Below are 144179 nucleotides of genomic sequence, written 5' to 3'. Positions count from 1 at the left end.
GGGGGGGGGGGTATGCCCAGGGGCCCCACCCACTCAGAGAAAGGGAGGGGGAATGAGGGGAAGGATGGTGGGAGAGGGTAACCGGAGGAGGCAGTGAGCAGGATGGAAAGTGAATAAGAAAAAAGCGATGATAATTCATTTAATTAAATTTAAAAATAAAAAATAAAGGGGAGAGTGAAAACATGGAGCACAGAAAGAGAGGAGACGGAACAATAGACATCTTGAATAAACAAAGAGAGAGCTGGTGAGTCTCTCTGTGGGGCTAAATCTGATGCCACACGGGAGAGCCAGGAAAAGTCTAAAAAAAAAAATCAAAACTATCAATATAGATATAGTACAAGTAAATGCATTAGTATATTCTATAGATATAGTACGATAAATAAATTCATAAATAATTTTCAAAACCCACACCACCAAAACTTGATCTTTAATATGTGTTTCCCGACCGCCACCCTCACGCTGAGAGTCAAAGTCACACGGGTACTTTACGACCAAGCTACGTACTCAGCTCCCAAAATTGATTTAAAAAAAAAAAAGAAAAACCATATTCCCCCCACCTCAAGAAACTCACATTTAAAATTCCTCTGATAATTTTTTTTAGAAAATATAATCAAACTCTTTCGATATGAAATTATATTCTCTTTCTACCAGGAGTGACCACTGAGCCAGAAAAAGGCTGTGGGACGCCCCGGAGCTGAGTTACAGGAAGTTGGGAACTGACAGACATAGGTATGGGGAACTAAACTCAGGGTCTCTGGGAGAGCAGCAGCCGCTGAGCCATCTCTCTAGCCCCAGAGAGTTATATTCCTATAGATATAAAAATTACTGTCTAAATTACTCAGTACATGAGTAAGAGCGTTCAGTGAAATAAAGGAACAGTTCTTTGTAATATTCAACAAAAACACTTGCCTGCAATTTGCCCCGGATTGGAGGGACCATCTGCAATTTGTTCAAGAGAGGCTCTGCTTCAGATCTAGCTTTCTGTTAACATTTCCCGACGACGGGAACTGTAGCCGCTCGACATTAAATCGCATTCTATTTCCACTTCAACCTCCGTGTCAAGCACCAAGGTAGAAGAACATTTTGATGTCACAGAAAAGTTATAGACAAGTTTCTGTGAGCTCCCGACACTAAGGGCGCAGCCCCTCCTGTTGTATTCTAGGGGACTCATGGTTTTCACCCAGACCTCAGTTCCTTCACACATCTCTTCCCATCTCCCCATGATGGCTGCTTTGCTTTTCAAACCTTATGCTCCTGCAAAGCTTACCACACGCTGTGCCAGCTTCCTGCAGCCCTTTTCAGGTCTGGGAAACCTTTTCTCTGACATCTTCCTCACAGTTCTTGCCATTATTCTTGTTCCGCCTACATAGGTGCAGACAACCGAGTCAAGGTCTGGTTTAGTATCACTCACGTACCTTCCCTGACCCCTCCTCCACCCTGTCTTAGCCAGCCATTCATTTTCACCCTGTTCTCAATGCCCGCCTCCCCGTACACCAGAGACCACCCCAGTTACTCTCATTCACAAGCACAATACAAGATTACAGGATCAGAAGAAAGGGGGGTATGCATGAAAGACAGGAAGAGAGAAAAATCCAAGGTGATTTCAAGACACAAATCAAAAACGGTGTGAAGAAAACTCCAAAGTAGAAGATGATGGGGAAAAACCAAACTCCCCTCCATACCATGACATCCGGGTCACCAGCCTTGGTGACGGGTGATGAGCCACGGGGAGGAGTTGTTACAAGAGTAGACACTGTAGACACTGTGCTAAACAGGATCCGCTGTTCATTCCCAGCACCTACAGCTCAAGCTCCTGTAACTCAAACGTCCTCCTCTGGCATCCAGGAGCACATGCACTCAGGTGCACAGACATGTAGACAGACAGACAGACAGACAGACAGATGACCTGTCCAGCAGGTCCAGTTATTCAGGGTCCCGAAGAGGCGCTACATGAGGGTCAAGAGGGGGGAGAAAAGAAGGAGACCAAGCAAGGTTCTGTTGTCAAGGTCTCGTTTATTGAGAGGAATGTACAGCATTTAAAGCTCTGAAGCAGGAATTGAAGCAGGAACTGAAGCTTAGGGCGGGGGAGTACTGAGAAGTGCCCAAGGATATAGGTGAATCACTAAACTGCAAGATAATCTCCTTAAACAAAGAGGAAACAGTCTTCCGGGGACATATCCTTTGAAAAGGTCGAGCCCTTCTCAGGAATCTGCTCAGGGCAGGGCACTAGCTTTGCTCAGGCTGAAACATCCTGTGATTGTTCCCTGAATCTTCCTGGGAGAGGATTTTGTCCAACAATCTCATAATCTTACAGCAGCCATCTTAGGGGTGAACATCTGTGGCCATACAGCCCAGAGTCACGTAGCCACCTTGAGCTATACAGTCACAAAGCGGCCAGGCCCAAATCCAATACGGCTCCCTACAGACAGACAGACAGACAGACAGACAGACAGACAGACACACACACACACACACACACACACACACACACACACACACACACTTTAAAATAAAATAGATCTTTTTATAAAGAGTGGCCACAGAAGGAGGGAAGCAAGTGAGGGGAGAGTATTGTGGAGTATTCCTTGCATCCCTTTACATCCAGTGAGCCTGGCCATGGCAGACACCAGCCGAGGAAGGGGCTGAGTATCAGATGCTAATGGCGAGGATACAGACATGACCCACTGCCAACAGTGCCTACGTGCTTCGTCATGACTGGTTTCTGGTTCCTGTTCTATAGACAGACTGTTATTATTATATTTTCTGGTGAAAAGGAACCCATTCCTATATAATTTGTGGCATGCAGTTTATTTTTGTTTAATTTTTAACTTTTAGGGGATGCTTGGCATCAAACATGCATGTTACACATACACTCTAAACCACTGCCTGCTGTGTCTGAGACTTTCTCTGCCTTGGAAGTCTTTAGCTGGCTGAGAAATCAAACCTCATCAAACCCCCTAGATGGTAACGTTAGCAGTTAGGAGAAGTGTGATGGTTTATATATGCTTGGCCCAGGGAATGGCACTATTAAGAGGTGTGGCCTGTTGGAGTAGGTGTGTCACTGTGGACATGGGCTTTAATGCCCTCATTCTAGCTGCCTGTCTTCCCTTAGCTGCCTTCAGATGAAGATGTAGAACTCTCAGCTTCTGCACCATGCCTGCCTGGATGCTGCCATCCTCCCACCTTGATAATAAAGAACTGAACCTCTGAACCTGTAAGCCAGCCCCAACTAAATGTTGTCCTTATAAGAGTTGCCTTGGTCATGGTGTCTGTTCACAGCAGTAAAACCCTAAAACAAGAGGTAAAAAGCCTGGCAGGAAGAGGAGAGATTCCTATATTAAATCACCTTCAAAGTGCCCTTTCCTTTTGTTCTACCTAAACAATCTCGCTAGCCGGTAAGTTGTCTCAGAATGTATCTTGTGCTTATTCCTGAGTGTCGTCAGAAATATTCTACAGACTGTCTATAACGCAACGGATGTATGTCCAGGGTCTTCTATAAATATATGAATGATGCAACACATCTGAACACAGGAGTCTTCCTACCCTCATCTCAATTCAATCTATGGACCTGGAAGACTTGCAGGCAACCATCTTTCCTTCTTCAACAATAATCCAAGAAATGTGCCCAGTAGTGTCCATGCCACCCTCCCTGTCTTCGTCAATTCTGTTGCTGGGAAAAAAACACCAAGACCAAGGAAAATCTTCTTTCTATAAAAAAAAAAAAGCATTTACCTGGGGCTTAGTTACAGTTTCAGAGATTTAGTCCACTGTCATCATGGCATCCCTGGTGCATGGTGGCATTCAGGCAGCCATGGTGCTGGAAAGGTAGCTGAGAGTTCTACATCCAGATTCACAGGAAGCAAGAAAAGAGAGAGAGACACTAGGCCTACCTTGGAATTTTGAAACCTCAAAGCCCACACCCAGTGACAACTTCTCCCAACAAGGCCACACCTCCTAATCCTTCTAAAGTACTGCCACTCCCTCCTGATGAAACATTTAAATAGTTGAGCCTACGGGCGCCATTCTTATTCAAATCACTACTTTTCTCATCCTAAACCCTATGCCTTTTTAGGTGACTACATAGAGCTCTCCAGAATAAAATTCCCACCCTTTCTTGGTTCTAGGAGAGCATTGTCTCAAGAATTCTCTTGCAATAGCTAAAACTATCCTCAACAATAAAAGGACTTCAGGGGGAATCACTATCCCTGAACTCAAGCAGTATTACAGAGCAATAGTGATAAAAACTGCATGGTATTGGTACAGAGACAGACAGATAGACCAATGGAACAGAATTAAAGACCCAGAAATGAACCCACACACCTATGGTCACTTGATTTTTGACAAAGGAGCCAAAACCATCCAATTGAAAAAAGATAGCATTTTCAGCAAATGGTGCTGGTTCAACTGGAGGTCAACATGTAGAAAAATGCAGATCGATCCATGCTTATCACCCTGTACAAAGCTTAAGTCCAAGTGGATCAAGGACCTCCACATCAAACCAGACACACTCAAACTAATAGAAGAAAAACTAGGGAAGCATCTGGAACACATGGGCACTGGAAAAAATTTCCTGAACAAAACACCAATGGCTTACGCTCTAAGATCAAGAATCGACAAATGGGATCTCATAAAACTGCAAAGCTTCTGTAAGGCAAAGGACACTGTGGTTAGGACAAAACAGCAACCAACAGATTGGGAAATCCTACAACAGATAGAGGCCTTATATCCAAAATATACAAAGAACTCAAGAAGTTAGACCGCAGGGAGACAAATAACCCTATTAAAAAATGGGGCTCAGAGCTAAACAAAGAATTCACAGCTGAGAAATGCTGAATGGCAGAGAAACACCTAAAGAAATGTTCAACATCTTTAGTCATAAAGGAAATGCAAATCAAAACAACCCTGAGATTTCACCTCACACCAGTGAGAATGGCTAAGATCAAAAACTCAGGTGACAGCAGATGCTGGAGAGGATGTGGAGAAAGAGGAACACTCCTCCATTGTTGGTGGGGTTGCAGACTGATACAACCATTCTGGAAATCAGTCTGGAGGTTCCTCAGAAAATTGGACATTGAACTGCCTGAGGATCCAGCTATACCTCTCTTGGGCATATACCCAAAAGATGCCCCAACATATAAAAAAGACACGTGCTCCACTATGTTCATCGCAGCCTTATTTATAATAGCCAGAAGCTGGAAAGAACCCAGATGCCCTTCAACAGAGGAATGGATACAGAAAATGTGGTACATCTACACAATGGAATATTACTCAGCTATCAAAAACAATGACTTTATGAAATTCATAGGCAAATGGTTGGAACTGGAAAATATCATCCTGAGTGAGCTAACCCAATCACAGAAAGACACACATGGTATGCACTCATTGATAAGTGGCTATTAGCCCAAATGCTTGAATTACCCTAGATGCCTAGAACAAATGAAACTCAAGACGGATGATCAAAATGTGAATGCTTCACTCCTTCTTTAAAAGGGGAACAAGAATACCCTTGGCAGGGAATAGAGAGGCAAAGATTAAAACAGAGACTGAAGGAACTCCCATTCAGAGCCTGCCCCACATGTGGCCCATACATATACAGCCACCCAATTAGACAAGATGGATGAAGCAAAGAAGTGCAGACCGACAGGAGCCGGATGTAGATCGCTCCTGAGAGACACAGCCAGAATACAGCAAATACAGAGACGAATGCCAGCAGCAAATCACTGAACTGAGAATAGGACCCCATTGAAGGAATCAGAGAAAGAACTGGAAGAGCTTGAAGGGGCTCGAGACCCCATATGTACAACAATGCCAAGCAACCAGAGCTTCCAGGGACTAAGCCACTACCTAAAGACTATACATGGACTGACCTTGGACTCTGACCTCATAGGTAGCAATGAATATCCTAGTAAGAGCACCAGTGGAAGGGGAAGCCATGGGTCCTGCTAAGACTGAACCCCCAGTGAACTAGACTGTTGGGGGGAGGGCGGCAATGGGGGGAGGGTGGGGAGGGGAACACCCATAAGGAAGGGGAGGGGGGAGGGGAATGTTTGCCCAGAAACCGGGAAAGGGAATAACACTCGAAATGTATATAAGAAATACTCAAGTTAATAAAAAAAAAAAGAATTCTCCTGCAGAAAATAAAAATTTCCCTCCCCCTTTCTCTTTTGGCGAGGCTGCCCTTCTGCACTCAGTCCCTGCAGACCATCTGTGTTTGGATGTAAAAGGAAGATGGCCTGTTCATGCGTTGACCCTTGTCCTAAGATACTTAATGAGTTTAGGTTTAGAATATATTCTCTTGGTCTCTACTCACAAATAATTTACATTTAATGAGAGAGAGAAAAAATAGGTTTCCAAATTCAGTGAGTTCTGCGTAGTTGCAGGCATGTATCTAATAAAAACATAATCATAATTGGTTTTTCCATGAAGAGATCCAATTTAGGCTCACAGTCCACTTTAATTGGTGGTTTTTCTCTTGCAACTCATTGTTTGTAATGGAAAAATTTAAGAAACATAAATTCCCCTGGCAAGTGGATCCGCCTTTAGCTTCTGGGTCAGTTGACGTGTCACCTGCTTCCTTTCCCCTCTAGTCATGCAGCCTCGTTTGAGCCTGCAATTCTTCTAATCATGTCTCTCTGCCTGGTTGTAGGTTAAGCGCTCTGGAGAAGGTCCAAGAGAGCAATGGGGCCTTCAGAGCCAATAGGTCGTTCTTGTCTAGATGAGCCATTAATTGTTCATTGTGATGAATACTTTCTATGTGCCAGGAACTAAGTTCTGTGGCTTAAACACATGATGTGACTTGCTCAGTGGGCATGAAATCTACGGAGGCTCAACAGTGCCCCCCAAAACACCTGAAACACAAGGCAGGAGTGCCATCCACAGGGTGCTGAGCCATTTGCCAAGCATAGGCCCATTGTAGCCACTGATGCTCGTGAGAGATCCTCCTCCTCCTCATGTAGCCCACATGGCCCTTTGCAGTCAGCATCCGTCAGCCTCCCCCTGGTCCCATGATCAGTCACCTGTTCTTCCAGACACAAATCTGGAACTGTGGGTTCCCCTTCCTATGTGATTTTGGACTTTCTAGCAAAATTACCTCAGATGGTGAGCTGAACAGTCCCTACTTGGTGCTTAGCTCCACAGTCTGTGGGATCCAGGGTGTGGTAACTGCAGATCTGGTGTCTGGGAGAGCCATTTGCTGGCTTGTACACAGCTCCTTCTTCACTGACACTTCACAAAGCACAGAGAGTCCAGCTCCTTGCTAACCATTAGTCTCATCAGAAAGGCTCCACTCTCGTGATATAAACACAGGCACCCCAAAGTCCCACGTCTAAGTATTGGCTTGAAGAGGATTGAACTTCAGCACATAAATTTGGGGATTCAAAACATTCAGTCCATAACCCTCTTTTCCCAGGGGACCTGGATCATCCTCTTAGTCTTCTCAGTACCATGGAGGTCACAGCCATAAGCAGTCAGAGCAGGAATGGGCGATGACAACTATCAATCAGTTTTGCGAAGTTAATACCATAGGAATCCAAATAACGTGAATTCATCTAATAACAGAGCAGTTGTAAACGTCAAGAGGGTGTCAGAGCAGGCATATGTCAGTAGCAAGTGACCCACTGGATCTGGGATGGTGACAAGAACTCAGAAACAGAAAGAAGTTTATACATCAGGAAAGACACACAGAAGGAAAAGTGCCCTTTAAGACCTATAGGCAAGACTCTCAGAAACCTACAGAACTCAAAAACCCTGAACCAAACAAAATCATCTATTCAAAGTATATTGCACATTAAGTAGTTCAACAGTTAGAGCTTCTACCCGGCCAGGAGTGTGGAGGCTACAGAGAAATCATCATGATGCTTTGGTTTCTCCCTATGAAACACCAGTTTGCACCTCAGGGCTAAATTAGCATTGTCCTTGCAGATTAAAAAGTCAGGGTAAAACAGAGCTAACTCTGGAGCCACAGCCTAAAGCCAAGTCCCCAGGAAGACAGAAAGTCCTCGATACAGGGAAAGAAATGTCCCCTGAACAGCAAGAATTATCAGCAGGAGATTCTCATTTAACGATACTCAAAGTGATCATCAGACAAATATAAAAGGAACAACTAAGCCTCCCTGTTCTGTAATGAAGCTGCTCCCTCAAGAGGTGCCTGTTTTAAGATCTGGGGGTGCTATCCCATGCCCCCAATATTCTGCAGGCCACGTGCCTTTCCTCAGCCCAGAATCACTTCCCAAGAAAGATGGTGGTTATGAAACAGGCTGGTGGCACTCACAGGAACTAGGAAGGCAGTGTACTGGACAGACACTAGGGATGTGAGTGGGCCTTTACAGTGTACAACACACAGTCCGCTTGGAAATGCTGTCTTCGTTGGGCCTCACGTTCATCTGCCTAAACTCTGCAGACACCAGTGCCAGACAAAGCTTCTTCCAGGGCCTCCAAAACCCTGAAAGGCCCCTTGGGAAAAGCTCTCAGTTGGGAACCAACCTCAAACACCCAATTCTGAGAAGCAGATCAAGAGGAAAACACCAGCATTGATTGCTGCTGCCAGACACCCTAGGCTACAGGATGGCATAGCCCTTGTCTCTGAGAACCGGGGACCAGAGCCTTGCATCTTGGGTGAAGGGAAGATGGAGGAATCCTCTACTCCAGTGCTTGTCTCTTTGTGTGCACAGCTCCCGTAATAATAGTTTACTTCAGTGGCTTATTTCTCTAAGACTTAAATCTCCTACACATTAATCCTTTGTTGCCCAAGTTCAAATGGCTGAAATGGATTTGCCTATATGGTACCAAAGCAAACCACAAACACACAACTATAAACTGAACAGGCATCCACTTTCACACCAACTATTGAGTACTCAGAACCTAATGGGCTATTCTGTGGGAACTTGGAAGACTGGGGTGAGGAGAAGAGTGCAGATAGTGGAGGCCTGGCTTGTGTCATTTCAGGGAGATGTACAGACTCTACCAGAGCCACTTGAGTGACATTTTAAACCAAGAGTCTATAGCTCCAGACAGCTGGGGCTGAGGAATCAACTGGGATTAAGAAGTGACCTGCAGGGGTTGGGGATTTAGCTCAGCGGTAGAGCACTTGCCTAGCAAGCGCAAGGCCCTGGGTTCAGTCCCCAGCTCCAAAAAAAAAAAAAAAGAAAGAAAGAAAAGAAAAAGAAAAAGAAAAAAAAGAAAAGAAGTGACCAGCAGAAGTGGTACATGACTTTAAACCCAGCACTGGGGAGGCAGAGGCAGGTAGATCTCTGTGCGTTTGAGGCCAGCCTGGTCTACATAAAGACTTTCAGGGTAGCCAGGGCTACGTGGAGAGGCCATTTCAATTTTTAAAAGGCAAGGAAGGAAGGAAGGAAGGAAGGAAGGAAGGAAGGAAGGAAGGAAGGAAGGAAGGAGAGAGAGAAAGAGAGAGAGAGAGAGAGAGAGAGAGAGAGAGAGAGAGAGAGAGAGAGAGAAAGCACCACTGAGGCAAGATCTTCTGGGAAGTCTCCTCAGATCAGCACACAAAGGCTGTGGTCCAGCGAGGACCAAGTCTGTACCTTGTGCTGGCAGCTGAACCTGCTCACGTGTGCAGTCTCCCAAGTGCTCCTGGGTTTGAAGGTATGAAGAAGAGTTGGGGCTTGGCCCCAGGAGAAGCCATTGGTGAACATCTAGGCTCAGTTACAGTAGAAGCCCCAGGATTGAGTGGGGTCATAGAGTGAAGTTGAGGTTTGGCCCACTGAGGCAGGGTCAGAAGCCATGAAGACAGCTATTGGTGAAGGTGCAGCCCAGTTACAGTGAAGACCCCAGCACATTAGAGATATCAGGACGGGCAGAGGACCACCATAGACAGCAGGCTGTAGTCAGCTGAGCCCATGAGATGAGCTGTGTGTGCTGTGGACAACAGAGCCGGAGACCTGGAGGGGTCCAAGCCCTTTGGAGCTAAGAAAAGCATGAGTCCCAGATGCCTGACACAGAGCTTTACAGTATCAGGTTTTGGTTTTCCTTTGATTTGAATATAACCATGCCCTGTTTATTCCCTCTGGTAATAAGAAAGCATTTAATTTATATTTGTCTGTGGTTTTATAGGAAAATACAGTTGAGAGACTGAGGATTTTAAAGACCGAACCCAGTAAGTGTTTGCACTTTTAAAGACTAGAATTATTTATTTTATTTCTATTTCTTTGCCTTCCAAATGTTCCCCCTCCAAGAGTTCTTCACCCCAGACCCTTTCCCCTTTGCTCCCCCACCTACCCACTCACCCCCACCTCACTTCCCAACCCCCGCATCCCCTTCCCTGGGGCACCAAGTCTCTACAGGTTAGGTGTCTCCTCTCCTACTGTCTTCTGCCACATATGTGCCAAGGCCACAGACAAGCCCATGTATGCTCCTTGGTTGGTGGTTTAGTCTCTTAGAGCTCCCAAGGGTCCAGGTTCATTGATACTTTGGTCTTCCTACGGTGTTGCCATCCCCTTTGGCTCCTTCAGTCCTTCCCCTAACTCTTCCACAGGGGTCCCTGACCTCAGTCAACCGTTGGCTGTAAGTATCTGCATCTATGTCAGTCAACAGCAAGTAGAACCTCTCAGAGGACAGCCATGCTATGCTCCTGTCTGTAAGCACAACATGGCATCATGGTAAGAGTGTCATGATTTGGTGCCCACCCAAAGACTAGAACTTTTAAAAGTTGAAATGTGTTTCATATTGAGATATTGTTGTTAACATAAGATTATGGGGATAAACGAGAAAGGAATGGTTGTGGTTTAATAGTGATATGTTTGTCTCAAGTCGACAAGAGGTCAGTTTTTCTGACTGGTTATGTCAAGTTGTTTCTTCTAGACAAATCTAGACATATCTAAGAAGAGGGACCTTCAGTGGAGAAAATGCCTCTGTCAGATTGCCTTTAGGAAAGTCTATATATAGGGCATTTTCTTGATTAATGATTGATGAGGGTGGGCCCAGCCCACTGAGGGCTGTGTCATTCCTGGGCAGGTGGTCCCAGAGGTATATAAGAAAGCAACTGAGCAAGCCATGAAGCAGCACTCCTTCATGGCGTCTCAGTTCCTTCTCCAGCTTCCTGCCTTCACTTCCTGCCAATCTTCCCTCAGTGATAAGTTATGACCTAAGAGTTGTAAATGGAAACAAATGCTTTTCTCTTCAATTTGCCTTTGGGTCATGGCGTTTTATCACAGCAATAGAATCCCTAGCTAAGACAGTCACAGACTGTCACTCACAAGGCTTGCTCACCTCTGTCCCCAGCATGGACGGTGGAGCTGGGCTATTAGGGACCATTCCATCCACATGTTCCTCTCTTTGCCTCTGTTCGGCCCTTTTGAAATTTACATTCACCAAGCAAGACTCAAGAAACACCAGATGCTGTTTAAGGCTGCGAAAGCTCTCACCCCATTGAGAGAGGGGTGGTCACTGTTTCCTTCTGTTCTCACCAGATGTGTTTGGGAGAACAGCAGGGTCCAACAACCCACACTTAGATTTTTCTTTCAATTTATTCAGAACTTGGTGTCCCTACCATTTTTTTTCTTCCTCTGTTTCTACCCCAGCTCCAATTAGACAATTCTATGGAACAGAATTCTTTTTTTTTTTTTTTTTGGTTCTTTTTTTCGGAGCTGGGGACCGAACCCAGGGCCTTGCGCTTCCTAGGTAAGCGCTCTACCACTGAGCTAAATCCCCAGCCCCTATGGAACAGAATTCTACTCCACGGGAACCTCTATCCAATTAAGGAAGCCATTGGTATACGGAGAATTCTCATTTTGAGAGGGTAGGACAGTACCCGCCATGTAATCAACAGTGATTAAAGACAAGCATACACTTGTGAACAAACACCCCTTGCATGCACAATTATAGAGAATTGTTGTTGGGAAGGCATTTTTGCACATGCTGTGCCCCTTTGGGGACAAGATCACTTATGTGGGACTGTGAGTGTGAGTTTTGTTTGCATTCTTAGGCAGGGTTGGCAAACACAATGCAAACTCTGCTTTTGTAGCATTTAGCCCTAAAAGAAAAGGAATAGGTCAGTAAAACCACCAAGAAACACAATAAGTCCTACCCTTCTGTTACATCCAGAGGGAGGGTAGGAAGCCTCTGTTTCCAGCTAAAGGCAGAATCTAGATGCCTTTAGGTCCCCTCTACTTTGGCCTTATGTAACCAAGAAGCAGACCCAGTGCCAGAGTGTGTTTCCTGAGATGCTGTCCGAAGCTCACACACAACAGGGATGCAGTCGCAAGGGCAAAATATGCAGGGATGCAGGCTCATCCCATGTGCGGCTGTCAGTGATGTCAGGTACTGTCTGATCCCGGATGTGGTGCAACCACCCACATGCCCACAGGGCTCCTTAAAGGTGCAGACGGCTGGAGAGAAAGAAGTATTTCTGGCATCCTAATGGAGGATGAAGGAAGAAAGTCACAACCGTATAGCTCTGCTTACAAATCAATCATGCCACCCACTTCCACCGGGAGATAGATAACCCCAGCCCAAGTGTCCCGATAGGTAAAATAATAACAAAGGTAGCATATCAATCTGTTGAAGATGGCGGATGGAAAGTGGTCTCGTTAATCCCCAGTAGATGTAAGCTAAAAGTATTTATGATTTTTTTTTATGATTTCTCGTGGTTATCTACACCAAAAAGTTTTCTCTCTTTCAAAAGTGAGCTGAACATATATAAAGCATAAGCTGTAGTGGGTCGAGTAATTTGCCAGAATGCATGAGGCCCTGGGTTGGACCTCCAGCACTTCATAAACTTTGGTAGAGCATGCTTGTAACTCCAACACTCTGGAGGTGGAGGCGGGAGAATCAGAAGTTCAAGATCACCCTCAACCACATAGTGAGTCTCAAACCAGCCTGGGATGCATGAGGCTCAGACACAAACAAGAGAGGGAGCACTTTGACCTGTGACCTTTGTAAGGTACCACGCCTCCATTCTCTTAAAGGGCAAGTTCTTTATAAATGAGGTCAGATGTCCTTTTCTTGTTTCTAATTGTTCCCTAGGAAGCAGATGCCACATGATGTTGAGTGCTTCTCCAAAATATATTCTTCATCTCCCAGAGAGAAGCTGGGCAATGGAACAGGGGCATTCACACTGGTCTCTCATGAGCAGATACCAAGCTTACTCCGTCTTTTTGCCCCTGTGTTCTCATCTTCTGTGAGAGAAGCCTGGAAACCAGAGACTCCTCCTTGGGGCTGAGTCCTGGGATGAGGAGATGCCTTAAGTCCGGCAAAGCCCTCCACGATCAATGCCCACTTGAAGAATTCATTTAAGGATCCATTCCCATTCTGCAGAGGAGAAAACTGAAGAAAGAGAGTTCAAATAATTCACCAAGATTCATCTTAAAGATATTGTTTTGCATATGAAGAAATAGCCACAGATTTGGAATGGAATATCTGCCCTATTATTATTCAGTGAAAAATCAGGGACAATGTAAAATAAAGTTTAATTCCATATCCTGAGCATTATAAACACATATGTACTTTTAAGTTTCTGGAAACATGTAAATCAGTCTTGGTAGCAGTCTGCACATGTAGGGTCATGGGTAGTTCTTATTACCCTTTCACTTAAGCAAACTATTTAATAAAAAATGAATCGCTAGGATTCAGCAGAATGGGGGATTTTATTATAGACTCCGGTAAGACAGTAGACACAGTACTTGCTGAGGGTAATTACGTAATGTGGAGGAAATGATGATGATAATGATTATGAGAAAGAGAGAGAGAGAGAGAGAGAGAGAGAGAGAGAAATGCTAGAACAAGTCTTGGGTTTGTTTTGTTTCCTTCAGGTTGGAAGTGACCAGTGTGTTCTTGAATAGGAGAAGCTGTGCTCTCACTCCTGAGACTCAGCAGATGGGACCTGTTATCATTTGCCCAGGAAGAGCGAAAGATGCCCATGAGACTTAATGATCCATGAGGCTCATGGGCTAAACCATTGGCCGTATTTGTTGCTGTCTGCTGGCGTAGCTATCAGTGATTTGGACAGTGGTTTGGACTCTTGGTGATGTAACCTCGTCTGAGTTTCTCAGCTCCTATCAACAACCCCAGCAAACTCGATGGTTTGCCAAGGTAGATTCGGGCAGGGGGAAAAAAATGAATAAATTGCCTTTTCATAAATAGAAAAGCTGTGTTAGTTTCGCAAATTTTAAAGTAAAATGAAGGATTACTGGGATATCAGTATCAGGTTTCAAGGCCTTTTAATTCGGTGTACACAGAAACAAAGAGAATTTGTTACCATCATTGCTGCTAAATTGATGGGAAAACTTAAAAGAGCAGGGGCCACTGGGAAGAGGAAGTGAATGACAAGGATGGACAGAGCATGTACTAAAGTGGAGTGATGAAAGAGACTCCACAGGAGCTGTCATGGCTGTGTGCTGAGGAAGGGAGGGGAGGGGAGGGGGAGAAGAGGGGAGAGGGGGAGGGGAGGGGACAGGAGGGGACAGGAGGGGAGAGGACCTTCCCAAATCTGTAAACTGAGCCTCACACCACAGCCTGGGTCTCCACTGACTCGATTTCGGACACATGATTCTACAGCAAAGCATTTTAAAAAAAAAAATTATGCAGTTAAGATATAGGAGAGGGCTCTTCCCATGGGCCACACACGCTCACTTCTCTCTGTATCTCAATTAAACTCACTTCATTCTAAAGGTTCACTCCAAGTGCGTGTCTTTGGAAGATGTAAGAAGGCTCCTTGGTTGAGGCTTTTTGATGGAGTCAATGGAAATGCAGAGAATCAAACAAACAAAGCAGCAAACAGGAGCTGGGGAGAGCTCGGGTGAAGTGTGTACGGTGCACAGGGATCTGAGTTCAAGCCCTAGAACCCATGCTTTAAAACTGGTGTCCTGATAAACAACGCCCAAGGCTGGTCTCCACATGCACCTCACACACATACACTCATACACTCATGAACAGTCAAACACACACACACACACACACACACACACACACATTCATACACCGAATAAATAAATATCTTAAGTTTACATACCTACATAAATATACACATATATATTTTTAAAACTAAAGTTTCTATCCCTGGCTAAAACTTCTACTTTTGCCCAGCTATGATGTATAGAAGCAACTGCAGAAATCTTCACCGTAGTACATACATGCGCACGGGCACACACACACACACACACACACACACACACACACACACACACACCCTTTGAAAAGTCTTGGGTGAGCCCCACTGAACACCCCGCTCCCCTCCATAAATCATGCCATTGTGTGATAGAGTGCCATCAAGACAGACTGCATTTATCTCCCCACAGCCATGCTCAGGGGAATATGTTCAGAAAGTATTGGTCATGTTATCTTTCCAAAAAGGTTAAAAGAGGGATTTGCTTATCTATAATGATTTATGGAACTGACAAAGAAGTGCATAGATTGTGGGCAGAAAATGCATAGGAATCGACAGAATGGTTTAAAACAAAATTATGGTGTCGGGACATGAGGCCAATAGCTCCATTCTTTACTAGGACAAAGGAACTGGGCTCCATAAATCACATTTGTCAGGAATAAATAAAAAGGGCACCCAATGAGGCCAGTGGTGCTTGTTGTTTCTGGATCTCTCCTAATTTGTTGAGCTGCCCTACCCTGCTCTGCTTCCGTTGGAGATAAGGGGCTTTGTCACTGCCCTGCTCTCTCCCGATTAAGTCTGAACAACGGTGAGTAAGACAGTCGTTTCTGAGGGTGTACCATGCAGCTCTGACTTTCCCCATGGCTGCTAAATCATCCTCTGTGACTTGGCAATTTCAGCACAGAGCATATCTATCTGAGCAAAGACCCAGAAAACGACCCTCTCGGTGACTATGGAAAGCAACTATACCTGCTAGTCCCTTCGCTCACTAAACCATTAGCAAATATGTCACCCGGAAGTTTGATAGCTAATAGAAGAGGAGCCAAAACGAGGTCATAGCAGAGCCCCAGCCCAGAACTATTACACTGTCAAACAGATGGGGGGAAGGGGACTGAGAAGCAAGCAAATGCAGAGAAATACTTGTAAAGTTGACTTAAAGGCCTGCCTCACGTGTCCAGATGAAGTGAACCATGTGGCAGACCTGTCAGTCTCTCAGAACTCATTACGAAATTTTGTCACCCAACCCGGAAGAGCAAGTCATCTGCTGACTTGACCTTTTAACATTAGCTGAACTGTTTTACAATACATGTGTTTTATAACTCCCTGGGTCCTGCATTTTACTGTGGCCCTAACAAAATGCAAAGCCAAATTTCAGCACAGCTCCCCTCCCTGATTCCGGAGTTACACTAAGCTCTCCCTGTGCAGTGGATAGCAGCCGGTATAAGCACCTTGTAAGAAACCCCTCCCCTAATTCTATAGAGAAGATAGGGATACCGAGTGTGCTGTGATTCGAATGCACCTGTTTCTATCCATCTGAAGTCTGAAGTGGGAGCAAACATCCTCTCAAGACCATTGTCAGGGCTAGAGCACCCAAGACTATCATGAGAGCTGGTGAATAAAAGGCACAGATATACTGGGCCCTTACCTTCTTCTGCCTCCTCTCCCAGCTTTGCTGCATGCCTGAAGACCCGGATCCTGTTCTCCAGATCCATCCTTGCTCTGGCTCGGCACCTGACTGGCTGGTTTCATCTTCCATAGCCAGTTAGTGCTCGCCGTGGTCCACCATACTTTGAAGGACACAGGCTTGCCCCTACTCTGTAGTTCCAACTGGTTTTCAGTAAGGCCCTTTATGAATCCCTGGCCCTTTCTGCCTAGGTTACAAGGTCCTTCTGACCTATGTAGTAGGATGAAATGAGCATCTGTCTATGGGTGCAACAAGCCTTTCAGCTTCTTCAGAGTGTGAACAAGGCCTCTTGCCTGTTCAATAAGCAAGAAATCACAAGAGAGCGAGATATAGGAAGCCATCAAGGAAAAGAATGATCACACCAGATCACAGGCTGGGGAAGCTGTGGGTTTCTGAACAATGTCTACATACAGAGGAGTTTGGGAGCACACAAGCTCCACATTGCTGCTGAGAGAGACAAGGACAAGGACAAAAGCAGTAACCTCCCCTTTAGGTCCATTACACCCACAACAGTGAGTGGGAATCCTACCTTCTTCATAGCCAATTCTAGTCTAGGAAAAAAGAGGCATTTATGAACAAATATCTTAATAAGCAGCATTGATGGCGGGGACTTTAAACGTGAAAATTTAGCAACAATAAAGAGAAGGATTCAGCCAGAGTTCAAGGAGGATATCAGAGGGCAGCACGTATAAATGATCAAATCTAACTATATTATACACACGAATAAAAACTGTCAAAGAGTAAATATCTTTGTGTAGAATTATTTTATTGTTTGAGAATTTTATACGTGGATATAAGATGTTCAAATCTGACCCTCCGCACTTACCTTCCAACTCCTCCCACATCCCCACAACCACCTTCCCCTCCTAATTTCAAGTGCTCTTAAAAAGAAAAAAAAAGGCATTGGGTCCCTCTTAGTACCACCAGTGTATACATGAGTTCAGGGCCATTCACTATGCCATAGGCAGCCTAGCAGGGGCTGTATCGAAAGTGGGGAAACTCTCCCTCCACAAGCAGTCATCAGTCGCCAGTAGCCCCTCAGCCGGGATAGCTCTTCATGAGCCCCATCCATGCTGAGATTTTGGCTGGCTTGATCTTGTCCAAGTCTTATGCATGCAATAACAGCTGTCTGACAGTTTGCATGTACAACACCCTTTCCTTTTTGGAAAAACACTACTTTGCAACACTCAACCACTACGTCCGTGGTAGGGTTGGAATGGAAAATTCCCTCCTCCATGGTGATCCCTGAGAACTTGCGAGGAGTGGGTGTGGTACAGATGTCCCTTTAGGACTGAGCACTCCACAGAAAGAATAATGTCTTAGTTAGGGTTTTCCTGCTGTGAGCAGATACCGTGACCAAGGCAACTCTTATAAGGACAACATTTAGTTGAGGCTGGTTTACGGGTTCAGAGGTTCAGTCCATTATCATCAAGGCAGGAACATGGCAGCACCCAGGCAGGCAGGGTGCAGGAGGAGCTGAGAGTTCTACATCTTCATCTGAAGGCTGCTAGTGGAAGACTAACTTCCTGGCAGCTAAGATGAGGGTCTTAAGCCCACACCCATAGTGACACCTACTCCAACAGGGCCACACCTACTCTAACAGGGCCACACCTTCTAATAGTGCCACTCCCTCGGCCTCGGCCAAGCATATTCAAACTATGACAAATAAATCACAGATTTATTTATCTTTAAAAATGAAAGATAAACAAAATAGTCAAAAACAAAATAAAAGCAACAAGCAACCACTGGCCAGACAAAGCAGGGCTTGCACTGGGTAGACAGTGGGCAGACTGATCTGGCAATTAAAATACAAGAAATTTCCTCCAGAAAAATACAGGAGCCCAGAAGCTGTGGGTTTGGGATAAAGCTGCTTTACACATCTGGTTTGCTAAGATTCTGCCATATTTTGCAATGTAGAAGAACCCTCTTTTTCATCTCACCCAAAAATTTTGAGCAGAATGCTCATTCCGTGTGAGAGGAGATCTGCTTCGGGAATGCAAGCCAACTGTATGCGATGGCCTCCAAGCTGCCTGCTGGTGGAAAAGTAAGTCTGTAGGTTGCCCAAATGAGATCGTCCCATGAAAAAGTCCCTAGAACTACTGAGGTAAAGACTCCTGCATTGAACTGGGGATTTTTTATATTGGATCTATGTGAAAAAGGTGGGGGATGGGCTAGAAAGGCTGGGCTTAAAGGAGGGAGATCGACCTCCAATCCAGACATGTTTTCCTCTTCTGCACTGAACTAATACCCAAAAGGCTGCAGGTGGACACAACTGTTAACTCCATTCAGCTGTTGACATGGTCCAGACAAGTGAGTCAAATATGCCAAACACGTCAACTACTTTATCCAAGTGCATCCTGGGAAGCCAACTGCCCAAAGCTCCTCGTAATGAGCACCTGGCATTGTCCATGAAAATAAAACTGGAAACACACAATCAATGTGCTGCTAGCCCTCCTCAGAGCCCCTGTGTTCAGCTCGTGTTAGAAAACGACCCTGTGGTCAGTTCTGAGTGAAGCAGCTACGGACGTGGACAGCTCACTTGAGCTGCTGGAACAAACAGCCCCACGAACAAGAATCAGATGCATTGTGGTCAGCAAGACCTTAGCACTGAAGATCCTGAGGCAGAGACTCTCAGGTCACCAAGAACCTCAGACAACATTTACATACTCCCATCCCCCACACAGGGTATATTCTGTTCCCATTCAGTTTTAGGAACTTGACATTTTCCTTCCTAATTGACTTGATGGCCCATTCATCACTCAACAGACTTCTGTCTGTCTCTGTAGGTTTGTGTGTGTTCCATAGTTCCCCTTGGTACTGAGAACTAAGATGAGATTCCCAAAGGAAGGCAGCTCAACATGCAGAAAAAGACGCTTTCACATTGATGTTCATAGCAGCCCAAGTCACAGAAAACTTAAGTCACAGAACCAAACCTATTGTGAAAGACCCCCGGAGAGGACCTTTCCCTCAGGAGGAGTCCCAAGCACCCAATGACCGAGCCGAGTCCACTCGGATGCAATCAGCAAGAGGGTTTATTGGAAAACACAGGTACCTGCGGGCACACAGTCTCTTCGGAGGACTTGCGCGCCCAGCAGCTCCAGCATGGGGCTTTTATAGGGATTGGGGAAGCAGAAGCAGGCATACAGAAGCAGATGCATAGTTACGGGGATTGGTGGATTCAAACCAGGCACATAGACATGTTCACATATGATTGGCTATTTCACATGACGAGGTAATAAGGTATAGCTACACACATTGGCAGGTTTGGGGCGTCCTGGATGTCGGGGGCTGGGGGCTTATCTCTTCCTGCCAGGTGGCCTGTGAGTCAGATCCGGTACTCCTGGTCTGTTCTGCATTCCTTTCCTTTTATGGTCTGTTAGTTCTAGCGGCAGGGCGGGGCTGCCTGGACTTGCTTTTCACAGTGTTTAGTCCTGAGGTTGTGAATTTTGAAACATACTCTTTTAACTTCATATTTTTAAACCTTAAATCTGTATAATTTTCCTTTCAATTGATTCAGAAATTGGTAAAGAAAAGTAATATATATATATGTGTGTGTGTGTATATATATACATACATACATACATATATACATACATATATAAGACAATTATACACATAATATATACATATATATAAGACAATTATACACATAAAATCAAATAGTTCTAAAGATTTATTTTTTATTATGTATATGCATGTGTGTGTGTGTGTGTGTGTGTGTGTGTGTGTGTGTGTGTGTGTACGCACACAAATACAGTACCTGCAGAGACCAGAAGAAGGCAACGGATCCCTGGAGACAGAGTTACAGGTAGCTATCAGCTGCTGGATGTGTGTGTTGGGAGCCAAATTCTGGTCCTCTACAAGAACAGATTATTAACTCAGCTCTAAGCCTTCTCTCCACAGTCCATAGTCTTTCCCTACTCAGAAGAACAAAGTCATATCATCTGCAGGAAAGTGAATTAAATTTATTCCAGAAAGATAAATACTAAGTGGTCTGTCTGTCACTTTGGCAGTTTCAGGATTTTTGATGGAGACAGAAAATCACGTGTATACTTAATAACGTGAAAACAGAAGCAGATACATGTATGGGAACAGAGGGACTACCTTAGCAGGAATCAGAAGGAAGAGAAAGGGAGGGTGGTAGGCGCTGGGGGAGCATTGTTAGAGCATCCCAGAGCTATATGAATGACTTTATGTAAGCCTGTACCACAAAAAATGAGACAAAAGGCAGAACAAATTTTAAAAAGTCTCCAGGTCATTTTGGATAGTCCAACCTATAAAGCCTTTTTTTTACATTTTTGCAGTCATCCTTCCAGACCTTGTCAAAAAAATAATAATAAATATTTTTTTAAAATAACTTTCAATGTGCTAAAGACATTTAAAACCTGAAGTAGATGGCAGCTATTCACAGGGTAGATTACACATCTAAATGACTTCTGGGTTGAGTTACAAGAAATGTATTGGAAGAATTAGAAGACAAAGGCTCCTTTTTGAGGAGCCCCAGACATCTGCCTTTCGGTTCTAATGTCTTCTTTACCTCACATGATTCACCACGCAGCTTGGCTACCAGAACCTTCTAGAACCATCTACCCTCCCTTCAAGAACAGAAACCACAAGTCACGTGTTGGGTGTGGCTGTGGCGGTAGCAGTTTGCAGGGTTCGGTTCATTTCTACAGTCCTCTAGCTCCTCCAGGGTGAGTCACACAGCCTCCAGACTATAGTCCTCAGACCACGTCTGGAGCAGCGCTGGCCTCCCGCCTGGAGCAGCGCTGGCCTCCCGCCTGATCGGTCTTCCAACCCTTTGTTTCTTCAAAAAGAAAAAAAAAAGTCCAAGTAAACAGACATTTGTCTCTTTTACAAAGGAGACTCAACCAAAGCCCCAAGAACCCCACACTTGGAGCAACACACGAGAATGCTTAATGCCTTCAAAACCATGCAGATGGCAAAGAAGCTGACAGACATTTGTGTCTTTCCTCTTAAAATTCTGCTGTTTCCAAACAAAATTAACTTTATATTCATTCATGAGGAGTGTATTTCTGCTCGAAGCTCTTGTAAATAATAGTTGTTGGTTTTGCATTCATTTGATAGCAGAAAACACTTCCAAACAGACGGATCCAATTAGCATGAACACATTGCGCTCTCATCAGCAAACAAAAGATGACCCACAGGAATAAACTCTGCTCTTCCAGGAGAAGCCGAAAGGAGTCCTAAAGATTCCCTTCAGTTCCTAACTCTTTTTTTTTTTTTTTTTGGTTCTTTTTTTCGGAGCTGGGGACCGAACCCAGGGCCTTGCGCTTCCTAGGTAAGCGCTCTACCACTGAGCTAAATCCCCAGCCCCCAGTTCCTAACTCTTAATACTAAAGCCAAACCCACTGAGAACCCAAGCACGGCATGACAAGCCATCTGCTAGATGAATGCATAGTCAGTTCATGGTGTTCCTACCCCACGGGATGTCAATAAAGCCAAGAAACAGGGGTCTCCACTGGGCTCAGAAATTGTTTTAAACCAATGACTTGTAATAAAAAACGGGTAGGGGTATAAAAATATTCTTGTTCTTTACTTAACAGGGAATGGTGTCCGCCTGTTTCCATCCACGGAGTTCATGTCCTCCTTGTCCCCTCCCCGAGTGGGTCCCAAATTCTATGCCCAGGAGATAGAGGCCACACCAGGGTGCTCCCAGCTATTGCTCCCTCCACACAGGTTCACAATGCTATGGTCCAGTCCATCAGCAGATGCTTGCCAGCTAGGAAGCCCCAAAGAGGAACTCAATGTCAAAAGGACTAGGAAGCAGAGTCAGGAGGCACATCAGAAACGTCACTACCCAGGAGTGTTCATGGGGAATGGGCAGAGTGGTAAGAGTTGGGCTCAAGTAAATACAAGGTTCCCAGCAGGAAACTAGACTAGAGAGGTAATGGGAACCTTTCACAGCAGCCTTTGGGATGGTTATACATTGATGTGGATTCCTGTGTACAAACCCGTTTGCTGCCCAGCACCCCTTAAATGTGCTCCATATTCTAAAGACTGCCACAGAATGCTGGTTCCACCCCCACAACTCCCTTCCCACCTCCCAGGACAAGAGTGCTTTTGTCTGTAGCCCAGCCAGTAAATGAAGGGTGAGATAGGAGGCAGAGAAATGAGAAATACTACAAAACGCTGATTTCTACTCTCATCCAATGCAAAATGGATGGATACTCCCTGGATAAGAGGAGTCTCACCAAATGTTAGGGAGGCCTCAGCTACTGCCCAGGATCCAGAAGCACAGATCACAGAGCTGTTTTGTCCCTAAAATTAAAAGGGGGGGTCTACAACTTCATAAGGTAAATTAAACTGATAAATTATTATATGCCATTTACATTTATTGGGAGCAGACTCCAGGAGTAAGGATATCTGTCCCTTATTTCTTACAAAGCGCCCCCCTGCCTGTGGTCAGGCTGATTCCCTGACTCTGTAATGGAAACAGGAAAAGCAACAACTAAGGGTATCAGAAATATCACACCCAATTAAGTCATGTAGCCAAGGCAGAAACCTTTCTTTCGGTGCTTTTCTGGACGGTCATGGTATCAACCTGCATTCTGAATATTATTTTTACCCATAGATCTGTGCTGCTCTCAGCCCCAGTGAGATTCAGTGTGCTGGGAGTGGGTGACTGTGGATACTTAGCTGTGGATGGAGCATCTACATCAACCTCCTCCCCCCAAGGCTCGGGGAATATCACAAGAATTCAAGAGCTGGGAGCATAGGAGCATGTGCTGTGAAATGCTGTCCTCTGGTCATGGCATGGTTGTTGCACACATGAACTTAAAACAACTGTGTTGGGGGTTGGGGATTTAGCTCAGTGGTAGAGCGCTTGCCTAGCAAGCACAAAGCCCTGGGTTTGGTTCCCATCTCCGAAAAAAAAAAAAGAAAGAAAGAAAGAAAACAAAAAACAACTGTGTTACCAGCAGGAGATCTAACCAGTTAATTATGGCAATAATAGCAGTGGTAATGATGGTGGTGATGGTGATGGTGGTGGTGCTGGTGATGGTGGTGGTGCTGGTGGTGGTATGATGGTGGTGATGGTGGTGATGATGGTGGAGGTGATGGTGATTGGTGGTGGTGGTGGTGGTAGTGGACTCATTGTCTAAACTAAAGGGATGGTGGAAAATACTAAACAACCCTGCAAGCACACCAGCAGAATACATTTGGTGCAAAGTAGGAGCCTTCAAAATTATCCCTTCACCTGCCTTTTTAGTCTTTGCAACAGGGTCTCACCCCAGGCTAGCCATGAACTCTCTGTGCAACTGCAAACGACAAACTTCTGATCCTCCTTCCTCTTCCCCCATGCTGGGATTACAGGCATGCACCACCTCTGTAAAATGCATGTTTTCCTCCCCACCCCAAGCTCCAAAAACAGCAACTCTGTGGTTCAAAATATATAAACAAACACCTTGGCCATAAGTTTTGGCTGTTCTCTGACCGTCTCATAAGTTAACATCCCATTCACTCTGACCTAAGTTTTGCCACGTGTAGTTACCTGGTTCTTAGCTGCATGCAATCATCCTCCTCTCTCTGTGGGCCGATTCCTCTCTCCCAGAATCCATACTGCTTCCCGGATGTGCCACGTTCTATTTCCTGCCCCAGCTACAGGCCAACCAGCTTTAATTGACAGCTGTTGCATCCATACAGTACACAAGAGATTTTCTCTACATACCATACCCAGTTTTATGTGGTGCTCGATTCGAACCCAGGGCTTCATGAATGCTCAGCAAATGTGCCAGCAACTGAGATGTATCCCAGTCCCTACTTTAATTATGTAAAATTTTCAAGGATATTTAGGGGCAGAATGCAACACTTTCATACAGTATCTATATATCTGTTTTAAATATACACATTACAGTTAAAGCACAGTCAGAACACTCTCGACATCTTGTATCATGAGTTTTAACATGTAACGGTCACCCACATGCCTTGGAAGACCAAGCCACTGTAATGAACTATGAAACTGTGTGAAATCACGCATCCCTCTTGGCCTCTTCAAGATGATCCTGAGTGTATGACTCTTATCTATGTCTGAACAATTTTATTCTTAACAAAACCTTGCCTTGTATCATCACGTTGAGCCAGCACTGAACACTTGGCCAGCTTCTTGCTGTCCTGTGCCACATGTCTGCCTGAAACACAGGCACTTCTGGGTAAACCTTTCCATTGTCTCTTAGCTGGTGTCTCCCTCAGTCTTTGCCTTCCATGTTCCCTCCTTTCCACTCTTCCCCTTTCTGCTGGCCACAGGACTCTTCACCTCCAGAATCTGACACAGGCCTAGTCCTGGCACCATCCTAAAACTAGTAAAGTCCAAAGACAACCAATGGCTTTCGTTCTGATCAAGTTGAGAAGCTTTCTTCCCAGCTCTTGACTGTAGGGTAGGAATCTCTAATTTTTAAACAACAGATGAATGGAGTCTACTCCTCCACTAAGTACCAGCCTAGCCACATGGTTCCTCCTGCCAAACTCTCCTAAGTGTCCCAGTATGGTGTCTGGCACCAAGTGAGAAATTCTGCCCTGGACCTAAATGACAGGCTGAGCTCTGCTTTCCTAGAAGCAGGAGATCTCTGTCTCCGTAGAAGATAGCCCCACGTCGCTGGACTAGGCCTTGTTTCTACTCAGCTCAACTATGGCTACAGTTAGAATGACCACCTGGTCCTCGAGTTTTATCTGGGCTGCACAACTTCATCTCCTAGAGCATCCTCTAACCAGGCCGGATTTCAGTGTGATTGGCCAAGTCCTTGCTGGGGTGGAGCTGAGCAGATCTCCCTTCACCAGGACCCAGGCTACGACCAGTGCTTTGTGTCACCCCCACACTGCTCCTCAGAGCAGCCTCTCCTTTCTTCCCTTCATCCATCTCAGGCTCCTCTTTGCTCCCAGTGAGCTACAGAGCTAGCACCCCAACCTCTCAGAGAGAGGCTGGCATTTTCTCCAGGGTCATCATAGGCACTACTTCTAAGTCATACTGCAAGGACTGCCTAATAGAGTAGAAATTACACTCAACTTTAAGCTGTAAACCAGAGCAGTGGATATCCTGGAAGAAGCCCACGGGTTCCTCGAAGTCCATGGTTAGTACAGTGATCGTTCTGAGCCATCGATTTTATTTGATAGTAATAACTTTGAACTTCATAAATATTAAACTGAAGGATAAATTATTAGGGAGAACATTGTATCATATACATTAAACTTTAAATATGAAACCCTAGGACTTGATTTAATTCAGACAAAAATTATTACCATGGGTCTAGATTCCTTCCTCAGACCACCCCACTATCGCCTAGGAGCACACATTCACTCTCCTCACTTATAAGTGGAAACATTCAAGAGACACACCACTGTGGCCGGTCACCCTCATTCAAGATGGTTCCTATTGTGTTGGGAATTATTGTTATTATTATTATTATCATTATTTACATTTTACAGCTATGTACTCCTTTGCTTCCTGGGTCTTCTCATGACCGTCATTTTCAATGCCATTCAAGATGCCCTTCAGAGATGTTTGCAGGACTGATGTTGCTTTCCAGGATGACATTGAAACGTCGGGAAGGTGGGGTGGCTATTGCATGAACTGTGAAGAGATTTGTATCTCAATAATTATACATAAGCACTGGTTTAATTTTTTTGTCGTAAACAGAGCCACCGTGGGCATTCTTATCATCAGATCCAGTTCTGCATTATTAGTAATTTTGTGATAATAACAGGGAAGTGATTCTGTTCTCAAGAATACAAATTCCCCAAACATCCCTATTCTTGGGAGAATCAGTGAAGTTTAGACAAGCCACTTGTGCTGGAAAGAAGAGTATCCGGAATGCTAAAGATACACTAAGGTTCCCAAAATGTCACCTGAAGATCCCTGGACATTAGTCTCAGGCCAAAGTTACCCACTCAAACATCTACTATGCAGATAAATGAAAATACAGACTGGAAACTTAGAATAGCATTGTAGAGCCATCCCATGTCTGGATTACTGCTATTCACAATCAGTTTTCCTAATGCATGTATCTTGCGTTTGTTACCCAAGTTACCTGATGCTGAGACAAAACAGTAAGGCAATCAACATCAAGTAGGAAAGACTCATGGGGTTCATGGTCTCAAAGGTTCCTGTGACCAATTGGCCCCATCACTGTAGGCCAGCACTGAGGCAGAACAATCTGTAGAATGGGCATGGTGCTGGGGTAAAGGCGCTCACTTCATAGCATCCAGGAAACAGATGGAGAACAGGCACAAGGTACACTCTTAAAATCAAGCTCCCAGTGACCTCCCACCTCCAATTGAGCTTCATACTTTATAGTTTGCACAACCCCCAGAGCCATTAGCTGGAGACCAAACCTTCAACACATGGGCTTGGAGGGGAACACTTAAGATCCAAACCGTGACAACTGTGGTGTTAAAATCCAGCAGCATCCTAGAGATAAAATGGTTCTTCAGAGAGCAAAGCCCCTTGGGAGTCGTATGAGTAACTGAAACTCCACAGAACAAATCACACCCTTTCCTTCTGAAAACTGGGAAGTTAAAAACTATAAGATGTTGAAAATAGAGTCTTTGTAACCCAAATAACTGTGATAAGCAGTCGACACTGTCTGCTTTGTTTACTCTCACTCTATACTCACACCCTTGAGACGATTAGCCCCGAGCATCCCCTCCGCCCATCAACGCATTGAGAGTTTCACCCCAAGGTCATCTCCTGCCTGGAAGAACTGGAGGGTGACTGGTCACTGCCTGAGCACCGTGGTAGCTGTCTCTTTAATCTTCACCATCTCAGGGCAGGAGACAGGACTCAGTCCTAAAGGTGGGGCAGAAGCGGGAGGACCTGAACTTGGTCCCAGGCACCCAAGTAAATGAAACCAGGGTGCAATAGCACATGCCAGCCATCGCAGTGCTGTGGAGGCAGAGACAAGAGGACCGTGGGCTCACTAGCCAGTCAGACCTGCCAAACAGTGAGCTCTAGGCTAAGAAACCTTACCTCAAGATGGAGAATTGATTGAGGAAGACACCCAACACCAACCTCTGGTGTTTGTATGTAAGCATGCGAGCGTGCACGCACGCGCGCGCGCACACACACACACACATACACGGGTGGGGGGAGAGAAGGATAGGGAGAGAGAAAGGTGGGGACATGCACACATGCATGCAAAGAATTAAATATAATTATCATTACCTTTCAAATAGACACTCTCTTAGAATTCCCATTCCTCTGATAAAACACTGTAACCAGAAAAAGTTTAGAGGAGTAATGGGTTTATTACAGCTTACAGCTCCACATTATCATCTACCACTGAAGGGAGTCAGGGCAGGAACACAAACAGGGCAGGGATGACTCAAGGCAAAGCAGGAACCTTGAGGCAGGAACTGGAGCAGAAGCCATGAAGGAACACTGCTTACGGGCTGCTCTACCTGGCTTGCAGACCTGCTTTCTTTATAGCACCCAGTGAGCTGGGCCCTCCCACATCAATCATCAATCAAGAAAATGCACCAAAGGCTTCCCACTGGCCAATCTGGTGGGGGGCATTTGCTCAGTTGAAACTCTTTCTTCCAATATGACTCTTGCTTGTGTCAAGCTGACATAAATGTAGCCAGCACAGGTTATAGAGGCCACCACACAACAGATGCATGGTCATAGAAGCTGACACTGAGGGGCTTCCTTGGGTGGTCCTAGTGGAATAAGAATGCTGTGAGTACTTTACAACCCATTGCCATAGGAGTTAGCATGGTCAGATTTCAGTGAGGGCTACATTCTACTGTGAAAAATAACAGGAAGGCCCAGTCAGTAGTAGTCTCACAAAGACTCTATATTCAGAAGCCCAATTGCAGCTCTCCATTTATCTAATGAAAGACAACTGTAGCAATTTTCCAAGGTCAGTGCGAGGTCATGAGACTCAAAGCCACAGTTCTCTTATCCCTAAATTGCAACAAAAATTATTATTATTATTATTATTATTATTATTATTATTATTTTGTCACATCTATTGACTCTCAGAAATAACAAGTTTGTAGTCAGCCACAAGGAAAATAGCATCACTCTCTCTACATCCCAAATCCATGAGAAAATGCTAAGAGCCCAAGGAATGGGGGTCTGTTATGGGTGTCAAGAGCAGGGAGCAGCTCATATGGCAGTGACCTGTAGGAATGATTGAGTTGGTTAAACACATCGCTCCTGTCTCAACAAGCTCCAAGGATTTCCCCCTAGAAGATTTTTTTCTCTCATTGTTTTTAAATTACAACTCACTGACACTGTAATCCACTGAATGGCACCATGGTAAGTACCTTAGGAATGCCAACACCTACCCATCATTCTCTGCATTACACGCCATGATGAAAGTTAAACAATTTCATAAGCATTCTAGGTATTACCCCCTGGGCATGAGCCTGGATTTGATCTCCCACCATCTGTCATTGCTTTGATGAGATGTGGCCCTCCTCATAGCCAAGAAACATCTTGCTTGAATGCCAGCCAGAAAGAAAACCCTACAGAATTTCTATGTTCTCCGTAACCTCTTCACTGAAGGTTGATCAAATTGGGACCACATCTGTAGGATAAGAACATGCATGCTGGGTCCTCCATCATCAAGTCACCAGGCACATCTGGTGATCTGGAACACTTCCACCGAGGAATAAGAGAACAGTAAATCCTCACATCCTCAGGCGGCTGTAGGTAGAACTACTGAATCCTACCATAATGCCAGCATTATAGGAGTTCAGTGTGAGACTGACTCCCTGGCCCTACCTCTCTCTCTCTCCCTGGGACAAGATCTCAGGTAGCCCTGGCTGGCCTTGAGCTTACAGAAGTGCACCACCACACCCATTAATGCGGTGCTGGGGACAGAAACCAAGCCTTCATGTGCAGCAGGGAAGTCTTCTACCAAGTGAGTCACATGCCCAGACCTGGTGAAATGGCTTCAAATTTGCATGATACACCTTGCATCTACTCTACGGTATTCTTGGGGTTAACTCAGAAATTGGGGATTTTCTTAGTTAGTGTCTTATTGATGTGAACAGACACTATGATGAACATGAGTTTTATAAAGGACAACATTTAATTGGGGCTGGCTTACAGGTTCAGAGGTTCAGTCCATTATCATCAAGGCAGAAACAGGGCAGCATCACAGCATCCAGGCAGGCATGGTGCAGGAGCTGAGTTCTACATCTTCACCCAAAGGAAGCCAGGAACAGATTGAGCATCCCCAGGCAGCTAGGAGGAGGGTCTCCAAGCCCACCCCCACATTGACAGACTTTTCGTCCAACACACCTTCTAATAGTGCTACTCCCTGGGCCAAACATATGCAAACCGTCACAGGGATCCAGCATTGACAGCTTAATTCCATCTTCTTTCAATTTCACTGTGAGTGAGGAACAGGGAATTGTATTTGCATGTTTTCTAAGGAGTTTGCTATAGTCACTTCACTCACATTTCTGTTTCTAGACATCCTAGGACAGGAGAGACTTTACCAAGATCTATGACGTGGCTACCAATTGCACTCAGCTACACCTGATACTCTCATTGTTTTGTGAATACTTTGTTTAGACAATATACTCAGGAAGGAATGGGACGATGCGATTTTGAGCACATCTGTTCTAAGCAGTATTGGGAGATAAAGTACTTTCCATTACCATCAAAACTGAAATATCAGATAAATCTTGGCAGGTGATTTCCTATTCCCTATCTGCAATGCCAGTCAATCTTCACAATCTAATCAGTCAATAAGTGTTCCTTTCTGTCCAAGTAGCCTGACCTCGTTTATCAACTGAAATAATACATTAATTAAAACAACTTATCCTAATATGTAATGCCACAAAATCTAGTCTAATTGGATCTCTTTCTTCAGAAATGGGTTTTTAAAGATCTAAGTTGAACATCAATTGCACAATGTGACATTTGCAATTTAACTTTTGGGAACCAAAGCGTGTTTCTGTATAAAATGGGTGCTCCTGAGCTTGGAAGGGTTCATGGATGAGAGAATAAGGCAAGTGTCTTCCCAGTCATGCAAACAGCTTATAAGAGAAAAGGTTGCATATTATTAATGGCCAAATCCAAGCCAACTGCACTACAGGACTGGGTATTTGCCAGTAGATTAATGATCACAGTAGAAAGAAACACTGGCCCACTCCACAGAGGCATGGCATGCAGGAATCTCCCTCCTGTGGTAATCTGACAGATAGGGACAAGAAAGTCTCTTTCTTTCATTCTGTCCTCTGACTTCAGTGTCCCATCCAACACAAAAGTAAGTTAAGAAATTGCCTGGCAGCTATCCAAGGGGTAAGAAAAGCAAGATCTTAAAAACTGTGCCAACCTGGGGCTGGAGAGATGGCTCAGTGGTTAAAAGCACTTGCTGCTCTTCCAGAGGACCTCAGTTCAGTTCCTAGTGTCCATATTAGACAGCTCTTAATCGGCTATGGCTCCAGCTCAAGGGGATCTGACACTCCCTTCTTGCCTCTGCAGCACTCATGTAGCACAGACGCACAGAGAGTGCTCAGAGAGTCCCTGTGCTCAGAGAGTCTGGGACATGGAACACAAAGTGGATGTGCATTATTTCTTATTGGTTGGTTGGCCGGTTGGTCGGTTGCTTGGCTGTTTGGTTACTTGGTTGGTTGGTTGGTTGGTGTTGGTTGGTTGGTTGGTTGGTTGATTGGTTGGTTGGTTGGTTGGTTGGTATTGGTTGGTGTTGGTTGGTTGGTTGGTTGATTGGTTGGTTGGTGTTGGTTGGTTGGTGTTGGTTGGTTGGTGTTGGTTGGTGTTGGTTGGTGTTGGTTGGTTGGTTGGTTGGTTGGTGTTGGTTGGTGTTGGTTGGTTGGTTGGTTGATTGGTTGGTTGGTGTTGGTTGGTTGGTGTTGGTTGGTTGGTTGGTTGGTGTTGGTTGGTTGGTTGGTTGGTGTTGGTTGGTTGGTGTTGGTTGGTTGGTTGGTGTTGGTTGGTGTTGGTTGGTTGGTTGTCTGGCTTATTTTGTTTAAGACAAGCTCTGACTATGCAGGCCAACTAGCCTTGAACTCATGGCAATACCCTTACCTGAGCCTACTGAGTGCTGGAATTTCAGGGGTGAGCCCATTTGGTAGCAATAGAAATATATGGCTAACACGTGGAGAAATCTAACCTTTGAGGGCAGTCACCTTTCTAGTATTTTCTTTTATTCTTTCTATCATCCTATTTTTCGGTAGGGATGGGGGGGTTGCAGGAAACATTGTCTGCCTGTCTTCTAAAATTAAGCACTTCTGCTCATGTTCTATTCTATATGGATGACCTCTGTGCTCAGATCTTTTCAAAACACAGAGAAAGTGGATGTCACACTCTGCCACTGTCACCACTATGCCTGTCAGAAGTCATGGTTCTCCAATGACACATGTCCCTCTACAAGGCTTGTGTATCAGGCAAGGTTCTGTAGAGAACACACATTACACACACACACACACACACACACACACACAATCGGTTGAGTTTCCTTACATAGTAGGAGCCGGCTGGTCCAGCAAAGTTGTCTGTCACTGAGACTGGACACTTCAGCAGTCCCAATATGATGTTGCAAGCCTGGTGTTCCTGGAGTGTAGGTGGCACTGAGTCCACATTGGAAGATGCTGAAATGCAATGTAAGCAGATGGCAGGAGCAGCAATGGCCACACTCAGGAGGAAATAGCATGCTTTATCCTCAGCACTTGTCTTAATGTTCTACTGCTGTGAACAGACACCATGATCAAGGCAACTCTCTCATATAAGAAAACCGGCTTACAGGTTAAGATGCTTAGTCCATTGTCATCAAGGCAGGAGCATGGCAGCATCCAGACAAATGTGGGGCTGGAGGAGCTGAGAGTTTCACTTCATATTCCAAAGGCAGCTAGGAGAAGACTAGCTCCCATGTGGTAAGGAGAACGGTCTCATCACCCACCCCCACAGTGACATTCTCCCTCCAACAAGGCCACACCTCCAAATTGTGCCACTCCCTGGGCCAAGCATATTCAGACCACCACTGCTCTCTTTACATCTGGGCCACTTGGTGGAAGATGTTACCTACACCGAGAGCTGGTCTTCCTGCCTCAATTAACCTACCCTTGAAACATCTTCACAAACAACAGTGTGTCTCCTAGGTGATTTTAAACCCAGTCAGGTTAACAGTGAAGACCAGAGAGATCACACCTGCCTTCTGTGAGTAGGATTCAGATATGAGTAAGGTTTGTGGAGTACTACAATGACTCAGATATAGAATAGAGCCTAAGAGTAGCCCCTAAAAACGAGACCAGCCTTGTGATTGCCCACAAGAAAGCAAGACCTGGTGAGCTAGGGAGATGACTCTGCGGGTAAAGGCACTTGCCACCAAGCCTGACAACCTATGTTTGATCCCCAGGTCCCACATGTTGGAAAGAAAGAACTAACTCCTTGAATTTGTCTTCTAACCTCACATGTGTGATGTAGCATGCACGCACACACACACACACACACACACACACACACACACACACACACACACCAGCTATCTACAAGCAAAGGGAAACTAAACTCTAACAATATTGCCAATGACCTTGGAAACAAATTCCTCATCAGGGCACCCAGAAAAAATATTCACCTTTGATATCATGGGCGGTGGGAGTTAGCATGTCATGTTGAACTTCTAGGCTTGTTACACAGCAATAGAAAACTAATACATGTGTCTTGGATTTCAGATGAGGATATTAACACAAAGAAAACCTGATAAAGAAAATTTTTCCAAGAAATCCACTTTTATCGCAGCCGACTGACTAGATATTGAGTTTTCACTCACGGAGCTTGCCTTGATTTGTTTAATGAAGATGTCTGATTAAGGTGTATGTTTTTGACTATGTGTGTGTGTCTGTCTGTCTGTGTGTGTGTGTGTGTGTCTGTATGCCTGTGTTTGTACATCTGTATGTCTGTATCTGTGTGCCTGTATGTGTTGTCTGTGTGCTTCATGTATATACAAGTGTGCATAGGTGCAAGTAGAGGTCAGATGTCAACCTCAGTGTCATTCCTCAGGAGCTACGCGTGCTTTGAACACTCTCTCCCACTAGGATCCAGTGCTCAGTGAATGGACAGGCTGCCTGACCAGCAAACCCCAAAAGTCCACCTGTCCCTCCCTACCCAGTGCTGTGATTGAAACCACAGTGCCTAGCTTTTATCCTAGGTACTGATATGAACTCAGGTCCTCATGCCACACCCCAAGCACTTTAGAATTAGCTATCGCCCGACCCCCCATCTGATCTCAGAGTCACAAATATTGAACTTTTAAAGGGAGACTGAAAGCTTCAAAAAAGAACAGTAAACTCTCCGGGAGTCAAAAAGACCGTAAATAAATAATAGCTAAATAAATAAATGAACAAGTAAAGGCTTACTCTGTGCCTAAAATTTGCATTTGAATAGCAGAGGGCATTAACATCTTGTCAGCTTAAACTCAGAACCCACACATCATCTCCAGAAATATGCTTACCACCAAGAGAGAAAGTCAGATGTGTACAAGCCAGAAAACAGGCTGCCAAATGCAAGCCCACTGTCTAGAAGCTGGGCAGTGAGTGGCAGGGAGAAGGGAAGCATCTTGAAAGTAATACCTTGAACTGCTGCCACAGGGATAATGAATTCCGCTAACTATGAAAATATTCTTCTGAAAGAAACAATTTTGTGAAGTTATTCCCTGGAAAGGATGAAAAGCCATGCACTCCTTCCATCACAGAGAATTTAAAACACGCTCATGTCGCCAGCTAACGGTGACAGATGCAGCCTCTATGCCACAACAAGAATGCTGTGGAGGGCCAGCACTTCATAATGGCAGCACCAGGGAGGAGCCATGCCAACCTTTCAGGTTCAAACACATCGCCATAGGGAGGTCGCTACCTCACAGAAAAGACAGCTGTAGCTGGGTCAACCTTTCTGTGGAGAAAGGGATATTCATCAGCCAGATTGAGGGATCCTGGAGCTGGACAGATGGCTCAGTGGGTAAGAGTGTAGCTTCTCTTCCAGAGGAACAGAGCTTGCTTCCAGGAAGCCCTGTCAAGCAGCCTGTACCTCCAGCTCCACAGGAATCCAGCATCCTAACCACCTGCACTCAGTGTGGGAACACACACACACACACACACACACGTGCACACAATGCACGCACACACATGCACACACATGCATGCACACACACACACACGTACACTCATGTGTGTACGCACAAACACACTTAAAATAATATTTAGTCTTTTTAAAAGATTGAGTACTCTTCCAAAACTTTCATCCTAATAGTTCTTGAACAGGCAGACATGATGGCACACGCCTACCATCCCAGCACTTGGGAGACAGAGGCAGGGGACTACCCAGCGAATGTCAGGCCAGCCTCTGCTGCATGAAAGTCTGTCTCAGGTAATGGTGATGGGGGCTCAGAAGATGCTTCAGTGGATGAACTCCTTACTGCAAAAGCATGAAGGCTGGAGCCCAGGTCTTCAGCGCCTACATAAAGGCCGGGCAATCTTGGTGGCCCACCTGTAACCCCAATGCTCACAGTGTGGAGACAGGAGATTTCTAGGATTGTCTAAGCCATTGGATTCTGTGTGTCTCAGGTTCAGCAAAAGACCTAGCCTTAGTAAACAAAGTGATAAGCAATGAAAACACCTGACCTGAACCTCTCACTCCACAGGTGCAGACAGATAGATAGACAGACAGATACACGTACTTGTGAACAAGCAGACAGATTGATAGATAGATAGATAGATAGATAGATAGATAGATAGATAGATAGATAGATAGAGATTTCATATGTGCCTATACAAATAACAATAATGGCCCTTGATCTCAATTTCCTTCAATACCATCAATAAAGCTACCCAGTCATAAAATGCTAGCAGAAATCTGTGTTGCTGCCACATGTTCTATTTATACTTGAACTTCTAAGAGCCGCGTGTACCATGACACATAGACTCGAGTACAGTTCGGCTTGTCTAAACATTGGCTGTCTCATATTTCCTCACCAGGAAGCCTGCATGTCTAGCATCCCACATCTGCAGTGGCCTGAGTAGATAAACAGTCAGCCAACCACTCGGCCAAGAGGAGGACATGATGCCCACCAAGAGAGAGTTAAGGCGGGGGAGTCCAGCCTCAGAGCCACATTCATCACCACCAGCAGGGGCGGGATGTGCCAAAAGCAGGAACTGAAGAAAGAGAAATAAACCAGCTAACTTCCCTTTTCCAGTCTGAATGTGCTGGAAAGGAATCTGAAACCCTTCATACAATGGCTTCCCTGTAGTTTGGGAGAGAGTCGAGTCTTCCTATTATTCACAGTAAGAGAGTAGGATGAGCTCAGAGGCCCACCACTCAGTGCCCAGACAAAACTGTGAGACAGTGGGCAGTGTGGTCTAGCCTCACCTCCCTCACCTTCCTGGCTTGCCTGAGAACTCCTTGGTTTCAACACTGAAAGTCCCATTTGCTAAAAGCCCCTCAGTCCTACAGGAGCCTTACCTGTATGCATCAGTGTTAGGAAAATTCCCTCTTGGGGGAGACTTGAACACTATCTACTCCTCCCCATAAGGACCCACCAATGAACAAAGTAGGATTCCACCAAATTTCGACCTGAGAAACCAACGAGTTTTCTGATTCAAGAGCGTGGATGAGGAGTTACTGGCAAGAGCCAAAGACCCCAAAGTGCCGGGAAATCTTCACCCATGGACGGAGCCCCCTCAACCAACATCTCTGTACTCTACCAACTCCTGAGATACGCACACCCCGTGCCAAATGTAATTAGGGCAGAATTGTGTACGAATGGCTGTAAGAGCAGCTGAATTCTCAGCTGAGGGTCCAGCAGCCCTTGCTACCCAGTCCTCCGAGAGAACGTTCACAGGTGACAGCTGTGCATCTGATGGCTGCTCTCGAGCAGACGCAGCTGATCTGAGGAAGATGTGACGGCTGCGAGGCTCTGAGGGGTGAATTCTACAACCATTCATTTCCAATGTGCAGTTGTAAATATAAGGCAAAGGCATCTGGCTGGATTTGATACCCATCCACATAGACTTTAATAATGCGACATCGCTAATCTCTGCAGGTGGCATCAGAAACTCATTATCAACGAGCACACGGTTCAACTGTCTTTTGAGAACCGCTTACTGGCACAGTTTGGCTGTGACCTGCGAGTCTTAAAATCGAAAGGTGTTCTATGATGTCCTATGCTAAAAGCAGTAGTCATTCTTTGCACTATTAAGTGAGCTGGGACAGCATCATAGCTGTTCATTAGGGTTGGCCTTAGCCATACAGAAAACCCAAAACATCTGTAACAGTGGGAACCGCCCCCCACAAGCGGTGACACGGCAAAGGCAGCGGCTAGCTCGGCAGAAGCAGAAGTGGGATGCGTGGCCGGCTCTGACACCTCTCCCAAGGTCCTGTCAATATGTGGGAAGAGTGGGGGGGAGGGTAAGAAAGAAAGAAGCTGGAAGGTTCTGCTCCCACCCCTCTCCCCTCACTCCTTGACAGAAATGGAATCACATGTCCTCCCGCTTCAGATACAGACTTCAGCTACGAGAACTGGTCAATAGTGTGCTTCTATTCTCAGCATACAAAAATCAATACGAAAATAACCAGGGATATCATGGAAATTTATGATGACGGTTGGGGAAATACATCCTCTCTCGCCAGGAGATGCCGATGGAAAGGCTGCGTAGAAGGAGTGACTGTTAGATGTAATTGATACGGTCCATTTCAGTATGCTGGGCTTTTACCTCACAGAGTGACAGGTGAACAGGAGGCGCCGAGTCCCTGTCTCCCCTCCCTGGCGTCTGGAACCCATTTGTCTCAAGTCTCTAGAGCTAGAAAAGTTGAGGGCAGTTTTGAGCCCAGGACCAGAAGGGGAAGTCATCTCAAAGCCAGACTACTTCTTACATAATGTGTTGTCTCCTGAGCAGGACGGGGAACTTGGGAGGGGGGTTGTTCTAGAAGAGCCGGAAGATTGTAATTCCCTGGACTTCCTGCCTGCTGAAAAGGAGGGCGGAAATTTCTGGAGAACTGGGACCTTAAAACGCCAGTCTTTTGTCTTTTCTCCATGCTGGAATCCCTTTCTGCGCAGTGGAGTATTAAACACTGCCTTGCTTTTTCTAGTCCCCTTAATTGGAGTGTGAGTGCCTTGTCTCCCACAGACCAGGTATGGGTTGATAAGCATCCCCTCACTGCTCAGACCCCCTGAGTTCCGGCCGGTCATCCTTTCAATGCCTAGGGCCATGATAGATTGAGAAATATCAGTAAGTTGGGGAGCTGAGCCTGCAGTTCGGTTGGTGGACTGCTTGCCTGACACACAGACAGCCCTGGGTTTGACCCCATCGATGCTAATGCACTGAAAACCTGAATGCGAGGCACATGGGAAATCTCTGAACCTGCTTTGCTCATTTTTCTGTAAACGGATAAACATCCTTATCCGTGGTCTTACTCATGAACATCCTTACTCGTGTCCATATGATTTCGTGAAAGCATATGACGTCCTCACCGGAGCCAAGCCACTGTCCCCCATACCCTCCTTTCTTCATAAGTTCTTCTGACTCAGGTACACAATGGAAATTACACTAATATAACACGCTCACGAAATACAAAGGAAGTAGTTTCGGGAATCACAACATGGATGGGGGAAGAGATGTGAGACACGGTAGGTTGTGTAGTAGTAGAAGCAGGATTTTTTACAATTTAAAGTAGATTATTACGAGATTTTTTTCCTAGCCAGTCAGGGGGACTCATGCCTGGAATCAGCTCTTGGAAGGTTGTGGCAGGAGTATCTCTGTAAAGTTCAGTCAGCCTTGACTACTGTCGCGCCTGGCTTTATTGTCAACTTGACACAAGCTAGAGTTATTTCAAATTAGAGAAGGCCTCAGCTTGCCCATAGGCACATCTACACTGTGTTTTCTTGATTAGCGATTGATGTATGAGGTCCGTCCCACAAGGTGGGACCCCTGGGTAGGTGGCCCTGGATGTATAAGAAAGCAGGCTGAGTAAGCTACGGGGAGCAAGCCAGGAAGAGGATTCCTCCGTGATCTCTCAGGTTCCTGCCTTGACTTCCTGTCTTGACTTCCCTCGGTGGTGGACTGTTTCCTGGAAGTATAATATGAAATAAATCCTTTTCTCCCCAAGTTTCACTCATTATCATGTGGTGTTTTATCACAGCAACAGAAACATCCATTAAGAGATCCACATACAATGGGTGCCAGACCAGGACCAGCCTTTGCTACAATGGGAGATATTGTCTCAAAAACAGCAACAACAACAACATGGCTATAAATCCAAAATCCACTAATAAGAAAGTTATAGAGAAATGTATTTAAAAGATTATATGATTATACATATAAATTTACCATTTAGTAAAGATAAAACTAAATTTGCAACTGGATGAATTGCTTATTTTTACATAAAGAGTCAGATATTTGCTGAGTCTTTGATACTGTAGCACACAGCGTTTGCAACATTTTCAGAGATGAGTGACATTTTGATTCTACAGGTATCAGTATTGAAGGCTACTTTACATACATAGTATACAATGGCAGAATTATGTTTCCCTTAAAGCCATTTCAGAAATTGTTGAAAATTCTGCTCTAATCCTAAATCAAAATTCAAACAGTAATTATTCAAATTTTTGATTCATTTATTTTTATGTTATCTGACGGATGTCTTGCTTACATACATGTCTGTGTACCATGTGCGGCCCTGTTACCCACAGAGGTCATAAGATGGTACCGGACTCCTCAGAACTGGAGTTACAGATAGTTAAAAATGACCATGTGGGTGCTGGGAATCGAACTCAGGTTCTCTGAAAAAGCAGCCGGTACTCCTAACCACTGAGCCATCTCTCCAGCAATTTTTAAAAATTCTAATATATTACAATTAAAATGTATAGTATGTCAGTCGGTGCCAACGATTAACAGTGTGAAAATACTAAAAATCTCCATTTTCTACAGTCAAACCATTGTGCTGCCACAAAGACAGGAAACTTTGAATGTGCACTAAAATCACGGCCACAGATAAGATACAATGGTCTCAAAACTAAGCCGAAGGATTTCAGACTACATGCTTTGGCACCGTGTGGCACCAGAACACAGCTCATGGGGTTCCTGTCGTGTGTTCAGAACCAAGGTTTCAGTGAGGTTCTGTGATTTCACACAGGTGAGTAGTGCCTGAAACATCTCTGACTTTTAAAGTGAGTTTTAGTTGTTGAATTTCAGAAAGCTTTGCCTGTTGCCAAATTCTCTGCCTTTAGTTTTTTGCCTCCACCTGGAGTCACGACTCACAGTTTAAGAGGCTCGCTCTACAGGTAAAGGCACACATAGGTTAAAAGCGAAAGATCTGAAAACTCCACCCCATGCAGTGGGGCCCGCAGGAGAGCGAGGGTGACCACAGTCCTACGAGAAAAAGAAATAAGAGGCTACCTCAAAAGATGGAGGCAAGAACGGCAATGTCCAGCAAGAAAAGCTCTCTCAACAGGAAAAGACAATGGTTATAGATGTGTGTGCCAAATAGCACAGCACCCAAATACATAAAGGAAAACAAATACGGGATTGAAGATAGAGACAGTAACAACTTGATAGTCACAAATTTCAGTTCCCCCAACACTTTGAGTCGTGAGCAGAAAAAATTAGGCAGAAGATAACCAGAAAACAGAAAGTTTAACCAACACTACAGACCAAATGAATGCTCCCTCCAACAGCAGCAGAAGGCGCATTCCTCTCAAGGACACATGGCACTGTCTCTAATCTAGTGTTAGGCTGCAAAACAAATGTAACCACCTATCTGTCCATGATAAAGTGAGACTAGAGTGGGAGGAGCGGGATATGGCTCGGTCGGTGAGCACACTTACTTACGGCTCTCGTAGAGGACCTGGGTTCGGTTCTCAGCACCCACATACGATGGCTCACAACCAGCTGTAACTCCAGTTCCAGGTGATCTGCTGCCCTCTTCTGGCTCTAGGGGCACCTATGCACACATACACTTACTCAGGCTCACATGCAAACACAGAAATTTCATTAAATTTTTAAAAAGCAAAATATAAATCGAAGTGGTAGGAAAGCCAGAGAATTTACAAATCAATAGAAATTAAAGAGAATGCTCTTGAACGGACCCTGAGTCCAAAGTAATCAGGAGAGAAAATGTCTGAATGCACATGAAACAAAGCCAAGACAAACCAAAACATATACACATACATACATACATACATACATACATACACACATAGATCATACATACAAACACACATACATACATCATACATGCATACATACATATACACACATATACATACACACAGACATCATACATACATATATACACATACACATACATTACACATACATCACACATACACACATACATACATACATACATACACACATACATACATACATATACATACACACAGACATCATAAATACATACATACACATATACATACACACAGACATCATACATACATATATATACACATACACATACATTACACATACATCACACATACACACATACATACATACATACATACATACACACATACATACATATACATACACACAGACATCATAAATACATACATACACATATACATACACACATACATCATACATACACACATACATGCATGCACACATATATGCATGCATGCATACATCACACATACATATATACATCATACATTATATATCCATATATACATACATTTTTTAATTCATTAAACTAATTTAAATACCACATGGAACTAAAGAAGGAAAAAAGCTAGTCCCAGAGTTAGAAGGGATAAAAAGGAGTAATAAAGATTAAAAGATACAAATAGTAAATAGAGAAAAGAAAAAAGATGTAGTTAAAACCATGGAACCTCAAAGTTGGGTTTTTTTTAAGATAAACAAAATTAAAGATTTGTAGAACCACTTAGCAATTATATCAAAGCTTCAGAATACGAAGTTAGTATACAGAAGGCAATCGCTCCTCAGTATTCCTGCAACGGACACGTGAAACTTGCAATTCAAAATATAATAGTCTTGTATGACGCTGTTCCTGGGGCGCTAGAACCAAACATCTACTCATCTCACAAAGGGAACCAACAACCGACCAAAGTAAGGATACTACTAGGGTCTGAATTGTTGAACCAGTAAGTTTTATGGGGGTGACTTACAGAAGTGGAGAGGGTTTCTTACAGGAACAGAAATGACACAAAGACAGCTGGATCACTGAAGCCCACACCAACATGGGTGACAGTTCACAAAAGCTGGGAACCTGGAGCTCACTGCACACCCTGCAGGCAGCACAAGAATTTGGAGAGCGAAGTGGGTTGGTCTCTGCCTGTTCTACACAGCTGAATTTTACTGAGAGCTTCTCTCACAATCCTAAAACTGGCTGTACATGCTTGGAGAAGGCATAGGTAGGGTATGTGGTCAGTTTCAGGGACTTCCTGAAACGTTTAAGCTGTTTAGTTCCTGAGTTTAAAGAGCTTCTCTGCAGGATGGAATGTTTGACCTCCCTTCAGAACATCCTGTGTCTCACTGAGCTTCCCTCCAAGATGAAAGATGTTAGCTCAGAGGAAACTGCGAGACAACAAATGTCATTTACATTACAAAGGGGCTCTAGCCAGCTGGATCCTGGTGAGCACAGTTCTACCCTTCTCCTCATTCCTTCAGCCAAGTTAGAAACCATTAGATTACATTCCTAAGGCTAACACTCCAAGGTCTTTTCCCTTGTTTGCCCACTTGCTCCTCCAACTACCAAGGTCCAGCTATCCAAGTATTGAAGTCCAGCAATCGAAACCCCTTTGGCTCACCTAATTAACATGCCCATCAAAATGAAACACCTCATCCTAACCCGGGTTTCCCCTTGTACCTTTATAAACCATTTTCCTGTGTGGCACATCTGTCTCCTCTCTATCCAGAGGCAGTCCTTCCTGTTATCCTCCAGGACAAATACCCCTTCCCCCTCCCCTCCCCCTTCCCTCCTCTCTTCTTTGCTCCCTTTTCCCTCTTCCTCTACCTTCTTTGTCCCTTAACCCTGCCCTGTGTTTCTCTAGGACAAATAAATCTCTTTGGTGCAGAGAACTTGGTCTTGGGGGTCCTGAGCTGATGCTTTTCCTTTCAATGACTATCAGGGAAAAACAAGGTACAAATCTAACAAAATGTGCTCAAAGGGTGAGGAAAAGTACAAACCTCCGATGAAGGGAGTCAAAGAACTAAGTAAATGGAGAAGTGTTCTATGTTCCTGAATAGGAAGACTCAATGTTATTGATGCAACCGTTCTTCTCGATGTAATCTATAGATCCACTGGGATCCCAGCCCCCCCAAAAAAGAAAAACAATGTGGATATTGGCAAATTTATTATAAAGTTTACACACAGAGGTCAAAAATCCAGAAGAGCAACCACAGTACTGAACAAAGGCTGACACTGCCCAAATTCAAACTTTATCTATAAAGTGTTGGTATCAGGAACTGCCTTTAGAGAGACACCGGTTGGTCACTGTTGCCATGGCAACAGTCATACATTCCCAGAAGACCTTTTGGCTCAATTCGCAGCTCTACTTGGGAACCTTTACGTCATGTTCCAAATAAAAGGGAGACTCCCTCCACCCTCGCCATCTTCTCTTTCTATCGCCCCTTCCCAGGCTGAACCATGTTGGTGTTGGTTTGGTATGTTCTTTCCGCATGGGTGTGGCCAATATTTGATATTTAATAACAACATAAAGCCAAAGTAATCAAGGCAGTGAGCTTCTGGTGAGAAATGGATCAATGGAATGGAACACACAAGCCGAGAAACAGACACTCCATTCATCCAGTCATACAGTGTTTGAGGAGGAGACAGGTGATAGGGTCTCCTAACACAAGCTACTGCGGATGTTCACATACAACAGTACGGAGACTGTAGGCACAGACCTGACAGCCTTCACCAAAGAGGGTCAAAATGGATCCTATACTCTAACCTAAAGAGAAAAACTACAGAAGTCCAGACGGGGGCTGCAGATGTTGGTTCAGTCTGCAGAGTGCTTGCCTCCGCTCTATCCCCAGTCCCATGTAAACCCAGCATGGTGGCGAACTCCATGAGGTGGAGGCAGGAGAATCAGACAGACAAGCCCATACCTATGAGACACTGTTCTGAAGGAAAAGTATTAAAATCTCTTAGATCACAACTCAGGAGAAAAGTCTAGATGGCCTTGGGGCTCCAGATGACTTTTAGATATACTGAAGAGACTCTATGAAAGAAATATTGACACACTGGACTTCGGGTTTCCTGCTGCTTGAAAGTAACTGACAAGAGAGCAAGGAACAAGCCACTGGGAGAAAATATTTGCAAGAGCCACATCTGACAAAGAACTGTTCCTGAGCATAGGCAGGAAACTCAACCAGAATACCAATGGATCGATTTACAATAGGACGAAGAGCTGACTGGGCACTCGGGGACAAATACTGACTTTGAGCTCAGAAAAACTGCAGTCACAAAAACTCCCCTGTGTCATCAACAAAATGCGAGTTAAAACAACAATGAGATTCCAGAACTTTATATGTGTGTGTGTGTATATTTTTAATTATATTATCTATCATAGTACATTATATATTATGTTAATTCTATATAATTATATTGTTATAATATATAATATATATACCCATTCTTTTGTGATGGAAGGTAAGATACAATCCTAAAAATATTAGATTCACCCACTATTCCCCTGTAGATATCATATTTTCTTCCTTTAGAAAACAGAATACCTGGTATTCATTTGAACTAAAACATTCGTACCAGAATCCCACAGAAGGACTGAAATTAAGTAAATGGCTAGGGATAGGGATTCTGTACATGACAGTGTAATATTTCCCTCCAAATAATGAACTTGAGGAAAGCTCAGTGTAGAGGAAAGTTAATATGCTTTTATTTTTATGCATTTATTTATTTTATAGACATCATCCAGCATATATCACATTTTATTTTAAATTCTGTATTCAGTCATTCACTTTGTGTCTGTGTGTGAATGTGTGCACAGACACACCCAGGCATCACCACACACGTGTGGAGGTCAGAGGACCATTTGCAGGAGTCAGCTCTCGCCTTCTACCACACGGGATCTGGGAACTGAACTCTAGGCCCTGCCTTGGTAGTAAGCACCTACTGGGCTATGTCAGCAGCCCAGTACAATGATCTCTGTCCTCCACGTCATGTCTATTAACTCTCATCACCTATCACATTTTATATATTTATCATGCTCATACGCTATCTGTCCTGTGAACTCTCACTTGCTGCTCTCCAGCCCTTGGTCACCCTTCTCTGCCCTGCTCTGGGCTGCAGACGAACCAATGTGGGACATTTTGGCCTACGGCTTGTGCTTGGCGCTGGCAATTTAAGTTACTAGTGTTAAACTAAAGGGGAGAGGAAAGGAGGAAGGCATGTGTTTACTTTCTCTCAAGGTCACAGTTGGGTGGAGACAGCCACTTTCTGTTGCCTGTGCCCTGGACAGCTCTCTGCCGGACCCTACCTGCCCTTGGTGGTTGGGGATGAGTTTGTGCAGAATCAAAGACACAGACTCCTGGGGCAGGTGAGAAACACTGCAGCAAGCCCATCTGAGCACTGCTGCAAGCTCCTTTAATGCCCTCCACCCACGCCCCCATTGGTTCCAGGAAAGCTTCTCTTCTAAACAGCAGTTCCTGATTTGTTGGCATTGTTTGCACCAGCAGTCCTTGCTCTCTCAGGCAGTCCTCAATTAGGTCCTCCTGCAGGAGATACTTTTGCAGCTGCACAGCCCCCAGCATTAACATAGAGGTGGCCCACCGTTCCTTCTACAACTCTCCAGCAGGTATAGCTCTTGGCCACTCTCACCTCTGGCCTATTCTGGGAAGTGGAAGCCATAGCTTCTACTAACTTTTGTCCCTGTAATATCTCACTATTTATTCCTTGTTGGAGCTCTTCTTTGCCCCAGCCCCTCTTTAACTTGATTTGAATTTGTGTGCACTCTGTTTCCTGACAAGCTCACCCAAGATCTGAGCTGTGTGAGCGAGGTCTGTGTTAACTCCAATACCAGGGTCTGTACCACAAAGTGAGCTTTCTCATCCACCCATCACTTCAGTCTGCACCATGGAAGCCAGGAGAAAAGAGCTGCTTGGATTGTGAGATGCAACCAGAATGCAGAATCCGTGAAATGGAAAGTGTAGCCAGAGGTCCAGCAGAATGCAGGAACAGGTACTGTTAGAGCCGGCTGCAGACACATGTGGCAGGTTACCGTGGGCCTCTAGGAAAGGCTGACCCCAAGGAAATGGGCAGGTGTTGTTGGCACAAATGGCAGATGAAGACTCTAGTGGTGACCAATGGGTCCTGACCTTGGACTCTCATAAACTCCCAAAGAAAATTAGATTTCCCAGCAGGTCATTCCCAAGACAAAGACCAAAGAGATCCTGCCCGACCTATGTAGCTAAGAGCTGTCCCAATAAAAGTCATAGTAGTAATAAATTTGAAAATTATTCACTAGGGGGCCTGGAGAGATGGCTCAGAAGTTATATGAGGTTCAGTGGGCTGCTTTTGCAAAGGACCTGAGATCAATTCTCAGCACCCACATGGTGGCTTACAACTGTTACTCCAGTTCCAGGGAATCCAATGCCCTCCTCAGGCGACAGACACTCATGTGGTACACAAACATGCACAAAGACAAAACATTGTAACAATTGTTTTCCTAAAAATGTGCTGGGGGTGTAGTTTAAACGGTAGGGTGCTAGTCTACCATGCCCAAAATCCTGGGCCTGATTCTCAGCACTACAGGAGTATGTTGATGGGTGATACTCAGTACTGGAAAAGCTTGGGATTGTGTTTAGGATTAAGATTGGAGTTCAAGCCTTCCTTAGCTACATAGTGAGTTCAAGACCAGCCTGAACTACATGAGACACTATTAAGGCAGGCAGGCAGGCAGACAGACAGACATAAAAAAAGAAAGACTGTGATCAACTAGGTTCCCATGGCTACCTTGTCTTTCCCTAGCTGCCTACCTCAACTGGCCCACAGAGGAGGCAAAGAGAGACATATCATCTGACTGTCTGTCCTGAGGATCCTGCCACATTCTAGACATTTTATCCTATTATAGCCTAGAAAAAGGCCCTCCCTTTCTGAGAGCACTATAGGACCTGCACAGCCTGTGGGATGCTCTGTAGCTGTGTCTAGTCTCTGTACCACTGAGGGAGAGCTGCATAGGTGCACCCAGAGAGCAGAACACAGAAGGGCTATAGGACTCATAGTGAACCCTCATGGCTCCTTCACCTCAGAGCTGCCCTTGGTTTTGATTCCTCTACTCCCTTGGAGTGTGCCTACATGAGGCCACAGAAGTTCAAAGGACTCTGGGGACAGCCGAGCAGAGGGACACCGTGCTCAGAGTGATGCTCTGAGGAAAAGCAGGGAACTGCCCATCACACCACGCTCAAAGGATGTGGTGCTTTGCAAACTCTGGTTATCTGGATACCAAGACAATCATCATTTCAAAGGTGCAGAAACTGAGACTTGAAAAGGTCAGACGTGTTATCTTCAGTGACTCTGATAATCTCTCAGTGTTTAAAAAAAATACTGAAAAATTTTCTTCCAGAAGCACGCTTTTCTCTTCTTTTCTAGATGTGCTTTCATGATTTAGGAAACAAGAAAGGATGTGGTTGTCATTGTATTTTTATTTTATTATAATTGTATGTGCACAGATGCATGCTGTGGCAAAAAAAAATGTGGAGGTCAGAAGACAACTTCTAGAGGTGGGTTCCCTCCTGAGGTTTGAACTCAAGTCATCAGGTTTGGCAGCAAGTTATGAAAGGAAAGTGTTACGCCCTCACTCTCTCCTTGTCCTATAGCAGAAAGAGGTCTTTGGACTATCTGTCACAACAGACCATTTCAGGGACTGTGGAGAAACATACAAAGACATATTCTGCAGTCTAATATTTGGGAGTGAACTTTTTCTTCAGAGGAAATCTTAGGGAGAACATGGAGGAAGAAGTCCTGAACTTCCCCATTTGAGAGCTCAAATGATGCCTCCGTTTATCCAGAAGCTCTTCTGAGAATTCCAACAATGCTTCTGAGCATAGAAGCAGAAGCATGTCACTAATAAAAGAAAGACCATCGGATGCCAAGATGCCTTCGCCAGCCCGCCATCTCCCCTCAGGGTCTCATGGGCTCATCTCTGCCCTGTGGTTCCTTTGGCTCTGGGGTTACAGTTTCTCTCACACATGGGGCAGATGCTCCCTTCACATCCTGCAGCTGGAGTGCAACCTCCCCTAATCTTGGTCATCCCCCAAGTCATTCCCACCATCTGGGCCCACACCATGTGCCGATGTGGTGGCACGTTCCTTGATTGTTGACTTGTTGACACACTTCCTCATATGCCTCATGGCCTGTTGCAAGGGTTATTAGCTGAACGTGGAGACAAGGCTTAACAAACCTCATATCTCTTGTTTGCAATGTCCCTGGAGAAACAAAGGAACAACATGGCAAAACAAAAATCACGATTAGATTGCTCAATATACTGAGGAGAAACCAGAGAATGTCGTCAGCCCCAGAGATCTATGGGTGGATGTCAGGCAGAAGAACATGTATCAACTGTCTGAGTACTCAGGAATGAAACAGTCTGACATCTGTGATTTGTTTAAAGATTACCCAACAGCTGGGGAGATGGTTTAGCAATTAAAGCGCTTGCCACACCAGCATTGGGGACCAGAGCTCGGCTATGTAAATATCTAATTCCAGCCTCAGAAGGCAAAGGCAGGGCTCCCTAGAGCAAGCTATCTAGCAAAACTAGTCATATCGGTGAGCTCTGGGTTTGACTGAGAGGCCTTGCCTTAATGACTAAGGTGGAAAAGTAATGGAGGACGATTCCAGACATCAATCTGAAGTCTCATGTGCAGGTGAAAATACTTACACATGTGCCTACATTAACATGCACATGCACATGCACGCACACACACACATACACACACATGCAAAAAATACACATATATGCATAAACACACACATGACAAAAACAGAAAAGAGAAAATAACCATAAAAATTAAAATTACCTGACAAAATAAAAGGTGCAAGAATGATAAGACAAGAAACAGAAGATGTTACCAGCCATCGGGTCTAAGTGGTGCGGGGACATTCACGGTTCTGTTTGGAGTGTATTTGAAGTGTTCTCTTATCAAAGCCCACTTGTTGTCAGTATACTGGTGTGATGTCTACCTTAGACACTTGACATATTCCCCCGTTTAAGTTTTTTTTATTAAAGCTGAGAATCACAGCCACTGTGACACTTACCAGGGTGATGAGGCAGCTCTCGGGCCCTGACCCTAAGAAGGGCCTGTGAGAAGTTGCGTTAGAACAGAGTTTTGACTTCTTCCAGGCACCTGGAAGCCAGCTATCCAGGAGTGGGAACAACGGGTGAAAACCCGCTGAGAGAAAGCCAGGGCACGACAGATGCTCTGAGCAAGCAGACTCCTGACTCATAAACACAGTTCATTATCAGCTAATACAAGCCAATTATCTTGCCTTCTAATCAGCTCTGGGTAAAGCAATAAGACACAGATCAATGTGGCTAGGCATCAGATATCAAACAGCGTAATGAGGGACATGAGAAGCAGGACTGTGAATCAGGACTTAGGCACCTCCAGTGACTGTCTCCTCCGAGAGGTCCGGACATGAGCAGGAGGATGACAGGGACAGGGCAGGAGCTCTGGCTTCCCTTCTTCACAAGAGCCACGTACCATGTGATCCATTTGTTTCTGTCTCCTGGACAAAGAGAGCATTTGCTGAGCATTGCTTGGAGAGCCAGATAGAGGGTTCAGAGCTGCCTACACTCACAGAGACCTCTCAGCTGTAGGCCAAGACCAGTAACACAAGATGTGACCAGTAATGCAGGTTCAGAAGAAGCTGGCACCAAGTTGGGGCATCTCGGAGGAAGCAGAAACTGTAGTTTAGCTGTGAAGCAAGGGTAAGGTTGAGGCATAAAAAACATAGGTGGGGGCTTCAGGATATTTTTTGGAAGATAGCAGCAAGGAAGGTTCTAAAGATGGTTAAAAATTTGACTTTAGGTGTAAGTATCAAGCTAACAGTAGCATAAAGAGTCATTTTCTGATCAATGCACAGTCTCATTCATACGCACTATTGCATTTTGGAAACCAATTTCCTGTATCTCCATCTGTCCACACTGTTTGCCCAGTCTTTGAAGATCCCCTAGTGTGGAATAGTCCTTGCTCCATGGCTTTGAGGCCAGCTGTAAACTCGCTTTGACCAGCAAGGGCTAGCATATAGCTGAGGCTGGAGGTGCGGGTTTGCACTGGGGCCTTGCTACTGTAACTCATCGCTGCAGTGACCGAGGGTGTACAGCAGAAACTGCTGGTTCATGGAGGATGCAGATCCTGTCCAAGAGAGTCTTAGATGAGAGTTTCCTCAGTCATTGAAGCCAAGGCTGGACAGCCCAGCCACACCCAGCCTTAATCAGCTAATCTCCAGTCATAACACATCCAGAGATCAATCCACACATCTACATGTCCTATCAATGCATGAGCTCAATAAATCTATCTGTATGTACATGTTCGTGCACACGTGAGGAGGCCGGAGGTCAATGTCAGGTGTCTTCCTTAATCAGATCACATGAGAAAAGGACAACATTGGCTCACACAAAGCTGTTTCCTGGCTTCTATATGTGTCATAGCACATACATGTCCATACATGCACATCACATGTACAAAATAAGTAAACATAATTAAAACTTGAAAAACATTTTGTAGAAGGTATGTATTTTTGGCCTCCAAACTATGGCCGACACCTTAGACCACACATAAACACAGCCTCCAAATCTAAATGTTTGGATTTTTAAAATTTATTTATTTATTTATTTAATGTGTATGGGTGCTTCACCTGTCTATAGGTCTATGCGTTGTGTATATCCAATGTGTGAGGAGGCCAGGAGATGGTGTCATATCCAATAGAATGGAAGTTACAGATGGTTGTGAGCCATCGTGCCGGCGATGAGAATTGGACCTGGGCTCTCTAGAAAAGCAGTTCGTGATCTTGGAGCCATCTCTCCAACACAAAATATCAGTATTTCTAAGGGACTACTATATCCAAGGATAAAAACATATTTCATCATACAATGATTCTCAAATTTTCGGCATATGGAAACACAGCTCCAGGGTTACTGTCAATAGAATCAATGTTTACTTTTCTAATCTTAAAATGTTGGCTGACCCTTGGCTCTTTTTAAAGGTTACAGCGGTACACAGGTCTCATGTCTGTCAGCAACTGCTATTAGGGAAAAAAATGTTTAATATGTGCATTTCAGTCTCAAGACCTTATCTCTCCTTCACCTTGGCCAGTTCTAAGCTAGGCTGATCTAATCTTTTCCTGACCCAAGAGTTGGGGCTGGGGTGAGGGAAAGAGCAGTGGGGAGGGAAGAAGAGAGAGAGAATGAGATTAAAGAGAAAAGAAAAAATACAAGAGGAGAGAGGCAAAGAAAGAGAGGCTAATTCTCTAGGACTGATGTCCAAGCCCAACCCTCTTTTTTCTCTATTTATCTATCTATCTCGATTTCTATCTCACTTCCTCTCTCAGAGAATAAGCACAAATAAACCCAAAGGACTCAGCAGCCCTCAGATGTGGCCACAGCATCCAGCTGGCTCCACGTCACCTGCCTACCACCTTGCCAAAGAATCCTCAATAGCAAATGCAACCCAAACTTGTTCCCCACTGAACCCAGAACACGTGTTTCCAGGAAGCAATTTGACAGATTCATCTGACTGAGAGCATGTCTATCTGGCTTCCTCGATGTCTATGGCAAAGCAGACATTTTTAAAATGCAAAGATCTTGCTTGTACTTCTCTGTCAAAGTGCGTTCCTAAGCTCCTTCTGCAGCTCCACTCCAACCCCAACAACCTTCCAGCTATGAGCCTTTTCTCATGACAACCCCACCTCTGAAATCCTTCTCTTCACCTCCGACTCCCAGCATTGCCCACCCCAGCCCCTGGTCCACCCAGTCTTGCTTTCGCCCTGCCCTAGGATAGAATTAAGCTATGCCAGGGCTGAGCACTGTGGAGGCTTTTTGTCACCACAAGCAAGAACAGCTTGTTCTGATGGCACGGTCCTTATCTGTCAGACAGAAATATCCCGATTTGTGACATTAAACCCAGCAAGGCAGAAAATGAGAGAGCTGCTAAGCCAGATTGTCAGGAAAGCAGTCATCAGAAACCAATATAGCTAGTCCCTAGGATACAAGGTCAGGAGCGTGAGTAGCAAGGCATTGTTGTGCACAAGCAAAACGCAACCCTTCCTCAGCCAAGCAAAGCTACTTCCCTGACCAGACAAGGCTCAGCCACTCACACAGAAAAGGAAGCCTGCGGTGCTGCATGCAGCGCCACCTGGTGGCTATTTATCCAGCCTGACGTCCATCAGGAACACCTGGTCACTTCTGTTCATTTGTCGAGATGTCACCAGTCCTGAAAGGGAAAACTCAAAACTCAAAAAAACAAAACAAACAAAAAACCCTAATTCCGTTACAAATAAAGTAACTTCTTCACTTGCTAAGGCAGATGCGAGCATTCAGACTAAACTTGAGCCCAGAACCCTTCTTTTTTTTTTTTTTTATTATTATTAACTTGAGTATTTCTTATTTACATTTCGAGTGTTATTCCCTTTCCCGGTTTCCGGGCAAACATCCCCCTCCCCCCTCCCCTTCCTTATGGGTGTTCCCCTCCCCACCCTCCCCCCATTGCCGCCCTCCCCCCAACAGTCTAGTTCACTGGGGGTTCAGTCTTAGCAGGACCCAGGGCTTCCCCTTCCACTGGTGCTCTTACTAGGATATTCATTGCTACCTATGAGGTCAGAGTCCAGGGTCAGTCCATGTATAGTCTTTAGGTAGTGGCTTAGTCCCTGGAAGCTGCCCAGAACCCTTCTAAAGGATGCACGTGGCGGTGCGTCCTTTGTATCCCGCACAGAAGCGATAGAAGCAGGTGGGTCCTGGGGCCCATTAACTGGCCAGCCTATGAGACCCCAGGCCAATTGAGAGACCTTGTCTCAAATGATAAAGTAGACAGGACCTCAGGCTATCCTCTGGCTCTATACTCACTTGTACGTGCGTGCGTGCGTGCGTGCGTGCGTATTGTCCCAGTACCGAGGTGGCTGAAGCTGGAGAATTAAAAATTTGACATCAACATGGCTACATAACACAGAGAGACAGAGAGAGAGACGGGGAGAGAGAGACGGGGTGGGGGGAGAGAAAGAGAGAGAGGACAGACAGACACACACACACACGCACACGCACGCGCGCGCTTCAGAGTCATGTTCCAAGGATGTCCTTGGAAATTGTTTATTTAGCTAAGGATAGGACATTACTATCTCCAGCTAAAAGTGTTCACACTATCCATGATAATTTACAATCCTAACCCGAGCAATCCCGGTAAACAAAACAGACAGTGTTCTGGAAAGTGGGCTGCAGTCTACTTTAGTGTAGTCTACTTCGTCCACTAAAGTGCAGGCAAAGCTAGTCAGTAGGCTCTGGAGACCCCGCAGCAGGGGGAGGCTCATTGGAAGCCTCTAGCCTACTCTGCTCCTGTCTCCTGGGTTCCTGCAGGCAGCTTTTGCGTTCCTTGGCCTTTTGGGGTTTTTTGCAAAAAGGAAGGATGGAGAACCAACTTGGGGCGGGGGGTTCGAAGTTTGTCCTTTTCCCACCTTAGGAATGGGGAAATACCGGTGTCCCAGGGCTGGGGGCAAGGCTGCCGAGCAACAGGACAAGGCCAAGTCACTGCTCTCACTTCTGAGCCTCTAAGTCATCAGACAGAGAGATGTGTGGAGGTCCTAAAACCTCAGGTAATAACAGGGCAAAAAGAGCTAGGGACCCAGTAACCCAAATGCCAGGCCACTTGGCCTCACCAGATCCTGAAGTGCCCTAGGGGTAGACAACGGGCCAGTCTCGGCAGCCGCCTACCCCTAGAAAGGGCCAAGGGTTTATATAAAATACAGACTGAGGCCAGGGCCTCAGGAGTAACAACTGAAATGCAGGCATCTAAAGTGCAAGCTTTGGGGCCAGAGGTATGGTTCAGAGGTTAAAAGCACTGGCTGCTCTTCCAGAGGTCCTGAGTTCAATTCCCAGTAACCACATGGTGGCTCACAACCATCTGTAATGGGATCTGGTGCCCTCTTCTGGGCTGCAGGCAGAACACGGTATTATTAATTAATTAATTAATTAATTAATTAATTAATTTTTTAAAATGCAAACCTTGCTTTGTCCTCTTGCTGGGTGAGGGCTGGCCAGGTGTCTGAACGCTGGGAGTGTCTTAGTCTGGTGAATAAGAAAGAATGTAAAGAGAGGGTGTAGGTAGCACTTCCCTCCGTCTGGGGCCCTGGACTGAATTCAGAGGAGAAAGGGAGAGGAGCACCCATCCATCTCTGCTTCATGGTCCCACCGTGGCTAAACCAGGAGCTGAAATAAAAAGAAACCTTTCCTTCTTTATGTTGGTATCGTTGGGTGTTTTGTCACAGCAATGAGAAAAATGAGGAGTAGGAGGGAGGAAAGGAAGGAGGAAGGGAGGGAGGGAGGGAGGGAGGGAGGGAGGGCTATCTACCCACTGCGGCAGTGATCCTTCACTTCCAATTTTACAATTCTGTTTAACCTCTACCAAAAAACACAAAATGCCTGCCCTAAACTGTGTAAATAGTATATCCTGTAGATGTGTCCCAAAAAAGTTGCTGCTTTTCCAAGTGGCTCCTAAAGCAAACCCCAGTCAAGGTCACACACCAACTTCTGACCTCCACATCGCTAGACAGAGATGCTGAGATTCCCAGACTTCCTCCGGGTACGACCCCCACACATTGAATTCAGGTCCCTTTTCCCAGACACAAACCTCCACACCCTCACCCTGGCACTAGGGCTGCCCACCAGCATCCAGATGACAGAACGGCACAGGAAAGCCCTTTCCGCTTGTATCCAAGAGCGTCTAAAGATACCCCCTTCCCCACCAAACCATTCACCACCAGACTAGGCTGGGACTAGAACTACTTTTCACTCTAAAGAGAAAAAAAAAAGTACAGAACATAGTCCAAGGGCTTAACAGTAGCCCTGCCTCCTGCCTGAAATAAATGTGGATGACCCAATACACCAGTGGGATACACACCTATTACCCCAGTACTGAGGTAGCTGAGGCTGGAGAACTACAAGTTTGACATCAACGTGCCTATGTAACAAAACCTTGTCTCAAGCAAAGCATGAAGTTAATAAAATGCATCACCTCCTGCCCACTGCAATGCGCCAACTGCAAACTGCATCCTCCACCCGCGTGCTCAACCTCTGCGCCAGCGCGATTCCAAAGGCCAGGAGCGCCACCTGCTGCTCAGAATGTGGAAAGTCTGGTTGGTCCTTCCTCTTCAACCTAATCAACTTCTCTGTGGGATGTTTTAATCTTTTGAGGGTGTTGGTTGTCTGGATAATCCAAAAGTAAGTTAACACAAATACACACCAAATTATCAAAAATGATAACAGAGCAAGCTTGATTCTGATGTAGGGTTTATTTTGCATTTCAGGAGATGCTGGCAGATTCTGCCAGAGGTCAGCTAACATCTTAAGGAAGCATTTACATCAACAGAGGTCCAAGGATCCAGCTACAAGCTGCACGCTGGCCATAAAAATGACTATGAGAATGGAGCGAGTGTGTCCAATCATGTCACAAGTATATCTAATTCAGAAGAACCTTGGACAGAGCAGCCAGGGTCATGTACGAAGGACAATTGTGTGAACACAGAACACCCCCCCACCAGTGTGGTGTTTATAGATCATAGGTCATAGATGTGGCCTTCCATGAAGCTAATTTGTGGTCTGTGTGATGGGCCATGAGTGACAGGGATATGAAATGCACACCTGATGCCCAGAAGTGCTGTTAGGCTCCTTTAATCCCAGCACTCGGAAGGCAGAGGAAGGCTGACCTCTGTGAGTTCAAGGCCAGCTTGGTCTACAGATGGAGTTTCAGGACAGCCAGGGATACACAGAGAAACCCTATCTTGAAAAAGAAACGAGAGAGAGAGAGAGAGAGAGAGAGAGAGAGAGAGAGAGAGAGAGAGAGAGAGAGAGAGGAACAAAAAGACGCACCTCTTATTGTCTGTAGTATTTAACAAACAGTGTATAAAATGGTTTCATTCTTTCTAGTTTTTTTTCCTGTTTGTCTGCCTCTGTGTGTATCTGTGTCTCTGTCTCTCTGACTGCTGTGTAGCTATTTCCTCTAAAATGAAAACATTCCCCTTAGAAGGAGGGAGGTTCAAAAGACTTAAAACTAAACTTCCACACCTAGGAAAGTTACTAAGTTACAACACTCAGCTGTGTGAATATCAGAATGTGAGACTATTATACAGGTGGTAAACAAATGGCGGAGGCCAGGAAGTGGAACCCCGGGAGAGATGCCTGCAAATTGAGTAGGGAACTCCGGGGTACAGCTTCCCAGAGTTATCGCTCATGCTGCAGGGGGTTTTTCAGCAATGCAGCTGCCTCTGAAACAAGCATGCCTTGTAACTCTTCATCGTTCTCCTGGAGATAACCCCTATAAGCTAACTGATCACCAAGCTAGACTGAGGTGGAATCATTCCTCCAGTTTGCAATTGGTATTGTATCTGTTTGTGTCTCTCCAGAAATCATATAATATAACATTCTCTTTCTGTTTCTCTGTCTCATCTCTGTGTGTCTATTTCTGTGAACATCACTCTCTGATTCTGATTCTGATTCTTCTTCTTCTTCTTCTTCTTCTTCTTCTTCTTCTTCTTCTTCTTCTTCCTCTTCCTCCTCCTCCTCCTCCACCTCCTCCTCCTCCTCATCCCTCCCTCCCTCTCTCTCTCTCTCTCTCTCTCTCTCTCTATATATATATATATATATATATATATATATATATATATAACTTAGTTTCTGTGTCTGTGTCTGTGTCTGTGATTCAGTGTGTATATCTGTGTGTCTCTGTCTCTGTTTCTCCTCTCTCTCTCTCTCTCTCTCTCTCTCTCTCACACACACACACACACACACACACACACACACACTCACTCACTCACTCAAACACACACATTGCTATTTGATGTGTGATGGATAGGTAAATGGATAAAGTTCATATAGAGGATATTGTGGTTCCTTTTCCTGTTGCTGTAATAAAATACCCTGATAAAAGAAACTAATAGGAGAAACAGGTTCTTTTAGCTCTCAATTCAAGACCCAGGCTATCATGGCAGGAAAGTCAAAGCAGTCGGAGCTTAGAGCACATGCTCACCCCACATGCACAGTCAAGGCAGAAAAGACAACCTCTGCCTAGGTTTCCTTTCCCATCCTTGGGTATACATTCCAAGGTCCCAACCCAGGAAGTAGTACTGCCCACAGTGAACATGTCTTCCCACCTCAATCAATGTAACCAAGATAATTCACCCACAAAAATGACCAGAGGCCCATCACCAGATGTTCTAGATTCTATTAATTGGCAATCAACATTAATCATCATAAGTGGCTTACTAGAATTTTCTACCTCTAAAGGGAGTGCTTCCGTGACTCACCATGAGTCTGGTTAGGGCTGATTATGGTGTCTCACAATCCCCATGTTCCCAGGGCTCATAATTACATCCATCTGTTGTTCTCCTTAGTCATCCCGAAGGTCAGATATGGTCACTCTGTTCCCTGTACGGGCCAGCTTCTGGTCCCTTCTAACGGTCTATCTTCTTTGAACCAGGAATGCCCAGGGCTTTTTTTGTGGCAAAAGCTCTGGTACCAAGCTGAATGGGCAAATAAATCTCTGGGCACTGGCCTTAGGTGCTTGAATCCCACTGGCTAAGGTGAATCACATGACTTCCTTAAGGCAGGAAGGTGCAGTCTTCTCCCAGAAACAACAAAGAATAGGAAGTCAAGTAGAGAATCAGATAAACCGTACAATCTACCACGGACTCTAATTGGTTGGTTGGTTGGGGTTTTTGGTGGTGGTGGTGGTTTGTTTGTTGGTTGTTTTTTTTTTTTTTTTTTTTTTTTTTTTTTGGTTGGTTGGTTGGGTTTTTTTGTTTGTTTTGTTTTGTTCTTGCTTCCTTGTTGAGACAGTCACATGGGTGTCCCTGTCCCTGATCCACCAGCTCCAGGTTTCCCATGATTATGTGGTTTCCACAGAGCTGAGAAACTAGGATCTGTTCCCAAATTCGGGGGTGGGGGGACTTTTGCCTGGCGGGATGTGTCAAATGTTCACCTCCAGTTCAGCCAGCTGTGTCTGATGGTGACAGCAGATCACATGGCCCAGACACCCTCCATCAGGAGAGTGAGATGGGACTGTGTGGTAGACAGGAAGTGACTGGTGTTCCTATTGCCACCCCTAAGTGTCAGGAGCCAACAAGCTAATAACTAGCAGGTGATCGTCCTGAGATGGGTCCGCCTTGGATTAAAATCTACGACAGAGCTCTGGTAGGCAAGACCCAGGAGGAATTCATTTTAGGAAAGATCCCTGCTGTTAAGCTGTTAATGTACTTTTCCTGATATATATACATACATATATATATATATATATATATATATATATATATATATATCTCACTAGGTATTATCCCACCCTTTTGAGCAGATCTCTGCAGAACTATGATGATGTCCTGTCTTACAGTGATGCTATATAGACAAATAGAAGACTTCTTAATTCCTAATGATGATCCCATAAGAATTTCCAAAGTTATTGCAATTATTAAGCTCTTTTAATAACACTGCTATTAAACCCTTTCTGATAATCAAAACTGCAGTGAGAACTCTGCCAGTTTTTACAGCCACTACTGAGATAGAAAGCAGGTATCAACTAATGAGAGCACTTTCCAAAAGGTTGTAAAACCATTAACAAATGGTCATAAAAAGGAAACTAACTATTATAGGTGCTAGGATAGAAGATAAAAAATATTGATGGTTTATCTATACAAAATATCACTAATAACTTAGCTATGGCTTTTTAGCTCCCCACAAACTTGTGGAGCTGTGACACATAGTGAGTGCCTAGCCAGATAATCACTCCTAATGGATATGCACGTAAACGTTCTTTGCTGTAAACTTCTTACTCGATTTATGATTTGAATTTATGTATGAACTTGTGATGAACTTTTTACCATGTGCTCCTGTATTCTGAAAGATGTTTAAGTGCTGAGGACAAAGAGAGGAGAGCATTCTTTTCTAAGCATTCTCCTTGTCCCACATTTTTAGATTCTATTAATCCCTTTTTCTCAGATCTCTTATCCCCTTTTTCTCAGAAACCCCTTTCCTCTTTCTGTTTTAGAGCTTTCATAGGAAACTTTTCAGAACTTAGAAATAAAAACTAAAACCACTTTCTAAGTGTCACTTTTTCTTCCTGCGAATTCAACTAGCAGGTTGGAAGTTAGAGCTGCCCAGTTCCTGCAGAGACATAACAAAGACTGCTTTACTGAATCCCAGACCTTAGGCTACAGGTGTTAATCACCTAAACCAGCGACTTACAGCCCTCACCTCAAAAAAAGCAGGAATGTTTTTAAGGACCTTTTAGAAACTATCAACAAGCATTTAGTATAGTTAGAGAGCTAGAACATCCAGAAACCATCAGTCTTTAAAGCCACACCTGAGTCCGACTCTGTGTCTCATTTCAACCTGCTCCAGGACAGGAGGTCCCCAGCACCTAAGTGTCACCCTAGCTTCTGTTCCTCATTCTGGGTCATGCCCTACAAGCTGCCATGTAGGCTGCCCTGCAGTGGGGAGAGGGAGGTATGAAGATACCCATCTAAACCTAGGTCAAAAGCTGTGATTCCCAGGGAGAAGTAGCATGCCTGGGAGCTTGTGTCAGCCTTGAGAGGTAAGCATGTGGAGATGTGTGCCAGAAGGCACAGCTGCTGCTCCTGCTCTGGCCAACAGAGGACCTCATGCCTGGTTATTGTGAGGCCAGCCTGGGCTATATAGTGGGTTCCAAGCCAGACCAGGCTACAGAGAAGGACCCTGTCTCTAAAAGAAAGGAAGAAAGAGACAGAAACACTGAAAGAGGAATGGTGAAAGATAAGGAAGGGAAGAAGAAAAAGAGAGAAGGGAATGGAGGGGGAGAGAGGAGGGGAAAGGAAACAGGAGAGAAGAAAAGAGAGGAGAGGAGGGGAAGGGGAGGAGGGGGAGAAGGTAAGAGGAGAGGGGAGGGGAGGAGAGCAGAAGGAATGGGGGAGGAAGAGGAAGGAAAGGAGAGAAGGGGAAGGAAAGGGAGAAGAGGGGAGAAGAGGAGAGACAAGGAGAGGAGAAGAGAGGAGAGGAGAGGTGAGGGGAGGGGAGAGGACAAGAGGGAAGGGGAGAGGAGAGGAGAAGAGGGGAGGGGAGGGGAGAGGACAAGAGGGAAGGGGAGAGGAGAGGAGAAGAGGGGAGGGGAGGGGAGAGGGAAGGGGAGGAGAGAGGAGAGGAGAAGAGGGGAGGGGAGGGGAGAGGAGAGGGAAGGGGAGGAGAGAGGGGAGGGGAGAGGAGAGGAGAGGAGGGGAGAAGGATGAAATGGAGGGGGAGGACTGGGGAAAAGGTGAGAGGGGAGGGGAGAGGAAGGAAGGGAGGGGAAGGAAGGAGGAGAAAGAAAGAGGGCAGAGAAGGGGGGGAGAAGAGAAAGAAGAGAGGGGAGGAGAGGAGAGAAGGAGAAAGGAAAGGGATAAAGCCAGGAAGTGTGGGTCACCTTACAGGAAGTAAATAGGCTTTTCGAAGAGACAGCCAAGCTGAAAAGAGACAAATGCTCAACCCTTGAGCAATGTTTGTAGGGCTGAGAGCCAAGCCAAGAAGTTCAAAGTGTCCACCTGGCAGGCGCAGAGCCAAAGCCATTCGATCCAGGCAGAATCTCTGTGGCTCTGTTCAAACTTGGATGGTCTCCTAACAATGATTCTCCGCTTGGGGGAACTTTGAAGCAAGGTACACAGCAAAAGGAATCACCCTCTTCAGTCTGAAGGTTTGGCTTTGGGCATTTGCTAAGAATAGAACCAGATTCACTAATGTCTTTGGGGAGAGGGATGCTCCTCCAGTTCTGTTTTGTTTGAAATGTCTTTGCTTCTGCTTCTTAAAGAGTACAAGAGAGGAGCAGTCAGGGGCCACGGCTGGAACATAAAGAACTAAGCCCTGCCCGTGGGGTGCAGAAACATGAAAGCAAGGTGTCTGTATTACTTCTGCTGTGAGTTTTCAAGTCTTTTCACCAGAGTTCAGTGTAATTCCTGCAGGGAACCTGAGACAGTGAGGCTCAGTCTGCAAAGCTCTCACAAGCATAGGGTCCTGAGTTCAATACCCAGAACCCATGTTAAAGCTAGACATGATAGAGCATTTATAATCCCAGTGCTGGGGTGGATGACATGTGGGTATCTATCTAGGGATCACTGACAAGCTAGTCTAGGTTATTTGGTGACTTCCAGGCCAGTGTCTCAAAACCTGAGATGGATAGTACTTGAGGAACAGCATCTAAGGGTGTCCTCAGGTTTCTGCATACAGGTGCACCTGCACTCACACACACACACACACACAGAGAGAGAGAGAGAGAGAGAGAGAGAGAGAGAGAGAGAGAGAAATACACACAACATGCCACGAGAGAACAGCTTTTCACACACCCATCTTCCCATGTCTCAGGGCATAGCCTGGTCATCTCCATAAGAAGCATGTGTATTAGAACTATATTATAAGCCCTTCAAGGAGAGCCCATGCCCTTCTGGAGATTGAGTAGTAATTCCTGGTTTCTCCTCCCTCAAATCCCCCTTCCCTCTCTACCTAGTGAGGATCGATGCTTCTTTAATGCCCAAGTAAAATTAACACAACAAGGATAGACGCTAGAGACAAGAACAGGGGTACCGGGCCAATCTGCACTAAGGTCCACCTCCATTGTAAACTAAGAATGGGCATATCAGGTCATCCTGTACCCCCATTTCTCCATCTGTAAAGCAGGATGAGAACTGTCAACACGAAATACCGCTCTTGCTCCATACAGAAAATATTGGGAGCCAAACATGAGGGACCATGACCTGGCGGCATTCACATTGTCCTAAATGATACATCCCATCCTGGAAACGGTTATGTGATTTTATTATTATTATTAATTATTATAAAACAAAGTCTCAGATCAATGAATTTACCAATTCATACTGGTGGCGTGATCAGGCAGGCGGCTGACAGCGAAGTGGGGAAATCTCTTCGGCCGGCTTTGAATGCTCTCAGTCTTAGCTTTGGGTTAGTAGGAGCCAGTGCCCAGCTGAGTTACTACGTTCCAACAGCTCTGTCTGTCAGGTCATACATACAGTTGGGTGATACATGACTATTAATGGGATGGGAGATAACCCAAAGTAAATTTTGGCTCTCAATCTGTACATTCCAGTTCTCCAAAATCGTGAAATTCTAATCAGTCAGCCCGCAGATTCATAAAAAAAAAAAAAGTGTTGGGTTGTTTTTTGTTTTTTCACGGAATTTCAGTTTGTAGAACCACATGTATTGGTCTCTTTGTCAAAGGTTAAAATACAGCTGTGTCGAACTACTTTCCCAGCTCTCCCCACCATTGAACAAGGCAGATCTTTCTCTGTTATTCATCGTGTTTTATTGTGATAGAAAAGCCAAGAATCACCTCATTCACTGTGTGGGGGAGCTTGAGAGATGTGAAACACACTCATGTAGCCCACCATGAACTCGACTTCAAGAAGAAAACAGAATTCATCGTTATTATCAAAACTCCTCATTCGTGGCAATTCTTACCCAAAAAAAAGTATTAAAGACTTCAGATATACAAATCTAAAAATATCATACATCATTCAACATTAGGTTGTTGCTTTCTAAACACTCTTTAGACTATGACAGGTGGCTCTTCTCTTTCCCTAGATCTGTGGAGAAGTGTCTTGCATGATCTTGCTCGCAGACGTCCCCTCTCTTCTCTGTCCTCAAGGAGACCAAACTGGACAGATGTCCCAGGCAGGTTACGACACGTGCTCTGCAACCTTCTTGTGCTGGCTCTGGAAGCGACCCTCGCTGCTGGGGGACTCCTCCTTCTGTGGGTTCACTGTGCTGGGGTGCCCCACCATCCCAATCCAGGGATGATGTAGGACCTGGTGGGCCGTGTACCGCTTCTTGGGGTCCACTACCAGCAAATTTCTCACCAGATCTTTGGCAGCTATGGGAGGGGGAGAAATTGGGAGGAAAGTAATGAATGAGGGTGGCTCTGAAGTGTTCCTTCCAAAGCATGAGGTGGGAACCCATACATCCACATTAGCACTGGGAGCAGGGGTGCTAACAAACTTTCCTTGTCCAGGGCAACATGACAGAAGACAGAAAAACCCCAGACCTGTCCCAGTCACTCATAACCACTGAGCATTAGCAATCAGGTTAAGCTAAAGCAGGAGGATTACCTGAGTCTGAGGCTAGCCTAGGAGAGCTACATTTACATAGTGAGTTCCCAGATAGCCTGGGCTACAGAGTGAAGTCCAGTCCAAAAGAAAGATAGGAAGGATGGAAAGATGAAAGGATGGAAGGAAGGAAAGAAGGAGGGGGGAGAAAAGGACAGAGAAAGAGGAAGAAACAGCAGAGGGGAGAGAGGAGAAAAAGAAGGGGAGGAGAGGAAAGGGGAATGAAAGGCTGTAGGAAAAAAGGGGGAGGAAGGAAGGAGGGAATGATGGAAGGGAAGGGAAGAGGAAATGGGAAAGAAAGACAAGGAGAAGGAAGAAGAGAAATCTGGCTAGTGGTACTCTATTGACTGAAATAATTCACAGTTAGAATTGGCTGTGTGTGACCAAGGCTAATTAGCACAGCTGCACAGGAAAGCGCTCCGGTTCTTTATGTCAAACTTCTAACATCTGCATACCCAGGCCAAGGAAACAGAGGGCAGGGCACCACGTCTCCGTATTTCAAAGTGTCGAAGCAAACTAACAAATCTTTAAATCAAACCTGTTCCCTTTCCCGAAGCTAATAGATATTTCTGCATGCTGACGAAACTGAAATGCATGTCAAGAAACCTAAGTGAGTAGTCATTAACAGGAAATCAAATGAATTCCACTTCCTGCTCAAGTCCACGCTGGTCCTAGAGAGGTGGTGAGACTATTAGAAGGCAGATCCCATCTCCACCCCACCCCCACCCACTCTTACCCCTGCAGGTGCCGCAGGGAAAAGCCCCACAGGTCTGGCCCTGCCCCATGCAGTCTAAGATTGACCGGCCACTTCCACCTCCTACAAAGAAACCAGCAGCAGCTACAGGCTTCCTGGCTTCTCACTAAAAGTCTAGCCCCCACACCCCCCTGGCCGTGAATCAAAGGCAACCTGAATGTAGGTACATGGTGTAGATCACATATTAACTAAGCCTGGTTCTGTGAGGTCTAGAACCCCCCTCTCCCCTACTCCCCACCCTCCCCAGAGACCATCAAATGTAGAGACCTTCTTTGTCTGGTGGCCCTTGAGGTCTCTTGCTTCATACCTCCATTGTGCCAGGTATGCCCTGTCTCCCTTGAAGGGCATTCAACTTGGCTCTATTCTCTCAGACCTACTCACTTCTCCCTCTCCCCCAAACCTAACTGGTAGGCAGGGTTGTGGGTAAGTAGACAAAAGAAAACCCTCTGCCTCCCCAATCCTCACCCCTACTCTGCAGGCTTTCCCTCCTGACTCATGGCACACAGAAAGAAAATACCCTCTTTTCTCCCTTATCGAAAGGTGCCTCCCGTATGCCCTTCCAGCAATTCTAGAGTCTAGAAGCCACAGGTTTCTCCTGCCCTGTCTGCTTCAAGCAGGGCAGATTCTACCCCTCCCTGCTATAATATGGCTTTTTTTTTTTACATGACCACTCTGGAATGCAAATCACTTTAGCCAATAACCATTGCAACCAACCAAGCAGAATAACACTTGGGTAGCTAGCTCCATGACGGTGGCAGCTGCTGATCCCTTCTAGCAAAGGGAAGGAAGAGAAGGAACCATGTTTGGGAGTCCGGACATCACTTCCTTCACCATGCCCCAAATACAAGTGATCTCAGGAGGGACTAGAGTATATAGAAAAAGAAAGCAGACTCCACAGTGCGTCTTCCACAAGCTCATCCATGATGGGGTGGGAGTATTCAGTGATACAGCACATTGGGGTAATCCTTGTTCCTGAAAGTCACCCTGCACCCATCCTGTGTAAGTAAATTCAATAAACTCACTGGTCCCCCAAGTCTCCCTTTCATGAAGGTGTTGCTTTGGTCATCTGTGGGTATCTCTGGAGTGGGTAGGTGTTTGGTCGTCTGTGGGTATCTCTGGAGTGGGTAGAGGTTTGGTCATGTCTATTGAGACCAAGCCACACGGTGCTCCATATTATTGAAACCAATGGCTTTTTCAGATTGTGCTTGGCCCCAAGAGATTCCAGTTTATAAGTAGAGTTTGACTCCATCTTAAGGATAGAGAAGGGCCGGGTGGACACTGGGACCATCCATCCAGCACCAGTCACCAGGCACAGGCCTGTAACTTATTCCCAGGAGTAGAAAATGTGCCACTTATAAATTTATTGGAGTGAACTGAGGCCATTGGGTAACATGAGAATATTAAAATCATATCAAGAAAACAGGGCCAAGAATTTAAGCATACCAGACTGAGAAAGGGTGCAACACCCTAACTTGGGCCTTAATGGCAAGAGTCCCCACCACCCTGTCATCAGATACCGGGAATATGCTTCAAGGACCCACAGGGAGAGTGCTCCTGGCTCTCCCAGGGGTTCAGTTCGGCTCTGTCCGCACTCCTGGCACTGCCTACCCAACTGCTGCCTGCCCATCCTCCTATCTGCCTGCCTGGGCCTGCCACCTATTCATCTCGGGGCTCTAGCCACAGCCCCCATCTTGTGCTTCTACCTCTTGGCTAAACTCAACACAACTTCACTCTCAAAGCCCGTGAGTCACAGCAGCCTGACTGACAATGGCAGCCTTGTGACTGTCTCTAATGTGGGTTCCTTACCTTATCAATACAGATTCTACTTACATTCCTATGTGCCCACTTCTGAAACTTCATGAAATTCTGCTGCAACCCACTTAAACCCCGTGTATCTATTCAGTGTGTGTGTGTGTGTGTGTGTGTGTGTGTGTGTGTGTGTAAATGCGCTCGCACACACACACACACACACACACACACACACACACACACGCGCGCGCGCGCATTTATCCCGTGATATATGAGAGTAAATATTTGCAATTAAGATTGGAATAAAAAGAACCTGTGTTAACCTTGGCCCAATTACCAATCTGGCAAATTGCTGCCATTAAGATTGCTTTGTAAAATGTATTTTTACTCAGTAAGTTCTGCTATTATGGGAAGAGACACGGGCGTATGTGTTTAACTATGTTGCTGGCATAGTGTGCCTAGGACAATATCTTTTCCAGAAAAGTTAACATATCCCTTCTAAACTAAGTGTGTCATATACTGGAAGGCCGGATCTAAACGGAGACTTCCGAGTCTCTTATTCATGTGTGAGGACAGTTGAGTACCACTCAAAGCGTCACCCACACCCTACAAATACCTCTCCAGACCACTCTTTAAAAGAGTGGGAAGAAGCCCACAGCCTTCCTTCTCATCACAGGGAGCCCCTCAATCTTACCATCAGAAATGTTGTCCCAGTAAGGAGAGAGGAACTCAAACTGGCCCAGCTGGATGATGTTGAAGAGCTCGTCTTGGTCCCTCTCAGGACTTCGGAAAGGAGGGAAGCCACACAAGAGGATGTATAGGATCACACCTGCGGCCCACATGTCCACCTCCAGGCCGTAACCTGCGAGGACACAGAGACAGGCAGGTCAAAGGTGATAAACTCTTAGCTTGAACTGTGCAACAACAGCAAAAACAAAAAAAAAACCCATCCTCCACTAAGTTGCTATTGTCTGGTATTTTGTCCCAGCAAAAAGAAAAGTAACAACTATGGTAACCGATTATAATGTAACTCTTTGGAGATGAAATGTACAAAGTAACTGTCCTGGTTAGCTGTAACTGTCAACTTGACATAGCCTAGAATCCCCTAAGGGGGGGGGGGGTCCCAGCTGAATGTGAGCCTATGAGCAATATCTGTACAGAACTGACTTGGTTATTAACTGATGTAGGTAAAGGAGCCGAGCCCCCTATGGGCAGTGCCATCCCTAGGCTTAAGCTGAATAAGAAAGCTAGTTCAACATGAGCAAGCCAGCCAGCACCATTCTTCCTTGATTTCTGTGGAATTCCGTTTTTGTGAGTGAGTTCTGTGGCGGGAATAGCAAGCAGTGTGCCTATAGGTTCCTGCCTTGCATGCTCCCGCCTACTTCCCTAAGTGATTGACTGTGACCTGGAAGTGCAAGACAAAATAAGCCTTTCCCTCACCTAAACGGCTTTTGCTCACGGTGTGTGCCACAGGAACAGGATGGAACTGGAACAGTGATGTCCAGTTGAGGTTCCTATCTATGTATATTACCTAGCATCCTCCCGACACAGGCATATACGCATTTTCAAGAACTTTCTGACTCCTCGCCTTTAGGAATGAACACAACAGGCAGCTTTAAATGGACGTGTCTTGGAGCAGGTTTGTCATGACACAAGTCAGTAAAAGCCTGAAGTCCCCGTTGGGGACAGCCCAGTGATGACCGTTCACTTCTCAAGGACTGTTGACTCTTGGGGGACAGATTCTTCTGCCCTGGCCCCTCTTAAGATTTTCCCTTTGCCTCTGACACTTGTGCGTTCCTAAGCCATCTTCCATGCAGCCCAGCTCCCTACTGACGGTGGCCTTCCCTGCTACCTGCGACTTCCCCGAATCAGAACTTAACTGTCCTTGCTCTAAGCAACACGGCAGGGCCCCCAGCTCACCAGTTTATCCATCAGATCGAAGAATGCCAATACGATACATTGATCCAGGACATCCCAACCTTGCCAACAGGACAGTGTGGGTCTGTATTGATGTCTCTTGATCAGTGTGATGGGAATTTGACCCTTCCCACCTCATTTCCTCAGAGAACTTTTCTCCAGCGTCCCACTTTAGCTGGTGTGCACTCTCCACACTCTCACACTAATTTGCTTTGTCTCTCGTCTAATTCATCGTTGCTTAAATCACAATGCCCTATGTCTTCCACTGTTCTCATATACCTGTCATTCAAAATCTAAACACTTCCTTTTTTGGGTTAAGTCTAGGCTTAGCCTACCCAACCCGCTGACTTTTTAAACCAGTGAGACTAGTCTCAAGTCTCCACTCTCTAGCCTCACACATGCTGTCTCCTCATCACAGCTCCGAGGTGTTTTTGTCAACTGGGACCTACCCTTGCCTTCCACCTATGACCAAGCTTTCAACCCACCCAGAATCTCTGTCTCAGCTAACAGGTAAATTCACTTCCCAATGCCAGTCAGGTTATCTTCCAAACATTTTCTGTTTATGTGCTTTACAAAGTATGTTGCCAAAGTAGTTCACTGAGTCTACACAAAGGGGGAATGAATATCTATGGAGTATGAAATGAGATCTTTTTTGCCTTTAAATGGAGGTTCACAGAGGAATTTTTAAACTTTTAGTGTAAGAAATGTTTCCATTTTCTCCCATAGTGTTAGATCTGGGTACAAATGGCCTTCTTTGAGTAGATTTCTCCCCAGGTTCTCTATTTTTCATCATTGTCCTGGCTACACACACACACACACGCACACGCACACGCACACGCACACACACACACACACACACACAAATAAACAAGCAAATGAATGTTTTTAAGCCTAAGTTCCAGCTATCTGAGTTTTTGTAACAGTTCCTTGTTGGAAACACTAAGGCATTTGTTGATTACAAAGGTTGAGTACCAAAGAGCAAAGGGTAACATTTACCTTTCTCAGAAAGAATCTCAGGAGCTACATATGTTGGCGTCCCACACACAGTAAATATAGGCCTCACCACATGTTTGGCCAGGCCAAAGTCAGCCAGCTTCAAGGTGGTAGACTTGTCTTCATTTCGCTGAACCTAGAAGGGATCAAGGCATCCAAAGCATTAAAACTGATGGAAATAAAGGACACTGAGACAGCTGTGTGTGTGTATGTGTGTGTGTGTGTGTGTGCGCGCGCAACCAGGGACAGTAAGACAGTAGTATATGTGTGTGTCTGTGTGTAACCAGAGATACTGAGACAATAGTGTGTGTGCAACTAGGGACACTGAAACAGTAGTATCTGTGTGCAAACAGGGACACTGAGACAGTAGTGTGTGTGTGTGTGTGTGTGTGTGTGTGTGTGTGTGTGTGTGTAACCAGGGACAATGAGATAGTAGTATGTGTGTGCAAACAGGGACACTGAGACAGTAGTGTGTGTGTGTGTAAGTGTATGTGGTGTGTATGTGTGTGTGTAACCTAGGACACTGATGTGTGTGTGTGTGTGTGTGTGTGGTGTGTATGTGTGTGTGTAACCTAGGACACTGAGACAGTAGTATGCGTGTACAACCAAGTAAAAGCAGCAGTGACCCATGGAAGTCACAGGACACCCCAGGACAAACACGTCCAGCCTGACCTCAATGCAGCTGCTCACATTTTCAACCAAAGAACCAGCGTCAGGTTCACTGCACCATCCAGCTCAGCGTCGTGTGGTATCAGATGTTAAAAACTCACTGATTAAAACTCGGTTTCTCAGCTGCACTGGACGCATGTGAGTTGCGCACCGTGCTGGACAGTGCAGATGGAAACCATCTCTACTGGACACCACTGCATTCTAACACGGGTCTGTGGCACTGTGAGCATCAACCAACTCATGCAAGAACAGGCAAAGGTCTAGGGGGACAGTGAGATGGCTCAGTGGGTAAAGGGGCTTGCCACCAAAACTAATAACCTGAGTTCAATTCCCAGGACCCATAGGGTAGGAAGAGAGAGAACTTGACTCCAACCTCCACTATAGATAAACAGACATACGTTACACTTTGCATAGAGAAGATGAGGGTCAAACCCAGTACTATCTTGCTCCAAGTTTTAAATGCATGGTTTGACCATACAGTGTAAGCTGATTCCGTCTAGGGAAATTTTAAAATACCAGACACAAATTCAAACTCCAGCCTTCTTCAATAACAATAAGTACCAATTCAACTAAACCAAAGATCAATGGCCCATAGCACATCACAGGAGCGAAGGGCAAGATCAGATGATGAACACCACTGTCGATTCAAGCCTGGGGTAAACACTTACTGGACACCTTTATCAAAGAAAAGAACCTCACTGTGGCTGCCATACCTGCAAGAGGCACGTCCGTGTTGTCTGCGGCTCACGCCCTGTGTTTCTGCTGGATCTGAGCACAGATCTCCCATGCTCCCATCAGCACGCAGGGGTGAGAGCAAGAGGGACTGGTGGGTCTCCCTGTGTCTGAGTTCTGGTGGCAACCAACATGCAGGCTGGGGTAGCCATCCTGTCTCTTCTCCCCAGGTTAGATACTTGTGGTCTTTAAGGATGGGCCCCTCCCTTGTAAAACCCCCAGTTAAATTTGAAACTGAAACAGCAGAACTGTGACTGTGGATCGAGAAAATGGCACCCCAGTTGCCTCCAGGGACTCAGGTAGAGGCAAGACTGTCGGAACTACGAGGAAGATTGTGAAATCACTATCTGGCCATCGGCTTCCTGATAAAGAATAAGAACATACTCATGTGATCTCCCAGAATTCAGTCACGGGCCTGTCAATCAACTGGGCAGGAAAGCGCTTCAGAGAAAGCTGTCGATTCCAGAGTTTAGCCTTCCTGCAGTGTGGGAGTGTCTAACACAGAGTGGTCCTTTTGGGAATCGCCCTCCTGGAAGGGTTGCGTCTCCCTGCCATAGCACAGCCGTCTCCACACTGTCCTCTCTGTATCACCTCCAAACTCTCTCAACGGAGATTTCAAAGCAGAAGCTTCGGGGAGATCCTGATGACATCATAGTGTCACACATGAGGTTCTCACCCTGAGGCCGAGGTCTCCACAAGCTGCACGTGTCTCAGTGGCTGAGTCTCGGTCAAAACTGGTGTATGAATGGAAACAATGACAAAGGGGAAGGCTGGAAAACCCAACGAGGCTGGCAGCTGAGAAAGCATGGCGTGCAGTGCACACATCCCTGCAGTGTGGTGCACACGTCCCTGCAGTGTGGTGCACACATCCTGCAGTACAATGCACACATCCTGCAGTGTGGTGCACATGTCCCTGCCTGCCCATCCGGAAGCTACTAAGCTTCTACCCCTTGCCTAACTCGGGCTCATTTCCATTCTACAAAGTGCTTTTCTTCCTTAATTAACTATCTCTGTTTCCACCACTATCCGTGTATCACTAAGGGTGTCCTGCAGACCCCATCCAAGCCTCTCCACATCACTGTCTCCCAAATTAACCTGGCCAAGAACAAACCATAGTTTCAGACCCCACACCCAGTTCTGCTCACTCTACACACAGAGGCAGATGCAGTCTGAAAGAGACAACAGAATAATTTAGGCTAGAAAGTCTAGTTGGGAAGGAAAGGAAAGCAAAACATCGTTAGCGCCTGGAATTGCCAGATGGACCCTCTCCATCCATCATATGACTACCTAATTGTTGAGGAAAAAAAAATGTTCCCCACAAAAATATTTGCAAATATTTCCAGCCAAATGATCAGAATCAAAGTATCTGGCCAATTCAATACATCAAAATAAAATGGGTACTTCTATCAAAGAAGTAATTGGAAACGCACAATTCCAAAGCCTGCCCTCCCCGCACTGGGCCAGTGGAGATCAGATGAAATGTTCCGGGAACTCAGGCTTTCATTTAAAATTGCATTATGTTTGATGTCCTGTATATGTCTTCAAAACAGCACATCAGTTTTTAGATGACTCTATGGGCCTGTCTAGAGCATAAAGTGCTGCTCTTGTCTCCCGGAAGCTCAGCTTTTCCCACCTGGAACACCACCCGTTGCTGGGGAGGACCGGTGTGGTAAAGACTCCAGTTCTACTCTTGTGGTTTCTTTAATAGTTCCACGGTTGTCTGTTATTATTTTCTCATGTGTTTATCTATTTATTTTCGTGAGAGGTGGTACATTGTGCATGTGCTGTGTAGATACAGGTAAGCATGGTGACATTGTCTGTCCCCACCCCCACTCCCCGGCCACCATCCTTTTCAATGAAACAGATCTCTCGCTGAACTTGAAGTTTCAGCTAGGCTGGCTGGCCAGCAAGATCCTGATACCCACCTGTCTCTGTTCTCCAACACGTTGATTACAGATGCACAGTCGTGCCTAGCATTTCTGTGGGTGCCAGGGATTTGAACGCAGGTCCTCTCACTTGCATACCAAGCACCTTTGCCCAATGACCTGTCTCCTCGGCCCTTCTCAAAGCTGTCATTGGCTTCACTACATAAACAGCTTCATCCACTTACGGCTATGCAATGTGTAAGGTGTCTGGGCATCTTAATACACTGCTTTGCAGCACTACCTCTCTTACCCTCAGGTCAGACCTCCACCCCAACAGGAAACCCGTCTAGCGAGTCTCTCTATCAGACACTTGTTCACCTCAGATCCATGCGCGCTGACCCAGGAGTTCATCCCTTTCTCAGCATCCCCCCTGGGGTGACAGTGAATAAGGACACATCCCTTCTAAAGATGGAAATCAAGCAGCACAAACTGCCCACCCCGCCCCAAGCCCACGATGGCTTTCTGGGTTCTCTAAGCTATGATCCAGGACTCCTGGCAAGTCCTTTATGGGGCTTGGTTTCTTAGGACTCTCATGTGGCCAAGCAGCCAAAGGCCCCATTAAATGTCTCAAAAAGCCTTTCTGGCCTTCCTGAGTTTGGAAGGCATCCTGCCCTGGATCTACTTGCCTGTGTCTGAGCTTCCCCACACCCACGTCTCCAACTTTATCTAAACTCGTTTTTCCTTGCCGTGTTCTTGCTGGACTGATCCAGGCCCTCTGACGGGCAGTTTATTAAGAGATAACTACACACAGTCTGAGTAACTGACTGGTCTGTCTGTCTATGCTCCCCCCTTTCCAGCCACACCAGAGCGTCCTGCCTCAAATCCAGGTGGTCTGCACCAGTGATGTAAGCATCGGGTAACTACACATGCACCCCAAAACCTCAAAAAGAAAAAGATTTTTTTTCGATAAGGTATTATGTAGACCAAGCTAGGTAGCTCGGGATGACTTTGAACTTACGATCCTCCCACTTCCAGATCCCAAGGGCTGGGATTATAGGTGTGCACCGCCATGCCTAGTTAGTGCCCTGCTAGGGACCAAACACACGGCTTCAAGCAGCCAGCGCTCTACCAACTGAGTGACATCCGTGTCCCTCAAGAGAGAGCGCTATGTTGTGACCAACTGGCCTCCACTCTGTTCCTCTGCAGTAGATCAATTTAAGCATGGTTATGCAATCCGTTGTGAGGTGCACGCTGCCTGCAGTCCTAGCACTCAGGAGGCTAGAGAATTCCAGGCCACTTTCTACTGTACAGACCCTATCTCAAAAAGCAAAAATTAAAAAATAAAAATAAATAAAATTTAAAATATACTTGTAATCTCTAAGCAGAAGGGGGCAGCAGAGAACAGATGAACAAGGAACCCTTAAATGGTAGGCTTGGATCTTCAAGGTTCTTTGGGTCATTTCCCTCCAACGCACATTTCCAACGAACAAGGACTGAAGTGATCTTAGGATCCACATCGTATCAAGATGCCAGCGCTATAAACTAATTTACACTTGAACATAGAAGGTACTGTAATCCCTGACCATCACGAACAGCCAAGCTGTTCACAGTAGCCAGGAAATGGGACACCAGCCTGGGTGTCCATCAACCGAAGACGGGGAAAGAAACTGCGGCTCCTTACGAGATGATACTTTATGCAGCCGTAAAGAAGAATGGGACCATGACGTTTGCAGAGGGGAAAAAAAATTAACAGAACTGAGTATAGTTACATTAAGCAAAGCAACCTAGACTCAGAAAAATAAATGCCCCGTGTTTTCCCAAATACAGACCCTAGACTTTCGTATTTATATGTATGTGTACAGAAAGGGTGAGTACAAGTCATACTAGAGGAAGAAAAGAGGCTTCCGGGGATGGGAAGCCAGAGGCAGGGAGATAGAAAGCAAAAAAATACCCAGGAGGAGGGGGATGGGGGTTCTGGGGAGGGGTGTGGGAAAGGAAGATCAACAAAATCAAAGGATGCCTGAAAATGGCCTTTGCCAGGGAGCCATACAGGTCAGAGCACAGCAGTCTCTAGGTCACTGGTCTTTTTTGCTCTCGCTCACCCTGCTGCTCTCTCTGCGAGTTAGTTCCCCAGCCTGTAGACTGGCTCCATTGCCACAGGGCCAAACCTCCCAACTTAAAAACTACACAGTCCATTTCTACACACCCCTTCAGCTACTGTTCTATTTTGTGATCTCCTTCACAGACGTACGCACGCACGCACGTACATACGTACGTACGCACGCAAGTACGTACGTACGTACGCACGCAAGCACATGCGCCACACATCCTGAAACAGGTACCTAATGTCTACTACACGCGTATTTTCACCGTCCATGAACTCCTGAATTCAGTCAAGCTAGCATTGCTATAATTACCCTGGAGTCTTCTTCCTCCATCAAAAAAATGAGTTCCACGCTAACTAGCTTCAGGTCAGGATACTAGAGTCCTCTCTCCTCACCCACCATCCCAACCCATTCACAGGAATGACCACTAGCATCTATTGACTTCAGCTGAATGCCAAAAAAACAACAGGGAGTTTACCTCAGAGTCCAGCCCCAGATTCCTCCCCTGACCTTACATCACCCCAAACAGACAGGACTTCCAGAAGATGAATCAGATTCTTCTAGAAGAAACAGAGCCTCGGGAGAGCTAGATCTTGGAAACTCACAGAAGAGATTTACTTAACTGCTTTCTCCAGCTAAAAGAACCTTGAGAAATTTAATCTTCGATCCTCCAAGGGCCCACCAGAACACATTCTCCTAGGAAGGTAGCAACAAGATATCACCAGGATCCATTAACAAAATGACCTGGACTAAAGCCCTGTTTCATCTAACTCTGTCTCTCAAGATTCCGTGTTATTGCTGAAATCCATGTTTCTTAATTTAATGAAGTCCGGCCGGATGAGATATGCTACCACGGTTATTACCAATGTGCAAAATTGTTAATGCCTGGAGCATTAACGAGAAAACAGAGGTACATGCCTAGCTTCTAGCTAAGGAGAAAAGAGTTAGAGCTGGCAGGAGAAATGCCTTGTGGGTCAAGAAGAATTGCTACCACTGAGTCCTCCTTGTATCTCACAGCAGAAGGGAGAGGGGAAAAGGACATAGAGAATTAAGGTCAACAAAATGATGGAAGAGGTTTACGTCAGAGGAAGAATGGGCAAGGGATGTGTAGGTCCTTTTCATCCTGGGCTTTCCTTACCACCCTGAAGAACACATTAACAGTGCACAATCCCAGCCATATTCAGTAGTTAGAGGGCTAGACAAACCTCCTTCATCCTGGAACCCACAAGAAAGGCTCTGCCTTAGCCTTCACCTAAGCTGTGACCTGTCCCTACCTAGCCACCTCCATTTCTTCTACTCCATGCACTCAGAGGCGTAGCACCTGGAAACAGTGACAAGACCCAGGAAAGGCAACAGCTCCACATGTCACCGAGAGGAGCAACTGATCATCCACCTACCTCATTCCTCCCAGCTCCTTCCCCGAACAAGACTCCCCTTCCCCCTCCCACTGGAAGCGATGCTTCTAGAAGGACTCTGCTTGAGTCTAACGTCTCTTCCATCGCTGCCGCCCGCTCACCCAGCTCTCTTGGTTGAGAATACGTGGCCTGTATTCTCCCCATCCTGGGTGAGCTGGTCTAATTACCACCCCTTCTCAGGCTTCTGTGGCTTCCTCCCTCCTTCCCTGGGAATCAGGGGACCCGTACAGGCAGAAGAAGCAATTAACAGGGATATTTCTGCAAGCTGGAAAGTCTCATAATTAAAACTTTCTTTGCAAGATCTCGGGAGTCTAAATAACCCTCAGGGTAGAAGAATTCTAATATCAGGAAATGAGATCAGTGGGACCAGATGAACTTGGCAATACAGGAGGCCTGAAATGTTACTCCGGGGCCTAATTATCAGATGTAAATATTTCTGTTGATTAAAACATCATGGTAAGCTGCTACGTCCATTAAGAGCTCTTAGCGTGCTCAGAAAATGTCTGTAAAAGCAGCGTCACTTACCATCCGCTGATCGGTCAGAAGTTGGTGCTAAAAGAAGCATTTCCCAGGCTTAGCAAAGACAGGTCTAATTGAGAGCCAGCCACCGCCTCTTAAAGGACAGAAGCATTGACTGGACAGCATGTGAAGGTAAGTGAAGAACACCAACTGACAGATGCTGATCACCATGGCAGCAAGGGTAGATACTGAATCCACATTTGCAACATAATTATTCTATCAACAAGCTTGGAAATGGTATCTGTCTAAACCCAGACAATAAATATCAGTTGTCAAGTCCAGCAGAGGCTTCATCTTTGTCTGAAGAAAACCAAAGCCTGGCACTGGAGAGCATGTAGACTCTAGACATAGCATGCCAAACTTTACTTAGGCAGAAAAAGGGCAGACGTGTTTCATACATGTGGTAGACACCTGTTTCAATAAGTGCCCACCGACAGATCACCCAGGAAGAGCAAGGCATTACCTCTTACACAAAAGATGGCTGACCCACAGAGCTTTCTGCTGTTTTCAAAGCCATACATGTGCACATGTGTGTGTACATGCGCGCACACACACACACACACACACACACACACACACACACACACACATGCATGTACAGAGTGTATTTGGAGAGAATAAAACAGACTTTTTTTCTCCAAAATCAGAAAGTTCTAAATGCCAAATGAATCAATTAGCCATGAACAAATCACGTGTTGGGCTGAAAATACTATAGATAGCTATTAAGACTTGTCCATACATACAAGTACACACACATATACAAAATATATAAACATGGCGGGGAGAGACTAGTTGGAAAGAATGAAGCGGGCAACATCAGGAGGGGACAAGATGCTGGCGGGAGGTGTATCTGCTCCCAATATGTTGTACACGTGTATATAAATGATGAAAACTTTCAAAGAGAAAAATTACATCCCCTAATCTGTAGTTTGCCCTCCCCCTCTCTCTAACACACACACAGGCACACACACACACACACATGCACACACACACACATGCACACACACACATGCACACACACACACACGCACAGACACACACATACACACACATGCACACACACACACACACACACACACACACACACGCTCGTGCACGCCCACATACACATCACTGATCACTGCCTCAAAGCAACAAAAGAGCTCAGCTGTGGATCTGCAAAGATCTGCAAAGATCTGTGCCTGCTTAATTTTCCAGAGACATTTGTCCACTCTGGACATGTCACCTTTACAGTTCCTACTGCTCAGAGTAACGTCACAGGCTCAACCAGCCCTGGAGCTCACTCTCTGGTGACACACTAGTGCCAAGTCTGCCCCTCACACTAGTGCCAAGTCCGTCCCTCACTTGCACCTCGAGAACGAGCTGAACCACAGACTGACTCCAGGACCTTGCCCTGGTCAGAATATACAAGGTAAAGCCAACTGTGACCAAGTGAAAATAGTCTCGGAGGACACCTGACCTCTCCCATATGGAAACTGTGGGTGTGGGTGTGGGTGGACTGCATTAGTCTGCGTGTGTAGGAAACACCCAGCTCCTAGGACCTACCCGGAGCTCTCAGAAGAATCTCTCCTGCTTAAAGGGTTCAGTAAAAACAGCAAGGGAAAGAACAAAGACTCTGTTGAAAGTCGACATCAAACAGGAAAAATGCCCCAGTTCAGACCCAGTAGACAGAAACAACAAAAAGACGGAGAGGTGGGGGCTGTAACTCAGTAGCGTGTCTGAGTAGCATACTGAAATCCTGTGTTCCTTCCCATAAACTAGGGAAAGAACGTGTCTGTAACCCCAGCAAGTACAAAATGAAGGTGAGATGATCAGGTGTTCAGTGTCATCCTCGGGCTACACAGCAAGCCTGAGGCAAGTCTGGGATACATCAGTGAATACATTAGCCAGATAGATAGATAGATAGATAGATAGATAGATAGATAGATAGATAGATAGATGGATGGATGGATGGATGGATGGATGGATGGATGGATGGATGGATGGATGGATGGATGGATGGATAGATAGATAGATAGATAGATAGATAGATAGATAGATAGATAGATAGATAGATAGAAGGATGGATGGATGGATGGATGGATGGATGGATGGATGGAGAGAGAGATAATAATAAAGAATGTTTAAAAGCAATAGAGAAGGGACAAGAACACCAGCAATATAAAAATTCAATTTCTCCAAGAGAGTTATTGAAGGCTAATTCAGACCATGCAGGCAAACAGCCAAATTCCTCTTGCAATTTTATTAAAGTTGGCAAAAACAGGAGTCCCTGAGTTAATGGTCAACACAAACCTCGTTTCACAGGAAAATGAGCTTGACTCAGTCTGCCTTTAGGCTGCCCGTGGGGGCAGTTCACAGACACGGCTCTGCAGCCTGGAGATTTAAAGGGAACTAAATTCCTGGCCAATTTGCCCCACCCAAAAAATAAAAAAATAAAAATAACCACCCACATGGCTTATTGGCATAACCGTCTCATTCACCATTGCTTTGTCTGCAGCAACCAGGCTCTGAGTGGCCTTGCATGATAAATGCCTGGGCACCACAGTCCTTTCCATACTCTGGTCTTGATGACATCAGCATCCAGCGGAGCGTTTGCCATTCCCCAGGCAGCAGGGAATGATGTCATCCAACTAATGTCTGTTAACTGTCCGCCGTGTGGCAAAACGGTCCTGTTTCTCAGTCTAGCCTGAATAAAACCCTGATATCACGGACCTGCCTTTCCAGGGAGAGAAGGAAGGAAAGAAAGGAAAAGTAGAACTGTGGAAGACAGCTTAGTGGGGAAAAGACTCCGAAAGCCTGGTGATGTGAGGGAAATCGCCAGAAATCATATAAAAATCCAGACGCAGGCACACGCGTGTGGAATCCCAGCACTCCTCCAAGAGGGCGGGGACAGAGATGGGGATGTGTCCAGAAACTCCACTCCTTGTGGGGCACAGGAGCCATAACAAGAAAGACTCTAGTAAAACAGAAGCAGAGAACCAACTCCGGAAAGTTGTCCTCTGACTGCCATGTGCACACCATGTCATGTGCACACCCACAGTCACACACACATGCACAGCACATACACGCATGTACAGCACACACACAATGATGGTGGTGGTGGTGGTGGTGGTGGTGGTGGTGGTGGTGGTGGTGGTGGTGGTGGTGGTGGTGGTGGTGGTAGTGGTGATGATGACGATAAATATTTTTAATTTGAATATTGGACTGAACACTGGTCAGTTTTTGTTGACCTGGAGTTACCTGGAGAAAGAACCTCGAGTGAGAAAATGTCACCATTGGGTTACCTGTAGGCAAATCTATAGGGCATTTTCTAGATTAGTGATGAAGAACAAGGGCTAGGCCACTGTGAGAGGAGCCATTCCTGGGGTGGTATGTTGTACGAGAAAGCAGGCTGAGAAACCCACAGAGAACAAGCCAGTAAGCAGCATCCCCCACCTCCCCCCCCACCGCTCTAGACCCCCACCCCTCTGTGGTCTTTGTTTCAGTTACAGCCTCCAGGCTCCTGCCTTGAGCTCCCACTTTAGCTTCTTCAGTGGACTATGACCCAGGATTTGTAAGCCAAGTAAACAGTCTCCTCCCTAGTTTGCTTTTGATCACATTGTTACATCACAGCTGGTGAGATGGCTCAGTTGGGTAAAAATGCTTGCCTGACTTCCTTCTGCAGGACCCATACGGCAAAAAGAGAGACCTGATCCTATAAATTGTCCTCCTTTGAAATGTGCTATGCCCATAGCTACCTGCCACCTGCTTCCCTCAATATACAACACATAAATAAAGATGTGATTCGTTTTAAAATAATTTTAATAATCTATTTATTTATGTGGATGGGTGTTTTCCCTGCATGTTTATCTGTGCACCGTGTAGATACCTGGTGCCCAAGGAGGCCAGAAGAGGACATTGGATCCCCTGGAATTAAAGTTCCAGATAGTTGGAAGCCACCATGTTGGAATCAAACCCAGGTCCTCTGAAGGAACACCAGTACCCTTAAACTCTGAGCCATCTCTCCAGTCCCCCAATAATTTCCTTTTTAAAAAAAAGTAAAGATATAGCATGTGCCGGGTGGTGATCAGAACATGTCAGGTGGTGATCACAGCTATGAAGAAGAAAACAGAACAGAGATGCCAGATGGCGACAGTGTGAGATTTGTCGTTGTGACCAAGACTGCCAGGAATGTACTTGTAAGACACACTGGGTTCCTTCCTCACTGCAGTAAGAGAGAGCACACTCAACCGGGATCCTTGTCTCGGAGAGCACCCAAAACTCTCAGCAGATTGGCAGAGTTGGAACATTGAACTGGGGACAGTTTGAGGATGCTTTGGTGGGCAGGTGGGGAGGTAGGAGTCATTCCGAGGTGTCTCTGTTGAGACAGGGCCCTTAGAAGACCAGGCTGCTCCTGCACTAGAGATGGCCAATGGTGATCTTCATGTCCTGATCCTCCTGCCTCCCAAGTACTGGGGCTACAGGCGTGTAGCAGCACATCTGACATCTGATTGGGTGTCTTGTTCCCATGTGCAGGCAGGAGAAGGAGGCAACATCCCCCTAACCCCTCCCCCTCCCATTCTATATGGGTGTTCCCCTCCCAATCCTCCCCCCATTACCGCCCACCCCACAAGAATCCTGTTCACTGGGGGGTCCAGCCTTAGTAGGACCAAGGGCTTCCCCTTCCACTGGTGCCCTTACTAGGCTATTTATTGCCACCTATGCAGTTGGAGCCCAGGATCAGGATCCACTCAAGACACAGTGGCCCTACGGGAAGCAGGAGGGCATCCTGTGACATTTTTATGTTGAGCAGGAGCATGTAACCAAGCTGGGAAAGATGTTCTGGCTTCTGCGTGTCAGGGGGATGCTGCTTTTTCTCATGCCTATTTTAGCTTAGCCATCCAAGGTACTACTTATAGTTAGTGTTCTACTCTTATTAAATCAGGAAATTAGGGCTGAGGAGATGGCCCAATGGGTAAAGATCCTGGCCACACTAAGCTTGACACCTTAGTTTGAAATACCAAGGTGGAAAGTGAGATCTGATTCCACAATGCTGTCCTCTGACCACTACACATGGTTCTATTGCATGAATGCTCCATTCCCCCCCCACACACACACACACAAACGCACTCATCATCTAAGGATGTATTTGGTTATTTAATCACGTGCATATGTGAGTGTACTGTCTGTGTGTGCATGTGGACATCATGTGGTTCAGATGCCCGGGGATGTTAGAAAAGGAGTTGGATGCTCTGGGGCTGTATTTATAGACAAACATGGGTGTTGGGTACTGAACTCAAGTCCTCTCGCACCAATCACCTTTAATCACAGAGCCATCTCCCCAGCACCAATAAAAATTTTAAACGAAATAAGTCAGGAAACTCTTATGTGGCCATTTGCTTCCAATCAAAGCCTTCACTCTTCAAGAGGTCAAAGAGGAAGGCTCTTAGGACTCGTGGCGCTTAGAAAGTTTTCAGGTTCCCCCCAAGGTTAGCAAACAACTGCTGTAGGAACAGAGGCTCTCCTGTGAAACTGCCTGCAGGTCCAGCAGAGAGGTCCAGCTTGGGTAGGACATCAGTATCCATGCAGGGGTGAACAGTGAAGCAGCTGCCTGGGTTATCCACACGCCACTCCCCTAGGCAACTCTAATAAAACCACTAAGCTAAGCACGGTGGCATCTTTCTTTGTCTGTCATCCGTGCCCTGTCTGGATGCATTGGGTTTTGTTTCTGTCTCCCTAGGGAATTCATTCAACACTAAGTTCTGGAAAGGATAAGGTCTTAATCTAAAGAAAGAAAATCAGGAAGCAAATTCTGGGGACCTGCCTTCCTGTGCTTGATAGTTTCATGTCAACTTCACATAAGCTAAAGTCATCTGAGAGGAGGGAACCTCACCTCCCTAAGATCAGGCTGTAGGCAACCCCACAGGGCATTTACTTCATTAGTGACTGATGGTGGGGAAGGGGCTATCCCGTTGTGGGTGGTGCCATCCCTGGGCTGGAGGTCTTGGGTTCTATAAGAAAGCAAGCTGAGCAAGCCACGAGGAGCAAGCCGGTAAGGAGCACTGGTTCATGGCCTCTGCATCAGTTCCTGACTCCAGCTTCCTGCCCTGTTTGAGTGCCTGTCCTGATTTCCTCCAATGAACAGTGATGTGGAAGTGTAAGCAGAATAAACTCTTTTCTCTCCCGTTTGCTTTTTATCATGGCGTTTCATCACAGCAACAGAAACCAAGACACTTTCCCACAAGCCACATGTGATCCACACACATATCTCTCCAGCTCTGCAGACGGGACCTCCTTGGCACAGCACTGTCCTCAGAGAGGACACAGGGAGGATCGGATGGTCAGCGTAAAGCTTGAGGGAGAAGCCGCCACCAGTTAGACGCTCACTGTCTATGCCAGAGGGTATGTAAGTGTTCAATAAATTAAGTCACATGTTCGCCATCAAAGCAAACATATTTATCTCCTAGGGTAAGAGGAAACATTTTCTGTCTTATTTAAATAGAAAGGTTTATATTTATGTAACAATCAAAACAAATTTATTAAGCAATTTAGGAACTGTAACCAAGTTTTTAAGTACTGAAGTAAGCATGTTAAAGTAGGGTAAGGGAATAGTCTCGAACACAAAGGTAAAACAGTGTATCTTTGTCAGGGTTTCTATTCCTGCACAAAGCACCATGACCCAGAAGCAAGTTGGGGAGGAAAGGGCTTATTCAGCTTACACTTCCACATTGCTGTTCATCACCAAAGGAAGTCAGGACAGGAACCCACACAGGGCAGGAACCTGGAGGCAGGAACTGATGCAGAGGCCATGGAGGGATGCTGCTTACTGGCTTGCTTCCCCTGGTTTGCTCAGCTTGCTTTCTTATAGAACCCAGGACTATCAGCCCAGGGATGGCCCCACCTGCAATAGGCAGGGCCCTCCCACCTTGATCACTAATTGAGAAAATGCCTTACAGCTAGATCTCATGGATGCATTTCCTCAAGTGAGGCTCCTTCCTCTGTGATAACTCCAGCTTGTGTCAAGTTGACACACAAAACCGGCCAGCACACAGCGTGAAGCAGTTGATACCCATTGTGTCCTACATTTTATAGACCCCCCCCCCGCCTTGCAAGAGCAAAACTGCAGACTTACCAGGAGGTTTTCCGGCTTCAGGTCCCGGTGGACGATCTTCTTGTCATGCATGTGGACGAGGGCCTTACACAAGTCTGTGATCATAACTGCAGCGTCAGGCTCTGGAAACTTCACACTTTCGATGATGGCATCGAAAAGGTCCCCTCCCTGCACGTACTCCATGATCAGGTAGATCTCTGCCTCTGTTTCGTAGACCTCATGCAGTTTCACTATGTTGGGGTGAGAGAGACTCTGGATAATTAAAATCTCACTGTCCACAATGTCCTCCTTACCCTTCAGCTGGGATTTGTCAATAATCTTCATGGCGTAAGCCTGCCTGGTCTCTCGGTGCTTGCATTCCTTCACGATGGCAAAATTCCCATCCCCAATGACCCGACCTATGTCATAGTGCTTCTCCACATCCGCTGAGATGATGCCCGTGGGCCTCAGCTTCCGGCCACTGGGTCGTTCCGGCCGGTTCTCTTCCGGCTTCGTCTTAGACTCCTTTTCTAGCATCCTCCTCCCTCCCAGACCACCTGACTTCTTCTCATGCTCTGCTTCCTTCTCCTCCCCTCGGGTTCTGGGGAGCTGTGGGGGTTCAGCCTGCTGCTCTCTCCGGAGCCAGGCAGCATGCTTAATCCTGCATGTGTGCCTGGAATCTCTCCTCGCGTCCACCGCCCCCTCCTCTACAGCTGGCAGACCTTCCATGAGGTCCTTCTGGGCCTTGGCCACGCCCTGAGGGTGACTTTCCTGAGCTTCTGAGCCTCTGCTCTCTTTCTTGTCTGAGTTGTTGTTGGGCCTCCTCAGTTCCTGAGGGGGATCCCTGGGGCTGCCCCGGTGGCTGTCACCCTTCCACCCTTCCTCTCCATCTGTAGACTTTGCCTCAGAAGCCCTCCTGCAGCTCTTGGTCCTGACCAACTTCTCGGAATCCCTCTTCTGGCCCCTCCCCAGGTCCAGCTCACTGGTTCCCGGAGGGCACTGCCCCCTCTGTAGGCCCAACTGCAGCTCTGTTTCTCTCTTACACTTCTCACACCTGACAATCTCCCCCGAGGTCTTTTCAATCTCCACCCCGAGGTGCTTCTCCCCACTTGCATGCGTCTCCTCCTGAGTGGCTTCTCTAGGTGACGGCAGGCCACCATTTTCTGATTCCTGTTTCCCTCCTACCCACTTCTTCTGGGCCCTTGCCTTGTCTTCTGGGGCCAGCTCTGTGGAAGTCTTGCCCTGGTGCCTAATGACTGCCTTGTTCCCCATTACCTCACCATAGCTTCCTGCCTCCCCACAGCGGTGACTTCCTTTCAGAAGCTTGCTGGGAAGCCTGCTTCTTAGCCTTGGGGAGGGGACTCTACTATGAGGGGCCAGGGCAAGGGCGCGGTTCTTAGGATACAGTTCCTCCATAGCCAACTGGATACTCTTCAATGTCAGTGGCTCTTTGCCCATGGCTATGAAAGCATCGCCCTCCCGGAAGAAGTCAGACACACTCTTGACCTCCCTGCCCTTGAGGGTGAACAGCTTCCGCACACGGTCATTCTTCCATCGCGGGAAGCCCAAGGCTTCAGAGATGTCCGACAGGAGCTGCTCAAAGGTCTGCACTGACCGCCTGTTGAGGAGCAGGGTGGCCTTGCGGAGGGGCTGCACGCCCAGCTTCACCACCGTAACCACCCTGGGCTTCAGTGGGCTGTGCTCTGCGCGGACTGAGTGGAGGCTACTCTGAGGGCTGAACATCGGCATGACGGCACCACGTGGCCCCAGGACTGGCTTCTCCAGAGGTCCTCGTCCCGAAGGCAGCCAGGAGCCTGGCAACTTTCTCTCAGAGATCTTCGAGCTTAAGCATTTTAGAGAATGGTCACACGGACCCCGATGGCCTGTAATAGGAGAAATACAGAGGGGGTTACTCAAAGTGGCTTTAAAGAATCCTTTGGACTTCTGGATTGACTGATGGAAGGACTGGAAGTGTAACTTGGTCACAGAACAGCTAGCCAGCACAGAAGAGGACACGGGTTTCATTTACCAGCTACAATAAACAAACAAACAAACAAATAAATAAGATGATAGACAGACAGACAGATGGGCAGGCAGGCAGGCAGACAGACAGATAAAGGATGGAGGATGTATATGTATGTATGTATGGATGGATGGAAGGATGGATGGATGGATGGATGGATGGATGGATGGATGGATGGATGGATGGATGGATGCACCTATGGATGGATGGACAGACAGACAGAGAGATAGATGACAGCACCTTTAAGCTTTGTGTCTCAGCTTCAGTCTCCTCTGTGGGAGCCCAGAATGGGGTCAACAGAAAGGCTGAAGTAGCTCTTTTGGAGAGACCTCCCCTGAGCCAAGACACAACTGGGAAACCTGGAGTGAGGGTCTGGCCCATTGAACACAAGTTAAAGTCCCAAACTGTCTGCCTAGGATGCAACCTGAAGCTAAACATTTCAGAACTTCAGGGGCCTCTGATCTTTCCCATCCTTTTGCCCAGCTAGACTTTCATCTCCTACAAGGGAAGCTGTATGAGGAGACAGCATGATGGTCGCAGCTGAGGCAGCCCAGGATTTCCATCCTGGAGTGACCCCTAACTATTTCTATAGACTCAGGCAAAGTTTTTGTGCTTCCTTCTTTTAAACCTGTGACAATAGGAAGGTAGCATTTCCCTCCCAGTGTTGTCGAGTAAATAGGAAAGTAGACAGGTCGTAGTTCATTTAACGAAATGCTGACAGCTATCAACACTTCCCCTATAACCTTAGTATCAGTTTCTGTGCTATCATTTCATTCGGTTACGGCACAAGTCTAGGTGCACAGCTTTGCCCGTCATCAGAAACACTGCCGGGCCAATGTGTGGAGGGGAAAGGGGGTGCTAAAGATCTAGTTGAAAGTTTGCATAAAAGGTTGGTGTAAAGAGCTTGAGGATTGTAATCCAAGTAGAGAAATTTCATCTCTAGAAGATTTTTTCTCTCCTTATTTCAAATAAAGTTCATCTCAGTGTAACAATGCGTGTTTGATAGTTATGATGTACAAATCCCTGGATCCTATCTCAGCACCAAAAAGGAGGGAGGGACTGAGGGAGGGAGGGAGGGAGGGAGAGAGAGAGAGAGAGAGAGAGAGAGAGAGAGAGAGAGAGAGAACACTAGGTATGGTCACATGGAAAACTGCCATGAATCTGAGGTTAGAACTTGGACTGTACAATGGGTTTCAGGCTAGCAGGCTACAAAATGAGATCCAGCCTCAAATAAACACGCCAGGCACAGCAGCCCAATCCTTTAATCACTCTGGAGTCAGAGGCAGGTGGATCTCTGTGAATCTAAGGCCAGCCTGGTCTACATAGTGAGCTTCAGACCAGCTGAGGGATACATAGGGAGATCTGCGTCAAAAAAAAAAAAAAAAAGTATGGTCAGAGGTCAGAGAAATGGCCGGTGGTTAAGAGCACTAGCTGACCTTCTGAAAGACTCTAGGTGCTTGACTCCCACACACCCATAGCCCATAGCATGCTCACAGACATATTGTTCCCGAGGATCCAACAGATTTCCTGGCCTCCTCCACCACCAGGCACACACATACACACGGTATACATATTTACATGCAGCAAAACACATGAACACACATGAAGCGGAATAACAATATTAGTTTTAAAGGTTATAAGCACGGGGCAGGAGAGGTGTTCAATGGTTAAGAGCACAGACTGGGGGCTGGGGATTTAGCTCAGTGGTAGGGCGCTTACCTAGGAAGCGCAAGGCCCTGGGTTCGGTCCCCAGCTCCGAAAAAAAAAACCAAAAAAAAAAAAAAAAAAAAAAAGAGCACAGACTGGTCCAGCATCCATGTCAGGCCGTTCACAACGACCAGTGACTCCAGTTTCAGGGGATCCGGTGCCTTCTTCTATCCTCCGAGGTACTGGACTCCTATACTCACAACATCACACACACACACACACACACACACACACACACACACACACACAAATATTTTAAAATAGGACAAAAATATTTTTTTTTGGTTCTTTTTTTTGGAGCTGGGGACCGAACCCAAGGCCTTGCACTTGCTAGGCAAGCGCTCTACCACTGAGCTAAATCCCCAACCCCAACAAAAATATTTTTAAGTAACTATAATGTCTAAAATTTCCTAGTGATTGCCTCAACATGTATTTGAATCAACCACAGCAGAAGCCCGGCTTGCGCGGGGATGGACAGCTTGGCCCTCCTGGCCACACAGAATGTGTTTTGTTTTTTAATTATAACAGACAATCTGTTCTGAGACACTTTCTATCTAGGCACATTGTCGATCAGATGACAAGCAGTGCTTCCCACGTGCCTTGAGTTTGTGAGTTTGACAATCGCAGTTACAGTTAAGGGATTTATTTACGGACATCGGTTATACCTTCTCTCAGTCACTCTGCCCCAGTCACGGGCAACAGGAACACTGATCTAAACCGCCTGCATCTTGGACCTGAGGAAGGTTATGAGGGAAGGTGGCCATTAAATGCACACATACGTGTGAAGGGTGAGTGAGGAGGAAAAGAAAATAAGGGTCCACATATACAGTAGGACCTTGATTCAGACTTACCAATCCCTTGGTTGTGAAGTCAAAGTATAGGACCTGGGAACCGTATTTCAACCAATATCCCAGACAGGGTAGCACAAAGGATCAAATATTGGCTGGGGCCAGAGACCACTCCCAGGAAAAGCCAAGAGATGAACCAGACACAAATATCAAAAGAAAGAGCATCAGGAGCGAGTGAGGGACAGGAGCTGAGTTAAGCCTTCAACACTAAGTGGGTTTGAGTCCCCTCGTCAGGGCCCAGGACCCTGCCGTGGAGTAGGAGAGGTTGTCCTGAGGTTTCTACAGATAAGTGCAAAGCCAAGGTGGAATAGACGTTCTGGTTATTTGGAGAAACGGTCAGTCTCTTCATGACAGTGTCAAACCAAGGGATGACACAAGTCTCACTTGGGGGAGACAGGAAGTGGGAAAATAGCAATCTCTGTGGCAGCCGTGGGAAACGAAATTCCTAGCCCTGCCTTCGACAGCCATGGGCTTTGGAAGGGAAGTGTCCTCAGATACAAGTCAGAAGAGAGGAGTCCTGACACACAGGCAAAGAAACACCAAATGCATTAGTGATGGGAGAGATTCATCACGGAGGGAGGCTTGGGAAGACCCCGGAGAGAGGTCTTAGATGGTGCATCGGAGTGGTGTAAGGCAGTGTTCATGAAACAGGACCAACGCTGGACGGCCTCCACACTGGAGATATGAGTCATAAGGGGACCTCCAACCTCATGAGCCCGAACATTGGAAGGCCGTGATATAGATCTTCTGGTGGGCACCTTGACCCCAAGGTACCCAGGCCTGGGAGGAAAGAAGGGGTTGGGTTGTCAGGATAGCTACGCTGAGACATTTTCCCAAGACTCTGTCCAAAGCGTTCATGGATCCCTGGAAGTAAGGAGAAAAAGCTGATGGCACTGTGTCTCTGAACCAAGGAGACAACACGGGACACAACCAACGGAAGGTAAAGACAGAACAGTTCGGGTTCCAACACAGAGCATCTTTTATGCTCAGTCCACTACCTAGACACCCAGATCCTTGGGAGACAGAGAACTCAGCAGTAATGGCCCTACAGAGCTCTAGGTGCACCGAGAAACAAGAGAGCCCCAGGAGAAGTGCAGCTGCGTGGTTACTGTATTTGTTGCTTTTCTTGTAACTGTGACAAGACACTTGACAGAAGCAACTTAAGGAAGGAAAGATTTATTTGGGTTCAAAGAGTACAACCCACTAAGGTGGAGAAAGTCACGGAAGCAGGCGGGTGAGGAAGCAAGTTACTTTCCATCTATGATGGTTTGTATATACTTAGCCCAGGGAATGGCACTGTTGGGAGGTGTGGACTTGTTGAGGTAGGTGTGACCTTGTTGGAGTGGGTGTGGTCTTGTTGGAGTGGGTGTTGCCTTGGTGGAGTGGGTGTGGTCTTGTTGGAGTGGGTGTGGCCTTGGTGGAGTGGGTGTGGTCTTGTTGGAGTGGGTGTGGCCTTGTTGGAGTGGGTGTGGTCTTGTTGGAGTGGGTGTGGCCTTGTTGGAGTGGGTGTGGCCTTTAATACCCTTGTCCTAGCTGTCTGGAGGCCAGTATTCTCCTAGCAGCCTTCAGAAGAAGATGTAGAACTCTCAGCTCCTCACCCCCCTCACCCTGCGCCCTACATCTGCCTGAAAGCTGCTATGCTCTGGCCTTGGTGCTAATAGACTAAACCTCTGAACCTGTAAGCCAGTCCCAATTAAATGTTGTCCTTTATAAAGATTTGCCTTGGTCATGGTGTTTGTTCACAGCAATAAAACCCTAAGACACCAGCCATGGTCAGGAAACAGAGAGAGATGAAAGTCTGATGTTTCAATTCACTCTTTTTGTTCAGCCGGGGACTGCAGCCCATGGAACAGTGCCACCCACAGTTACAGTGATCGCCCCGTCTCAGTGATCCTGACCTGGAAACTCCCTCGAGAACATGCTCATAGATTTGTCTCCTCGGTGACTCTGGTCCCTGTTAGGTTGGCAATCAAGACCAACAGCTGCACACTTTTTGCCACAAACAACAGCATCCCTGTTTTGAGCACCAAGAGTCCTCACTCTCGGAGCCAGTGGATGGGTTAAAACTGGAGGGGAAAGAATTTGTGTAGCAGACATTCGTCTTCTGTGGGAAAACCACCAAGGAAAGCGTGTAAGGAACAACTAGGCGACAGTGGTCCATTTGCTCAGAGTTCGAGAGAACTTCATTGTGCGGCTATAACATGGAATGCAGAGTCAGAAAGCTGCCATTAAATCCTTAGTCTCGTTAGCTGTGCATGCGGGAAATCCCAGGATCCTTCTGAGTTTCTGTTTCTCTGCCTGTCACTTTGTCATTTTGGTAACATTCGCAGAGGAAATGCCTCCATCAAATTTGCCCATAGGCATGACAACTGGCATTTTCTTGATTGTTGACTAATGTGGGAGGGCCCAAGCCCACTATGGAAGGTGCCAACCCTTGTAGATGAGCCTGGAATGTATAAGAAAAAGAGCTGGGGGCTGGAGAGGTGGCTCAGTGGTTAAGAGCACTGACTGCTCTTCCAGAGGTCCTGAGTTCAATTCCCAGCAACCACATGGTGGCTCCCAACCATCTGTAATGGGATCCGATGCCCTCTTCTGGTGTGTCTGAAGATACAACGATGTACTCACATTCATTAAATAAATAAATTCTTCTAGAAGAATAAGAATGAGAAGGAGAAGGAGGAGGTGTAGGAAGAAGAGGAGGAAGAAGAAGAGGAGGAGGAAGAAGAAGAGGAGGAGAAGGAGGAGGAGGAAGAGAAGGAGGAAGAAGAAAAGGAGGAAGAGGAGGAGGAAGAAGAAAAGGAGGAAGAGGAGGAGGAAGAAGAAGAGGAGAAGGAGGAGGAAGAGAAGGAGGAAGAAGAAAAGGAGGAAGAGGAGGAGGAGGAAGAGGAGGAGGAAGAGGAGGAGGAGGAAGAAGAGGAGGAAGAGGAGGAGGAACAGGAAGAGGAGGAGGAGAGCACTGATTGTGAGCCTGAGAGCAAGCTAGTTGACAGTGCTCTTCCACGGTCCCTGCCCCTGCTCTTGTTTGAACTCCTGACCGGATTTCCCTCAGAGATGGACTGTGATTCAGGATAGGAAATGGAAGAAATTTTCCTTTTCGCTGAGTTTGTTCTGGGCATTTTCCAGGCATCATTTGGGAACAAACACATTCTGCTCACTTGTGGCTATGAGACCAGAGAAACATCTGTGCAGTCCCCGCTTGGTAATGCAAACATCCCAAGGAGAGTTTTCCAAATGAATTAAAACCCGGGAACATGGCAGAGACGCCGCTGTTCTGTAAATTGGAAACCCGGCCAGCGTTCAAATAATGGAAGCTGGAAGCAGTGACAAGGAAAGAAGTGTCCTGTCACCGGATGCTGTCATCACAAGCGGCCCATCAAGCTCTTCCGGACGGATGCTGTCACCCCAGTCTTTACCAACATCGTGACATTGACTGAGACACCCAAAGGGAGATTAAATTTGTTTTTCACTCTCTTCTCTTAGGAGTGACTCTGTTTTGCTTTGGTTTTATCTGCTGATCTGGTCACCGTTGCCCTAGGTGCCTCCAGGCACAGAGGTATCTCACCGTCTCTGGGAGTGGCCTATTCTGCCTGGCCGTTAGCAGATACATCCCACTAAGCTGTTCGTGATAGCCATAGTGGAACTAGTGTGACTCCTGTCTTGCCTCCAGTGTTCCTGGGGACCATCTTTAAAGGCAGGATCTCTCTGTTCTGTCTTTGTCCATGCACATCCTACAGACAGGACACATTTTGGGTCGAAGGATTTTTGTGCTATGCTTGCCCCTCCCCTGGGTGTCCTGCCTGGCTACAGGAAGTGGCCACTTCAGGAGTCATATCCTCCTCTGCTAGGAGTCTCGACTGGAGTCACCTCCATAGACAGCAAGAGAAGGGGAGGGGGAAGAGGGAAGAGGAAAGAGAACCTACCCTAGAACAAAAAAAAAAAAAAAGCATTGACAAGCAGCCTCTGAACTCTCCTCTGACGTCCCTGCTGCCTCCTTGAGTGCCTATGTTAATGGTTAAACGGCTTGCTGGTTAGTCTCCAGTTCGCTGCATCCTGTAGCAACTGCCTGAAGTTTGTTAAACAGTCAGTCTTCTGGGAGTCGGCCCGGGATTTGCATTTCTCCCCCGCCCCTGTCCCACACTCTGAGAAGCCAGGACAAAGTCAAAAGCCAGGGTCTCCTGGGAGTGGGGCTTGTCTGCAAGTGTTTAATCTTATAGGGTGAGACTTGCGATATGAGCAAGACATGACACCAAGAACAGTGATGAGGGACGTCCATGATTCCCTTCCATGGGAAACAGCGAGCAGACGCAGACCCGAGCGCATGCCTCTATTGGCTGCAGTTACCGGTAGATCCAGAGAGCTAGGGAATAGCAGAGGAAGCTCCTGAGGTCTGCGAGAAGATAGCAGGCCGAATGCCTGAAGAGGGAACAGAAATTGGGGTGTCGCTAAGCTCAACAGTGCTCCCCTACCATTCTCAAAGCCCTGGGTTCTACCTCAGCACTGAGGGGGGGGCCAGGGGTGCACATCTGTAAAACCGGCATTTGGGAAATGGAATCTGGGGAGTCAAAAGCTTGGAGCCATCCTCCAGTATACCGCAGGTTTACAGACAGCTTGAGACCGACTCAAAGAAAGAAGAGGGAACAAACATCTTGGTTCGAGAACCTCTAAGCTACAGAGAAAAGGGAAGCGGGTAGGGGCTACATTTCCAAAGCCTGTATGACCTCTGGACCCCAGGTGACCAGGTATAAGTGAGGAAAAAAATCACCCTGCCTGCTGCCTGACTCAGGCTCAACAGAAGCCTCTGGGGAGAGGAGACAGCCAGAGGACAACAAAGGGCGGGGAAAGAAGTTGCATAGCAACTGGGGGAAGAGGAGGAGCCACACTATACCTTAGGGACCCAATGCTCTGTGGACTGAGATTGCAGGTGGAGGGCCTATGTGAGCGGCCAAGCAGCCGGGACACAGTGCACTGAGCCGTAATATTAACACGGCCCCACTTGCTCCCAGAGCTGGCCGTAATGGTTCTCTTGCCTTGTCTGCCGATGGGCATTCAGCCACTGCCTGGCGTGTACTCTACAGCTCCTCTCCCACCTCACTGGTTCGGAAGTGGCCTGAAGTCTTTTCTTGAACAGACCTGTTGCCAGCCCAGCGTTTCATGCCAATCCACCCTGCCCTCGTGTGGTCTTTCTCTGGGACACTTGAGGAAGCTGGCCTGCTTTGGGCCTCCAGGAGCTCTCCCTGGGGACATCTGGCCTTCCCTTCCTGCCACTGGGTTTAATGTTTCCTTCCAGTTCTCCTACAACTGCATCCCCAAGGCTCTGCCGCCCACTCGCCCACTCGCCCACTCGGTGAAATCACAAAAGGGTGCGGTTTCCAGCTGCTACCTCTAGTGACCTGAATTGGTAAACCCAACTCCGTCAGAGCCCTTCTCGGCAGCCTTGCCTTGAGCTGAATGCTAGATAAGGGGGTCTTTTTTATGGGTCTTGCTGGAAGCACTCACCCCGCCTTCTGACCTCTCCTCCAGCCACCCACACGCTAAGACTTCACCACTGATTTGTCTGTCTGGTGACTCCAGACCCCCAGCCCACTGGCCAGGGTCATACAGCACTTCAAACCGACCAAGCCAAATGGGGCTTTAACACACTTCCTCCGTAACGTTTAATGGCAAGACCGACATGCCCCGCGGATTCCCGGGTTTAAACGATTTGGTCTCCAGCCAGATTCTGTTTAGAAAAGTTGCTGAGTCTCTAGGAGGTAGATCCCACTGGAGGAAGTGGATCTTTGAAAGGCCCTGCGCTCTCTCTCTCTCTCTCTCTCTCTCTCTCTCTCTCTCTCTCTCTCTCTCTCTCTCTCTCTCTCTCTCCTCTTTTGAGATGCAAGCAAGAGGCTGCCACACGCTCCTACTGCCAAGGAGTCATCTGCCTCCTTGCCTTCTCTGTCACAGTGGATAGTATCTGCTCAAGCCGTGAACCAATGCAAACTTCTGCTTCCTAAAATCGCTTCTGGTCAGATGTTTTCTGACATCCACAGAAAAGTAACAGTGCATTCCTCATCGTGAGGCTAGAGAGAGCAGTAGAAAGGCTACTCCCAGGGCTGGGCTATGAGTTCGTGGGTGGTTGACTCCACAGTGGGCACCTGTCAGGCAAACCTCTGACCGTGGAGTCCATCCACAGCACCACAGAATTTTTTTAAAGAGCAAACTCGCATGTCTTCCTCTGATCGTTTCTGTATCTCTACTATTCTGTTGGATGGAGTTAGATGGACTTAAAGATTCCTAAACCATCTGTCAGCATCCGCAGCTGGGATTTCCCATTTGTCCTGTGTGTGTCAGGACAGGTGAAAGTCCCCCATCTGCTACTGTGTGGGACAGAAGAGTGGCACAGCCTGAAGATTCCTTAAATGGTCATTTTTGAAAGTTGAGTGTGATGTACACCTGTAGTCGTAGTACTCCAGAGATTGGAGCAGGAGGATTGCCAGGAGTTGAAAGCCATTCTGACTTTCTACGTTCAAAACCTTGCCCGCCCACCCCCACCCAAAAAAAAGTAATTCTAAGTTTTAGGTGATATTGATTTCCTAGTAAGACCACTTCAGTGAGGAGCCCCAAACAGCTAAATAGTGAGCAATTAAAATGACTTTCAGGGTCTGCAGAGAAAACAGAACAGACACAAGACCCACCAGTTGGCACCAACGCCTAGCAAGACAGCCTTGCCCTGGTTGTGAAGCCAGCTGGCATCCCACTGGGCAAAATACAGTCACGCTGTTCCCAGAGCTGGTAAGAAGGGTGTTTCAAAAGTATACAGCTTAGGAGGATGGAAAGATGGCTCAGTGGTTAAGAACACTTGATAGGCTAGGAAAGGACCAGAGTTCAGATGTAAGCGCCCAATCTGCTGCTCGAGTCCCAGGGAATCCAATGCCCTCTTCCAGCCTCCACCTACAGAGGCTTGCACTCACGTACCCATACACTGCCCCATACACACACACACACACACACACTCACACACTCACACTCACTCACATACTCACTCACTCACACACTCACACACACTCATACACTCACTCATACACTCACTCACACACACACTCACATACTCACACACACACTCACACACACTCACTCACACACTCACTCACACACACACTCATACACACACACTCATACACACTCACTCACACACTCACACACTCACACACTCACTCATACACACACTCACACACACACTCACACACTCACACTCACTCACACACACTCACTCACTCACACACTCACACACACTCACACACACTCATACACTCACTCATACACTCACTCATACACTCACACACACTCACTCACACACACTCACACACACTCACACACACTCAGACACACTCACACACTCACACACACTCACACTCACTCATACACACACTCATACACACACTCACACACACTCACACACTCACAAACACACGCATACACACACTCACACACTCACACACACTCACAAACACACTCATACACACACTCATACACACACTCACACACTCACACTCACACACACTCACACACACTCATACACTCACTCATACACACACTCACTCATACACACTCACACACACTCACTCATACACACTCACACACACTCACACACACACATACACTCACACACTCATACACTCACTCATACACTCACTCACATACACACACACTCACACACACTCACACACACTCACACACACTCACACACTCACACACTCACTCATACACACTCACTCATACACACTCACACACACTCATACACACTCACACACTCACTCATACACACACTCACTCACACACACTCACACACACACATACACTCACACACACTATTTAAGAATAAATAATGGATCTTATTCATATTCATGACACACATGAACACAGGACGGAGTGGGGTTGACTGTAAGATAAGTCATAGGGACATATCTTGATGATTTTGTGTCCATAAATAATGTAAATGAAACGCATTAATTCCATGGAAGACAAGTATCGCCTGACTTCACTGTGCTGCTATCCGTGTCTTCGGTACACCTGACTGACAAGATACTTCTCATAAATATTCATCAGCGTAGTGGCTGAAGTGATCCACTCGACTCTCTCTGACAAAACCTCTCAAGAACAGCTTGCACTGAAACAGAAATCCTTTGCAAACAAAAGTAAAGTCACAAATCCAATCTCAGGAGGACTGTGGCGGGTGCAAAGGCTGTCTGAATACGAACATCTATATATGAGAGCATCTATCGATAGGCAAGCGACTCCTAATAAAGACACAACTATATATACAGACAACGAACACTTAGCAATTATTACACGGGTCAGCAGTAGGCACGGAAACTATTTCTCCTGGATGCTGAATTCTTTTGCACAAAAGCACATTTAGCTCATCCTTTGTAACCACAATATAAAGCAAACTTTCAGGGTCTGCAGAGGAAAGAGAACAGACACAAAACCCACCAGTGGGCACCAACACCTAGCGAGACAGCCTTGCCCTAGTTGTGAAGCCAACTGGCATCCCACTGGGCAAAATAAAGTCACACTGTGTTCCCGGAGCTGGTAATGAACAGGTGAGCGTCCCCGATGTCCCTGCAGAGAGAGTGATCTAAAAAAAGAAGCTCTCTAAAGCGAACAGAGAGTCCAAACAAAGAAGAATATTGGCATAGAGCGGATTAAGGTGCAGTCGCTTCCTCCATCTCGGGATTCAGAATGGGTTTCGTTTCCTTCGAAATTGAAGTAGGAAAGGTGTGGTTGGAAAGTCATCACAGGTGTCCTCAGATCTCTGGGAGCCGTCCCAGTACCCAGCCAGAGAAGCCAAGGCCAGGATAACATCACAGATGCTGGCCGGGTCCAGCACCCTCTCTCTGTGGTACCTCCCACACCCTATAAATATGGTAGCAAGGTGCCAGCCATAAGTTCTGCCGCAGGAAACACTCAACACACCGTGACCACAGTGCAACCCAGGCAGGCTGGCTTCCCTGAAAGAACAGCTCCCGACAGAGCCCATCCGACTTTCTGAAGGCATCAAACATAGGTGGCCTCAGAACCTCCAGTTGCCCCGTCACCACCTGGCTTCCCTGGGGAGTGAAGTATAAGATTTTTTAGGGGGGGGGGAGATTATGCAACACTGTCTCCTTGCAGAAACATGGCTTGCGTAAATGCATTTGCTTGGGAAGATTCCAAGCGTATTGAGCTGTTGCCATGGCCGAGGTAGGCTGGCAGGGAATGCTCATTACGAGTTATTGATGAGAGCAACCTGTCACGTGCTGGACAAGCACGCCAACTTTTCTTTCTCTTTTTGTCCTACCAATTCTTTCCTTTCCTTTCCTTCCTTTCCTCCTCTTCTTCCTCCTCCTTTTGAGTAATCCTGGCCATCCTGCAACTTGCTATGTAGACCAGATTGGCCTCAAACTTAAAGAGATCTTCCTGCCTCTACCCCCCAAGTGCTGGGGTTAAAGGCATGTATTATAGGACATTTGATCACACTGTGAACCCTGAAATTGTGTTATTTACTGAAAATACCTGTTTCAGGTTGTGGTGTGGTGCAGCCTTCCGCACACACCTTTAATCCCTCTGACTGAAATACAGACATGCCCTTAGTCCACACCTTTAATCCCAAACAAAAGTAAGTAAAGTTAAAAGTAGACGGTGAAGTTAGTTTGTAGAGGGAAGCACCCATGTTTGGAGCGATGTCTAACTGAGTGGCAGACAGAGTGATGAATCAGAGGAAGATTTGACAGAATAGGATACGCTCGACTCTCAAGAGAAGAGAGAGGAAAGGGAAGCTATTTGATGGGTAGTGCAGAGAAATGAAGGGGTAGTCCTACCAGGAGAGTTTTACAGAGACAGACTGAGGAAAGAACAAACCAGACACAGGTGAAGAGAGAACAAGCCAGAGAATGAGGGTGAGCCGGATTAGAACAGATTGTCAAAGTTAGTATGAGGCCAAGCAGAGCAATTCAGGAGAGCCTAGAGAGAGAAGCAAGACTGATTCAGTCAGTGGAGAGAGGAGTTTGGAGCCAGAACAACTGAATTGAACCAGCCAGCCAGAGGTCAGAAAGAAAAAAGGGAGTAGGGGAGGTGACCATGTTCAGCAACTAGTCTCAGAGGTTGGAAATAAGAATGCACAGAGGCTAGAAGCTTCCAGGACTAGACCTAGGTTACTGACAGAGGCAGTAAGTCAAAGACAGCAATTACTACAGGAGAATAAGTTACTTTTATAGGTGCAGGCCTACATGTCCAGATATTCGGCCCCACATGTATCTAAAGCTTCCCAGTCAGCTTTCTGCAGGTCCAGCACAGCAAACCTCTGGCCGGTGCCAGCGCCCCCCACACCCAGCAGCAGCTGTCTCTAACCACTGCTCTTGCTGTGTTAGCCCAGGGGATCCCAGCTCTCCCATGCCTTTTCATCTGCTGTCTGAACTTGCTCCGTTCACCCCATGGGTCCCACACACGTACTCAACATTTACACCATTGAGGAGGCAGGAGAAACCCAGGAAAGCTGCCCTGAGGGAGCATTCCAAGGTATCAGGCACACACTGGAGTTCTCCAGAGACCCTCACTGAGAGGTCTCACACACGTCCACGTCCACCCTCACTTCCGTGTGTGCCCCTCTACAGACGCATGTATGAACACACAAGTGAGAGCTCACTGGACTCTCCCCAGGGGCTTCTCTCTCACCTTTCCTTGGCTCACGTCCGCCACAGACCCCACACCCTACTCTGATTCATCCGCTGAGGACACGATCCTCCACTCCAGTACCAACCCTCTGTACAGTCCCAATAGAGGAATTCATGATATGCTTTGACCTCCGTCCGATGCCCTCCCTCTCTAATGCCACAGCTACTATGACGTTGCTGCATCATACATGGTGGCACATAGTAAAGTCTCAATAAATACGTGCGAGTAAATGAGTGGCTAGTTGACGGTGATTATCGGTGACTGCTTCGGGACCTAATTTTAAAGCTATTACACTAAAAACAGATGCTGGCAAGATTAGGGAAAGGAAGAAGAACATTTATGAAAATAATTGCTAAAGTAAGAAAGGTATGCCTATTACTGGCTGGATTATAGAGGAAGGTAACTAATTGTAGGTTAAAGAAACTCCATGACAACATCCAGATGGAGACAATTCGTACACCAGAAAGGCCAAGTTCCTGACAGTTGCATAAGGCAAATGCAAAACTTTCCTTTTTTTTCCCTCATATAAAATGAATAGATATTTAATGTTCTATTCCATCCTTCCAAGTAAAAGTCCATCGCTCATGGTGTGCGTGTGTGCGTGCGTGTGTGTGTGTGTGTGTGTGTGTGTGCGTGCGCGCGTGCATATGCATGAGTGCGTGTGTGTACGTACGTGCATGCATGCATGTGTGCATGTGTATGTGTGTGTCTATATGCATGGGTGCGTGTGTGTGCGTACGTGCATGCATGCGTGTGTGTGTGTGTGTGTGTGTGTGTGTGTGTGCACGTGCGTCTGGGTGTGTGACAGCCAGGGTCTTCATCTTCATTAATCTCTCTCTATTTTGTTATTTGTTGTTGTTGTTGTTGTTGTTGTTGTTATAATTATTATTAGTGTGTGTGTGCGTGTGTACGTGTGTGTGTGTGTGTGTCTGGGTGTGTGACAGCCAGGGTCTTCATCTTCATTAATCTCTATTTTGTTATTTGTTGTTGTTGTTGTTATTATTATTATTATTATTAGTGTGTGTGTGTGTGTGTGCGTGTGTACGTGTGTGTGTGTGTGTGTCTGGGTGTGTGACAGCCAGGGTCTTCATCTTCATTAATCTCTATTTTGTTATTTGTTGTTGTTGTTATTATTATTATTATTATTATTATTATTATTATTAGTGTGTGTGTGTATGTGCGCGCGTGTGTGTGTGTGTGTGTGCGTGTGTACGGGTGTGTGACAGCCAGGGTCTTCATCTTCATTAATCTCTATTTTGTTATTTGTTGTTGTTGCTGTTGTTGTTGTTATTATTATTATTATTATTTGTGTGTGTGTGTGTGTGTGTGTGTGTGTGTGTGTGTGTGTACTCTCATGCCCTGGTGTGAGTACACAGAAAATGTGAACTTGACCCTCTCATTTTTATGTGGATTCTGGGGCATCAAACGCAGATCACCAGGCTCAAAATCAAAGTGTCTCTTCAGGACAAGCCTTCTCCTTGGCCTTATTTTTAGGGATAGCATCTCCCACTGTGCCTAGAACTCACTAGCACAGTCTTCCTCCTGTCCTTCTCCCCAGCATGGGGAATAAAAGTTTGTGGGGTTTTTTTTCCTTGACTTGTTTTATGGGAACTGGAGATCCGAACTCAGAGCCTCATGCACGGCAAGAGCTTTACCAGCTGAGCCTTCTTTTTCTCCAATTGTTAGCGCACTCCTTAAGAGCATTTGAAAACCCACACGCTGTCCCAGACAGCACTCTGGGGTTCAGTGGAGGAGGCTCAGTCTGTTTCTATACCCACCCCTTGCACCTCCACCAACACCCTTCACTGCTTGGCACTGGCCAGGAAGAAAGCACAAATCGCTAAACAGGGAGAGAACCCGGCAGCCATGCTGTTTTGGCTTTGTAACAAACCGAATGGTTTAGAAAACAGGAAGTGACCTACGTAAAGGCCGGAGAACATGGGACCCTGGGATGGCCAACTAGTTACCAGACTCCCTCCTTGTGAGTGTGACGACTGTCTTCCTTTCACGGTGTCAACATCCTCTAAAACACCCTCTTCAAGAGCAGGGAAACCTCTTCAGCTGTCCAGTCTGTGCATAAAACAATCGCATCACGAATGTCTAACTTAATAAAGTAACGCTCAAGGAAAAGCACTAAAGAGCTCCCACAGCCAACGCACAGCACACTTCCACCCAGAAACTGAAACTTTCTCTTAAGTCAGATGCCCATGGCTCTGCATGCTGCAGCTGCAGGTGACCCCAAGATCCCAAAATATAAAGGGGGCTGATGCTTGGACACCAACTTCTTAGTGATTCCTTTTTATTTTTAAAGTATAACCTATCATTTTGGTTTTCTCACCAAGTGCACAGGTTAAGAACATGCCATCCTTACACTTGCTTTTATGTTAACCAGTCTGGCCTGCCGGGCCCGTCTTCGGCATCAGTGAGGGGGTGGCTGCCTCTGGCATCATCTGTTGTTACACAGACTGTGTTATTACCAACAACTACCAATTGTCTTCAAGAAGGCTTTGATGTGTGGACTCCGGAGTCTCTCTGTCTGACCAGACTCTGGCAGATCTTACATGTGTGAGAGACTATGTTTCAAAGAGAAATGCATGCTGGATCTAAGCTGTTGGTCTTCATGGCGCCCGTGACTCTGCCTGGCTGTGAGGACAGGATCCTGTGATGCTCACGGCCTCTGCGGTCTCCTTGCTCCCTCTCTCCCTCTACAAACTCACTTCAAGTCTAGGACATGCTCTATTTATTTATTCTGAAACTACCTGGAAAAACAACTGAAGCTCATGAAATCATTTCCTACGTTTCTTTATCACAAAATACAATTTAAAAGTGGCCCAGTATAAGGTAAAAATATTTAATAACTCATTTTTCTTGTACATTAATTTTAAGGTATTTTTTTAAAGTTTATAGGCATACCAGTTTCCCGACAGAAACTTCAATAGGCTGGATTTTTTTTCAACTTTTGAAAATTCTTGGTAATAGCTTTTTTTTTTTTTTTTTGGTTCTTTTTTTCGGAGCTGGGGACCGAACCCAGGGCCTTGCGCTTCCTAGGTAAGCGCTCTACCACTGAGCTAAATCCCCAGCCCCGGTAATAGCTTTAATAAGAAATGTATCTGATCAGTGTAAGGAACAGTACAAAACTGTGAGAAGAGAGGCCTGGAGGGCTTTCTGCACAAGTCTGAGGACCTGAGTTTGATCCCCAGCTCCTATGTAAAACGTTGGGCACAGTGGTAGCTTCTTATAACCCCAGCACTGGGAGACAGATGTCGGCAGATCCTCGGAGCTCACTGTCCACCAGTCTGTCCTAACTGTCCAGTTCCAAGACAGATGAGAAACACTGCCTCAAAAATAAGTAGCCACCATGGAATGAGCTTCAGGCTTGTCCTCTGGTATGAACACACACACACACACACACACACACACACACGCACGCACGCACCCACGCTCACGCGCACATGCGCATGAGAGAGGTATGGAAGAATCACAGTCCACAGCAGACAGTAACACCATAAGAAGCTGAGGCTGCTTTAAACAGCTCCCAGCTCTTCCCCATTGTAAGTGGTAGGTGAAAGGCTGTTTGACACTAATTAGTGCAAGTTTCCAGAGAGAACAAAGAGAGAGGCTAGTAGAAAACTGCAGGGGTTTCTTAAAGTTTTTTCCACTCTTCCTGTGGAACCCTGCAGGGGCACATGCCTGTGGGAACTGCTCCTTTGAAGATGTTCCACGAGTGGAGAACCTAGATAACCTAGGGACAAGGCTCCAGTCCACAGGGAGTGAACAGTCTCTCAGGAGGCAGTTGTGCCCTCAATCACAGGAACGTGTGTAAGGGGGGAGGGGGACGTGTGCGTGTGCACATTCACATGTCGAGAAGGTGTATCTGTGTGAATGTGGAAGCCAGAGATTGACATCAGGCGTTTTCCTCAATTCTTTTCCATCTCATTATCTTTTCGAGACTGACACTCACCAAGGTTGGAGATCAGTTTTAGTTAAACTGGCTGGTCAGGGAGCTCCCCTCCCCGTGTCCCTGTCCCTGTCCCCCCCAAAGCCCCCAGAACACCCCCCACACCCCAGTTCCCTCTGTGACCATCTCCCCAGAGCTGGGATTACCAACGTGTGCTACCATGCACACACAGCTTCTTTCATGGTTGCCAGGGAACCAATCTGGAGTCCTCATACTTACACAGCAAGCATTTTACCAACCAAGCCATCTCTCTAGCCCAGTCACAAGAATCCTGCCACCAGTGCTGATTCTGTAGGACGCACGCATCTTCAGTGTCTCCCAAGGGTTGACAGGTGTTTTGATTTTTATAATCATCACCCCCGAGAATGCTATTTTGCATAAATACATAGAAAGATGGCCACGCTGTATTTGGGGGTCATTTCGGAAACTGTGAGAGATTCTGTCCTAATCCCAAATCAAAATTCATCAAATTACTCTTTGTTCTGTCCCAATACCAAGTCGAGATCCATTGAATTATTCCTGATGATACTCGAGCCAGCAATTCAAACTGTTTTAAAGTGAGCCATTCCGAGGCACCACAGATATTACTAATTTTATACTCGATGCTAAGTAATGGCAACATGAAAAAAATTAAAAGCCTTTAGGGTCTTTTGTAACTGAATCGTGGGCTTTAATAAGAGCAGAAGATTTTATATATATATAAAAAAACACACTACAATCCATAAAACATAACAGTCTTGAATCAGACCCAAGGTGTTTTACTCAAGGTTTGTTGGGGTTAAAGAGTCCGGCAGCACGCAAAGGGAGAAGTGTACGACGTGGTTTGTATTAGGAGCCAACGCTGCAGTGACGTCACGTGAGGAAACAGCCATGAACACGGCCAGAAGCACCTCAGGTTTGTTACCTGTCTGCCTTTGAGTTAATAGTGAGTTGTGCATTCAGAAACCTTTCTGTTGCCAAATGTTTCATGACCCTACCCTCCCCACACACACACACATTCAGTTACACAACCCTGGGTGGGTTGGAAGCCCACTGTTTAAGAATCCGTAATGCGGGGCTGGGGATTTAGCTCAGTGGTAGAGCGCTTACCTAGGAAGCGCAAGGCCCTGGGTTCGGTCCCCAGCTCCGAAAAAAAGAACCAAAAAAAAAAAAAAAAAAAAAAAAAGAATCCGTAATGCAGATTCTCATATCTCACTACAGAGATATGATCAAAACAGTACTTCTTCAGGAACTCAAGGAAATGACAAAACTACGGCCTCCAACTAGCTGCCGCTTGACACTGTAATTTAATGCAGAATCGAAGATGATTGTACCCCAAGCAGGCAAGCTGGGGTTGTTTTTATTCAATATTAGGACACGATCATTAGTGGGCTAATGATTCTTAAGTAGAGTGAATTTGAATTTTCATTCCATGAATAAAGCCAAGGTGCCTTCTGCAGGAATTACAGCTGACACAGAAAACCACTCATATTTACTTTAATAGTAGCCCCCAAAGAGCGTCTTAAAGGTTAGGAGTCGTTAGGGATGGGGATGTAATTCAGTTCGTAGAGGTTTGCCTAGAACACTCAAAGCACAGAGGGTGGTAGCACCCTCCTGTAACCCCGGCACGCGTGAGGAGGATCAGAAGTTCAAAGTCACCCTTGGCTTTAGTATCTGATGAGAAGCCAGTCTGCAATACATGAGATCATGTCTCAAAAAAAAATTAAACGAAAAGATAAAACATTTTTTAAGTGAAAGTGTGGGTCAAAGATTCCCCAGAGTCAGGGTTGGGGATTTAGCTCAGTGGTAGAGCGCGCAAGGCCCTGGGTTCGGTCCCCAACTCCAAAAAAAAAGAAAAGAAAAGAAAAGAAAAGAAAAGAAAAGAAAAGAAAAGAAGAGAAGAGAAGAGAAGAGAAGAGAAAAGAAACGATTCCCCAGAGTCCTTAGAGGATCAACCTGATGTGCAGACAGACAAGCCAGTGCCTTGGTTAATAAATCCCCAGAACCCAAAGGTTCACCACAGTAAGTCTTTGCTCTAATGAACCCCTGAGTGCTCACGAGGTTTCTTCCATATCATCTCCTCGATCTGAGGAACTCAGTCCCAAGACGGCCAGAGCAGGGGCTGGGGATTTAGCTCAGTGGTAGAGCGCTTACCTAGGAAGCGCAAGGCCCTGGGTTCGGTCCCCAGCTCCGAAAAAAAGAACCAAAAAAAAAAAAAAAAAAAAAAAAAAAAAAAAAAAAAAAAAAGACGGCCAGAGCAACAGAGCAGAGCGGAGGCAGTACCCTGAGTTTCAGCTGCCTAGCATAAGAGATGACACACAATATTCCCGTCCCCTGTCCTGTTACAGAAGCTGCTCACGAGAACACAAACGAGCCCAAAGTGTTGGGCCCTCCCTAAAGCAGAAGCTGGGAAAGGATCTAAATCCATTTGGCGTAATCTGCTGGGAATCTCTGGAAACTGCAGGCATGTCTCATGGCTGCCCTGCCTAAAGGAGAGAAACATCAAACATCGATGTCTGTAGGCAATCTCTTGGCATCTGAGTGCTGCTCCAATGCTCAGGAACTGCCCCGCCTGTTCTTCTGGACTGCACCAAACATGGACAAACCACGTCCCCGACATGGACAAACCACGCCCCTGAAACCAGGAAAGGTGGTGTGATTAGGGACCATGGACAGGGACCAAGGCAGCTGCCTAGAAAGGACACAGGTATCTGGCAAGACCCAATTGCCACTGCAAACATTGGACACAGAAACTGAAGCTCCAGAGGATTCTAGCTGCAGACACCTGAAACAACCTTCCTCTTCCATTCCCCAGACTCTCTACCAATGTCACCTAAGTCATTCCTAAAACCCTGTCAACCTTGAGGCCCAAAGATGCATCCTGTAGAGTCCTACAGGAGCTGTGCCTGTGGGGTCTGCTCCCTTGGAGAGGCGCCATGGTAGGGGTGGGCTAGATAAGGTACAAGGTTCCTGTCCTCAAGGAGTGTGCAGTCCTGGGGGGAAGCAAGTGTGCACTTGATCTCAGGATGTGTAGAGTGTGTCTGTCTGTCTGTCTGTCTGTCTGTGTTTCTGTATGTGTGCACACACATGTTCATATTGGGAGAGTTCCACGTGTGTGGATGTGGAAGCCAGAGTGTGATATTGGGTGTTTCCCATTCACTTCCTTCCTGGTTCTTTTGTTTTTTTTCTCTTCTTTTTTGAGACATCCCCTCACTGAAGCCAGACCTCACTTTCAGCTAAACAAGATGGCCCAATCACAAGAACCCCAGCACCAGTCCCAACAGAAGCAGGAGAAGCGGGCTCCATGTTTCCAAGGGAGTTTCAGAGGCTCTATTTTGATTCTCCTCCCCAAGCCAGTGAGGCTGAAAGTTCAACTCTGGTGAAAAGAGGGAAGAAAAAGGCACTTGGGCATGCTGGCTCACGGTGCTACTTTTCAGCTGGTGTATTAGGTTAATCATTATAGAGAAAGGAAACACTGGGTGAGGTTTAAAACCATTTTCTTTCTTATTTTTTTACTTTTTAATTCTCTCACTCTTACTCTGTGTGTGTGTGTGTGTGTGTGTGTGTGTGTGTGTGTGTGTTAGTTAGTTAGTTAGTTAGTTAGTTAGTTAGTTAGTTAGTGGACAACTTACTGGACTTTGCTTCTGTCCTTCCACCAGGCGGATGCCACTGACAGAGGCACGGTCATAGGATTTGGTGGCCCATGCTTTTACCCACTGAGCCACCTCACCAGCCCTAAGTACTTCATACCGAACGTTTCAGTTACCATAACACTTCCCTGTAGAAGCCACACACAGGTTTATTTTATGACATTCCGTCTCTGTGTTTCCTACCCTTTCTTTTCCCTTCCTCAGCGTGTGGAGTTTCCATCTGCCCCTCCCCACAAGAATGTTAAGCCTCTCTGCCTTAAAGAACAGAGTGGAAAGTTTACTGGGCTCTTAAAGTTGAAGCCAGATAATGAATCTCACAACATTGGCATGACAGCTTCTATGTCAAAACCATCCATAATTTTCTCAACTTTTTCCCCTTTCCTTAAAAATGTAGGAGACAAAAAAAAAATGCAGTCCTAATTAGGCAGAATGTTTCAGACCTTACTCCAACAAGTCAGAAGCAGTAGACACAAAGGAGGATAATAACCCCACCAGATTCATCCACAAAGGAAAGAACAGACACCACAAGATGCAGAAGAACCTCAGACTGGTGTCAGAAGTGTCACGTCTGTTAGAGAAGACGGATGGAAAACGCTACTGGGTACCTGTGGCCCTCATCAATAGAGTCCTGTATCCTCACCATGGCTACCTGTGGGCCTCATCCTCAGCAGCAGCAGATTTCAACCAATCTCAGCCTCTTCATCAATTCCCAGTGCAGTACGTCTCCACGTCCTGTCGAGGAAGCGCCTGACCTGATCTGCACCTACATTTGGTGCTTCCTCCTCCCCATCTCATAACTACTGCCTCAGCACCCACCCCATCACATCCACCTCAGCACCCACCCCATCACATCCACCTCAGCACCCACCCCATCACATCCACCTCAGCACCCACCCCATCACATCCACCTCAGCACCCACCCCATCACATCCACCTCAGCACCCACCCCATCACTCCAGACCTCAGCACCCACCCCATCACTCCAGACCTCAGCACCCACCCCATCACTCCAGACCTCAGCACCCACCCCATCACTCCAGACCTCAGCACCCACCCCATCACTCCAGACCTCAGCACCCACCCCATCACTCCAGACCTCATCCTGTTGCAGACACACCCCAGTTTGACATCTTCAGCCTTGCTTCCTGCTCCCACCAACACTTCCATATTCCCTGGACAAGATGATGTCTCTAAACCAGACCTCCAAGTTTAGTTTAGAGTTGCAATGCTCCCCAGGAAAGCCTGACATACTCTAGGGGACCACATGTCCTCAAACATTGCCCTAACTTTGTGCTTTTATTTTTCATTATGTCCTTTGAACAATATTATGAATCATTCACATGACTGTGTTCTAATCAAGTTTTGCCATATATATTTCCCCCATAGATATTCTTGAATTATCAATGTAATTTACATAAGGAGATGTGTGTGGGTGCATGTGTGTGCATGTCCGTGTGTGTGTGTGTGTGTGTGTGTGTGTGTGTGTGTGTGTGTGTGTATGTGTGTGTGTGTTTGAGACATGATCTCTCTATGCAAATATGGCTTTCCTGGAACTCATTATGTACAATGGCCTGGCTTTGAACTCACAGACATTCACCTGCCTTTGCATTCCAAGAGAAAATATTAGTTTTATTTTTTATTTTTGTGCCTGTGTCTTTGTGTATGTGTACACTTGTTTGCACAAGCATGGGCAGGTCAGGGGTCACCACTCGGTGTCTTTCTCAATCACTGCTTCATTGAATCCGGAGCCTGCTTTCCAGACCCGACTGTCTGGCTAGCACATTCCAGGGATCCTCCTGGTCCTGCCTCCCTAACTCTGGGTACATGGGTGTGCACCAACTCTCCCAATTTTGTTTTGTTTTATGAACATGGGTGCTGAAAATTGAACTCAGATTCTTTTGCCAGTTTGGCAAATACTTTACCAACTGACCCTTCTCCCCCCCTCCCCATAGTCACTAAATATTATAGTTGTCTAGTAAAAAAAATAAAATAAAATAAATAAGAATTGTAATGTGGGGCTGGAGAGATGGCTCAGTGGTTAGAGCACTGACTGCTCTTCCAGAGGTCCTGAGTTCAAATCCCAGTAACCACGTGGTGGCCACAGCCATCTGTAATGGGATCTGATGCCCTGTTCTGGTGTGTCTGAAGACAGCTACAGTGTACTCACATATAATTAATAAATAAATAAATAAATCTTTTTTTCAAAACTAATTGTAATATGGAGAGATGAAACTGAAGAGAGAATCGAGTCAGCACACCGGACATGGGCAGCACGGTTGACTCCACAGCCACGTGTCCTGGTGGCCACACTGTAAGCTAGAGAAAGTCTGCCCGCCTGGCCTGTGAGAGACAGCGAGTACGAGTGGGCCGTGCCTGTCTTGAGCTTGGCTTTTAAGACAATTAAGATGCTGTTACTGCAGCACAACTCAGCATATCCATGCTAACACCACTTCACAGGCAGAGCGCAAGCCCTACCCACCACACTGCATCTTCCAAGGGACTCAGCTCAAAGACAAGACACTCCTCACTGTTCCACAGCACCCTTCCATTGAACGTGCTGTCCCCTTATCCCATAACACCACTCTCCACATGCTTACCTCCTCCACCACCCCGGCCACTGTAACTCAAGCTTCGAAAAGTCAGTTCACATCCAATTGCACCAGGAAGTTTTCCTCTATTTCCTAACACTCCCCCTTTACAATCAGCACGTACCAATTACACAGAGTAATGGGCTTGGCTGTGATACTGCCGGGTGTGTGTGGTGAATGTACTCTGATTCTATTTAACACCCCTCCCCCATTGCCATCACTTGTTCCTTACTTGTCTACTTCCTCTTTCCATAAACTTTTCCTTCTCCCTTCATGACTCTTGTAAAAATAAAAATTGCAGGGGCTGGAGGGGTGGCTCAATGGTTAGGGATACTGACAGCTCTTAGAGGGGGCCTGGGTTCAATTCCCAGCACCCCACAGCCACCTGTAACTCCAGTACCAGGGGAGCTAATGTTCTCTTCTGGTTTCTATTACATCAGGCATAGAGTACACAGACATACATATAAGAAAAACACCCGTACACATAAAATAAAAATAAATAATTATTTCATTTGGAGAGAAGAAGCAATTCCGTGAGTGAAATAAAACATGAAAAGATTATCTCTTTGCTTATTTGTGTGTGTACATGCTCACAGATGTGTGAATTGGTTCTCTCTTTCAATTGTGAGGGTTCTGGGATTTGGGCTCAGGTTGGGTCTTGGTGGCATACCAATATCTCTCTCTCTCTCTCTCTCTCTCTCTCTCTCTCTCTCTCTCTCTCTCCCCCTTTCCTCCCTCCCCCCTTCTCCTTATTTTGCTTATGACAATGCTGAGTTTAATTTGTTTCAGTTTCATCTTTCTTTGTGTTGAATTAATTGTGGACACATTGTAGACACATTGTAGACACACCCTGTTTCCACTATCTGTTCACCCTTGATGGCCATGCAGATCTCATACCCTGACGGTTATGACTAGCATCACAATAAACACAGGCATCCAATATTTCTACTGTGTACTGATTTTGATTATTGACTTTGGTTACATATTCTTGAGTGGCATAGGTGGATCACATGGTTGTGGCATTTCCAGGGTTGTTTCTTTTTAAGACTTTCCATATTGATTTCCATAGTGCCTAGACTAATTTATAATCCCACCTACAGTGCATAAAAGTTCTCCCCCACCTGCACCAACATCTGTTATTTGTTCTCTTGAAGATAAACATTCTGACTGGCGTGACCTAGAATCTCAGTGCACACCCTCATTGCCCATCAACTTTATAAAATGCTTTTGTCCCCGTGTTATAATTATCCTTGTCAATCAATGTTAGATCATACAGGCCCACCACACTGTGATTGCACCAATAACCTGTGTGTTCCTGAATCCTCAAGGCCACAATAAGAGAGAAGCTGCAGTGGCCACTGAGTGGGAAGGAACTTTCTCAGGAGGGATGATTCTAGCACATCTGAAAGCAGCTGGATTAGATCCAGCACCCACCAAACACAACATCCTAATAACAGTGTCCCTTGACTCTCTTCAGCTCAGTTCCGACTCAGACCCTCCCCAGAGTCCTGAATTGGTCCACTGTCTCCCCACATACTGCTCAGCCCCCACGAGAGTTCAGACTTTCCCTGGGAAGAAATGACTAAGGACCTTGTATTCCAAGTGTGGTCCCCAAAACAAGAACCACCTACAAGATTTTGGGTGCCCGTAAGAAAAGAGAAATCTTGGGCTCCGAGACATTCTGAATCCAAGTCTCCATTTTTACCTACATCACCAGATGGTTAAACTGCCCGAAGCTATTTAAAAGTTTGGTACAGTCAAACAATCTCTTCTGCCTAAGCCTGTCGGTAACTTCAATTGTCTTCCATTGTAGCATCTGGTGAAGAGTTGTACATCACTGTCTCCTCAGAACACGTGGAACATACCCATCTATAAAAAAAGGAAACAAGCTCAGAGTGGGCGGGTCACAGGATTGTACGACTTTGAAGTCCCAGATAGGTCTGAAAGGCTCCCAAGCTCTCACTCCATAACCATAGAGACTGAAACCTGCCGTGGGCAAACATTAGATAAGACTTTTGAGAGTAATGTAGGTACTTTAGAGACTTCTTGACCCTTCGTGTCCCACTGACCCGGAATTAATCTCCCCTCTCTCTTACTACCCACATGATGGTGCCTCCACACACGCCACTGTTCCCAGGAGTCCGTCTCTTATCCCCAGGTAAGTTCTTTATAAGCTTGCTCAATAACTATTTGATGAGTTCATGAAAATGTTTCCCCTTTAATCATCAAATGATACTGAGGTCAGGCGAATGGCTATCATTAAGGCAAGAAAGGTGAAGACTGAGATTCTCAGGGAAGTTCAAAGTCTTGCCTGGGGTCTCTGGAAGTCCTCAGACAGCTAGGAATGAAACATAAAGCCCTTCCCCAATTCCCAGGACAGATGTCTTCGTCCCCTTGCTCCACCTTCCTGGATTTCCCACTTCTGACCTACACCACCAGGCAGTTTGAGGAAACAACCCTTTCAAGTTACCCTCCCACAGATACTCTTAAAAGGGCTTGCCATTAGACAGAACGAATTTAGATGTTAACAGGCAGCCGCCTGGGAAGATGGGGAACCTGGGTACAGATAGAGCAGGGCTCTGGACTGCAATAAGGGAACAGCTATCAACCAAAGGCTTCCAAGTAAAGCAGCCCTCTCAGCTATAGAGACCTGCTGGAAAAGGCCCCTGGTCTCCAAGACCAGGCTGGAGAACACCAGGCCACTCACCCTGGCGAGGCAGCACTGCAGCCTGTGAGTCTGAGGTTGACACAGCACCGTTCCTTTCCTTTATTGCGTTTAGGAAGACACTAAGGCCTTTATTAACTCAGCTCATCCAGAGAAAAACAAACTATTTTTGCCTGAAACATTAAGGGTCACATGAGAGGGGAATTTCCCTCGAACTGGCCATGGAACCAATGGAAAGATTTTACACACACACACACACACACACACACACACACAGAGGCACACACAAGCACACAGGCACACACACACAGGTACACAGGTACTCAGGCACACATGCATATATAGATTCGTACACGCATACAAACACAAACATGCATACACATTCATACATAGACACAGGCATACACACAGAGGCACACACACATGAACGCACATAGATGCATACACACACATACAAACACAAACATGCATACACACACACACACACACACACACACACAGATTTAAGAGCTTGGGACAGCAGAACAACTCTCCACTTTGTTTCTGCTTCTCTGAGCACCAAGTCCAAGGGCCGTCCCACCCAGAACACTGAGCACTGTGCCAAAGGAACACTGAGAAGGGCCATGCTACTGAGATTTGCCAGTCCTGGGTCTGGGTACTAAGACCATGAGCCAAGACAGGGCACTGTGAATTCACCCAAAGGCAACCTAGAGGAAGCAGGCTGTCCACTGCTGCTGTTACCACTGCTCCTGGTACAGAACAGTAGGAGGAGGAAACACACTAAGACTGATAAGGTTTTCAGGCATGGTGGCACATATTTGCAATCCGGCACTTGAGAAGTGGAGGCAAAAGGATCACGAGTTCAAGGTCAGCCTCTGGTACACAGATAGTTCGAAGTCAGCCTGGTTTACATGAGATCCTCCTCCCAAAAGCAAACATGGGAAGAAAGAAGGGAGGGAGGAAAGGAGGAAGAAGGAGGGGGCAGGGGATGTGTGCTGGTTATTTTTGTCAAGTTGACACAAGCCAGGGTCATTTGAGAAAAGGGGCTTTCAATTGAGAAAATGCCTCCTTAAGACGACAGTAAGTCTATGGGCATTTTCTTGATTAATGATTGATGTGGGAGGGCCCAGCTCAATGTGGGCAGTGCCATCTCTGGACAAGTCAGCCTGGGTTACATAAAAAGCAAGCTGACCAAGCCATGGGGCACAAACCACTAAGCAGCATTGCTCCATGGCTCCTGCTTCAGCTTCTCCTCACAGGTTCTTGCTCTGAGTTCCTGTCCTGATTCCCCTTCATAGTGGATGGTAACCTGTAAGCTAAAATAGACCCTCTCCTTCCTAAGCTGCTTTTGGCCATGGCGTTTATGACAGAAACAGAGAGCAAACTAGAACAGAAGGGAAATGACTCCATGTTCTGGGGTTTGTTTTTCTGGTTGGTTGGTTGGTTGGTTGGTTGGTTGGTTGGTTGGCTGGCTGGCTGGCTGGCTGGCTGGCTGGCTGGCTGGCTGGCTGGCTGGCTGGCTGGCTGGCTGGCTGGCTGGTTTTGCTGTTGTTCTTCCTCAGAATCAGATCCCCAGGAGGAATCCCTATGACAGGAACTGAGTGTATGAGTAGTTGTTCGCAGGAAAGAATGGTCGGGAAGTGCAGAAGCCAACTAAAACCCAAGTGAGGGAAGTAAGACCCACAAGGATCCTTGGGAGTCAACCATGTGATGCCACAGGAGCTTTTGATAAACAAAGGACAGGACTCCTCACTCAGCTCCCCAGGGAAAAGCCTAGGACCTGAGCTGACTAACCTTCTCCTCACGACCCTCCAGTTGTCAGTCAGGGGCCGCCCCAGAGGGACATGCAATTGCAGTCAGTCCTTGCTTTGAGCCTGTGGCAGCAGAGCAGCACAAAGGTCAGCCTCCAACGAAGATGGGGGGATGGCTTATAGCTGAGAGTCAAGTACTCAGGGCTTTAACGTGCCGCAAGAGGGCTGAGGGAAAGAGGGCTGGAAAGCAGAACTCAGAAATCGCAGCTGCCTCCACCTGCCCTTTCTCCTGTGGCATCATGCTAACAATACTATCATGGAGAGCATGCTTTGCTGAAGTTGGGAGTAGACGAACCAGCACTCCGTAGCCCGCTTTCCTCCCTGGGGCTCTTCTTTCTGCTCCCTAACCCCCAAGAATAATGAGTCCCTGCCTAGAGCTCTGGGAACCTCGCTCCTCTGTGATCCTTAGCTCAACACTAGCCCGGCAGATCACTCCTGTAAAAGCCAACAGACCCCACTCTGCATCTCCCAAAACACTCATCGAAGTGCAGGTCTCCTTAATGCCAGCGTGTGTTATAAGGGCTGTTGACAGTGGGACCTCGCTTTCACTAGACAGCTGTCGCCATCAAGGAAAGGACAGAGAATGGTCTGGACTCAGAAGGACTGAGGCAGAGAAATGACTCACTGTAAGGAGCAAGTAACAATCTAATTCCCTCCACAACTTCTCAGCCCCACTCCCAGCAGGCAGATACTCTGGGAAGGTGTCCCCAGACGCCTCTGCCCAGCCCGGGAGCTGCCTTATCCTTTCTCCACCACACCTCGCCCCCAGAGCCAGACGTGGAAAGGAGCGAAAACGTGGGGCTATATTTGAAATGAATTGATGGTTCTATTTCTCCCGCTCTGATCTATCCTGCTAATCCCCAAACACTCTGCCTGTAGTGTTTCTCTCTAAACCCCCTTTGTTCTTCTGTATAGCTCTGGTTAGAATCGGCGCTCTGGAGAGCAGGGTTCAGAAAACCACTCCACTACTCTCCTGTGAGCTTTGACAGGGAGGTGACTCTAGAGCTCCAAAACAGATTCTTTCAGGAAAGGATGGGATGAGGGAGGTCTCTGGGTGACCACTGCCTGGCCCAGGAAGATTAATCAATAACAGCTCCCTCTCTGGTGCCTTCTGCAACCTTGCTGCTCCTGCCCAGTGTACTGTATATATTTCCAGGAATGGTGCTCTGACTGACCAGAGAGGGGAACCGTTCAAGCCGGCGTCACCCCTAGCAAGAGAGTTTAACCATGGTGTAGAGGGGTTGCACAAGTACACACATGCACACAACACTCACACAGAGCACACATACACTCAACATCGCACACATGCACACACGCCTGCACAGTGCATCCCCGTGGGGTCTGCCTCTGCTGCCCCATCTCTCAGAGTGGGGTTCCCACCGACAGTCACCGAGGGTACTTACCCGAGATAGCAGGCGCAGGGCGGCTGGGTGCCGGCGGGGCAGGGGTCGCCGGTGGCGGCGGAGGGCGCAGGACCGGCGCGGCTGGCATGGCTAGCGGCCTGGCTGCAGGTAGCAGCTCCGGGACCTGGCCCGACAGCAGCTGAGCAGGCGCGGGAAGGCTCGGGGACTAACTACTTGCTGCACAGAGCGGCTCGGGTCTCCTCTTCCCTTTGGTTGCTGCTGGCCGCAGCCACAGCGCAAGGACGGTCTCCCCAGAGGGAGCCTGACAACCGCGCTGCCGCCGCCCCGCCCTGTCCCGCCCCGCCCCGCCCCGCCTCGCCCTAGGTTACCCGGGGGCGGTGGAGTTGGCGGTGAAGTTGAGCAAGTAGGGCGATTCAGGAGAGCTAGCAGAATAGCCAGAACCCCACGGGATATTCTCTCTCTCTCTCTCTCTCTCTCTCTCTCTCTCTCTCTCTCTCTCTCTCTCTCTCTCTCTCTCTCTCCTTCTTTTCCCCTCCCTTCTCTTTGCTCCCTCTCCTCCTTTCTTCCCCTTTCCCTCTGCCAAGGCTGTGGGGACCTGAGCCTCTACAGTGCTCTCAGTGGATGATTACCAAGTCAAGGAGGCCTGGAACCCTAGCGACCCTGCCTCTCCCTGGAGGGCGGAGGCCAGACTGTAGGTTCTCCACCAAAACGTCCTTTTTGCATCTGGAGTCAAAATTAGGACACAGTGGTTCGAACCCAGGGGCTCAGAATGACCTCCCTTCTTGGGGTTACTGATACCACAGAAGGCCTTTTGTGAAATGCCCCCCTTCTCCGAACCACACCCCTAAGTCTCAGAGTCCCAGAAATAAACACACTTCCGCACTTTCTCCTTAAGGACCTTTATATTTGGGCGAAGGGGAAGAGAGTCAAATAGACTTAGGGATCAGATGATGAGTCTTCTGCCTTGTCCCGCAGACGTCAGGCAGCATCTGAAGGCTAGACGGATGGATAACCAACATTTTCATGTGGTTTGGCTTAATACACGCCGCAGCAGGGGTGAAGCTCTCGGCTCAAGACAACACACCACAGCGCATTTATCCCACACTTCGACGCATGCTGTGGGGAAAACTACTGTTCATATATCAGCAGTCCTCTTTTTCTCTTCTGACCCATTAATAGAACACCAATTTTTAGCTGAACACATTGCAACCCTCAAGAAAGACTATATTTCCCTGCTGCCTTGGTGCTAAAAATGACCATAAGAAAAGGTTTTGACCAGTGAATTATGACTGGGAAGCTTTGGGGTTGGGGATTGAGCTCAGTGGTAGAGCGCTTGCCTAGCAAGCGCAAGGCCCTGGGTTCGGTCCTCAGCTCCGGGGGAAGAAAAAAAAAAGACAAAATGACTGGGAAGCTTTGTAGGGGACTCTCAAAGTATTTCTGAGACTAATTGATGCTTTCTATTTTCCCCTTAAACCTCCTACCTCATCCCGGCATCCAAAAATGATGTCTATAATAAGTTAGATTACAGGAGCAATTCCTTGTTCCATTTCTTAATAGAATTAGACAGTCAACCTGTCTTCTATTACTCTGACAAAACACCAAGGTAATCAATAACCAATTTTTTTTTCGGAGCTGGGGACCGAACCCAGGCCCTTGTGCTTGCTAGGCAAGTGCTCTACCACTGAGCTAAATCCCCAACCCCAATAACCAAATTTTTAAAAATTTGTTTTTTATTATTTTAAATTATGTGCACAAGTGTGTGTTGGAAGTGTAGGTGTCCACAGAGTTTTGCAGAGGATATCCAAACCCCTGGAGCCTGAGTTACAAGGACTTGTGAGCCATCTCATGTGGGGCTGGGAAACAAATTCAAGTCCTCTACAACACAAGGGAGTGCTCTTAAGCACTAAGCCATCTCTCCGGCTCCCTGAGTTCACTGCTTTAAATGGAGGAATATTTGTTTGACTCACAGTCTCGGAGGTTCCAGTTTATGCTTGCTTGGCCCTGGTGGTGGTATTGTATGTCATGACAAGAACACACAGAGGCTTATTTACATCTCAACAGCCAGGAAGCAAAGGCAAGAAGGTGCTGGGGCCCCAGTATGGCTTCAAGGGTGTGACGCCAATGACCTAACCTCCCCCCACTAATTCTCATACCCGAATGGCTTGCCACCTCCTTAGAGCACCACGGACTGGAGAATAAGCTTTCAACCCCTAGACTTCTAAGGAAGATTCCAGATCCAAATCACAGTAACATTCTTTGCCCTTCAAACCACAGTATTTCTCTGCATCTTGTCTTTAATCGTGGCCATCTTACTTAATGACCAATGAGATGCTATTGGACGTCTACCCTCCTAGATTAACTCCCTCAGATCTAATCCTGACAATAATTGAGTAGCGGCCTAATGAGAACATAAAGAACCATCAGCATCAGCTAACAGCATCAGCCTACAGCTAACGTTTGCACTGATTCAGAGCTACTCTGTAGAACTGTAAACCTAGAAGGGACAGAAATAAATGCCTAGAGTTACAAACAATTAATTTCTGAGCTATTTTGTCCATCAAGATTATTACAGCAAAAGCTAGCCAATATGGTGGCCAACAATTACTGGAGCTCCAGCTGCCTTCTGGGTTGATACCAATGGGCTGCCTTAAAGTTTTAAGACAAGCCCAAAAAGTTAAGGGCCAATGAAATAGAGATTAGGGTCCCACATGACAGTGCAGAACAATGCCAGCATTATATTTCCCTTTTAAAAGAGAGTGCATCCTTGCAATAATTAAGTCACCACAGTCTTACTACCTAAGAAATGGCTCAAGCCTTCCAAATAAAATATTTTTCACACACACACACACACACACACACACACACACACACACACACAAAATTGAATACAGACATAGGCAGTCATTTGAATGCAAAATAGAGGTCTAAAAAGGAACACCATGTTCACAGAGAGCCACTGAACTAGAAGTAATTTGGCGTAGCTCAAGGGAGTGCAACAGTGGCCATGGAGCCTCGCCAAGGCAGAGGGCTAGTTTGATCTCAGGTAAGTAAAATTCACTCATGGAGCTCCAGTTAAGTCAAAGGCGTTGGAGGCTGTCTGGGGAAATCTCTGGGTGAGGAGTTGAAGGGGTCACTCAGCGGTTAAACACTTGCCACACAGGGCTGAGGGCTAGAGTTCGGATCTCCAGAACCTACTTCAGTACCAGGCTGGAACCACAAGTCACCTTTCCAGCTTCAGAGGCAGAGATGGGAGGTCTTCAGGGGAAGCCATATTGTCCAGCTAAGTTGTGAGTTCAAGAGACTCTGCCCCAATAAATAAGATGAGGGTGATCAAAAGGATTCTTAATTCAACACAGGGCCTCTACACGCAAGTCTTTCAAAAGCAGTAAGGCCTTACCCAGAAATGCCCCTCACAATGGCATGGCTTATGATCTGCCTTCTCCCGGGGAAGAATTCCCTCACCCAGCTCATTTACTCTGAGTAGCTCTGTTGAGGAAGGACTTGGAGCTGTCTCCAGGAAGACTGTCCTGACTGGGATGCCACTGCGTGTTTAAGGGTTCCTTGGAAGAGAGACTTTGGTGGAGACCATGGAACCTCTAAGAGAAACCTCCCTGTTCCCAGAATTACATGGAGGCCAGGAAGGGCTCCCAATGGGAGCTTCAGAAAGCAGAAAAATGGGGAATCCCATGACATAGCTCATTAACCCAGTGAGCCTGCAGTGGGTACTCAGTCTCCTTATGAGAGCTACAGAACGTTCTTACACATCTCCTCCCCATAACTACCACCATTATCCTCTCCTCCCAGGTAAACTTGAAATCTGTCTCTGTGTCTCTGTCTCTGTCTCTGTCTCTCTCTCTCTGTCTCTCTCTCTCTCTCTCTCCCTCCCTCTCCCTCTCCCTCTCTCTCTCTCTCTCTCTCTCTCTCTCTCTCTCTCTCTCTCTCTCATTTCTCTTTTTGAACAAGATCTCTGGCCTCAAACTCCCCATAAAACAACGGATGGCTTTGGCCCTTTTATCCTCCTGCCTCCGCCTCCCAAGCGTCTGAAACACAGGCATGCACTACATAGAAGAGAGCACTAGAGTAGGTGGTGGTGAGCATGAAACCCAGGGCTTCCTGAATGCAAGTTAAACACTCTATCCCAGCTACATCTGCAGCCAGTCACCAGCCCAAGACACTACTCCTCCCTGTACGTCCACACTCACTTCTGTTCTCTTCAGGCTAGCTGCGATCTACTGCCTTGATCTGTCTCTCTGGGCTGTCTCAGAAAACCATTTCTGTCCCTGTTTTCCTTCATACCGTTGCTATGACCTGTCTCCTCTTGTTCATTTAATTCTCTTCTGGTCTGATGTCCTGGAACCTGTCCGCTCTGAGCCCATCCATCTTAACTAACCATGGGCCAGACTGAGTTATAGGAGACCCTGCCTGAAAAATAAAGGTCAAAAAAAAACAAAAGCTAGGGGCTGGAGAGATGGCTCAGCCTTTCCTGCTCTGGCAGAGGAGCCAGATTATGTCCCCCAGTCCCCACAAGACGGCTCACAACTATTCTTAACCCAGTTCCAGGGGACCTAACGCCCTATTTTGGCTCCTTGGGCACCAAGCACACACACACACACACACACACACACACACACACACACACACACAATAGACAAGACACACATACACACAAAACAAAGGTAAAATAAATCTTTCAAAGAACAACAAATGAATAAATGAGTAAACACGTTTCCTGTCCTCTGGCATCCCTTAAATCTTACAATTACTCGAGGATATCTTTGGCATATTCTCCTTGGATGATGATGTCGAAGCCCTTGGTTTTCACTTCTATCTGCTCTTCAGTCCCTCCCAAGGTCCAACACAATCGCCTATAATTGAGTGGCAACCCACAGGGACCTCTACAGAACACCCAGAAAGCTCTCCCCACCCCGTCTGCCTTTCCTGCAAGATTCTTGATCGTATTTAACTCATCCAGGCCATAAACCTACGAATTAATATCGAGTCCAATCCCATCGTCGAGGGCTCGGCTGTCCCTTCCTCTGCCCTGCTCACTCCATTGGCCTTGTTCAAGCTTTCTGGGCATCCTCAGGCAGATCCTTGACGTCTCTGCATATCTCCATTCCAGCCTGGCTCCCAGATCATTGGCTTTAGCAGAGCTAAGGAAATCCTCCTTACTGACCTACTCTATTGCGCAATCTCCCACGTAACAGCCTGCAATGACGTGTAAGAGTCCAAATCTAAAGCCCTTTAAGGTGGCTTGCAAAGCTCTTCAACCTCTGATCTCTGGACACTGGCTGTGAGTATTGAAGGCCCCCGCTAGAGCATACCCCCTGTTTCTCCTTGACTCCCATCTCTTTTCTTATCCCTGTCTCTGAGCAGCCTTTGCCTAGGCACCACCTCTGCCAGGCCAGGGTTCAGGCTCGTGCCGTTGACCAGTAATTTCTCTGCCTCCATCACCAATAGAGGGATGTGAAAGAGGGTGGGAAGTGCAGTGACAATATCAGGACCAATTGGATGTTTCCCTGGGGACAGCCAACGGGGGTCAGTGGTAACCCAGCCAGTCGTGGCTTCCTACCTATCTTGCAGTCAGTGAGGTGGTCTATCCAGTTTGAAGACTCATCAATCTGACCACAGTCCACTGCACCGAAAGGTTTCAGAGACCAAGAAATCAACCACTGCCCTACATGGAGAAAACACGGAATTTGAGTGAGTGCCTGTAATCCCTCTTCTCGCTTGGTTGGTAAGTCAGCTACTTGTAATTAGGAATTAAATGAACACATCTGAAATATGTTGTTGATTTTTCTGGATACAATTCCTGCTTTCAAATGGATCTGTTTGCCTTGGGGTGTTTGTTTGTTTGTTTGTTTTGAATGATGTAGTATATGAGTGTGTGGGGTGTGTGTGTATGTGTGTGTATGTACATGTACATACATGTTCAAATGCGTGTGAATGCATGAAGTGGAGGTTCATGCTAGCGGTTAATCACTGTCCCCTCAGTTCACTGGGAGAAACCACTTGACTGGGAGAAACAGTTGAGACAGGTTCTCTAACTAAACTGCATCCTGACAATTTGGCTGGCCTGGCTAACCAGCTTGCCCATAGAGCCTCCTGTCTCTCCATCTCAAGCCCTCGGGTTATAGTGCGACCACCACACCCACCCATTCTAAAGACCTGAACTCCTGCCCTCACAACTGTATTAAAACCATTGAACCATGTCTCCAGGCCCTTAGTCAGTTTATTTACACTGTCTGAATAATTCTCTCTCTCTCTCTCTCTCTCTCTCTCTCTCTCTCTCTCTCTCTCTCTCACACACACACACACACACACACACACACACACACTCACACACACACACTTTTTCTTTTAGTGCCCACAGACTGTTTATGACTTCCCACACAGTCATTGAACTTTCATTCACAGTCTTCATGTGCGCTCTCTCCAGGCATGATGTTGCTGTGGCCGATGTGCCTGCTCCTCTCAGGATTCTCTTCCTGGCCTCAGAAAGGTCACCGTTTCTGAAATGCGCCTGCAGCTTTGGGTATTTTTTTCCTTGGCCATTAATTATTAATTTTCCAATTTTAGGTTGGAATGTGTGGTTTATTCTGGGGCCCCATTCCTGAGGCTCTGTCATTGCGCTTCACTTTAAAATGATGAAAAGGACGTGTCATTTCCTACCATTTGGCCACAGAGTTTTGAGACAGAGTAGGGTCCGGCTGGTTGACTGTAAGTGCTGATGTGCCCAGAATAAAATCACACCCGTGCTGAAGTCTCTTCGAGTCCAAACAGCAGGTGAAAACGTCATGGCTTTGGAGCTTGGGAATATTGCAGATCCACACTATTTTGGGCTATCTTCATCCCCTTTAGTAATCATCGACAGTCCACCTGTGTGTCTAACCCAGAGTGCTTTTCATTATCAGGTAAAACTATGGGCAAGCATTAACTCAGCAAAACCGTACCTTCCACCAACCCAAAGGTTAAGAGTGTCATCAGATGGCATCAGAAAGAACAGGGGAGTCCCCTCTGCTTTGTGGTGACTGCTTACCTGATGTTCTCGAGAATATGTTTAGAAAATGCCTTGATTTAGGACTTTTGCTCTATGACTATACTAATTTCATGTTAACTGTTTACTCATTGACACACGGGTTATTTGGGACACCCTGAATCTCTGGTCACAGATCCCAGTCATTCATCTTCAGCTCAGAAAAAATTTCTTTTGTTCCCTTTGAGGTGAAAGCAGTATTTTGAGCTGACGTTGCCGATCTAGAGGTCGCCGGATTTTTTACATCTTCCCTTGTGAGTCGACTACTTTCTTCAATGAACGAGCAAATAAATAAGACGAAGGCAGACGCAAAGCAGTAATGTCTGTGTGGATGGATCCACACGGAGTTCCTGGCGTCATCTCTGTGCACAGACACAACTATTTTGCTTAGTATGATTTTCCTTCACAATCTATGTGTAGAGCAGTTGAGTTGCCAGTGTTTGTAACCCATTTTCTTTATTTCATATAGCTATGGAGACACGTCATATAAACCTTCCCTTAAGTCACCAGAGCTGACACTGAAAAACTCAGATGCCCCACTAAGATCGCAGAGAGAGAGCTTCCACCGTTGAGAATGCTGGGCAAAACATGGCCCCGGATTACACAGCAAGAGGGTAGCATCCGATTCATAAACTACCACTGTAATTCCAGATTAGAGGGGGCTGAGGCAGGAGGTTAGAGAGACGGAGGACATCCTGGGCTATGTAGTGAGATCGTCTCAAAAATGAATAGGACTGGAATGAAAGGTCACTGGGCAAAAGGGCTCGCCGCACAAGCCTGATGGTCTGACTTCAGGTCCTCTGGACGCACATAAAGATGGATGTCCTGAGACTAGCCCACAGAGTGTACACGGAGGGACCCATGGCTCCAGATACATAGGTAGCAGAGGACGGCCTTGTCTGACATCAATGGGAGGGGAGGCCCATGGTCCTGTGGAGGTTGGATGCCCCAGCATAGGGGGAAGTTGGAGTAGTGGGTGTGTGGGGGAGCACCCTCATAGAGACAAAGGGGAAGAGGGTAGGGAGGATGGGATAGGAGAGTTGTAGAGGGTTAACTTGGAAGGGAGATACCATTTGAGTTGTAAAAAAAATGGAATGATTAATTTTAAAAAATGATGGATGCCGTGGCACACACCTATAATCCCAATGCTGCTGCCACGAGATGGGAGACAGAGACAGGATCACCTGGAGCTCTTGGGCCAGCTAACCTGGAATACACAGATGGCAGAAATGAGAGAGATCACACCCTGCAAAGCTGAATGTCAAGAACTGATCCCTGAAAATGACCTTCTGTTCTCTACATACAGGCTGTGAGGTGACCACACAGGATCAAATATACCTCATACACACATGCACACCATGTCATAGACACAGACACACCACCACCACCACCATCACCATCATCATCAACACTACCATCACCACCACCACCACAACCACTACCACCATCACCACACCATCACCATCACCACCACCATCATCACTACCACCATCACCACCATCATCACCACCACCACCACCATCACCACCACCACCACCACCACCATCATCACAATCACCACCACCACCATCACCACCATCACCACCACCATCACCACCATCACCACCACCATCATCACGTCACCACCATCACTACCACCACCAACAACAACAACACTACCATCACCATCACTGTCACCACCATCATCACCACCACCACCACCACCATGACCACCACCAACAACAACACTACCATCACCATCACTGTCACCACCATCACCACCACCACCGAAATGAAAGAGCAAGTGGATAAATAAACAAGACAAAAACTAGCAGCATGTCATACTTGGCTTCGGGGGTTGGGCAGTTTTCAGGTTCCAGACCAAGAAAGCAAGTTTCTGAAGCTACATGACAGGCGGGGAAGGCTGTTTGTTCTCTCTCTATATTTGAGTGCAGCACATGTGTCCAGGGTAAGCCTTCTATCTTTTTGAGATGACCACGAGGGGCTTAACAACGGATAACTGAATCATGGATAAATGTGTTAAAAGAGGTTGGGTTTCTAGTGTTTGGGGCTTTGTGTATCTCATAGATGATGGTAGATTAGATATAAGTATCTTGTACATGTGTTTGTGTGTGCATGGGTGTCTGACTTTGCACACTACATGCCTTATTGTGGGAAGTAGGACTGGTGTTCATTTGCTCATAATCGCTTCACTCTTTGAGGACAGGCATGGTAATTCCACAGGGTAGCACGTGTTATTGTAGTAGCCTCATGTTTGCAGGCTTAAGCCTAGTTGGTTGGTTTTTGTTTGTTTTGGTTTTGGTTTTTGGGTTTTTGTTTTTCTTTTATTTTGTTTTGTTTTAGGTATGATGCTCAACCGTAGGTACTGCATTTGTTTTGAGATGTGCAGACTAAGTTTCAAAAGTATGGCAGGAGCCTATGGTACCCAAAATCTTGCCATGAATCTTTTCCTGATGATAGGGGCCCGAGACTGCGTCTTACTTTCCTGTGGCCATTCGTTTATCAATATTGAGTGGTGCTTTTGAAAGTCGTTTTTGAAGAGGTTGCTTATTTCCCTGGATCTTTCCACCATCTAGAAGCATCTAGCCCATGTTTGTATACTAAACAGAAATATCAAATAAAACAACATAATAATAAAAAAGAAAGCCACTTTTGTTTCTATTGCTATAACATAAAAGTAGTGATCTGCACCCTGCATCCAGCAGTGAGGCCACCTCTCTCTCTCTCTCTCTCTCTCTCTCTCTCTCTCTCTCTCTCCTCTCTTCTTTCTTCTCTCTCTCTCTTCTTTCTTCTCTCTCTCTCCTCTTTCTCTCTCTTCTTTCTTCTCTCTCTTCCCTCTCCTCTCTCTTCTCTCTCTCCTCTCTCTCTTCTCTTTCTTCTCTCTCTTCTCTCTCTTCTTTCTCTCTTCTTTCTCTCTTCTCTCTCTCCTCTCTCTCTTCTTTCTTCTCTCTCTCTTCTCTCTCTTCTCTCTCTTCTCTCTTCTCTCTCTCCTCTCTCTCTTCTCTCTCTTCTCTCTTCTTTCTCTCTTCTTTCTCTCTTCTCTCTCTCTTCTCTCTCTCCTCTCTCTTCTCTCTCTCCTCTCTCTCTCCTCTCTCCTCTCTCTCTCTTCTCTCTTCTCTCTCTCCTCTCTCTCTTCTCTCTTCTCTCTCTTCTCTCTCTTCTCTCTCTCTTCTCTCTCTCTCCTCTCTCTTCTCTCTCTCCTCTCTCTCTTCTCTCTCTTCTCTCTCTCCTCTCTCTTCTCTTCTCTCTCTCCTCTCTCTTCTCTTCTCTCTCTCCTCTCTCTTCTCTTCTCTCTCTCCTATCTCTTCTCTTCTCTCTCTCCTCTCTCTTCTCTCTCTTCTCTCTCTCCTCTCTCTTCTCTCTCTCCTCTCTCTCTCCTCTCTCTCTCTCCCTCTGTGTATGTGTGTGTGTGCAATTAAAATTACTTGCACTGATATATGGACAAGATCCTGTAAAGTATGACCCAGCTCTTGTCACATGGGAGGTGGATGGAGGAGCTATGCCTGTGTGACTGTCATACCCCAGGAAAGTAAATGGCAGGGCGAAGATGGAGAATGGATGGGGAATGGACACTGGCCACAGGCCTAACAAAGGAGGCTATCCCCACCCTGCTAGCTAAGGGCCTTCTCCTACAAGCTAATTCAAAGGAAGCCGTGTCAGCAGACAACAGCCAGAAGTAGGAATCAATATGCCCTGTGGTCACTGTACCATATCTCAGGGACCCACGAAAATCACGATGCTGATCAAACTGCAGCAGCTGATGTCTCCCTTCCCAGGGTGCCACAAGGAGAAACAGGCAGTCAGAATTACTCTGCTTCTCCCACAGTCAGACACAGATACGGTTAGAGGCACGTTTATGTAAGTATAGAATTGAACATGTCTCCAGGGTCTGCATGTCTGCATGGGATTTAAACCAGTCATAGGGGTGTTGCTTTTTTGTGTGCATCTTTAATAACTAAAAGTTAATGCTAAAAAGACAGAATTCCAGCCAACAAGTATCATTGATAAGTGCTAACACCCACCCATCTGGGCTCTGGTCATGTGGCCATCAACCCATTCTGTGTGTTCCAAAGAGGCAGTTCTGTATTGTCTGTGAAGGGCTGTGGTGACAGTATCAAACCACATAATTGAGCTACTCAAAACCTGCTGGCATCCTGAAGGTCCAGAATTGTGATTTAGTAACAATAAGCATTAAAGGGAGTAGGAGGAAGCTTAAAGAGAAGCTGGGATCTGCCTCTCCCGCTCCACATCTGAGGTTACTGCTTTTGGTGTCTAAATTTTCTTTAGCATCACACACTGTAATATTTAAATTTTGTGGCTATTTTTTTTAATGAAGGGCATAAATTTGACGGACGATCCAAAACTCCCATGAGTGATCTAAATCTTTTGGAAAGCAAATTGCTGAACGAGTGGGTTTTTAAAAGAAGCGACAGGGCATCTCCATCCTCAAAGGATGGCGGTCAGCCACGGTGAGCATTTTGTGGTTTTCTGAGTCCGTGTCTTTGTCTTGCATCGAAATTCCTGATTTGAAATTTCAAGAATTTTGCAAATGTGGGGTGCGTGTTGAGAGCATCCCACTTACACTGAGTGCGGACGGAGAATGTCAGACCCAATTAAATGAGAGGGCCTTCTTCAGTGTCGGAGAACACAGTGCAGACCATTTCCTTAAAAAGCCCTCCGGCTTTCTCTGTTTACCTATAATAATGCTGTTTCTTACGGAATTTTAGTACCAAGAAAAGCTATGCCAAGAAAGAAAGAAAATTCAAATTACCCTTAACTCAGAGATGGTGGCAAATGTAGAGTTTTTTTTTTTTTAGGATAAAGAAGAAGAAGAAAGAAAAACTATTTTGAGTAAAGCCTTTAAAAAGTACAATTATCTAGCAAGCAAGACTGATAATTATATAATTCCTCAGCTTTTGGCAACCTGACTTTTGCTTAGAGGAATGGGGTAGGATTTGCATTGCAATGTCATATGTGTAAGGCTTGGTGCTCCAGACCACTTAATATGAACATACGAAGAACACAGGTATCATCGGTCAAGTGTCCTGCAGGGAAAGGTGCTATTTAATCTTAGTCTTTAAGGGAAAAAAGAATAGCTTTTTTTTTTAAGCATGGAAATTGCCGGTAATGAAGCTGGGCTAATGGTTGAAAGAATGTTTTATCTTACAAAAGAGAATTCGTGACATGCAGTCAGTGACAAGACTGGCTTCCAGAACAATGGCGCCTCCCACACGTTGAACTTTCAGACGGTGTCACCTTGGCTCTGAGACAGAGACTCGATTGTAGTGCATCTAAAATGGGCTGGGCTGGATGCGAATTGTCTTGTGTGTGGTAAGCTATGTGTGGAGATCGCTGCACCCATGAGAAAGACGGACCAGCTGAAGACCGTATAACTAATAAAATCAACAAAGTTAGGAAACGAACCTAGGGCTTGATTTTACTGTAGACTGGGAGCAGTCTGGTTAGCCTTTTCTGTGTAATAGACATGGGGCTGCTCTTCAAATCCCAGCATGGTCAATAGGAGGCTAAAGCTAGAAGATCAGAAATTTAAGAACACCTCAGCTACATAGTGAATGTAGCCTGCGTCCCATGAGACCCTATCAGAAGAAGTGAAATCAAGGGGTTGACTAGATAGCTCAGTGGTTAGGAGCACTGACTGGTCCTGCCGAGGACCCGGGTTTGGTTACTAATACCCATAAATCAGATCACAACCATCTGTAATTTCACCTGTAACTCCAGGTCCAGAGAATCGGATGCCCTTCTTCTGGTCGCCATGAACAACGTAAGCACACGATACATAGATACACTTGCAGGCAAAATATTCACGAGCAGAAAATAACCTTAGAAAATTGGGTTGGTTTTTTTTTTTTTAAGTAAAGGTCTGGGGAGATGCTCAACGGGTAAAATTTTTTGGTGCACAAGCCCGAGGTGCAGGGTTTGGATCTCCAGAGCCCGTGTGGAAGCCCTGTAGTCATGGCAACCCACCTGTGATTCCAGTAGGAGAGGAGCAGACTCAGAGTCCCCGGAGAGGCTGGCTATCTGGATTAGCAGAATAGATGATTTCTGACACAGTGAGATACACCGCTTCAATACATCAGAGAGGGGTGATCAAAGAAGACATGGGGTATTAGCCTCAGGCCTTCACATGCATACACACCCGTAGCACACATGTTCCAACACAGGCAAACATACATAGGTACGTGCATGTGTAACAAACATACACCATACTAAAGCAACACCCACAAAACACTAACTCCCAAACCCAACGTCAGAGAACCGCAGCCCCTGATTTAGCCTTCGTGATGTGGTTAACGATGTAGGCTCGGGTGGGCTCCCTCAGTGTTCCTGCTGTTGGCTGACAGAGTGGCTAGGTGCTGTCTGGTCCAGGAGGGTTCCCCCTGGCAGGCTCGTCTCTGCTCCATGGAGGCTCTCATCCTTTATCAGGTTTATCGAGGTTGGCACAGAGTGACTGGCAGTGTCCAGAGAGAAGAGCTGGCACTGTGCACACGATTTGGAAACACAGGCGTTAAAGTAACAAAACATCCTTCCCACCACATTCTGTCATCATAACGGCTCAGCTCCAAGGGGAAAGGCTGGGAGTTTACCACCTAAAGGGAAGAGCTGTGAGCACACTGCAATGTGGGGGTCAAGGGGGATGAGAACACAGGTCAGACGTGTGTGTGTGTGTGTGTGTGTGTGTGTGTGTGTGTGTGTACTAATGCAACTGCCTCACAGGGCCACCATGCCTGAGAAGTACTTGGCTTTAAGCTTCTGTAAAACTTAAGTATTCTTCCTTAACAATTGCCTGAGAGACTCTGTCCTAGGAAGATTCTCTCAGATGCAAAAAGACCGGGCAAAGAACGCTTCCTGAATTCCTGCTGCTGACTGCATGTTGAGCAAGCTGGCCTGGGGAAACTGTGGACGTGAGAGAGATACAACGTTTATCCCATTTAGAGATGAGACCCCTTGTCTAAGTACCTTAGCCAAGGCCGTGCAGCTGGGCATTCAGGCTCAGCTTTATCTAACAATGGAGACACAGAGACCATGCTCTCTGTGTTACATCTCCTCGTCTTCCTCTTGCCTAAAGTCATGTATTAGCTACTTTTCCAGTGCTACGATACAGTATTCTGAGAAGACACAAATTAAGGAAGAAAGGGTTTATTTGGGTTTTTACGGGTCCAGAGTGATAGAGTCTGTCACAGTGGGGTAGGCAGGGCAGCAGCAGGAGCATGGGGCTCACCCAGTAGTCAGGAAGCAGAGAGACCACATTTTATCTATGCACAGAAAGCTGAGGAGGAGGAGGAGGAGGAAGAAGAGGAGGAAGGAGGAGGAGGAAGAGGAGGAGGAGGAGAAGAAGAAGAAAAAGAAGAAGAGGAGGAGGAAGAGGAGGAGGAGGAGGAAGAGGAGGAGGAAGAGGAGGAGGAGGAGGAAGAGGAAGAAGAAGAAGAAGAAGAAGAAGAAGAAGAAGAAGAAGAAGAAGAAGAAGAAGAAGAAGAAGAAGAAGAAGAGAAGACAACTACAGAGTCTCAAATGCTACTCCTTGGTGATTTCAATGATTACTTCTTCCATCAAGATTCAATAGCCAAAAAGAAAAAGATTCAATAACCCAGTCAGGCTGTGGTTGTGGTGCACGCCTTTAATTCCAGCACTCAGGAGACAGAAGCAGATGGATCTCTGTGAGTTTGAAGCCAGCCTGGTGTGCAGAGTGGGTTCCATGACAACCAGAGCTACACAGAGAAACCCTGTCTCAAAAAAAAAAAATCAGTAACTTTCCCAAGCCACCAACTGAGGACCAAGTGTTCAAATGTATGAGCCGGTGGGGAGCATTCATTTTTCAAACTGCAAGTCACCATGCTGTGACGGTTCATTGTCAGTTTGACTAGAATCACCATGGAAACACACCTCCAGGGTGTCTGTGAAGGATTTTCTAGTGGGAAGATCCAACCTAAATGTGAGTAGCACAGTTTCATGGGGTGGGCTCGAAGTTTAGAAACTGTGTCAAAAGAGTAAGGCTAACTGAGCGACCGCATTCGTCTCTCTGCAGAAAGACGTGATGTGAGCCGATGTCTCCTTTCCGGTACATCTTCTCTGCCATGAGGGACTATAACCCCTCAAACTGCAAGCAAAGATAAACCTTTCCTAGCTTAAGTAGCTTCTGTCAAGTATTTGATCACAGCAATAAACAGAGTAATTAATGCAATGACTATGGGGTGTTATATGGGGATTTGAGGCCTCAAAAGTAGTATCTGTGGCCCTCTGTGGAGGGATACAAGAGGATATGGACTAGACTCCAAGCAGTCATCATCAGATAAAAATCAGAGGTCAGATAGAAAATTCTAAGGAAAAACCTAAGAGCAGAGTAAAGAGAGCTCATGACACACTTCCCAGTTCCCACAGAACTTGTCCTCTGTGGAGGGCATTTGAGACAGATGTCAAGAGTATTAAGAGAATTGTTCACAAGAAAGAAAGAAAGAAAGAAAGAAAGAAAGAAAGAAAGAAAGAAAGGAAGGAAGGAAGGAAGAAAGAAAGGAAGGAAGGGAAAAGAAAATCAGCTCAGTGGAAAAAAATGTGTCTCAAGACATGAAACTGATGTTAACAGATCCCCAACAACTCCTCTGGGACCTAAGTCATGGAACCCATGACCCAACAACATTCCAAAGAACAGCTAATAAGACTCCCAAGGATGCTGCTTCCTGCTCAGTTCCCCTGAGCCCAAGGAAGCTCCATGGGGATTAGGAGCTCTGGGTTACCAGGGCAGCGCAGCAGCTAGGAACTCCCTCTAGAGAAAATACTCAAGTAAAGAACCTCTGGGTTGAGCTACTGTGCTTCAGTCTCCAGTCCAGCCTCGACTCTGAACGGGAGCATATGGGTGAGAACCAATGTATGCCATGTCACTCTGGTGAAGGAGGTGGAAGACCTCCATGCTGTACCTTTCCCGATCGACAGACACAGTAGGTCTGTTGCCCTGGTGAAGATCACACTTTTCTCCTTATAGGGAAAAGTGAGAGTTTATCTTTAAAAAGAAACAATATGAATGAAAGTAATACTTACTTATATCCTAACCCAGAAGCAGAGTTTTGCCAGGAGGCCCGCTACTGTCCCTCTCCACTTGGTTCACTCCATAGGCTCTCGGGACCTCAAGACCTTGGGCCTCTGTAGGACATTCAGAGGAAGAGAGCTAAGCCCTGAAGCTTGGGTAGGGTTTTGGGAGTGAGGATTGAGACAAGATCCAAGAAAATTGGTTGTAACCCCAAGGTAACCATAGAGAAGATTCATTTAAAAATGTCTAGTAACGAGGCTGGAGAGTTGGCTCAGTGGTTAAGAGCACCGACTGCTCTTCCTGAGGTCCTGAGTTCAAATCCCAGCAACCACATGGTGGCTCACAACCATCTGTAATGAGATTCGATGCCTTCTTCTGGTGTGTCTGAAGACAGCTACAGTGTACTCATATACATAAATAAATCTTAAAAAAAAAAGTCTAGGGGTTGGGGATTTAGCTCAGCGGTAGAGCGCTTGCCTAGCAAACGCAAGGCCCTGGGTTCGGTCCCCAGCTCTGAAAAAAAGAAAAAGGAAAAAAAAAAAGTCTAGTAACATCTTCAATACACAAAATAGTACAGAGAAATAGTGTAGAGCTGGGAACCCTCATACCTTCCTGTGAGAGGGCAGCTTGCTATATCATCTCTTTCCAAAAGAGGTGTGTGTGTGTGTGTGTGTGTGTGTGTGTGTGTGTGTGTGTGCTCATACATGTGCACTTGTATGGGGTATGTGGTGGTTTGAATATGCTTGGCCCAGAGACAGGCACTTTTAGGAGGTGTGGCCTTGTTGGAATAGGTGTGACTTTGTTGGAGGAAGTGTGTCGGTGTAGGGGTGGGCTTTGAGACCCTCCTCCTAGACATATGGAACCCAGTTTTCTACTGTCTGCTTTTGGATCAAGATGTAGAACTTTCAGCTCCTTCTCCAGCACCACGCCTGCCTGGATGCTGCCATGCTTCCACCTTGATAATAATGGACTGAACCTCTAAGCCTGTAATCCAGCCCCAAGTAAATGTTGTCCTTTATAAAACTTGCCTTGGTCATGGTGTCTGCTCACCTAAGACAGGGGGTACACGTGTGTATATGTGGAAGCCGGAGATCATTGTTGAGTAGCTTCTTCAATTGCTCCCCACCCTATTTTTAAAGACAGGGTCTCTCACTGAGGGTAGAGCTGACTTTGCTAGACTGACTGGCCAGCAAGTCCCAGGGATCCCACTGTCTCCACCTCCTCAGACTGGATTTCCAGGTGCATGCCCCTGAACCTGGCCTTTTACATGGAGGCTGGGGATTTGAACTCAGTTCCCCATGATCGAACTTAAACGATCAAGCTATCCCCAGCCCCACAAAATTTTATCTACCAAACCTAAACATATAGCCATCCTGTGACCCTGCGATTATACCATCGAAGTGTGTGTGTCCAAAAGTAATGCACACTTAGCGAGAAATGGTTACCACTGCTCAGAACAAAACAGTCTACGGTAGCCATGTTAGAATGGTTAAAACGCTTGTATTTCTTACCCAGTAAGACTGAAGAATCGACAATCACCACCATTCTGATCCCTCTCGCCAACACCAACATGAAAGGAGTCTGGTATCCAAGTGCACACCGCATGCCTGCATTGATATGTAGTACAAAGCAACCAAACACGTGTATGTTCTAGAAACCAAAATAGGGCCTACTTTCAGAGCAAGGGTGCAAGAGAGTCCTCCTTCTGTCCATGCTCTGTTCTCGTGTGAAGATGCTAGTTATTACAGAAATATGGTTTAGGGAAATTCAGCAAGCCGTGAAGCCATCTTAAGGACCCTTTACTCTTTTTTTTTTTTTTTTTGGTTCTTTTTTTCGGAGCTGGGGACCGAATCCAGGGCCTTGCGCTTCCTAGGTAAGCGCTCTACCATTGAGCTAAATCCCCAGCCCCCCCTTTACTCTTTTTATGGCTAAATTTTACCAAGTATTGGTAAATTTATCACCCAGCACCTATCCACATCCTTACTGAAAGTCACAGTGGCCTGGAATTGACTCCTTGTCGAACCCTCATGCACTCTTCCCCTGAGCCCTCATGCCCCATGTTCTGTCAGCCTACAGAACTCAGTGGCTGACAAAATATAACGCACAGACTAATTTTTGTTTGTTGCTTGTTTTTGTAAATAAAGTTTTATTGGTATTCAGACTCTGCCTGTTCATTGAAAAACTGTCTGTGGCTGCTTTCATCATGCCCTAACAGCAGCAGAGAACACACAGCCTACCACCAACTTGAACGTGTTTACTATGAGTCCTTTGTAGGGAAACACTGCCAAACCCGGCCTACTGGCCCAGAACAGTCGGGTGTTCAATCCATTCAGCTCATCTGTCTAATTCCTAGTCTCTGCAGAATCCAGAGAAAGGCAAGCAAGAAGCTAAACCCTTGTTTGTTTAAGAAAGCTTTGATTTATCATCCTGAATGTTCCCTCCAGGGCTGTCCTCTGTCTAACTTCCCCAAATGGCTTTCCCTGCTTCTAAGAATGGTACGCAAGCTTTCTCATGGCCCCTAGCCCTGGCACAACTTGGTGGGCTCTGAGGCTCTCAGGTCTTCTCTGGCCTCCTACACGGGGAATGTTCTCACTCTGGCCTCTTTCCAAGGCTTAGCCCAGCTCCTCCACACCTTGGGGCCTTTGTGCAGTCGATACTCTCTCCCTGGTTGCTCTTTCCCACTTGTTCATCCCTCCACCGTGTGTTCTCACTCACTTAACACCTTAAACAGAAAAAGAAGTCATTCTGGAAGTGGCTTTAACAGAGCAGCGTCCTGGAGGCTCCGCCCTCAGCTTAGGGTGGAGCCTTTACTCCACCCAATCCATGCCTGCCCTTGAGATTCCCCACATGCTTTCCCTTCCCACAGGTTTCTCACTCCCCAAGCTCCATTAAGACTCTTGGTCCTCCCTTAGGTCATGGCTCTACCAGAGACAGAGAGCTGCTAACATACCTCTCTGCCCACTGTTCGAAGCTTAGTACTATTCCTCATTATGGAGGGGTTGGGCTCACATCAAGAATTCTCAAGCCTCGATGGTTCAAGCAGAAAGATCAACCACCCAGACCCATGCCAAGGAAACTCCACCATAAGTCTCCTCCAGGGCAACCTCGGCCGCAGAGTCAAGGACCAAGGAAAGAGGATGTGGAGGCCCAGCATTCAGTGTGCCTCAGACCAGCTTCCGGTGGTTTCCCTCCAGAGCACCCAGCCTGGCCCACAAGACACCAGGACATCTCTCTTCTCTCCCCCTCTCCTTCAGTGGATTTCGATTCCTGCTGACCAGCTTGCTTGTTCCTCACAGTGTGCCTCAGCACCAGTTTCCAGGGAAACCCACCTAGAGCACTTGCCCAAATGGCAGACAAGCTCCCAGTCAGTCCTGGGCAAGCATTTCTCACATGCACTCACTGACCAGAGGCTGTGAAAGTGTTCGATGGCTTCCCGGATTCTGTCTCTTTCTTATCAAGTGGAGTAGGAAGGTGCTCACTACAAGGACGATCTTAGGGTTCACTGAAGGAACGTTCTATGACAGGATGTTTATGCGAGGTTGATATATATAAACCTCATATATATCATATATATATGATAAATGTTTATGTACATTTGTGTGCATATATATATATATATATATGTGTGTGTGTACATATATGTTCTTTCTCCATGTGTGTGTGTGAACCACATGGCCTTGACTCCTTGTCCATGCCCATTTATAAGCAGCTTTATTGAAGCACATGTCTCAAAGGAACGTGGCCTTGACATTTTGACCTAACCTCCAGAGATAGGGTTGCCTCATGCCATTCAGCTGGCTTTAAGGCAAGAGGGACTGGCTTCAGGAAGCGGACAAACCACTGAATTTGTTCTTTTCCTTGTCGCTGTGACCAAATAACTGACAGAAACAACTGAAGGGAGAAAGGATTTAGTTCAGACTTCAGTTAAGGAATTGTCAGTCTATAGACTCTGGGTCTGTTGGTTCAGGCCTCTCTGGTGGAGGAGAAAGAACACCATGGCGAGAGCATATGGAGAAGGCTAACCACCCAGAGACTAAGGCACCAGGGCTCAGATGAAGCTCAGCCTCCCTAATGAGCCCCCAGGTGGTGTGGACACCAAGTTCTTCCCCACTCTGTGGAAGTCCACCTCACGGTATCAATGTCTCATTGAGATCCATACCCCAGACACTTGGGGTGAAGGAGGATTTGATCTTAACAAAATCCTAGCTTTCTCCTCAGCCCACAGGCTTGCAGCCCTGCTACTCTACTAACTCCATTCCACCAAAGGCCTCCAAAGACCCTCCAAATGCTGTGCCCAATGGGAATCATTGCCATCAATGGACGTCACATTTTACTGGGCAGCTACTGCCTCAGTTTCCCCATACTCTAAAACAGAATTACAGAACAGAAATTGGTAAAAGAAAACGAATTTATTTCTAGTTTTGAAAGGGCAGCAGCTCTCTAACATGCGGGTGGTAGCTAAGGTCTATAGAAAGCCATGAGACATGGCTGGAGAAATGACTCAGTGGCTAAAAGTCTTTGCTGTTCTTGCAAAGGACCTAGTTTGGTTCAAAGCACATACACCAGGTGGCTCCTACTCACCAGTTAACTGAAGTCCAGGAAATTCAACACCCTCTTCTGGTCTCTCCAGGCACCTTCATACAGGTGGTATATATACACAGAGAGAGACACAGACAGACAGACAGACAGACAGACAGACAGACAGACACACACACACACACACACACACACACACACTTAAATATATTTCTAAAAAGAGAAGAAAACCATGAGACAAAGGCCAGTTGGTGTATAAATTCAGATTTGAGGTAGTTTAATGGGTCTTTTTCTAAGCGGTAAGGTCACCGGGCCCCAGGCTGCTCCGTTGTCTCCACTCTCAGCATGGAAAGGTATAAGGTACCTTCTTTAGAATACCTCCTGCATCCTCAACAAGTTTCCAGACTATTCTTTGTTAGCATGGGGGTCAGGGTCTTAATGATCTACTGTATGGACATTGGCCACTCTCCCACCACCGGAACCCCTCCATATCTGTCAGCAACGAGTTGATGAGGACCACGAGGACGATGGTCCAACCTCACACCATGCTGTGAGTAGCAATAGTCAGAGGGATTCTTTACAGAGACATTTACCAATGCAAAGCCAGGATTCATGACTAGGACAATGAAAGGAATTTCAGGGGGCTGGAGAGATGGCTCGGTGATTGAGAGTGACTGCTGCTCATGCAGGGGACGCAGTTCAGTTTGCAGCCCTACCCAATAGCTTACAACCACTTGTAACTTCAGTCTCAAGGGATACCACTCCCTCTTCTGGTCCCTGGAGGCACCTTCGGACACGTGATGCACATGCAAAATACTCAAGCATAGATACCTACACATACATTTCTAAAGAAGAGAGTTTCAAGCTGAGTCAAAATGAAGAGTTGGAATTTGTTAAAGTGCTGTGCTCCAGGAAGGAAGAAATCACACCTCAGAGCATGAAGGTGGATTCGTCAAGGACAAGTCACACTCAGATGTCTTTACCATGGAGTGCTCAGGGAGTGTGTGCGTGTGTGTGTGTGCGTGTGTGTGTGTGCGTGTGTGTGTGCGTGTGTGTGTGTGTGTGTGTGCGTGTGCGTGTGAGTGTGTGTGTGTGTGTGTGTGTGTGTGTGAGAGAGAGAGAGAGAGAGAGAGAGAGAGAGAAATTAAATCCTGTGTCAAGAGAATGTAATTTACTATAAAGCTTAGAGACTAGAGAATAGAGACTAGAGAATTTTTCTCCAATAAGTTGTAGATAGATTTATGAGTTACAGCACTTACAAATGACTGGGCCCTAAAAAGGCACCGTCTACTTACAGTCCTTGACACCCTTGACTGAGGTATCCCCAGAACTGTGTCCACCAGGCCCTAAGGAGGATATATTTATTGTCTTTGACAAGATGCCTTCTGTAAAATCCATTTGATTCCCCCCAGGGACAATCTGGGCTTTATCAGTGCAATCTGAAGCTCCCTGCCTTTCTCAGCAGAAAAGCAGACCAAATTGTTGGCTGCAAGGTCTTCTCTTTCCACAACATGTCACTGTAACTTCCCTGTCTTTCTCCTGCCCCATACCCTTGACATTGATGGTATCGCCCTTGGGGTTATTCTTCCCTCCTTCCAAGAATCCACCTGCTTGCCTACCCTTTGAGTACCATTGCTCCTGCGGGTCTCCCTTTGGCTCGCACTTTTTGGGTAGTCTTCTGTTCCTGTCCCTTCATGCTGGGAAAAGATGGATACACACTGGCCAACCTACAGCCCATAGAATTCCCGTCTAGACACCACAGAAGCGTCCCAAATCCATTTGCTCCTTCTCCGGTGTTCCCTGGCCCAGTAACAATGCCAGCGTCAACTCAGCATTTGGGAGACAACAGTGACTGCTCACCCACCTTTATTTGCAGAGACTTAGAGGCCTGCCAATGAGCCTTCATTTAGGTGGGCCTGATCAGGAATTCTGTCCCCCTACCTCAAACTCCTCACACCCCACTCCTTGAGTCTTGTAAGCCTCGTTGGCAAGAATGTGGTTCAGCCTACACTTACCTGGAGTCACCAGTGAGCAAAATAGATGGAAAACGGCTTGTGTGTTCCTTGTATGTACAGCAACTCGAATTCCCAGAGCTTGGCCCACCACAGAACCCTGGTTCAATAAACACTTCTTTGGTGTTTCACCTCATGAGAGAAATAATCCCATCCTTTCCTAGAGTACAGTTACAGGGAGGAGAAGAGCAGCAGGGGTGTGCGGAAGTGGGGCAGCCCCAGGGTACCACGGAGGGGAGAGGATGCCTCCTCCATGGAATCGCACAAGTTTCAAAATTAAAGCTTGGCATAAGAGTCCTCATTGGGCTCTGACCCTCCCCCAGGGGAAACGCCATAGCATGCCAAAGCCAGCCTTGTGTATTATGGATGGTTTCTGTGTGGAAAGGACCATGCAATGCAGACCCCGAGAAGCAGAGGGATAGAACAGGTCTGAATGCTCAGACATCCATCCTCAGGAAGCAAAAAATTAAACAGAGAGCTACAGCGACGGCATAGGCACCCACAAATTAGGATAACCGGGATGTGGCTTTAGTGTTAAGGGATGAATTATTTTCCTGGGCAGGAAACATCAGTTTGAAAAAGATAGAACGATACTGAGGCTGAGGGAACAGCAGTGATTTTTCTGGGTGTTTTTCGATGTGGATCCCCATGTGGATCGATGATTTTCCTTCACCGCAGTTAATCTTATATATCAACCCTGACCATATTGATTTTCTTGACTGCAATAACCACTCCTGAGCCTGGGGACCCCTTTCTCCCTGCCTCTATACCACCTACACCTCTTGTCGAGAGGCGGACTAGAAGTTGGAAGACATTATGGTGGCAGCCAGACTTGGCGTTCCCGAAGGCTTGGTCTCAATTTCTTCTGTAATTGAATCATCAGTAGAGTCTTCTGCATTCTGGGATCCAGAATTAAAATGTGTTTGGTCCGTTCTCTAGGACACACTATATAGACGGAGGAAAGAAAAGAACAACAGAAATTTCCAGAACTTTCGATGTATTCAAAGCTCATGGTTCCATGTAGTAAACAGCACAATACACTGGCAAAAAGGAAGTCAGCTCATTGAGCCCCAGTGTGACACAGTCTGCTCAGCGGCAGCAGCTAACACATGGTCACTCGATTTGCCACTCAATTTGGATGAATATCTAAAGTCCTTCCAGTTTGGGGATCTACTTTACCACCCTACGCCAATGCTCAAATTTCCTCTTGTCTGTCCCGTAGGTTGTAGCATCACGGATTTAAATCTCTCTTGGTATCCTAAGTTGGATTGTGACCATGAACCAACAGTTTCCATGTTTCCCCCTTGTAGCTAAGACTTTTTCTGTATATAACGTCCCCAGTTTTACACAGACAGGGTCTGGTTATACATGTGAGCGGATGCAGACAATTCCCCCTGGTAAAAGTTGTCCTGCTCACCTAGGAGGTGAGAAGGAAGTGCAAATGGCCAGTTCTTCTCCATCCCTTGTCCTGATAATCAATGATCACTCATCTTGACACCCTCCCAGCTGTGAGTTGGCATGAGGTTGGGACCTTCCTCCTCTGAGATGAGTTTACTGTGGCCCTATTGAATGTTGTTCATCTTACCTTGAACCACCCTTCATTTCCAACCCAACTCACAACAGACCTATATCACCAAACACCATGCACATGCACATGTGTGCACACACACTTGCACATGTTCACACAAACACATGTGCAAACACACCCTTACATACACATACACACTCACATTCACACATAAAATTGCACACACACTCACACATACACTCTCACACACACTCATACATACACTCTCACACACTCACATATACACGTGTGCAAACACACTCACACTTATATACACTCATGTGCACATGCATTCACACATACACATGTGCACACTCATAGATATACACACCCGCACATACACATGTGCACACACCTCACACTTATACATACACTATACACTCACACACACTCACACATACTCATGTGAAAAAACATTCACACTTACACACACACATATACACAGATACACACTCACAGATACACACATTCACACATACACACTCTCCCACATATTCACACATACACATGTGTACATGCACTCACACATACACACGTGCAAACACACACTCACACACATGTGCATACACACTCACTTATACACACATATACACTCTCGCACGCACACACTCACACACATAGGAGGGGGGTGAAGATATCAGTTTCTGTTGTGAACCCTGGAAGATCATGGAGCAACAGAAAATGGAGGGAGAAACACAGGCAGGCTCACCCAGCTCACTTTTAGCCTTACCCCAGCAGTGTCTGCTGAGTCACTTCCTACCTCACTCACTCACTTTTCCTATTTCTTCATTCTTCCATATTTGCTACCTTACAGAAGTCTCTAATGCTGATGTCCCCAACTACCTCATGCTTCCATATCCAAATGGGATGTCCACTGCGGCAGGCTGTAGTAGAGGGAAGCTCTGGTCCTGGACTCCACAGGGGACCATCCTGAGCCATCAGCCCTAGGGGACACCTCCCCTGCATAGACTTCCCAGGATGGCTCACATTTTACTGGCCCACTTACTGAGCAAGCCTGGCCATTCTCACCTAAAGTCATTAGGCAACTTTGGGGCTCTGGCATTCCCCAGCAGGTCAGTGAAGGACCTCATTTGTTCTGCTCTGCAGCTCAACTTTTCTTCTTTGTCCCACTTCTGCTTCCTTCTCCTCCCTCCCATCAGTGTTGATCCCAGGGGTTCTATTTGATAAACATACTGCAGGCTAAGCTGCTTCTCAAAATGAGCCTCCCACGGAACCCAACCAACAATAGACAGTGACGCTGAAAACCACGGATATGTCCCCGGGCAAGTAATACACACACAATACACATGTAATTAGTAATTCTTTATTTGACCTCCTCCTGCCATTCGAAACCATTCAAAGGTTATGTTTTTACATTTTTAAAAAAAAGGTAAGTGATCATTTGGAGGTGGTTAACTTTTTTAAACATTTAGTGTGTATATGTGTTTGCAAGTATATGCGCCCAGTCGTGCCTATAAAATGAGAGGACAGCTTATGGAAGTTGGCTTTGTTCCTCTACCATGCCAGTCCTAGAGAACTCAGGTCAATAGTAGCAAGCACCTTTACACAATGCTGAGCCATCTCGCTGGCCCTTCAAATAATTCCTATTGTGAAAACAGGTCTGTGTATCCACTCAGCCATCTCCCTGCTCCAAATAATCCCCATCTGTTGTAGATAGAATAAAAATGGCCCCACAGGCCCATAAGGAGTGGCACTATTAGGAAATGCGGCCTGTTGGAGTGGGTGTGGCTTGTTGGAGTGGGTGTGGCTTTTTGGAGTGGGTGTGGCCTTGTTGGAGTGGGTGTGGCCTTGTTGGGGTGGGTGTGGCCTTGTTGGGGTGGGTGTGGCCTTGTTGGAGTGGATGTGGCTTGTTGGAGTGGGTGTGGCTTGTTGGAGTGGGTGTGGCCTTGTTGGAGGAAATATGTCATGGGAGTGAGGTGCTTTGAGGTCTCAGATGCTCAAGCCACTGCCAGTGTGACATTCACTTTCTTCAACCTGGGGATCTAGCTGTAGGAACTCTCAGCTACCTCTCCAGTTCCGTGTCTGCCTGCATGCCCCCATCCTTCCCACTGTGATAATAATGGACTAAACCTCTGAAACTGTAAGTCGGCCCCAACTAAACGTTTTTTCTTTATAAGACTTGCCACGGTCATGGTCTTTCTTCACAGCAGTAGAAACCCTAACTAAGACACTAATGCCTGGGCTGATCTGTGGGTCTCACGGTGCTCACCTCAAACTACTTTGCAGTCGCGTCCCTCACAGTTTTTGTTGGCTCGACACAAACCCAAACAGACCTGAGAAGAGTCCAACTCAATTGTGGAATTGCTCTTATGAGACTGCTCTGTGGGCATGCCTGACGTCCTTGCTGGATAATGTAGGAGGGCCCAGCCCACTGTGGGCAGTGCCATTCCTTAAAGCTACTGTGTAGCTAAAGCTGGCCTTAAACTCCCCCACTCCACTACTGAGTTTACAGGCACGTGTCCTCATACCCAACTACGCCAGTGCTGTGTGCAGAAGCTACACAGGTGAACGACTGGCACAGTCCCGGTAAGAATACAAACCAGACTGTCCACGGCCTCCAGCTGCCTTTTTGCTTCGGGGAAGGAAATGGCAGGCCTCCTGCCAAGAACCTGTCGGTGAATCTCTACCCTTGTATCCGACTACCCAGCTGCCCAGACTCCAGACCTAGGCAAGTGCCATTCTCACTTCCCCAGTGAAGTTTTCAGACCTCAGTTTGCCAGACCCCAGGACACCAGAGGGCCACCAGGCGGTGGCGAATCTCTTCATCTGTATAATGGGTACACATCAAATAGACGTATCCCTCCTGCTCAGTTACCCCACATCCTCAGAGTCATACATTTTAGACTGACCCTTCCCTTTGCTTTCTGTCTTCAGGGAATCAGAGACGCCCTGACTTCCTAAACCTCCCCTTTCTCTGAGACCTATAAGAAAGGACACCACTTCCACACACACCCCAGCACCCTGCAGAGTGACCCTGAACTCTCCAGAGAGCACTCTCCCTATTCCCTGTGTTCCCGTCTCTGTATGTTCATGGTGACAACAACTCTTCTAAGAAATGTTTTACCCACAGGGACAGTCCACCTCAGTTTACCCCTTGATTCCCAAACCTTTTCATCTCCAGTGTAGGAGAGTCAAAACCATGGCCTATTTTCCAGGCACAGACAAGTGCTCAGAGTTAGTGTTGCATTGGGTAAAGGGTGATCTTCCCAGAAGAGGCAAGATGCAAAAAGAAATCAAAGACTCAGAAAGGATGTGGCATAAAAGATTCATAACTGCAGTTTCAAATATGTTCTGTGTGTTATCGGACCTAAGGGACCGTTGATGTTAAATGAAGTCTAATATATCCGCCTGGAGTATCACTCCTTTTTGGCCACAGCAATGATGCTTCCTTTAGAGATCTCTCTCCAGGGGTTACAGACCCAATATGCTCTCTCGATATTTGTATATTGAAATGATTTCCGTCTGCTGTAAGCCACTCTGTCTGCTGTTTTGTTAGAGATGCCGGTAGGCATTGTTCAGCTCTCAATAAAGCAAACTCAACGTTTCCTTCCCTTGCCTATGGAGGGTGTATAGGTGTTAGGCTAAGAATCCGTCTTCTGAAAGAAACAAAGCAATACCCTGGGGATTTATCTGTGCTGGCTCATAAACAGTTGCTATGGCAACAGCAAAACACAGCCGTTACCAAATATGCATGTCTCGGCAGGCTTTTCCAGACCCGCTTGTTCTGCACATACTCCCCAAACTGCTGCGGGGACTCAGTGTGTGGGATGTGGGAGAAGGAAAACCGAGAGGAACTAGAGACTTTTGAGTAAGAGACAAGCAAGATAAAACTATGGGCTTTCATGTGAAAGTAACACATGAGGGACGGGAGAGACTGCCCAGCAGTTACCAAGTACCCTGCTCTTGCAAAGGCTCTTAGTTCAGTTCCCAGTGCCCAGTCAGACAGCTTAAAACAGCGTGAAACTCCAGCTCCAACGGATCTGGTGTCCATGGGCACCCAAACATACCTGTTACATGTGAGCAAGCCTCTGTGTGTGTGTGTGCATGTGTGTGTTCACGTGTGCACGTGTGTGTGTGCACGCATGCACATACACGCATGCACAAAAATAAAATAAGTCTCCTTGATTTTTAAAAATTGAAAGCTTAATGTGTTTAAGGAATACTGTTCATGAGCCAGCATGAACTCCTGGCTTGGAGCTGTCCTTCTGAGTTTTGGTATTTCCACTATGTTCCCACTACCACCACCACTGATGTTTGGTAAAGAGGAAAAAAAAAACATCTGAGCTGAGGGTGTGGAGGTGAATTTAAACATCCAACTCTTTGGGAAGCTGCATTCCAGTGGGAGAAAACAGACAATGAGGAAGAAATCAAAGGTTGGCATGGTAACCTATACCTGTAATCCCAGGACTAGGGAGCCCAAAGGGAGATAATTGCTGTTTGAAGCCATCCTGGGCTGTGAAGCGAGACCATCCAGCGCTTATAGGAAGGCCTGTCTCACTCACCTCAACCAGAGGGGCTGGAGAAGACCAACAGGGTCAGCTAGCCTGGACCCTTGGGAGCTCCTAGAGACTGGAGCACCAACCAAAGAGCCTAGCCTAGGCTCCTCGCACATAGATAGTATGGGCTGGACCCAGGCTCTCCACAAATATATAGCAAGTGTGCAGCTTGGTCCTCATGTGGGTCCTCCAACGACTGGAGCTGTTGCTGTCCCTAACTCTGTTGCCTGCCTATGGATCCTGGTCCCCTACTGAGCTGCCACATCCGGCCTCAATGGGAGAGCATGTACCTAGTCCCATAGTAACTTGACATTCGGTATTCCAGGGTGGGTTGGTGTTCAGGATGAGGGGGCGTCCTCCTTCTCAGAGGAGAAAGGGAAGAGGGGAAGGGAGGAAGTGTGTGAGGGGGGAACTGGGAGGAAGGGAAGCGTGATCAGGATGTGAAGTGAATAAATAAGTCAATTAATGGAAAAATAAAAAGACAACCGGGGTCAACTTTTGTCCTCCATGCACACCCTCACACAGGTACACACACACACACACACCCTCACACAGGTATACACACACAAGCACACACACACATAAGCACACACACACACATTGACACACACAAGCATACACACACATTGACACACACATACACACACACACAAATTAAGTAAAAATTAATCATAAACAAAAGTGAAGGAGCTGAAAGCATGACAGAGGTGCTAGGAAGAGTTTCTGTCCTGACTGGTCTGACAACAGTCACTCTCTTGGTGAAGGATAGAGCTCACTAGGAGAGACAAGCAGATGTGCAGTCCCCTGTCCTGTCAGCAGACTGTTGTTGACATCTGAAGCAGGTTGCCAGGCAACACAGCCATGTCACAGGCAAACCTGATAGAGAGCTTCCAACCTAGGAGGGCAATGCCAATTTTTACCAAGTGGTAGAGCCCTCTCCCAGGGATGGTCTCATGTCTTAGGATCTTGAAGGAGAGAAAAGACAAGCACATGGCGACAGGCCACTTCAGTGGTCCTCACACCAGAACACAGAGGAAATCAAGAATGAAACCTCACAGTGCAGCCAAGGATGTGACCTTGAACTTTGGAACTACCTGCTCCCACCTCCTGGAGGCCGAGAAGCTGTGATAACGCCCATGCTCCCCCTGTTCAGTTCTGGTGGTCTGAGGTGCCTGGCTTCAGTAGAGAAAAATGCATGAAGAGCTGTTCGAAGAATCTGCTTCAACCTGCGATCGGTCAGTCATGTCCTGAGCCCTTCACTATCCAGTGCAGGATGTATTTACTGTCTGCCTGGGTCAAAGTTGGCAATTCCTTCTCTTCTTTTCTGAGGAGTTTAGCTTTTTCTAGTATGTGGTGGGTGGGGAGAGACAGGGTACATGTGTGCCATGTGTCCCAAGGGGCACCAGAGAGACTTTGCTTGAGATGTGGTCTCTTGTTCACCATTGCATAAGCTAGGCTAGCTGGCCCTTGAGCTTCTGGGAATTCTCTGGTCTCCACTTTCTATCTCACTATTGGAAAGTGCCATGACAGGCACACACGACCATACCCCTCTTTCTATGCATTGTAAGGAATTGAGTCAAGCATTATAGGCACTTTGCCCGCTGAGAGGGAA

General features: G+C 46.5%; 1 protein-coding gene and 1 long non-coding RNA gene across 2 annotated transcripts; both read right to left on the bottom strand.

The window, feature by feature from the left end:
* Positions 1-47103: 47103 nt before the first annotated feature.
* LOC108351782 (uncharacterized) lies at positions 47104-53899 on the bottom strand. Its single transcript, XR_005488479.2, has 4 exons — positions 53690-53899; positions 51796-51911; positions 48736-49206; positions 47104-47906 (listed from the first exon to the last, which is right to left on the bottom strand). It is a non-coding gene; the product is annotated as an uncharacterized LOC108351782 (long non-coding RNA).
* Positions 53900-61539: 7640 nt separating this feature from the next.
* Positions 61540-113986, bottom strand: Dclk3 (doublecortin-like kinase 3). The gene is made up of 5 exons (NM_001191800.1): positions 113899-113986; positions 82620-84460; positions 68207-68339; positions 65988-66155; positions 61540-62558 (listed from the first exon to the last, which is right to left on the bottom strand). Exons 1-5 carry the CDS (start codon positions 113984-113986, stop codon positions 62365-62367), a joined length of 2424 nt encoding a protein of 807 aa, NP_001178729.1. The 3' UTR covers positions 61540-62364.
* Between the last annotated feature and the right edge of the window lie 30193 nt (positions 113987-144179).

Source organism: Rattus norvegicus, chromosome 8 (genome assembly GCF_036323735.1).
Source record: "Rattus norvegicus strain BN/NHsdMcwi chromosome 8, GRCr8, whole genome shotgun sequence".
NCBI classification, from domain to species: domain Eukaryota; kingdom Metazoa; phylum Chordata; class Mammalia; order Rodentia; family Muridae; genus Rattus; species Rattus norvegicus.
This window is presented reverse-complemented; position numbering and strand designations above follow the sequence as displayed.

Excerpts from the sequence above, each read along its gene's own strand:
- Dclk3 (NM_001191800.1), bottom strand. The coding sequence starts at position 113,986 with ATGCCAGCCGCGCCGGTCCTGCGCCCTCCGCCGCCACCGGCGACCCCT. Across the intron at positions 68,340-82,619 it reads TGAAGCCGGAAAACCTCCTG|GTTCAGCGAAATGAAGACAA; the intron begins GTAAGTCTGCAG and ends GATCCCTTCTAG. Across the intron at positions 62,559-65,987 it reads CTGGGACAACATTTCTGATG|CTGCCAAAGATCTGGTGAGA; the intron begins GTAAGATTGAGG and ends CCCCTCCCATAG.